The 144,179-nt window shown below is 44.8% G+C and overlaps 1 protein-coding gene across 2 annotated transcripts; it reads left to right on the top strand.

Annotated features, from left to right (window-relative positions):
• The first annotated feature begins 67,833 nt into the window (after positions 1–67,833).
• On the top strand, positions 67,834–133,384 carry ANKRD50 (ankyrin repeat domain containing 50). 2 transcript variants are annotated; one of them, XM_066632001.1, is made up of 5 exons: positions 67,834–68,028; positions 70,462–71,700; positions 102,168–102,397; positions 125,603–129,153; positions 131,155–133,384. In XM_066632001.1, exons 2-4 carry the CDS (start codon positions 71,222–71,224, stop codon positions 129,148–129,150), a joined length of 4,257 nt encoding a protein of 1,418 aa, XP_066488098.1. In that variant the 5' UTR covers positions 67,834–68,028; positions 70,462–71,221; the 3' UTR covers positions 129,151–129,153; positions 131,155–133,384. The 2 variants fall into 2 exon arrangements, with proteins under 2 accessions (XP_066488098.1, XP_066488099.1); XM_066632002.1 differs by lacking the exon at positions 67,834–68,028 and having other exon boundaries at positions 70,374–71,700.
• Positions 133,385–144,179: the final 10,795 nt, after the last annotated feature.

Raw genomic sequence — 144,179 nt, 5'->3', positions numbered from 1 at the left:
AGCGCAAGGATGGGTGAGTGGGAGCCAGCGCAGGTCTGTTCCAGAGTAAACCCCGATGTAGTCCCTGGGCTACTCCCAGGAAGGTGTAGAGGGCTGTATCCTCAGCCTCCTCCTGTGCAGGTCTACTCACAAGTAAGCCCCACTGTAGTCAGTGGGGCTTCCTCCCAGGAAGGTGTGGAGGACTGCAGCCTCAGCCCCCTCCTATACAGGTCTACTCACAAGTAGTCAGTGAGGCTTCCTCCCAGGAAAGTGTGGAGAGAACTGCAACCTGAGAGCTCCAACCAACTTGTCTGCTCAGAAGTCCCATTGTAGTCAATGGGGCTTACTCCCAGGATAGTGTGGAGAGGGTTGCAGCCTGAGTGAGGGAGGGCAGGCAGGCAGGGCAGAAGCTGGCCTGTGGCTGCCCCCCCACCTTCCCCGCCCCAGCTCTGGCTTCTTCTCTTCCCCACCTCTGGAGTCTGTGTCCTTTTTTCCTTCCAGTAGGGTGCCTCTGGAAGGTGGGGGGAGTTCTTTAGTATCCATGTAAGATAAGCAGATGTCATAACTGCCATATGTATTGGAATCCTGGAAGATCTGGTGAGGCAGTAGATGTGGTGTCAGCAGTGGCCCCTTTAAGGGTAAGGCCTGGGCATCCAGCAGAGTGTGCTGCACAGCTGCAGCCACTTGAAGGCAACAGGGCCCTCAGGGATATAGAAGGAGTGCAGGTTAGAGGTGAGACTGACTGGGCTTATTGACTTGGATACTCTGACTGATTTGACTGACTTACTTTGGAATCTGAGCTTGGACTGTGACTTGGCTTATTGACTTTGGACTCTGCCCTGGATACTCTGACTGACTTTGTGATTAATGGACTGCTGGAGACACTGGAGTTTGGTGTGTGGCTGCTGTGCCCAAGACCTGCTGAGGACCAAGGGGCTGCTGTAGTGGTGGGAGGCTGCTGGCCGGAGAGAGGACCTCTGCAGGTTGAATAGGCGAGCTACCCTGGAGGTGGGGTCCAGCAGGACTGCAGGGCAGAACCAGGGTCATTTGTTGGGGGAAAGAAGGGGAGCTAATTTGCTTAAAGTGGGTATAATTCTCCAGGCAGAAAATGGCCTTGGAATCAGGCAAAACACCTCAGAGGACCAGGTGTCTGAAAACACAGGACAAGAACAGGAAAAACTAACTAAAAGTTACAAGAGGGGGCTACATTATAAAAATGGGACCTATAAGAGCATAAAGGTGAAAAAACTATATATGCAGTATTATCTTCATTTTAGATGTCAAAAGGGTTTTGTGGCTCTTGAGGTTTTTTTTCCTCTGGAAAATGGGTCCAAATGGCTCTTTGAGTGTTTAAGGTTGCCGACCCCTGGCCTAGAAACATGAATGATTGAGATTCACAGCACAATTCTAACATCTCCATGAGCAGGGCAAAATAATGGTTGGCAGCCTTCAGTCTCGAATGACTATGGTGTAAGCCTACAGCACCCAGGATTCCCAGGTGGTCTCCCATCCAAGTACTAACCAGGCCTGACCCTGCTTAGCTTCCAAGATCAGATGAGATCTGGCATGCGCAGGGCACAACCGTCACTGCATTTGTGACAGCTCAGAGTGTCACAAACTAGCCATAAAGCACATTTGCAACTATTCATGAGTTGGCAATGCCAATGCAAAGGCCTGTGCTGGCCCACGACCTCTGCATCCGGGAGCAGCACTGGCCAGAGCAGGGTAGTAGGGAGGTCAGAAGAGGGTATTTCTGGGCAGGAGGAGGGCGGAATTGAGGTGATTCAGGCCCCTCCATCATATCCTCACCTCCTTCCTGGCCATCACAGTGTTACACCAGGTTTCCTGGATTTGCACCAGCTCAATAGCTGGCATGGATCTGAGAAACCCCATAGGGCTGACTGGGGCTCAACACTGGGTAAGGGGAAAAATATCACCTTACCCTTCCAGCTACATTCTAACCTGCACTGGATATAGCTCTGGCCACGTGGCCTGGCTGTGTTTGCACAGGTTAGGATTGGGTTTCCCATGTCTGCCACCAACCAGTACTTCTAGACATGAGATTATTGTTGACAACCTTCAGTCTCGAAAGACTATGGTATCACGCTCTGGATGGTTGTTCTGGAACAGCATCTAGTGTGGCTGAAAAGGCCGATTCGGAAGTGACAATCCCTTCCACACCGGGAGCAAGTGCAGTCTGTCCCTGGTCTGTCTCCCTGGCTATGGGCCTTCCTTCCTGAGATTATTAGGGTTCTGACATTTAGACGTGGCTCCAGTTAGAGTCACAGCTGAATATTTCTTGCCAATGCAATGTTCTGTAACTATGTTGCTGGAGATGGGCTGGAAAAACACAGCCATTCAGTCCCTGTATGTCTGAATAAACGTGCGGAAGTCAAGAGAATTTGTCTTTTTCGTAGCATTTTTGTAAGAAAAATACAGTTCTGGAAGTTTGCTGAATCACACTGTTGTGGGAGATTAAAGAAGGGAATAGAGTTGTTTTTTTCCCCCTAGAACAATACTGTTTTTTAAGAATAAGCCTTTGACTATAATGAACTATTCAGCATTGGTTCATTGTTCAAAGCATTTGCCCCATTCAAACAAAAGTGAGGAGAGAATGGGGTTTTAAATTGTTTTCAACTCCCAACTAGATCGCATGACTCCTAGAAGGCACAAACAAAATAGAATCAGGATCATATACATTTTAAAAAATTGTCTAGGTCTTTCTGTGTTTCATAAACATATATGAGGTTGAATGCAAAGGTTACATTTTTTCTAATGGAAGGAGTTCCCCTTCGATGGAAGAGTTCTTTACTCCAGAAGAAAACTCGTTCCATTGGGAGGTTGGCTCTGGAAATCCACAAATATCCAGGTCACCATTTAAATGCCTTTAAAATGAGAAAAAGTGTCAAAATCACACAAAATTACCCTCAGGCAGTCAAACCACACAGTTTCCAATCCTCTCAGGGCAAAAAAGAGTTTAAAAGGCACACTTCTGGGTCTCCCTGCCTTGTTATATACCACATTCAGTCACTAGAGGTGCTGAAAAACTATTGCATTGCATTGCATTCAGTATCTCTAGGAACTGAATGCAATACTTACCTGGTAATATTCCAGGTGTCCCAGCATCAGCATATACCTCATTCTGCCACTTGTAGAGATACGTTTTCACATCCTTGATCATTCTGTCTGTCTTTCCTGCAGCAGCCACTTGGAATTATCTCAAATTCAGGAGACATGTACCAAAATTGTAAATATGCATACATACAATAATGCTGATGACTGAGTAAAGCAAGCTTGTATGGATCACAACAACAGTTTTAGGTTTCCATCTTCTGGTTCAAGCAACTGAGGGCATTTTGATTGTGTGGGTGTCTCATGTATTTAAATAACTGTTTATGGGAGCATTCACATGTGGATTTTTGGGAGATCCCAGTCCTTACACATCTTCTTCCCCTACCCATCTGAAACATTTAGGATATGTCAGTGTTCTGAAAAAGGGTGATTTGGGGTCTGTCTTGATGACAATTAATGCAGGGACTAGCCTGTGTGCAGATACCAAGAGCAACTTTGGTGCCCGATAAGCTGCCTACATTTTAACTACATCTACATTTTAACATGCATTGCAGATTAACTCTTGATTCATGCTTAAATGAAATGATATCTGCAGACTTGGAAACATCCACATTTGGTATTTAATTTTTATCAGATGAGAACCCACACAGTGATTACCAATCAATACGCTACTCTTATGGTTCTTGGGGAGAATCCTTGATTAAAGCAGCCTGTCTGTTCTTACCATCTCTTCTATTTTTTCCACAGGAAGCAAGCTACAAAGGAGATTTGTTTTTATAATCTACATACATGGCTGTCTACATGCTTCATGCTGGTGGATCATATAATTTTAAATATAATGCATAACATTTCCCTATGGGACTTATCACAGCAAGAATTTCTCCTTTAATCCTTTCATATCCAAATGACTAGGATTCAGTATGGTTTTCTATATATTTTATGTGCGTATGCTTCATAATGCCACGTTGGGCTGTGATCTGAAGTACACTTTTTTGAGCATGAGTTTGGTTGATATCAGTGGAACTTTCTTCCAAAACATGTGGTGAAGATCATAGGACAATTGTGTAGAAGCTGATCCACCATTGTATCTATGGTGCTTTCTACAGTTGTATTAATGAGAAATTTTATGTATATCCTAATCCTCTTTTCAGCTTCGACACCTCACCACCTTGAGTCAACTTGGACTTGTGCCAGCCAAAGAGCTAGCACAGATCCAAATAGGCCCATTGGAGGCATGGCCTGGCAAAGTAGGTATTGTAATTTTTTTAAAAAGGAAAGGTTAAATGTTACTGACCTCTCTGTTGCACCATGGTCTTCTGCTGGCCCATAGCATGCAAGGGAGCCTGTGCATGCTAAGGGCTGGCTGAGGATAGGATTGGGCTGTTAATGAACTCTTGTGGAAGTAGTAGTGGAAGTCTTCCTGCAGGTAGTGCCACATGGTGACTGGGAAGAAAGATGGTAACAACACTATCCTAACTTGCCTCTCTGCTGGCGCAGTGGTCACTGAGCCAGCCAAGGGTATCTGTAGAGTGGCACCTGGCACCTGGAGAGTAAGCAGCACTGGTAGGAAGGCCAACGCCACCCTGCCGACACTGCATCCAGAAGGATGGCCACTGGCAGAGATAAGAGTTGTGTCAGGTGAACCCCATTAGGCCCATTACTTGGGGAAAGGGGAAAAATATCCCCTTACCCCAAGGAGATCTCCAACCTGCTCCTAGTGAGTGCTAGATATAGGAGGACTTGCCCCTCTGCACCAGCGCTGGTTAGGATTGCGTTGTATGGTAGTTACATAGTATGTGAGCCATAAAACGTCTTGAAAAGTGCTAGTGCAAATAGGGTCTGGATCTGGAGTCATGACTTTCACATAATACTTTTCCACTGGGCCAGAATCATTTGCTCTGTGAGTGGAGGAGCCTTTCGCCAACAAAAAGGCACTTTTGGATCCAAGTCTATTTCACTGAGTGGGTTTAAAAAAAAAAAAAAAAGCATGCATGCACACACAAAGGGTCATGGGAGAAGTTTCTCTATTGATTAAATATGTTTACAAAAAATATGGCTTCCTCATCTATTTTTGGCTGATAAAGATGCCCAGCATTTCACCGAAGTAATAAAATTTCCCTGAAGCTATGAATAACATTTGTCTCCTGAAATGATGTATTGGAAAGCATGGAGTTAATCAATGGCCCAGGCAATATGACCAGCCAGCATTCTCTCTATCCGTGCCTATCTACCTGCCTGTCTACTGCAGACAGGGTGATAAATAGTGGGCACACAGTTACAGTACTCTATATGATGAGTGTGTATAAAGACAAACACCAACAGTGTCGCCGTTTGAAAAATCACATCACATCTTCTTTGACCGTTTCCTGAATGTAATTATTTTCCCATCTTGTGGCAGGTGAAAAATACACAATCACACTGCAGTCATAATTGTGGTTTCAGTTTACTGTCAAGAATACAGTTTAGGCAAGGGGCTATTAGGTCATACAGCTCAGTTACTGGCTCCTCCAAGTTAACAATGGTGCTGATGTACTCAGACCAGAGTTATTACTAGGGGCAATGTACACGTGACTATTATTTGCTGACACAGAAAATATTCCGACACCTTGCTCATTCTCTTCCAAATTGTTCAGGAGTTTCATTCAGGAGGGAGCATAGGCCAGTGGCAGTAAAGATAATTCAATGATTTCTTTAACTGTTGTGTCTTTTGTGGTCTGCTATAGTTTGTTAATTAATCATGAATCTGCTTAACAGCAGGGAGGGAGCTGCAATTTGAAATAACAGATTGGTTCAGTGGATCGCTTGGGTCAGCTCCAAGAACCCAATCCTTAAGTGAAGCACAAATTAGTAGGATTTGCATCCATGAACATTTTGGGGGTAAAAGGGAATGTGTGTGTGTGTGGGGGGGGGAATTTCAGGTGTCATTTTTCATTCACTGCTTACTGCCCATTTGAGCTGCCTCTTTCACCAGCCTGTAGCACTTATGCTTTTTTGTTTGTTTGTTTTAAAGCACAGGCTTCTTCTTGAAATGATACCAACCAATCAAGGAACACAATGTGTTGTATGTCACAATGTGACATACACAGTGTGATGATGTCACACAACCATGCAGTCAGTATGATTTGGCTGCATGGTGATGATAAGATGTGGGCCAAAGATGTGGGCAAAATGTTAGGTGCTCAAATTTGTATGGCATTATACAAACCATGTATACAGACCATGGGCATTATACCAGTATACAGGTATAACCCGATTAACCTGATTATCCACGGATTTTTCACCAGTGGTTTTATCTCAACATGATGAGAAGGGGCCTTGAAATGAAAGGGGAAAAGTCATTTAACGATAGCCTCGTTAATGCGAGAGAGGGCAGCCTACTGACAATCCACCAATCATTCTCTCTCCAGGCACTTAGAACAGCTTCACCCCAAGGCAAGCAACCCCTCTTTCTCCCTGAGCACATGAAAGAAAGATAACCACTTTGCATTGGTGAAGGTCATCTTCCTAAGAGCTGAGAGAGAGAGACAGATTGATGGATTGTCTGCCTAATAACTCTGTCTTACATCACAAAGGTCAGCAAGACTGTTTTTAAATCACCTAGCAAAGGGACATTGGCTGCAATCCTAATCACACTTTCCTGAGAGTAAGCCCCATTGAACAAAATAGGACTTATTTCTGAGTAGACCTGGTTAGGCGTGTTCCCATTGTTTTTTAAATGGATTGTTTAATGCAATTTTTGCCATGCATGTGAGTTATGGGAACAGAACCCTAGTGGAAAATGAGACTCTTCTAATTTCACAGTTTTAATGCCCATGGACTAATGAAAATTTGAGCACCTAATGTTTCACCCACATCTTTAGTGGGTATTCTCAAAGGTTTTGAGAGCACAAAAACACTCAAACCGTCTCTCTCTCAGCCAGGAGGTCTAACTCTGGGCTTGTGCCTTCAATTACCACAAACCCAGTAACCAACCTGTTACCAAGATATATAAATTAGACCTTCTGCTGGCTGAGAAAGGGATAGTTTGAGTGGTTTTGTGTTCTCAAAATCTTTGAGAATGCCTACCAAAGATGTGGGTGAAACATTAGGTGCTAAAGTTTTTATTAGACCATGATCATTAAACCTGTATAATTTTAATTGTAGGAATAACAATGCCAGCCACAAAAGCCTCAGAGAGTATAACATTTTACAACATTTCACAGATGGTGAAGATTTTTACAGAACATTTTTTTTTCCATTTCAGCTCAATTCAATGGCTAGCTAATTGGTCATTTGTAAGTATTTTATATAATTTATTATATGTTTTGGTTTATGAGAAATGCATATGTTAACTCAATAGATGCTGTAGACTTTGAGTCACTACTGGCCCAATCCTAACCAGGTCTACTCAGAAGTAAGTCCTATTTTGTTCAATGGGGCTTACTCTCAGGAAAGTGTGGTTAGGATTGCAGCCTACATTTAGTCACTGCATTTACTTCCACAGCATATCTTTTAAAAATGTCCTAGTTTGAAAAAAAGGGTTTACCAGGGTTTAACTCAGAAACCAATTTTCAGTACAAGGTTGTGGTCATAACTAGGTTATGAGAAGCAATAATGTAAGGGCAAAAGCATCTCTGAGCATGTGCAGAATGCTTTCCTCTCTTTACTAAATGAGAAATACAATCAATCTATGTGCATTTAGAAAGCAGGAGACATTTTAAATCGGAGAGTATGACTTCTTGACAGGTTTCATTTCAAAAATGAATCACTGCATACATAAATATGTTCTCAGGACTGGTGATATATTACTGAATACTTTGTCAGTAGATCGCAGCAATTAAATATCAGAAATCTCTTGGCACTTTCTTGCTTGTTTTTCTTTGAACTTAAGTCAGGAGTGCATGCAACCACACATTTTTTTATTTGGGTGAAGTTAAATTTTCCAGACAGAGACTCATATTTCATGAGTACAATTCAAAGCATGAAATACCTTTGATCACTTTTATTCTGAAGGGCAGAACACAGGAGCTATGGAGCTCAAACTAATTTTAACAAACTTTATACTTTTATTTTTTAAGTCCAGGTTATAAGTGTCAGAAACTGATGAAGATAAAGGGAATAAGCCTTCACTTTGAAGCAATTAAATACTATTTAATATGCCTGAACAATTTGGTCGTGAAGATTCATGTGCTTTGGTGAGACTTTTTTTGCTTACAGTGGCAGACAAAAGGGGGGGGGGAATTCTGCCATTATTGCAATATTACAAGGGGATCTTTCAATGTTTAGTTATGTTTCGATGGGTAGAATGTTGGAACTGACTATAGAAAAGATAATTGAAGTCAGGGAAGAACTAAACCTTATTTGGGCAAACACATGTTCCTAAGCTCACATTTGACCCAGTGGTGTTGAAGTGGAAGTGAGAGGTAATGAAAGATTCTCAATTTTTTCTTCAGATGCTCCCTAAACAACCCATTGGGGTTGTGACCCATAGGTTGAAGAACACTGACATAGTTAATGTGATGGTACCACAACATCATGCAACCAATCGGATCTGGCTATGTGATGATGTCACAAACCCAAATCAGAGATAGAAGCATTGTATCAAAATGAATGGACTTTCTGAGATTGGCGCATGAGGAAGCACCATCCATCATACCCCACTGATGATCCCCTCTAAGGGTCCAGCCCTGCCTTTGCATTACAAGGAAAACGCAGAGCTGCCTTTATATAATAAATAAATTGAGAATTCTATTAATGGGCCTGTTAATGGGGGTGGTAAGTTGTACAATGTTGGACCAGCTCTTAGTTTATCAGGTAGCTTATGGAGTTGGCTGTCACGCCTGTAAAAAACTGAAATGTATCAACAAAACATTTGTTTAAGATACATAAACAACTTGTAGTTTTCTAGGTTTTTATTAGAAATGGAAACATTGTCAAGATGCCATGTTAAAAAGGCAATTGTGTTAAAAATAACAACCACCTATATACTCGTAACTGTCAGCTTCCCCCCCCCCCCACATACACATGTGCATTTGGTTTGGAGATGTTGCTTGTCCTTCCTTGTCACTCCTGCACGAAAAAGTGGAGTAACCAGCAGCAAAGGGTTGACACAGCAAAGGGTTTCCTGTGGTTGACACAGGAAATGTCCCAGGAGACTTCTTCTGGGCTGCAAATGATGCACACTCTGTCATTTCCTGCTAGGGATCATGGAATCATTGCCTTGATCCTTGATGGGAAAAACCATTCTATACATACTGCTGAGGAGAGGCCAGGGACTCTTCTTTGTTGATGGGAACTGCAACCCCCCCCTCCCAATTCTCTAAGGCATGGGAGGAAGCAGTGGTGTCACTTGGGTTTGCATCATCCAGTGCTGGAGGCCAGCATGTCACTCCCACATTGCACCTCCTCCCATATAGTAGGTCGGTCAATGCCCTGAGTAGTGAGCATGGTGATGCACCACTGCCCCACCCCTGCTGGTTTTTTGGTCATAACCTTTCATAGAAGAGAGATATTTCAATGTGAGATATTTCAATTGCAATATTTCAACAATATTTCATTCTGCATGAAATTACACATCGAATGATATATAACAGTGTTTCTCAAACTGTGGGTTGGGACCCACTAGGTGGGTCATGAGTCAATTTCAGGTGGGTCCCCATTCATTTCAATATTTTATTTTTAATATATTAGACTTCATGCTACCATAGTATGTGACTGCATTTAGGAAAATGTTACAGACCTGTACTTTTAACACGCTACTATGTATATTCTTTTAACAACGATAGTAAATGGGACTTACTCTTAGGCAAGTGTGGGTAGGATTGCAGCCTAGGATTGTGAAAAATGTTCCTGCTTGACGATGTCACTTCTGGTCATGACATCACTTCTGGTGGGTCCTGACCGGCTCTCATTCTAAAAAGTGGGTCCCGGTGCTAATTGTGTGAGAGCCACTGATATATAACATTATGGTGTCATTTAAAAATACCATGATTTTAAAAATTTTGACCAATAATGATGTCACACACAGACCCTGTGCACATCACTCGATGCTACCTGCGCTTTCCGCACTTTCCTGGCGACACCACTGGGAGGAAGTGATGAGCAGAGAAGAAGAGGCTAGTGGGCTAGGGCAAACGGACTAGCCCATAACTCTCCTGTTCGCTACATTTTTTTCCCCTTCCATTCTCGTCAAGGCAGAAAGCTAGAGAAAATGCTTTGGTGGCAATTAGCTAGCCACCAGGTTCCCTAACACCAGGGCTGAGGCATGGTGCTATGACTGGCACAGGCAGATGCCAGGTGCACACAGAGCACGCCCACCAACCCACTGCCTTCTCCAGTCCTCCATTTTAGGCCGTGGCCCCACCAAAACCTTTTAGCCAGCCAATCCTGCTTATCCATGACCACTGCTCCTGCTTTGCCTTTTTCCTGTTGCTGCCTGCCCTCGCCATATTTTGTGATGCTAATGTGCATATATATTCCAACGGCCACTGTCACTGGCCCTCACATGTCTGCTGATGTGCGGCAGCCATTTTTCCACATGCCCGCAGTATGTGTAGTAACGGTTAAAAATAAGGTGGTGGGTAGACAGCATAACACCAGCTGTTATGAGCTCTGATTTTCTACATATGCCTGGAGTGTTTGGGATGGCAGAAGGCTCCAATGTCTCTGGAGACCTGAATATAAATACAAATATTAGAAACCAGGGAATACTGGGCGGAATGTAAATCAAATGCAAATGAGTCCGATGCTTCCAAAACACACTGGGTTTGTACTGCTCAACAGGCTGGGTAACATTTTTAGCTTTCTTTCCCTGTCGGCTAACACTGCAGCCTGCAGCCTGCAGCCGCTTCATGGGGGATGCCTTCTTCTTTATTGGTGCTTCTTGAAAATGGTTTCACCTTTCAGTTCCTTAGAAGAGAGAGCAAAGTCGTTTTAAATACACACAGCTGATTTAGAATCTAGATTCGGATTGCCCCATTCAATCTTGTCGTAAAGTAGGCTGCAGACTTGATAAAAGATCTAGGGAGACAACTGGAGATAATACAGTGGGGTGGGGAGAAAACAAAGCTGAAACTGGAAAAGACAAATCATTTTTTCTTGCATTGTGAAACTGCATATTTCTGTTTCATGCTGTATTCTTAGGTGTGTTCATTTAATAATTTCTACCACATCTGCTGACCCATATGGGGGGTGCCTAAGGTGGCTGCTGTGGTGTGCTGTGGGACCACCAGCACTAATGATTGGAGTCCCAGCACGCATACCAGCAGCTCCCAGATGCCAGATGCCTGGGGCAGGTCAGGTGGCAGTGGGGGTGGTTCAGAGGGGGATCAGGACAGGGAGCAGGGCAAGGAGCAGTGGAAGGCAGGGGTCATTTTGAGAGGGGGTGGATCCCAGCAGTACTAGAGCACACCAGATCCTATCCCTGTTTTCCTGGCCCAACACACCCATTGCCTCTCATTAGACTTACACCAGAAAAATCGCTAGCATAGGTCCAAGGAGTCCCATTAATAACCAGGCAGCCTCCAGAGAGGTAAGTAAAAATATTTTTACCACCCACCCCAATAGCATGCAGCATTCATTCCAGCAATGTGCATAGTGGGGGGCAGGTACCAGAGGTTGGGTGACACAATGCCACCCCACATCATCACATCATCACCCTGCCTGTGCTGTCCCCTCATGCATGGCCTTGGCCCCAGAAACAGCTCCATTTAGAGAAGTACAGGGACAAGGGTGGGTGCCTCTGGTAAGTGCCGTCAGCCCCCAGTGGAGACAGTGAAAAACCACCACTCGGCCATGGGGGGCAATGTACCCCTCCCGCCCCTACTTAGGTACACCACTGATCATGGCTGCATAAGATCAGATAGTGGGGGATACAATTGGGGCAGAAACTATTGTTTCCTAATATTAGCACCACCACCATCACCTCCAATGATATGCCATCATATAGCCCAATCCTATGCTTCCCTAGCACCCAGGGCTGCAGCAGCGCCAAAATGGCGACCACTGTATGCTATGGGACAGGGAAGCATATAACAAATGTTCCCTTACCCCATGTGAAACCCAGGCAGCCCCAATATGTCTCCTTGGATCTACACCTCTGCTGCTCCCTCCCCTGTCCTCCTCCCACCCAGTTCCGCCCCCTTCCCACCCTCCCCCCACCCTGAAAAGCTCTGTCCCTGCATTCCTACCATCAGGAGCTCTTGGTGGAGATCTTTCAGCAATGAGGACAAGCACTACTGAGGTACTGGGCTCAGCACTGGTGGTGTGTTGGTTCTGCTAGCGCAAAGTACCTTACGGTACTTTTTGCAACATCCTGGGCCAGCAGTGCCAGCAGAGTTCCAGTGCTGCAGCTCATAGGATTGGGCCCATAGAGGGATGATTGGAGAAGGCTAAATGCTTCTCAGCTTTGCAAAAATGTACACATGAGGGCACCCAAATTAGGGCGCAATCCAAACGCGCCCTTGGGCTGACGCAAGCCCCTTGCACTGCCCCAGGAGGGTCATAAATGTGCCATAAGGCACATTTGCAACTCCTTGAGAAGAAGCCAGGCCAGTGCTCTTAGAAGCACTGGCCTGCAGAGGCTGACACAAGTCTCCACGTTGTCTTCCTTCTCAACACTTGCGTAGGCCCAGGTGGGCCGAAAAAGGTAGGTGGGGAGAAGTGGGAAGGAGGCGTTCCTGGGCAGGGGGAGAGCGGGGGGAGGGTGGGCAGTGGGCGGCCCCGGGGGCAGGCAGGGAGAGGGAAGCGGGGCTAGGATCCAGCAGTTATCCCAGATCCCAACTCCCATTCCTAGGGAGAACGGAGCGGCTTCAAGCCACTCTGCTCTCCTCGGACTTATGCCACCTCAGGAGGTGGCACAAGTCCAAGGAGACCCATAGGGGCTTAGCGGCCCTTAACCCAGGGGTAAGGGGAAAAGTTTCCCCTTGCCTCTGACTGAGCCGCTTGTGGCCACAATCCTGCGCTGGATACAGTGCATGCTTCTTGGCTTGCCTGTTCCAGCACAGGATAGGATTGTGCCCTTGGTCCTTCACTGTATTTAATGACCAACAAAAGTTTTTTTCCCCTTATTTTTTAAGTCTTCTTCTCTAAGAGAGCCAAAGGAATAAATTAAAATGACCAAAATAATTTGAAAGATTCTCCATGATATCAGTAGGCTTTGGCTAAAGATCTAGCAGTATTCTGAGAAAGTATACTCAGCCAACTGTGTTAACGTCAAGCTAGATGGCAAGGAGGGAAGGAAATAGACACTGGGATTCCCCTCTTTAGATTGTCATTCTACAGCTCCACACCAAGTTTATTAATTTAAACCAAGCTCATTTTCAGTTAATCAATTATCATCTTGCTTGGCACAAAATGTGCATTTAGTACTGAGCTGAACTCCCCCCAAAAGACAATTTATTGGCTGAGGTTTGTGTAGGAGCAGTGGACACATTTGCAAAAAGTTACTGCTTTCTCTAAACAGAGCAGATGCATTTACTCCAAGGACTCATTACTTGTCCATAATGGAAGCAGATGTGCTCAATTCAGACTGTGGGTTGTTTGAATGTTAGCATTTTGGAGCTTTCTAAAAGCCTAAAGAAATAACCAGAACAACAAAAATCCCCCCTTTTTTTCTAAAGAACACATTCAAAGAATTATTTCCTTTGTGGCTTCCATCATTTTTGCCACCTACATACTACTCAAAACTGAACGAACAAGAACTGTAAATATTTAGGTAAATATCTTTAAAATGAAGACATGTCTATGGATCCCTGGGAAAACCACAGATCTGAAATGCTTCTAATCTATGATCCATTGATAGATATAGATATAGAATCCATTATTGGCATTTGTATTGGCAACCTTCAGTCTCGAAAGACTATGGTATCGCGCTCTGAAAGGTGGTTCTGGCACAGCGTCTAGTGTGGCTGAAAAGGCCAATCTGGGAGTGACAATCCCTTCCACACCGGGAGCAAGTGCAGTCTGTCCCTGGTCTGTCTCCCTGGCTATGGGCCTTCCTTCTTTGCCTCTTAGCCTCAGACTGTTGGCAAAGTGTCTCTTCAAACTGGGAAAGGCCATGCTGCACAGCCTGCCTCCAAGCGGGCCGCTCAGAGGCCAGGGTTTCCCACTTGTTGAGGTCCATCCATAAGGCCTTCAGATCCCTCTTGCAGATGTCCTTGTATCGCAGCTGTGGTCTACCTGTAGGGCGCTTTCCTTGCACGAGTTCTCCATAGAGGAGATCCTTTGGGATCCGGCCATCATCCATTCTCACGACATGACCAAGCCAACGCAGGCGTCTCTGTTTCAGCAGTGAATACATGCTAGGGATTCCAGCATGTTCCAGGACTGTGTTGTTTGGAACTTTATCCTGCCAGGTGATGCCGAGGATGCGTCGGAGGCAGCGCATGTGGAAAGCGCTCAGTTTCCTCTCCTGTTGTGAGCGGAGAGTCCATGACTCGCTGCAGTACAGAAGTGTACTCAGGACGCAAGCTCTGTAGACCTGGATCTTGGTATGTTCCGTCAGCTTCTTGTTGGACCAGACTCTCTTTGTGAGTCTGGAAAACGTGGTAGCTGCTTTACCGATGCGCTTGTTTAGCTCGGTATTGAGAGAATGAGTGTCGGAGATCGTTGAGCCAAGGTACACAAAGTCATGGACAACCTCCAGTTCATGCTCAGAGATTGTAATGCAGGGAGGTGAGTCCACATCCTGAACCATGACCTGTGTTTTCTTCAGGCTGATTGTCAGTCCAAAATCTTGGCAGGCCTTGCTAAAACGATCCATGAGCTGCTGGAGATCTTTGGCAGAGTGGGTAGTGACAGCTGCATCGTCGGCAAAGAGGAAGTCACGCAGACATTTCATTATTGGCATATAAAACATACAAATCTACAACTATATACATTTGGTCAGCCAGATAACAAATCGACTTTTCAATTGCGCAGCTCAATGAGCTGATATAGGAAAGTTGCCACAGTATCTGTTATTTCCAATGCATACAGAATACAGTTACAGAACAACCAAGAGTTTCCCATCTCCAGTGCCTCAAGCTTCACATCACTAGGAGGACCTCTCTCCAGGCAGAGCTTTTGCCTGTGCTTTTCCCAGAGTTAGAAGTGAAGCTATGGAGCATGTGGGCGGTGTGGGTGTGGCTTGAGGACTCCTGGTTATTCGGTAACCATGGTCAACGTCCACAGTTATAGAACACCCAGGAAGGGTTCTGGTGTGCAAAGTTCAGCATGTAATTGAATGACAGCTTGATAATATGTCCAGCTCACTACTCAGCCTCACTCAATTACTTGGTAATAGTGGTACATATTGACAGTACCTGATGGAGCCTTGAGAGATCTGTGGCTCTGAGGCCCAATTTGGGGGTGATGACCCCTCAGCAATTCTGAATTGCCAACTGTCAGTCTAAATGACACTTATATTAATTGAACATGAATTATATTATGAATTATATTATGAATATTTATTGTATTATTACTACATTATATTAATTGACATATAAATTGTCAGTCTAAACTACATTCATATTAATACCTGCATTAAAAAAAGTGTGTTAGGAACTCACAGCATGACTCACATATCTGACTTCACAGCATGAAAAGAACATTATTCTGGTCAGTTGACAGTACGCATTGTTCATTACTCCCATCCTGTACTAGGAAGACAGAGATATTTAAACCATGTGCAATCCACAACAGATCACAGAAATACTTCCCAGGCAAGCTTCTCCTTCTTTATCAGGCCATTGATACTGATGTGGGGAATAGTCATGAGAACCAGTCTATCCATGGGATATGTTAGTAGTGGTCAAGACCAGCCCATCCACCCAGTTGGCCTAACTGATGCTGTTGCATCAAGTAACAGATTGGTGGGGGGGCACTCTTCCTTGTCCACCTTCTTGCCTCCACTGCTCCTCCTCCTTCTCCTTCCACTCCCTAGATTAGTAAAGGAAGAGTGGGATGTCGAGGAAGAAGAAATGTGGAGGGCAAGAGCATTCTGAGCTAAGACAACAGAGAATAGGAGGAGCAGAGGCTGACACATCAGTGGGCGAGGAGGGATAGCATTTGGCATGCCGTCTCAGGCGTCATGAGGTCTTGGGCTGGCCCTGGTAGTAGCAGGGATGGGAACTTGAGTCAGGTGACTCGAGTCTGAGTTGCAAAGATGAGAGTTTTCGCTGACTCGCATGCACTTGAGTCACGCGCATAAAAGACTCGGAAAAACACTCAAGTCAAGGGCCCCTTGGCACGCATCCCCATGCACACAGACTCGAGTCTACCTGTGACTGGGTGTGCTCGCATACTGTTTTTGCAGTGTGAAAAATCTTTTGGGGCCCTCATTCAGACCAGGTGAGCAGCAAGGAGGTTCCAGCCAGGAGGCAGGGAAGGGTTAATGTTTGCTTCTGCAATGAATAGGAGGCAGAAGGTGGGAGCAGGCTCTCTTGCCCATCTCTGAAAGAACCTATGATAATTGGACAAAGGATGGGCACTCTGACATTTTCTTTGTTGAGACAGGGCAGAAGGAGGAGCCCATGCGGGTTCTTGCCTTGGAATTGACTGGAAAATCCAAAGGTGGGGGAGGAGGTGGTTCATAGTGATCACTCTTTCCTCCTCATGGCTCCATTGTTACTTAGGAGGAGGTAGCCCAACTGAAGGACTGTTGCAAATGGGACTACTTCTGAGTAGAGCTGCAAGGATTGGGTCATCCTGGTACTGCTGCTGGTAATGCATTCTGGTCCCACAGCTGCTGCATGTGACCCCTCTCCCTCTTGCCACCTCTCTCCTGGCTCTCACACAGTCCCAACCCCTCCCACCTTGTTTACAGATGGGTGTGGACAGCAGGGGAATGTTTAAAGAGAATTCACACACACACACACACACACACACACACACACAAACCCTGGCAGCAGCCCCTTTTTTTCAAAGCAGCTTTTTTGAAGGGAATGACTCGGTACTCAAGTCATTTCAAGACGTGAAAAAGCAACTCCGTGACTCGGAAAGTGCCCCCATTATGATTCATTTTTAAGTTGAGTCGTGGGTGACAGAAACTCATGACTTGACTTGAGTCGAGTCGCACTGGATTTGCCCATCCCTGGGCAGTAGTGTGTGTGAAGGAGGCACAGAAGAGCTCTCTGCAACACCAGAAAGAGAGCATACCCTCAGTCTTCCAGAAATATCTTACACATGAAGTTATCAAGTTATCCACTTACAACCTAATTCATCTCAACTGAGCATTTGCAAATATCTCTTTTTGAACAATGTAATTTAGCTCAGTGATAGGAGAAAAAGAAGTCTATAGAACTAACATGGAACTTATGTCTTAAGCAAAGATCCCTAATGGATTTAAGTCCTGTCTTCAGAACAATGGCTTATCAGACCATCTCAGTGAGCTGAATGGAAAAACATATTTTTCACAAGGAAGTTGTATTTTTGTCTCCCTCCTCAGAGATGTGTAAATTGATGTTGCTGAAAGTCTCCTAGAAGGTTTCGCCTCAGGCATGCTTGCGGAGTGGAAAACATTGGTGATTAATCATTGGCACGGTTGTAAGCCAATGGGAAAAATAATATAAAATGGGCACTCTTTTTGTATGCATTCTAGGCTAGACATCTTTTTCATAGGCAGGCAGGCAGGACGGGCCCACCCATGTGGCCAACTGAAGTGCTTACCTCAGGAAACAGATTGGTAGGGGCACCCACTTCTGCCTGCCCACTTGCCTCCATTCCTCCTTCTCCTGTGCCAGGGGTTGCAAAAAGAAGAGGAAGATGGAGTGAAAGAGCACATATGAAAGAGAGAACACTGATGAGCTAGACCAGGGGTGCCCTGGGGCCACTTGCAGCCCTCAAGGACTCTCAATGCGGCCCTCAGGGACACCCCAGTCTCCAATGAGCCTCTGGCCCTCCGGAACCTGCACTGGCCCGATGCAACTGCTCTCAGCGTGAGGGCAACTGTTTGACCTCTCGCGTGAGCTGTGGGATGAGGGCTCCCTCCACTGCTTGCTGTTTCACATCTGTGATGCTGTAGTGGCAGTAAAGGAAAGGCCAACTTTGCTTTGTGCAAGGCCTTTTATAGGGCTTGAGCTATTGCAAGACCTTCATTCATTCATATAAGTTCCACCTCTAGTATGTTAACAGCGCAATCCTATCCACACTTTCCTGGGAGTAAGCCCCATTGACTACAATGGAACTTACTTCTGAGTAGACATGCATAGGATTGGGCTCTCATTTATGTAAACTTATTCAAATTTGAAATGTAAATTAATTCTTTTTTTCCCTGGCCCCTGACACAGTGTCAGAGAGATGATATGGCCCTCCTGCCAAAAACTTTGGACACCCCTAGGCTAGACAATTAAGAATTTTTAAGATTAATACCCACCACATGTTTCCTCAATTTTTTTTTAAATTATTTTAATCTTTTCTTATTTTAAAAATAGTCACAACTGCACAAAGAAAAGTTGATTAATTGCAGGCGCCTTTTTAGGAGGAGAATTTATTTCCGGTTTTTAATTTAGTTTTGGTGTCTTCTTGATTGGAAAGAGACAGATAAGGGAGCAGAATCTGCCCACAAATTCTTGCAAATCAGATTTGGTATGAGATACCTTGTATTGCATCTTGATGTTACTAAGGTATACAGGCATACATGCATATATCAGCTGTATTGTTAATACAAATTAGTAATTGCTCCCTGGTCTGTAATTCAGATTTCGAGAACATCTCAAAGATGTCACCTGCAAAATTACATCACCTGGTTTCCACAACATATTCACAGAAATGAAGGTGTAGAAGAGAGAAAGGGTACCCTTACTCCAGCCTCCAGACATTTACTGGAAGCTCTGTGTGTATTAGCTCTTTCCAAGCAATTGTGATCTGTGCATTTTGCAGAGTTGCAGACTGTATGACCACAGCCCACACATATACATTTTTTTACATCAACTTTTGAATCAACACATGGAAGTTGTGGGCAAAACAGGGAGATGCATCCCACTCCGTGTGTGTGTGTGTGTGTGTGTGTGTGTGTGTGTGTGTGTGTGTTTTAACCACAAGTATGGCTACATGAAGACAGAAAACAGATGCAGTGTAATGACCAAGAGATTCAACTGTGGATCAAGACTTCCCAGCTGAAATCTTGCCTCTGCTATGAATTCACTAGTTATTGTAAGGATTATATCAAAATAATACTTGTGAAGTACTTCACATGTTCAGAAAGCACGATCCAAGTGTTGTGAAGTGTTGTCATCCTGTTACATGAAAATCCCCCTTTTTGCCTTTTAGCTGTGATTTTCTCTCTATATATCTAGTTATGCTATTATGGGCTATAATATGCAAGCTAAACTGTTCTCCCAGCATACAGGCCACATTTCCAGGACTTTGGTCAAGTCACAAGCTCATTGCTAGTTACACAACCACCTCTCCACCCCATAGTCACACATTATGGGAGGAAGTCTTGTGTCTTAATCCAATCACCATTTAGAGCATCTCCTACATTACTGTATGCAAACTTGAACTGCCTTCCATGATTCTGGTGTTGAAATTCTGTTTCTGATTCATTGTATTGTACCTACATCCTGTATGTTTTCCACAGTCTTTGTTAAGTTCCCCCTTCTAGGAAGTCAGCCATCAACCCCTGATTGAATTTTGCTGATAACTGATACCTACATCCTGATCCCCATTCAAACTTAAACATATGAAAGCAGTACCCCAAGCACCCAGCACTGTGTTACCAATCAAACTACCTTCTAGTTCAGCACGTAGGCACTGTCTCCCAACCACCTTATAAGAGGTCTTCCTCTCTCTCTCTCTCTCTCTCTCTCCCCAAGGCACAACACATCTGTGTTGTGTCAGAGGGTCCTCACCACAGGACTCCTCCCCTCCAACTGCTCTGCAGGAAAGTTAACTATCTTGTGCCTGGAACTCTTTCCTTCCCCCCCCCCTTTTCCTCCCGTTCTCTCCCCATCTTTAGTTAGCAGCTGGGGTTGGCAGAGCAGGGACCCCTAAAATCCTTCCCTACAACCCCCTTCCTTTTCTGATTTCCTTAGATGCACCAAATACTCTTCATACACAACCACCATGAAAGCTAGATACATTGAATTCAAGCATTAGGACCAAGAAATATATTTCTCCATGTGCATTATTTTTACCTTTGTTCTTTTGTAATAAACCATAATCTTTTATTGAAAGTTATGTTTCTTTCAGTCTCCTCTTTAAGCAAAAGGGAATTTCTCTGCATTACGCCATCTTGTTATCCAGCCTATGAGCCTAATGTTCCAATAAGGACACTGAAATAATTCCCCCAAACAAAACAGCCCTTTTGGTAATAATCCAAGTTTGTGTGGTAGCACAGAATAGTATTGTATAGTAGTATTGTACTGGCAACCTTCAGTCTCGAAAGACTATGGTATCGTGCTCTGAAAGGTGGTTCTGGCACAGCGTCTAGTGTGGCTGAAAAGGCCAATCCGGGAGTGACAATCCCTTCCACACCGGGAGCAAGTGCAGTCTGTCCCTGGTCTGTCTCCCTGGCTATGGGCCTTCCTTCTTTGCCTCTTAGCCTCAGACTGTTGGCCAAGTGTCTCTTCAAACTGGGAAAGGCCATGCTGCACAGCCTGCCTCCAAGCGGGCCGCTCAGAGGCCAGGGTTTCCCACTTGTTGAGGTCCATCCCTAAGGCCTTCAGATCCCTCTTGCAGATGTCCTTGTATCGCAGCTGTGGTCTACCTGTAGGGCGCTTTCCTTCCACGAGTTCTCCATAGAGGAGATCCTTTGTGATCCGGCCATCATCCATTCTCACGACATGACCAAGCCAACGCAGGCGTCTCTGTTTCAGCAGTGAATACATGCTAGGGATTCCAGCACGTTCCAGGACTGTGTTGTTTGGAACTTTGTCCTGCCAGGTGATGCCGAGGATGCGTCGGAGGCAGCGCATGTGGAAAGCGCTCAGTTTCCTCTCCTGTTGTGAGCGAAGAGTCCATGACTCGCTGCAGTACAGAAGTGTACTCAGGACACAAGCTCTGTAGACCTGGATCTTGGTATGTTCCGTCAGCTTCTTGTTGGACCAGACTCTCTTTGTGAGTCTGGAAAACGTGGTAGCTGCTTTACCGATGCGCTTGTTTAGCTCGGTATCGAGAGAATGAGTGTCGGAGATCGTTGAGCCAAGGTACACAAAGTCATGGACAACCTCCAGTTCATGCTCAGAGATTGTAATGCAGGGAAGTGAGTCCACATCCTGAACCATGACCTGTGTTTTCTTCAGGCTGATTGTCAGTCCAAAATCTTGGCAGGCCTTGCTAAAACGATCCATGAGCTGCTGGAGATCTTTGGCAGAGTGGGTAGTGACAGCTGCATCGTCGGCAAAGAGGAAGTCACGCAGACATTTCAGCTGGACTTTGGATTTTGCTCTCAGTCTGGAGAGGTTGAAGAGCTTTCCGTCTGATCTGGCCCGGAGATAGATGCCTTCTGTTGCAGTTCCAAAGGTCTGCTTCAGCAGGACAGCGAAGAAAATCCCAAACAAGGTTGGTGCAAGAACACAGCCCTTCTTCACTCCGCTTCGGATGTCAAAAGGGTCTGATGTGGAGCCATCGAAGACAACAGTGCCCTTCATGTCCTTGTGGAAAGATCTGATGATGCTGAGGAGCCTGGGTGGACATCCAATCTTGGGGAGAATCTTGAAGAGGCCGTCTCTGCTGACCAGGTCGAAAGCCTTTGTGAGATCTATGAAGGCTATAAAGAGTGGCTGTCGTTGTTCCCTGCATTTCTCCTGCAGTTGTCTAAGGGAGAATACCATATCAGTGGTGGACCTGTTGGCTCGGAATCCACACTGCGATTCTGGATAGACGCTCTCTGCAAGTACCTGGAGCCTCTTTAGTACAACTCGGGCAAACAGCTTTCCTACAACGCTAAGGAGAGAGATGCCGCGGTAGTTGTTGCAGTCACCCCTGTCACCTTTGTTCTTGTACAGCGTGATGATGTTTGCATCCCTCATGTCTTGAGGTACTCCACCTTCTCTCCAGCAGAGACAGAGGATTTCATGCAGCTCAGTGACGATGATCTCTTTGCAGCATTTTAGGACTTCAGCAGGGATGCTGTCTTTTCCAGGTGCCCTGCCAAAGGCAAGGGAGTCCAGGGCCACGTGAAGTTCTTCTAGGGTTGGTTCACTGTCAAGCTCTTCCAGCACAGGCAGGCGCTCAATGTTGTTCAGTGCTTCTTCGGTGACTACATTTTCTCTGGAATATAGCTCAGAGTAGTGCTGCACCCAGCGTTCCATCTGCTGCGCCCGATCCTGGATGACCTCGCCTGTGGCAGACTTCAGAGGGGCAATTTTCTTCTGTGTTGGACCTAGGGCCTGCTTGATACCATCATACATCCCCTTGATGTTGCCCGTGTCAGCTGCTATCTGTATCTCGGAACAGAGCTGGAGCCAGTAGTCGTTAGCACATCTCCTGGCAGTCTGTTGGACTTTGCTGCGAGCAGTTCGGAGGACCTGCAGGTTGCGCTCACTGGGACAGGCCTTGTATGCTGCTTGAGCTCTCCTCTTTTCCTCAATGACTGGTGTCAACTCCTCAGAGTGGGCTTCAAACCAGTCTGCCGCCTTGTTGGTCTTCTTGCCGAATATGGACAAGGCGGTGTTGTAAACGGTATTCTTGAAATGTTCCCATCTGTTGGATGCGTTTGCGTCGGCCGGGCCTGGAAGAGATTCCTCAAGCACTTGTGCAAATTCCTCCACTTTTCTCTGATCCCGGGTCTTGCTGATATCAATGCGAGGTCTTCCTTCCTTTTTCGTGTGATACAGTCGCTTTGTTTGCAGTTTCACTCTGCTGCACACCAGGGAGTGGTCAGTGTCGCAGGCAGCACCATGATAACTGCGTGTGATCTTGATGCTGGGAAGGCTGGAGCGTCTGGTGAGGATCAGGTCGAGCTGGTGCCAGTGCTTTGATCTTGGATGCCTCCAGGAGACTCTATGTTGGGGCTTTGTGTTGAAGAACGTGTTGCTGACACAGAGACCGTGATGACAGCAAAACTCTAGCAGGCGTTGGCCATTTTCGTTCATCCTCCCAGTGCCAAACTGACCTAAGCAAGTGGGCCATGAACTGTTATCAGCACCAACTCTAGCATTGAAATCGCCGAGGATGAACAATGGCTCTTCTACAGGGATTTTCTTGACAGTGGTGGCCAGGTCATCATAGAATTTGTCTTTGGCTTCTGCTAGAGACGACAGAGTCGGTGCATAAGCACTGATGAGAGTGATAGGTCCTGCTGATGACTGGAGCTGCAGGGACAAAATTCTTTCACTTCCCACAGTAGGTGGGATGATGGATTTCAGCAGGGTATTTCTGACCGCAAAGCCAACGCCATGTTCCCTGGTTTCGTTTGGTGGTTTTCCCTGCCAGAAAAATGAGAAATTTCTCTCCTTGACAGATCCGGAATCTGGCAGCCTAGTCTCTTGAAGGGCGACGATGTCCATCTGCAGTCTGCTCATCTCCATGTCGATGACAGCTGTTTTGCGTGCGTCGTCTATTTCTTGCAGGTCATCAGAGAAGCCAGGTGTCATTGTCCTAACATTCCAGGTGCCCAGCTTTAGGGCAGTAGTTTTCTGTTTTCTGTTGCATGGTGCAGAGTTGTCGATCCGCTTGTCGGTTTTCACCCTAAACCCCACGCACCCCATGAGGTTAACGGACCGTGGCGAGGCAACACCTTACTGGCTGGGGACTGCCCAGCTTAAGGCGGGCGGTAGCTGCCCAATGAGATGCAATGATCTCTCCCACCGTCGGAAGCAGCCCCTGGCGTCATGCTCTACGTCAATCGAGCAAAGACTTATAACCGGTAAACTGCTGCTTCCCGTGTTGTGCCGACACCGTATGGCGAAGTTGGAGTGTCCTCTCCAGTGCGCGAAGCCTGGGTAAAGAAGGTATGGAGGATAGGCTGTTACCCATGCAGCAAATCCCCCCTCTCCACGTCGCTGGAATGGTCCAATGGAAAGGCAGAAGCCAATACGGTTGGTTCCAGCGGCGTCGCAGGAGTTGCCAGAACGTGACTGTGTTCAGCCATGAACTGCCTAAGGAACTCCGGCTCCTGATTTTGCCTCGAGGTTGACTCCTGAAGCCTTTTCCAGAACTGGATGTAGCCACAAGGCAGTGGAGGTTTGAGGTCAGAGTTTCCTTCTCTCAGATGAGCTGCCTTCCTAGGCTGACGAGTCCCATCTACCCGGTGGCTGTTTAGTCGCCTCTTACGACAAGTACAGCCAAACTGAGGGCCTATTCTTAGCCCCCAGCCCCCAGGGTAATAGCACAGAATATCAGCACAGAATATCAGCCAAATAATGGCATTGACCCAAATAAACACTGATGCAGACACACAATTAACCAAGGATGTTAAAGCCAACAAAGAAAGCACTAAGATTTATGGCAAATAAAGCATTTGTCTGATTCAGGAAGAAATTAAAATTAGGGATATGGGGAAACCTGGGGGGCTTTTCTTTTCAACGGGATTGTCAATTCTTTCTTATCCTAGTGCACAAAGGGGCACCATTTCATCTTTGCTTGCAAAAGCAGTTGTGGACAGTTAATGGATCATCTGATAAATGGTAACATCATTTCCATGTATTCTAAATCCTATCCCTTAGCAAGGTTTTTGTGTATAAGTTATATAAAACCCCTGTGTTAAGGATTTCAAACTGAGAAGTTGGCAGCTCTGTTAAGCACAATGCTATGAATAGGGATTTACCCCTTTTCATTCTTAAGCTTATGAATTCACCAACATAAAGAAAGCCTTTCTATAATTCATAAGGCATTTGCATTCCACAGTTCAGTAAAAGGAGACCAATGGAGGCTCTTCTCCCTAGTAGTACCAGGGACCCAATTACGCACTCACTGAAAAAATGCTGAAAATTGAAAAAAGTGATATTTATGTTTATTTCTTTGTTTTTATTGCTTGGCTAACATCAAAATTTCAGGGGGGGGGGAAGCTGGAATTCTAAAACACCAAAATTACTACTAAAGAATAATCTGTACAGGGTGGCCCTCAGTAGCTGTGGGAGTTCCATTCCCAGAAAGCCAATGGATACCGAAATCCGCTGATATTCAAATCTGTAGATTTCAGGGATCCCAAGCTGTCTGAACCCACCTGAGCTGTGCTCCAGTTGGGTCCAGAGAGCCTTTGGAGGGCCAAAAAGCATTACTTCTGGTTTTCAGTGGAAATGGGCTATGTCAGAATGCCAGATGCAAGGGAGGGCACCAGGATGAGGTCTCTTGTTATCTGGCGTGCTCCCTGGGGCATTTGGTGGGCCGCTGTGAGATACAGGAAGCTGGACTAGATGGGCCTATGGTCTGATCCAGTGGGGCTGTTCTTATGTTCTTAAGTGGAAATCTTGCTTTACGGTCCTCTGGATCTGACCAGAGCTCAACTCCTGTCACATTCAGAGGGCTACAGGTGGCCCACCCTGTGGATTCAGAATCCACAGATATTCAAATCCACGGGTACTGAACTCATGGATACTGGGGGCCGCCTGTATAAAGTTTCACAAATTTGTCACCCAATTTTTAAAAATGTTATTACATTCTTTTGCAAGGTCAAGCAGAACATTTCATTAACAAATCACAATATAAAAAATGTGGTAGTTTTAAGCACTTGAAATCACTTTTAAGCACTTTTTGAATGAAATCAAAAAGTACTGGACAGCTTCAATCTTTCCTGTGGAGAAAAATATGTAGAAAAAGGTTGTTCTGAAATTTTTCCTGGAATGTTTTTTCACTAGAACATTCTCCTGGACATGCCCCTTGGAAATGAATGGGGCTGCCGCTGTGATAGTGATGCTCTCTCTCTCACTTTCTCTTGCATAGCGCTCATTCATTCAATGGGTTTAGGCAGGAAAATCTTTTTCCCATCTCCCCCCTGCAATCAATTATCATCCATTGTTTTGGGCAAAGAAAGAGCCCAGTTCTCTGTCCACCCATTGAAGCAGAGGCACCAAAATGGCTACCGCTGCATCCTGTAAGGGGAGGTTGTGTAAGTCTCTTCTGGGTGGGGGTGTCTACTCAGACTGGAACTAGGTAAATAAGTGGTGCAGATTTGCGTGGACCCATGCTGCAGGATCAAGTCTGGAAAAGGGATTCGGATTTGGTGACTACTGCAGCCATTCAACCCACTCCCTGCCCCCATCTCTGCCCCATTCTGCCCTCCCCATCCTCGTTGTTGCCTCGTCTCACCTTTCCCCATCCCTGATCTGCAAATTTTGCCACCTTACCTTTGGCAGCAGGTGTGTCCGATCCACTGGTGTGGGCAGGAAGGTTCTATTGAGCACACTGCGGGAGCACCTTTTATGACTGGCACTGGCTGTCATAAAGCAGTCAGTGCCAGTGGAAGAGAAACTCAGACATCACCCAGCCCAGATAGGACTGGGCCAAAAATGTAGTATGTGCTATGCAGGAACAACCACATTTCAAAGACACAAATTTCATAAATCAGTGATATTTACAGTGGTGATGTGGTCCCACACTACTAAACTACAATGCAAAATTCTGATGTCTAAAATTTGTAATAATATTGGATAACGGTATTATGACCTACGTGGGAATAATGTTATCAACATTGTCTGAATGTTAGGCAGACTCAAGTCCTCTTCACGTACACCTGCAGGCTAACAGTTCTGTCCCAGGAAGCTGCACTATGTGTAGAAATTCAGCCAAACAGGTGGAGACCAATTACATGAGTCTTTCCCACCCAACAGGCACCCCAGCCAATTGAATATCATCTGCAGTGGCTCCTAGTCTCCTGCAATTGCAGTCATGAATGTTACATACACATAAGAGAATATGATCGAAAGAGAATTTCCTCACTGAATTTTTAAAAAGAGCTAGAGAAACATAATCAGAGATGTGAAAACGTGCACTAGCTTTGCAAGCTGGTAAAATAATTGGAAGAGCAACTATGGATAATGTGATATTTCTCAGAAAGAGATCGACTTAACTCATGAGTTATGGCCCTGACACATCCCTATATATTAAGTTTAGCATGCTATTAACAAATGCGTACAAGTGATTTAGCCTCTGAATGATCATATAAGAACCTTGAAAATCAGACAGAAATGTAATTTGTCAAGCAATTTCCCAGCAGGATGCTGGAATTCAAAGGCCTATTCATAAATATATTATAGCTAGGTTTATTGAACAACAAACATATTTACATCTTAACAGTTTTTGCTATTTATAATATTCCAGATAATTATGAAACTGGAAATGCATAAGATAGTTCATGCTTCTTTATGTGTATGCGGCAACAACGTCTCAATATAGAATTAAAAAACAACAGAAGAAATCAGGATATATTCATACGAACATATACAGATGGATAGACAGACATATGCACGCATATAAACTTGTAGCCAAAGGCCACCATGATCCATAAGTAAAGAGAACTTGACATCAAGTATATACATAAATATACAGTGTATGATAACAATGAGTTTGGTACCCCCCCCCCTACAGATGAAAAACAAACCAGCAAACAACAAGAAAAAAATTGAAATACTCAGAGAGACATCACAGGGAACCTGAAGCTTAGAATAAGCCCATTCTTAAAAGAAAACAGCTGGCGAGGAGAAGAAAAAAAAGTGACTTATGAAGCGCCCCGAAAGTCTATCTCCAAACTGAGTGAATGGGCAACCAAATGGCAAATGCAATTCAGTGTCAATTAGTGTAAAGTTATGCATGTTGGGGCAAAAATAATAATAATTTTTTTTTAATCGCAGTTTCACATATACACTGATAAGGTCTGAGCTGTCAGTGACAAACCAATGCAAACTTTGGCCCAGGGTGTGGCATCTGCGAAGAAGATAAGTTTCAAGCCAAGGATCATTCGGAATAGAGAATAACAGCCCAATCCTGAGCGGCCTGGGGCATACAGCTGTGGCGGCACAGAAAATGGCTGCCGCCTCATCCTGTGCGCCCAAGGCAACCGCCAGCGGCACCTCAGGAGAAGGGGACTTTTGTGCCCTTCCCCCAGTAAGCGCAGTAGCCCCACAATGGGGGTACTTGATTCACCGCCTACCCAAAGGTGGGCAGTGAATCAAGAGCCTCCATGTAAGACAGCGAGCCCTACAAGGAGGCTTTGGATCCTGTGAATGTGGAGCTAAGTTCCACCGGTCCTACCTCCCTTCCTCCCCGCTCCCTCCCCATCGCACACCTCCCCCCGCCCTCCACCCACTCTCCGCTCGCCTCCTCCCTCCCCAGAACACCTCCGCCTCGCCTCCCCGCACACCCCAGTTTACCTCTCTGCTGCTTGGCGGTCTGCGCATCCACCACACCGCGGAGGTTGGGTGCCCGTCTGGCAGTAGCCCGGTGCTGGCCAATACTGGGCTACCACTGGTGCTCGCCCAGCGGTATGACCCGCAAATGTGCCTTATGGCATGTTTGCAACAGTGTGTGCCAGCGGTGAGCTGGCACGCCAATCCCAGCACTGGGCTCTAAGATGGTCAACATTATATCACTCCTATGTAAATCTGTGTTGCAAGCACGTGTATCAATTATTTATTTAAGGGTTGTTTTTTTTTAACACACCACCTTTCTCAAGATTACTCAAGACAAAAAGAGGTTTACGCTGGCAGGCTACTCATAAACCCCATTTTTTTTCAAATGGGTTTTTAAAAAATTATTGCTCTATATACAATTCATAGAACCCTCAATTTCTCCAGATGTCTCCCTTTCAATGTGCGGTCATTACCCTGGCTGCACTCTTACACCTTCCATCACACCTTTGTCTGTTCTCAAGATTTTAATCTCTTGTCAGCTGACTCCACCACATTCCACACACTTCACATTCCTCTGCAAGCTCCATCAGAGACTACCAGTCTTGCATCCAAGGCAGCTGATCCTGCTTAGCATCTTCAGGCAGGGCTACACCTCAACCTCCAAACCACATTTCCTGCTCATTTGGAAGACTGTGTACAGTTGTGGTCACTACACCTCAAGAAGGATATTGTAGAGCTGGAAAATGCACAAAGGAGGGCAAAAAAAAAAAAAATCAGAGGAATGGACCATCTTCCTTAAAAGGTCATGCTACAGTGTTCGGGGCTTTAGAGCTTGGAAACTTGGGAAGGAAGGCAGACAAACATGATTGAAACTGCAGCCCAATCCTGATTGGGCTTTCTGACAGTGGCACAGTGGTTCTGCTGTTTTGAATGGCCATATAGCAGTGCAGGCAGCACGCTGTGGGTGTCCATTATGGAAATGCCACTACAAACGGCAGCAGTGTTGAAGGCCTGCTGCTGTAGCCATCTACATGTGGGACCCAAAGGTAAGCCAGTACAGGTGATGGGCAGTGGGAGGAATGGGTCATGGAAGGGGAGGAATCGGGAGTTTCTGGGCAGGGAGGAGACAGAACAGGGGAGGGAGGAGTGGATCCCAGTGGCATTGGCATGTGCCAGGATCCTATTCCCATTCCTCTCCCCTCCCTTGTCATTTACTCTTCTTGTTTCTGCACCAGCAAAATGCCTAGTGCAGTGGTTCTCACGCTTTCAGCACCGGGACCCACTTTTTAGAATGACAATCTGTTGGGACCCACCTGAAGTGATGTCATGACCGGAAGTGACATCGTCAAGCAGGAAAATTCTTAACAATCCTAGGCTGCACTACCCATACTTACCCAAGAGTCCCATTGACTAGCATTGTTAACAGCATATCTGTAAGTGCCTGTTACAAGTACAGATCTGAAACTTTTCCCCAAATGCAGTCACATACCATGGAAGCATCAAGTCTAACATATTAAAAATAAAATATTGAAATGAATGGGGACCCACCTGAAATTGACTTGTGACCCACCTAATGGGTCCCGACCCACAGTTTGAGAAACACTGGTCTACTGCATATCCTAGAAGGTAAAGGATATCCAGGGTAAAGGAACAAATGTTCCCTGACTTCAAGGAAGCCCCCAGAACTGCTCCCCTCCTGCAAGATGCAGATGCTCTTCATTGACATGTCTGCATTGACGGGGGAGGGGGGGAGGGGTGGGATGATGTAGTCAGGATTCAACTGTTATAAAATGATGCACAGTGTGGAGTTTTAGTTTCAGAATCCCCTTCATTCTCAAAGTCAAAGTCAAAGATTGTTTATTGTATTAGCTAATAGCCATCACAATAAGATAAAACATGTAAATCCAAAAATACATCAAGATACAAACAATGATAAAATGATAAAATTAGGTCAAAATCAAGCACAAAAGGCACCTACACCCATCGTATTAAGGAATCTCCTTTACAATCTACCGCTTTTTCCCCCAGGTAGTTGGCACGAATAGTTCTGGCAGCTTTGGCAAACAGCGCCACGCTATAGGTGACCGATGGGTCATATTCGGAAAGTAACCAATACAATTTTGTAGGTGTGTTCTCCCCTTGAGGGGTAGCCAAAATATGCTCCAAAAATCTTACCCTAGGATTTTGATAAAGCTGACAATGAAGCAGGTAATGTACAATATCTTCAATCTGTCCTGCTCCGCAAATACAAAGCCTCAAATGCCTGGGAATGGACATATATCTGCCATCTAGAACTGCAGTTGGCATGGTTTGAAAACGCAGTTCAGTGAACGCCTTTTTCAAGGAGGCAAAGGTAAGTGAATATAAATATTGCACTCTTGAGTGACTTGGTTTCAGGAAACAGTACAAATGGGAGAAATTTGAAGATCTTACTATATCTAAATCCTGATCATTATCCAGTTTAAACATCCATTCCCTTAGCATTTGTTTTAATTCAGAAAAGACAAAAATGTCAGTAGAAAGAGCTTTAGATTTTAGGAGCATTTGCATCTGAGTGGCCCAGCCTCCTCTTCTCCACTGCTCAGCCAAACAGACCCCTTCATTCTCATTCTGCCTGTCTCTTTAATATTTTAGCATTAAAACAGAGGGTGATGTTTGAAAGGAATCTGGAACTCATCCATCCACAGTGCTTCATAACATTGACCTCATGTAACTCCTAGAGGAGAAGACGTTACTATGTGGGCTTCAACAGAAAAAAAAAATCTGTACAGTCAGGAACTAGATTTCATTTACTAATTATCTTGAAGAGCTTTGGGATTTGATCATATTTTGCTTCCTTAGATATCAGTTCCTTTTACTGATTCTGCACTTTAGGACTTCAGCAGGGATGCTGTCTTTTCCAGGTGCCTTGCCAAAGGCAAGGGAGTCCAGGGCCATGTGAAGTTCTTCTAGGGTTGGTTCACTTTCAAGCTCCTCCAGCACAGGCAGGCACTCATTGTTGTTCAGCGCTTCTTCGGTGACTACATTTTCTCTGGAATATAGCTCAGAGTAGTGCTGCACCCAGCGTTCCATCTGCTGCGCCCAATCCTGGATGACCTCGCCTGCGGCAGACTTCAGAGGGGCAATTTTCTTCTGTGTTGGACCTAGGGCCTGCTTGATACCATCATACATCCCCTTGATGTTGCCTGTGTCAGCTGCTATCTGTATCTCGAAATAGAGCTGGCGCCAGTAGTCGTTAGCACATCTCTTGGCAGTCTGTTGGACTTTGCTGCGAGCAGCTCGGAGGACCTGCAGGTTGCGCTCACTGGGACAGGCCTTGTATGCTGCTTGAGCTCTCCTCTTTTCCTCAATGACTGGTGTCAACTCCTCAGAGTTCTGGTGACTGGTGACTCCAGCACCAGTGACTGGTGACTCCAGCAGTGACTGGTGTCACTGCTCCAGAGTGACTGGTGTCTCCAGCAGCTCATGGATCGTTTTAGCAAGGCCTGCCAAGATTTTGGACTGACAATTAGCCTGAAGAAAACACAGGTCATGGTTCAGGATGTGGACTCACCTCCCTGCATTACAATCTCTGCGCATGAACTGGAGGTTGTCCATGACTTTGTGTACCTTGGCCCAACGATCTCTGACACTCTTTCTCTCAATACCGAGCTAAACAAGCGCATCAGTAAAGCAGCTACCACGTTTTCCAGACTCACAAAGAGAGTCTGGTCCAACAAGAAGCTGACGGAACATACCAAGATCCAGGTCTACAGAGCTTGTGTCCTGAGTACGCTTCTGTACTGCAGCGAGTCATGGACTCTTCGCTCACAACAGGAGAGGAAACTGAATGCTTTCCACATGCGCTGCCTCCGATGCATCCTCGGCATCACCTGGCAGGACAAAGTTCCAAACAACACAGTCTTGGAATGAGCTGGAATCCCTAGCATGTATGCACTGCTGAAACAGAGACGCCTGCGTTGGCTCGGTCATGTCGTGAGAATGGATGATGGCTGGATCACAAAGGATCTCCTCTATGGACAACTTGTGCAAGGAAAGTGCCCTACAGGTAGACCACAGCTGCGATACAAGGACATCTGCAAGAGGGATCTGAAGGCCTTAGGAGTGGACCTCAACAAATGGGAAACCCTGGCCTCTGAGCGGCCCGCTTGGAGGCAGGCTGTGCAGCATGGCCTTTCCCAGTTTGAAGAGACACTTGGCCAATAGTCTGAGGCTAAGAGGCAAAGAAGGAAGGCCCATAGCCAGGGAGACAGACCAGGGACAGACTGCACTTGCTCCTGGTGTGGAAGGGATTGTCACTCCCGAATCGGCCTTTTCAGCCACACTAGACGCTGTTCCAGAACCACCATTCAGAGTGCAATACCATAGTCTTTCGAGACTGAAGGTTGCCAACATTACGGATTCTGATTGATACAACCCAATCTAATTCTTGTGCACTGAGATCATAACACACAGCTTCTGGTATAAGACCCAGACCACATGTTTTGTTGGTCTTACTTCTTCCTCCATATAGCAGCCAGAGGCCAAAGTTCAACTGAGAGCCCAGGTCTACCCACCTGGAAGCATCAGCTCCAGAGGGCAGAGCCAGAATGAGAGCCCAGGTCTACCCAGTAAGTCTGGATGAGAGCCCGAGTCTACCCATCTAGTAAACCATGGTGGCCAGAGTTCAACTGGGAGTCCAGGTCTACCCGTCTGGTTGATCTGGGCTTGGGAATTAAGGTAGTGCTGATGTGCTCATGGCCTACCACCCCCCACCCCCCCACCCCCGACACAAACACTGGATCCATCCCTGTGGCAAATTGGGCAGGAGCTTTACGTCCCAAGCCAAACTCTGCATGGGCCAGATGACTTTGGGTCACAGGCTGGATCTGCCAATCCCTGCCTTAGATGGTAGGAGTGTAGTTTGGGATACTGGACACAGGAATGCAAGCATCTTCAAGGTCTTCTGCATAAAGGCATACCACTTCCAAGTGCAAAAGCTTAACCAGTTTGCCTGATCACTGATCATGGGCATCTCTAAAATCTGAAACAACATTCATGAGGAAATGTTTAACAATGTAAGTTCATGCCTGTTGGGTTTTTTCTCAAATGGAATAAATGCAGGTTTGCTGTAACTGAATTAATTATCTCCTTCTAATTCCACATCAGTATATGTATTTCAATAATTTATCAGCTTCATTGCCTTGCCACTTTTTGTCACAGCATTGTTATATAGTGGACTAATTTAAATTAGATTTTGGACATTATATCAAAAAGAACAGGCATGTCTAATGATGATAAGCGTTGGAATACAGCATAATTGTAATGGCGGCTTAATTTGCATGCTGTGCAATAATAAATGGATCAAACGCTTTAGGGAAAAGTAATCAAAATGTTATGCATGCTTGTCAAATGCATCACATCGAGAAATGCTGAAAAATGGTGTGCGAGAATTGTGCTTATTGATCAATTATTATCTAACAAGTGACACAGCTCTATAAAGAACTGGCATCTGGAGCCCTGGCTTAACCAAGCAGTTCGTTTCCATGCAGTTCATGGGATGTAACACTGTTAAGAAAATGCCAAACAAGTGGTGATGTGAATCACAGAATTTGCCCTGCTATATTTGTTTCTCTCTCCCCCCCCCCCCAATAATAAGGCTAATGCATAGTTCTTTGGGGGGCCCAGTCCTATTCCTTGTCAGCCCATAGCACGCAGCAACTCTGACAGAGTGTGCGCTGCATGCTATGGGCCTGTTGGGCAACCAGAGAGCGCAGAAGGGGTAAGGAACAATCTTTTTACAAGCCACAAAGCACATTACGGCTGCATGGAGATCATTGCAGTGAAGTAAGACTTCACTCATTGTGAGAGTCAGTGAGAAAGGTGGTATATAAATATGGTATTATTATTATTATTATATACTGGCCCTCTTCACCTCAGCAATGTCATTTCTAGTGACTGCTGGTGTTCTTTTGCATCTTTTTAGACTGTGAGCCCTTTTGGGACAGAGAGCCATTAGTTATTTGATTTTCTCTGTAAACCGCTTTGTGAACTTTTTGTTGAAAAGCAATACTGTATTATTATTGTTGTTATTTATCATCAATATCAATAATAATTCCTGATGAGGTGAAATATTCTGGCACACAGCATTGAAAACAGTGCTGTTTAGAAGATGAACTAATGATGAATAGCACAGATTTGGCTGTCCTTTCTTTAGAGTTGTGTTTTAAATGAACTCCTGGGGCATGATTATGAGCTAGTATAGTATTAGCATTTAGTATACTTGTATTTAGTATAGAGATTTCCAACTGCAACAAGAATAACTGATGGTTTCAACAATGTTTTTCCCCCCCTATTAAATAATTATTTGTATGGAGATTTAGAAAGCCTCTGAGATCTGGGCATGTTTTAATGACTATAGAAGATTTGTTTAAGCATTTGTGAATAACAAATGTGACTCTTTAAATCAAGGATTCTGACATTTTTGTGTGAGCAAACAATTGCAAATTATAGGATTTGGATGTGTGTATATTTTCAAGGCAACCATTAATCTGCAGCAGAAAACAAGCTGTAATGCTGAGATGTGCAGATAAAACCTTAAGAGAGTTTTCCCATTAATTCATTGTGATTATTTCTGTAAGAATCCAGCAAGGGCATAGTTTACTGAACTTTAATTAAGCTCTTTGTCAGAGGCGCATGCAATTCATGTGGTTTTGAACAGCTGTAAGAAGATAAGATTGAGAAAAAGATTTCCTATGATAGCTTTTTACAAAGCCTGATCAAAATGCTGGAAAAAAAATACTAACACAGAAGTGAGATCTGTCTGGAGATCTATACTATTTGACTTTAGTTGAAAACAGACATGTACCAATTCAGCTACCCAAGTATGAGCCACTTCCATATGCATATTTCTAACAGAATGAGGAAGATACACACCATTGCCTGATGTGCCTGCAATTTTCCAAGAAGCTCTAAACTGAAGATGAATACACATAGCCCTTTTTGAAAAGACAAAATACAACCATTCATGACAATAAGCAGGGGTCAGTTTTCTCTTGATCCCCCTTTCCCACCAAATACCCTTTGGGGGCACATCAGGTTTTTTTTTTTCTAAATAAAGGGCATTTGGGACACTCCAAATGTTAGTTGTGAACAGGCAAACCCATCCACAAGGCCAACTGAAGAGGTCAGTTTGGCATCAGCTTGGCATCAGGTTGGTGGGAGTTGCCCATTTCAGTCCACCTACTTTCCTTCATTGCTCTTCCTCCTCTTTCCACTTCCTGGAATGGAAAACAAAAAGGGGAACATAAAAAGGAGATAATGGGGAGGGAGAGAATGCTGAGCTAGAGCATTAAAGATTTGGAGAAATAGACGGTGGTCCATTGTCAGATAGCGGCAACGTTTGGCACGCCACCTCAGGTGTCGGAGGTCTTGGACCAGCCCTGGCTGTTGTATCGGAGCCACAGGCTACAGTCCAAAGGATTTGGTTGTTTGCACAAAATTCTACTCAGGAAGAGGTTTCTGTGAATAAACAAGGGAAACCAAGCACACGACAAGTCCCAGCAATAAGGGTACAATGAAAGAAACTGTAAACATAAGATGAAGTCACAGCTGGAGTGTTATTTTATTGCCCTTTGCAGCTTGGGACTCAGATTTCTAAAGAACTGCCTACTCCCAAATGAAGTTATCCAGCATTATGGTATTCATCAGATCTCCTCCAGGTGTTATGGCCCCTGCTTCTGCGGTGAGACAGGTGTGGACTATGTAGAGGGCCTTCTCAGTTGTGGTGCCTGACTTTATGGAGTGCTTTTCCTATGGAGATCTGTCTGTTATTCACACTTTTAAGTTTAACAATCAAGTTCCAACCTTTCTATCCGCCTGAGCATTTAATGAACCGGGACCCAAATTTTATCTGAGACAATATTTTAGGTTGTTTTATTTGCTGTTTTTGTGTGCTGTCTTCAGCAGTGGTTTTTATTATTTTGTTATTTTATGATGTTTTAAATATTTTACTTGCTCTCTTATTTTATTGCAGCTTTGGTCTTAATTGCTTTTCTGTGCCACACTGAAAGCCAAGTTTAAAAGCTGGATATAAATCATTGATATATCTAAATACATTGTTTTCAATGAGTGAGTTGTTTTTTTTAAAATATTGATTGTTTGAGCTGTTTTCTATTGACCTTTTCCCAAGTCATTTTGCACATTTCTTGTATCAGAAAAGCAAGTCAAACATTTCACAAACACTTTTCATCAGTGTTTCTTACAATGCTAGCAAGCACAAAACAAATCAAGAAACCCCCCAAATAGAGTAAAAGTTTTTATACTCCACATTGTAAATCTGGCAAGCCCATCATTGCAAAGGTCAATAATGATTTCATCATTTTAAGACCTTAACAAATGCAGGCTGTTGTTTTTGTTGTTGTTCATTTGTTTTTGTTTCATTTTTGTATGAACTGTGATTTGCACTGAAAATGCTAGACATAGAACAGGGAGACCTGGTTCAAATCCCCATGTAGCCATGAAGCTCAGCAGGGAACCTTGGATGAGTCACTCATTCTTAGGTTCATGGGTTGTTGCAAGGATAAAATGAGGAAAGCCTCAAGCATGCTGCCTTGAGGACCTTGGATAGAACACAGACTATACATGTAATGCATACAATAACAATTTGAATGAATGCTACCACTGCCTGGTATGACCTGGATCTATACAGACAATGGCATGTTAAATGAAAACATTCATATTTAAGGTGCTAGATTATAGCTGAAAACCAAAGTGATGTGTTCCCTTTTAGGAAATCAGTACAAGTTGGCTCATGGATTGTCAGTGCTGCAGGAATCAGCGGTACAAATAACTGCAGTCCCTCTGTAAAACTGGGAATAATGTTAGCCAAAAAAAAGGCGATTGAAACCAGCCCAACTGCTCAGCTTCATAAATGCACTAGTTCGTCGACTGGCCGTGGAATGCTCAGACACTATCTCACTTCTAGCCAAGCACCAGTAAACTTAGATTTAAGATCAACGGCCATGGATGTTCCGCATGTACTGCATTGGGAATACTGTACAGTTCTTTTGCCAACAGCCATTCAGACCAAGTTAATACAGGGTGGCTTACAATTAGACCCTATTGGCTGTGCCACTAGTGGCAAAGCAACTGTAAAGTGCGCTCCAACCTTGCACAGAATAGCCAACTTCTGGAATGCTGATGGGAAGACCAGAGTCTTCCCGTGTGTATTGCCAGACTGCTGGCCACCTGCTGAAGCAGGGAAGTCAGCAGGGGAGGCTGGAGGAGGTGGGGGGAGAGTGGAACAGGTCAGAAAGGGGCAGGGGAGGGGGAGGAATGGGGGCAGACAGGCTGCAGGAAGGCAGTGGATCTGGCAGTCATAATGCATGCTGGATCCTATCCCCTTTGACAGCAGCCTTCCCACACCCTTTCTCTCTGACTTGAACAGGCTAAGCTGGTGCAGGTTTGAGGACACGCATTGCAGGGTGGGAGGGTTACGGGGGAGATTTAAACCCTCCTTTCTTTCCAAAGCCTTCCACTTCACACACACACCCTCCACCAGACACAGTGTCAACCTTTTCAACACAACTGCACGGGGGGGGGGGGGAGGATAGGATTTTATCTGGAAACAGACACTTTGACGCGATGCACAAATGCTATCTGCAGTTGCATCCATGCCAACCGAGTTGCTTCTCTGCTTTCAATTGCCACTAATGCTCTTGCAGGAACTGGGAATATCGATTGCCATAATGAGTCACCATTGGAGTCGATCCCAACGGCAAAAGCATTTTCTTGCATGCTATTTGGCTTACTTGAGAAGAACCTCAGCAAGCAGAAGGATAATTCAGAACATCATTTATGACTAAAGATTTGACAGGGGGGAAAATGGAAGTAGTTTGCCATGACTAGCAAAACCTCATCTATGGTTTACTGCAGTGGTACCCAAACTGTGAGCCATGGCTTGGACAATAGGGCATATCACTTTTAAATGTATCAGTTCACCTGTTCAAGGAATGAAGCTCCTAGATTCACATTGTCATGGCAGTTTTGGACGTGTTTCCCAAAGAACAATCCCTCCATGCTACATGACACATTGCTTTTGAAACTGAGAGCTTCAAATGCAGCTTATGATACAACCTAAGAGTCTGCTATTAAAAGGAGGAGAGTTAAAAGACTCACCAAGTCCATCCAACAAAATCTTTGTTGATCTTAACAAAAAAAATAGTTCTCTGAATTCTGGCTGATCCACAGTATTCATTGATCTCCAGGTTAGGATCACATAACACCACTTTTGTAGCATGTGAGCTATCCTCGCACCCTGATCCTAAAAAACATCAGCTTGGGGAAAACTTCTTTAATATCCATGGAGCCAACTTTCAAGGAAGTGTTTTACAGCACAATCCTATGCATGGCTACTCAGAACTAAGCCCCACTGAATTTGACGGGACTGATTCCCAGGTAAATGCGTATGGCAGTGGTTCCCGAATTGTGAGCCATGTCTCCCCGGGGAGCCACAAAAACTAGCCAAGGCAGCCACAGAATCCTCATGAAAATCCTGCCTCCCTATACAATGTATACGACTGTAACCCTAATGGGGAGCCGCTAAGCCCACTAGGTCAAGTTCAGTTGAAAAGGTTTGGGAACCACTGGTGTATGGGATTATGGGTGCAATCCTAACCAACTTTCCAGCACTGGCATAGCTGTGCCAGTGGGTCACGTGCTGCATCCTGCAGTTAGGGGGGCAGTCACGGAGGACTCCTCAAGGTCAGGGAATGTTTGTTCCCTTACCTCAGAGTTGCATTGCCCTTACTCCAGTGCTGGAAAGTTGGTTAGGATTGCACCCTATAGTCATACAGCACAATCTTTGGCAAGTTTACTCAGAAGTAGAGCCCACTGTGTTCAGTGGGGTTTTATTTCCAGGAAAGCATATAGGATTGCAGGCTTAGCTGCCTCAGGAATGTGGTACTGGAGAAAACTGCATTGAACCAAAAAAAAAAAAAAGGTTTTACAAAAGCAATGAGGCAACTAAAAGAAAACACAAAAGAGCCACTGGAGGATGGATAAGGCAACATTGACTTTGCTCAGTGCAGCATTTTCAGAGACTAAAAGCACGACTGTAATGTCATCTGGGTAAAAGGGTATGCATTAATTTTGGTGTTTCAAAAAGCACACAGGCTATCTAATTTGGAGAAATAGTGGTTTCAGACTCAGCTAACCATCCGATACATTTCGGACTTCTAGGGATTTCTAGCCCAGGACAGATCATTTTGCTTTTGGGGAGAACTAAAACTTTATCCACTTATACTTGTATTCAGGGCTAAAATCACCACCTATTGTTTCTCATTGGTGTGTGTGTGGGTTCACAAATGAGCATTTGAGTGGAGAAAAGATTAAAATGCAGCTAAATGTGCCTATGCTTAAAAACCTAAATTTTTGTCTCCATATCCACAATCAATGCAGGGCTGGATGGCTGCCCTTTGATTTGTTAGAAGCTCATTTGGCACAGAATACATTATTAGAAATGATAGATGAGGAAGATCAGGCCTTGTGTGGAGTTGGTATAGGTACATCTATTACACCTCCCTAGTGGCACAATCCCTTGCATTTCTATGCAGGACATATGTTTAATGAGGCTTACTTCAGGAAAGAGTTTTAAGATTGCAGCCTAGGATGCATGTGACTTAGGGCCCAATCCTGTCCAACTTTCCAGCAGTGATGCAACAGCAGTACATACTCCCTTACCTTATGGAGGCTTCCACAATTGCTTCTCCACCATAGGATGCAGTATGCACCCCACCGGCATCAGCGCTGGGAAGGATTGGGCCCTTAAATGGCATTCATTCAATACTGAGCCTTCCAAGAGGCAACATGGAAACATTAACTTGCATATAGCATGAGAACAATTAAAAAAATGGTACTCAGTCTGAAATGAAATACAACTGTGTTTCTCAAACATCTCAGCACCAGGACCCACTTTAAAGAAAGACAATCTTTTGGAAACGACCGGAAGTGATGCCATTAACCTGGAAGTGATGTCATGGCTGAAAGTAACATCATCAAGCAGGAAAATTTTCAAAATAAATTAAAAGTTTACAATAAGTTTAAAAATTTATTTAAAATTAAGAATCACCGTCCTAACTTTCCCAAGCAGTTGCTGAGCTGTTAAAAAAAAATTCCCCAAACATCCCAAAGGCTGCAATCCTATCCACACTTATTCAGGAGTAAGCCCCATTGACTATCATGGTTGAAAGTATATACAGTAGATAGTAGCCTGTTCAGAGTACAGATGCAATCACATATCATAGTAGCATCAAGTCTATTAAAAATAAACTACACATTGAAATGAATGGGGACCCACCTGAAATTGGCTCATGATCCACCTAGAGTATCCTGACCCACAGTTTGAGAAACACTGAAATACAACACTCCTCAAGAATTTTAAGATGTCACTGAAAAGTCGGTCCTGGGTACATTATGTGTAGGCAACAGTATCTGCGTCAATGTAAGAAATTTAATAGAGGAGCTTATTAAAAGGAACATTAAGTACCCATACATAATGTATTTCTTGGTAGCTCAGTACGTGGAATGTTCCTTTGGTCTTTAGAGAGATACCAACCACACCTTGTGAGATGAAATGCAAATGTTTATAGGTAGTAGTATTGGGGTAGACCTTGTCACCTATTGGCTGAATTACAATTTGTTATGTCATGTGACTGATGATGGGATCTGTTACATCTGGGAAGTAAGACCTGGATGTCATCTCTAACAGATTGTGTTGTGGGACCAGGGATTCAGTTCAGAAGCCATCTTGGGGGAAATTACTGATAACTTCAATAGCTTTCAGGTATACAATGACTTGGAGTTCCGTGCCTTCAGTGTGATTCAGAATGTGTAACTTTTGGGCTCTACAAACTGACCTGAAGGTTCAGGCACAACAGTTGAGTCAATCCTTGAGATCTAGTGTTAACCCCTCATTTTTGAAAACAAAGTCATCCTTTGGGATTGGTGCCTACAAGAGCAAGAGCAGAAGGTGGTTTATTTAAACCAACATATGCTGCTCTAGTAGAAAATATGGTTTTCCCTCTGTTTCCAGAATCAATTGTACTTGGTATCAAGGAAATGTAGGAAACATTGGGATCTTGGTGGCAACAGCATGTGCTATGGTCCTATCCCCATTTCTCAAGCCCAACCCACCCTCTTCCTCTCATCAGACCTCTCCCCAGCCAAAATAGCACAGGTGGGTCTGAGGAGTTCCACTGGCAACCAGGCAGCCTACCAGAAGGTAAGTAAAATATATTTTCACTTAACTTTCGCTGGTTTTCTGATTGCCCCAGCCATCACTGCACGCAGTTTGCTCTCTGCACACTGGGCTGTAAATTACATTTACACATTTTCTTCAGAAGAAAAAGGAAGGCCTGAGATGTCAGACAAGACCAGGCGCCAGAATGTTCCTGGGCACAGGACTTGTGTGATGGCTGCAGAACCTGCCACTATCATGCTGCTCCTTGCCTTAGATGAATTTGCTCAGTGTGTGGCACCTAGAGCCAAAACTTCCAAACAGGCCTCATATCTATATAAGAGTCTTTTCCTGGGGGCCTTTTTCTTAAAAATGTAAAGCAGTTACAGATGATTTCAGAGACAGGACTGTTTAATCCAGGGATGTCAAATTTGTTTCATACAGAGGACTGAAAGTAGCATTCCTGATACCTACTGAGGGCCAGAAGTGACATCATGAAGCAGAAAGTGACATCATGAAGCAAATGTTGGTCAGAAATAAGCACTTTGTTCTCACAGATAAATTCATTAGCTGCAAATGACAGATGAGAAAATGTGCAAATCTTGTTCATATTTTCAAGGTCTGAGAGAGCCCAATTAACAAGCTGGGAGAGCCCAATTATAATGGGGGCCAAATAAATTGCTTCTGGGGGCCACATTCAGTCCGTGTGTCTTATGTTTGTGACCAGAGTGTCACTTCCTAGGTGTTTTTCAGCAAAACTCCTCCCCCCCCCCCAAATCTGTTCTATTTTTCTTCACAGAAAGGAAAAAAAGATATGGGAATCTAAATCTTTTCCCTGTTCGGGAGAGAACCAGCTGGGGAGGGAGATGACAAACAGTTGGAAAAGAAAAGGTTAAACAACCTCTTTCACCTGCTCCTTGCCAGTCCTCCAATCATCCAGATACTAACTAGCTGCTTTACATGATTAAAAAAAAAAAAGCCTGGAGGGGACAATCACAAAACTACAATGTGTGGTTCTTCCAAGAAAATGAGTCAATGTAATCTTTTGCATTTCTACTTAGAAGCAAGCCCCACTGAATTCAGTGGGACTTACTCCCAGGATTATATACTCCAGTATATAGGATTGCAGCCTAAGCAAACTGCCCACAGTAACAGGGTGTTAACTTGCCATGGATAAAATGCTTTGGTGTTTGGGTTTGTTCTTTAGCTGTGTTAACTCTGGGGTAGGGTGACATGCTTGTTTGATGGGCTGTGGGTTTGGTTTGTATTCTCCTGGCTGCTGGATATTGTGCGGGCTGTTTCTCTGGCTTTTACTGCTATTGATCTTTGCATTTTTGTTTTAGTGTCTTTAAGCCTCCAGAAGCACCTTGATGAGCTCTTCTAAGGAAAGGAAAGGCAGAATATAAATGTATGAAACAAATGTCAATGGTGTTCATGCAGACTGAGGTCTGTTGGACGAATAAATAAATATATGGGCATTTAATGGCACAACAGCTTGGGAGGACTGGCGTTCAGCCTAGGATGCTTATTGGAAAGTCAGTCCTAGTGGTAAACTTGTGGTTTTTCCCTTCCAGTTCTGTATTGTTTTTGTGGAGTTAGAGACATTTATTCAATGACAAACAATAAATGAATCTGTACTTTCTAAGGGACTGCAGAAATCACTTTAAGGTAGACAGATCTCTCTCCATTTGAAATGAGACAGACTTGAAGTCTTTTTTCATTATCCTCTTTACTGAATATAAAAGTGACATCGCTTATGAAACAGATGCCTTTAGGCAGCTTAAATGTTCCGTTAACACAGTTTAGCTTCAGCAATAGTTTGATGGCGGGGGGGGGGGGGAGAGAAGAAACAAATGTTTTCCATAAATGTTAGAAAATGTCTTAGCATGGTGTTTCTCAAACTGTGAGTCGGGACCCACTTGGCGGGTTATAACCCAATTTTTGGTAGGTCCTGCAGAACCTCTAATGAAAACATTGGTGATAGGTCAGATAACTAATTGACTGAAGCCCTGAGGCTATTCAAAAATCAAATAGCTGCTGATTGCCCTAAGCTCCTGCAGTTTGCAAGCTTGTGCAAATATAGGGAGATAAATGTTTGAGCAACTTTTTCATGTATGTTTTTTTCCCCAAATCGGTCAATGACTGTGCGGACAGATGAAGATTGGGTCAGACAACTAACAGCCCAATCCTAACCAACTTTCCAGTGTTGATGCAGCTGCAATGCAGCCCCGAGGTAAGGGAACAAATGTTCCCTTACCTAGAGGAGGCCTCCATGCCTGCCCCACCATCACAGAATGCAGCATACACCCTCTTGGCATGGCTGCATTGGCCCTGGAAAATTGGATAGAATTGGGCTGTAAGCCCGTCAAGCCCTGAGGCTATTCATAAGGGCTGCCTCATTGCAAGAAATGATCGAGTTTTTTGCAAACAAATAAAAAATTTCTTGTAAATAAATAAAATATTGTTTCTTTCTAGATCAGTTTTTAAAGTCTTGTAAAGATGGATGAGTCCCAATACAGTGTCATTTTAAAATATGGGTTCCAGTGCTAAAAAGCCTGAGAACCACTTGTTTTGTTCCAAGCTTTACCTAGAGAACTCATGTCCTCTCTGAGCTAATTAGTTCCCTTTCCCCCAACAAGTTCTGCACTGAATCACTGCTGGACCTCACCACCAAGATAGCTCACCTTTTCAACCTGCAGAGGTCCTCCTTCCTCTCGCCAGCAGCTTCTCCAGCCACAACAGTAACACCTTGGTTCTCAGCAGCTCTTGGGCATGGCAGCCACACACCAGTCTCCAGAATCTCCAGCAGTCAACCAGTTTCCGTCTGGTTGGTTGGTTGGTCCATCCACCCACTAGCCAGTCCATTAGCCTGCCCATCCTCTTTCCTCCAAGTGCCTTCCTTCCACACCTTTTCCTTCCTCCAGGTGCTGCTTTGATCCCTGAGAACCTTGTTGCCTCCAGGTGGTTGCAGTTGTGCAGCACACTCACTCCAATTTAAAGCCCAGTGCAAACTTCATGCTTCCCAGACCTGTCACAGCAAGGGACCACTGTTGACACCACAGCCGATCTCCTCAAGGGATCTTGCACATTTCCATTTCACCATTGTCTTAGCATAAATCCAGATGAACTAAGAGAAGTGCCAACATTCAGGTAAGTTACTATCCTGTAAACACCTGGGAGCAAGTTCAATTTAATTAAGATAAACATGCATGGGATCATGGTGCAAAATTCTAGCAGGATAACGTAAAATTATTTATTTGAAAATCTGTTCTGGGGACAAAGGGTATAACTGGCTGGAAAACTAACATGAATTGACACATCATATTCTTGCGCCTGTTCCATCTGCATCCAAAAGCCTTCATTGATGTGATAGGTTGTGATCAGTAACAATCACCATTATCCAAGGTAAGTCGAGGTTTCTGAACAAACTGGGTCCCTCTCATACTGTTCAGAGTGCCAGACTATTCAGCTCTTGGGACTGGGGCTCATCAAAATTCTTTCCAGTGAAGAGTGAAGCTACGCTCCTATAGTTTAAGCCTCTGATGAAGAATGAGAACATAATTTGACGATTATTTATTTCTTTGCCTCAAATCATTTTAATCCATTTTTTTTTGTTTTTTTTGTTTCTGAAGGAATATTCAAAGCACAAACAAGAGAAATAATGCTGCAGGATTCATTTATTATTGGATACAGTTCATGTACAATGATGTAAAGTAGTTGTGACTCCTATTCTTCAACGGCCCAGTGGTTCTCAAACTTTTAGTGCCGGGACCCACTTTTTAGAATGACAATCTGTCTTGGATCCAGTGGAAGTGATGTCATCCGATCAGGACCAATCTGGTGTTGTTGGATTCTTCTCAGCATCCTTTGCAATGGACTAAGGCAAGTTTACTTACTCATGAGTAAATGCGCAATATGGCTCAGTTTCATTTTCCATAGGGCTCCATGCATTTTCCTTCTCAGCTATCAGCTCATCAGCTAAAGCTTTGCGACCTACCAATAATCAAGTCACAACCCACCAAGTGGGTCATGACCCACAGTTTGAAAAATCCTGCTTTAACGTCCTAGTTACTTTCATTGGTGGTTCAATGTCTGGGAGGCATCTACAATGAATTTTCTGGTATAAAGGCGTTGGAACTGCATGAGAGGAAGGGGTGAGCCCAATGGGTACTCCCTTCAGGAGTATCCCACAATGGATACCAGAGGGTGCTTGCACAAGGAATAAAGCTGGATGAGGCAAGGAGAGGTACTTCTAATATAAGTTTGGTCAGTTTAGTGCTGCAACCCAAATAGACAGGAGCAGTCTAAAATGGTAAAAATGAAATCACACCATCATAATGTGAAATTGGGCTTATAAAAGAACAAAGCATGATATCTTGCTCAATTAATGAATAACACTGACATGTACCTAGTAAAGTGACTGCAGAGCATCTGTGGCTCGTTCCGAGTGTTTCTGAGCCCCAAACTCCCTCAGAGCTCTGTTGCTTTAACTGGCTGTAGAGTCTTCTGAGCATGGTCAGAAGCTGCCAAAGAAAATGCACGGAGCCCTATGGAAAGTGAAACCGAGCCACGGTCAGGTGTGGATCCAAGGGGAGCCATGGGTGCGTACCCCCCCCCCAACCATTACGCCAATGGGGAAGGGCACCTGCTGGGGTGGGGAGTAAATTCAGATGCCAGGGGAATGCCCACTGGGTGGGGCAAGAGGGTAGAGTTGAATGGGAGCCCAGGTCTACTCAGCCTGAAGTTCAGATGGGAACCCAGTTCTACCTCCCGAACAAATCTTGGTTAAGGAGCCAAAGTTCAACTGGGAGCTCGGGTCTACCCACCTGGTTGACCTGGGCTCTAGAGTTACGGTAGTGCTCATGGCCTCCCCCCAAACACAAACACTGGATTTTCCCCAGGCCACAGTATGCATTTATTGTGAGTGGTCATTCATGCCTTGGTCCATTGGAAAGTGCAAGCCAAGAGGAATGCAATGCCACCAAAATGGTCCCAATCTGTGGACCACAAAAACACTCCAGAAGAAAGTCCCTCCCTCCAAACTGATAAATATATTGAACCTTATGGAAAGTGAAACTGAGCTACACATTCATGTTTACTCATGAGTAAGCAAATGTTTAATGGCCCCTTGCTATGTTGGTGTGTTTTTTTCCTGTATTTTAAAACCAGTTTGTTTCCATAGCAATTCAATGCTATGTTCAGTTCTGTTGGTTCAAGTTGCTGTCATCTCAGTGTTTTAATTTGGCGATGTCTTAATTTGTCTGTGTTTGGCAGCATTCAGTTCATTGTAGTTGTTATTACAAGTAGCATGCAAATGTTAAATGACTCCTGTAAGTTTAATTCAAGTAGTTGACTATGTAGTTGTGCTCTTTGGGTATTTGTGTTTGTGTGTGATGTGTTTTTATGTCTGTTTTATTCTTGTAGCTATGCCTGCAGACAGCCACAGGCGTAAAAACATATAGACCACATATATGACGGTGATTACACTTGATAAAAATGCTTTAAAATTGATTAAAATATTAATTTGGAATGAAAACTGCTATAACACCACTTTCAACCCTTTTTTCTTTAGGATAACACTGCCATCCATGACAAAATAAAACCGTTTTAGTCTGCCTCTACAAATCCGGCATTTGTGCCATACAGATTAGTTAAACATACAGGACTATGGGGCTTGGGGGTTATTATGTAGTTAGATTTCTCTCTTAGAGAGTGAATGCACATACCTATATCTTTCATGCAAGAATCCATGGACCTTGGGGTATTTAACATTGACTGGACCATGCCTTTAAACTTTGAGGTCTCTATGCAGTTGGAGCAGGGTGTTCTCCACTTGCATATGCAGGGTGTACCCAAATATTTCAGAGCATTTTTTCTATGACACCATTTCTAAACACATTTGCTTGTGGCAGGATCATCCACAGCTGTGAACCAGCTGCCAAAAAGTCATCATCTGCACTCTTGAGTCTCAAACTTGTTGACATTTCCATTGTTCCTAAAGATGGAAATTGTCATGGAATTTCATGTTCGGAGAGGAAGCTGTCCTTGAGACACCATTAGGCCCACCTTCATTGGGGCTTTCAAGACCACGGGCAAGGATTTTTCCCCCCCTTTTATCAGTGCAATGCTGGGACTAATCACCTCTTAGCATATTGTGCTTGGGACACGTCATCACATTCTCCTCCATCTGGAACTGCTTGACAACAAATATGTTTTTATTGCCAACAAGCAACATTGAGATTTGCAAATGTATCTTGGCTGGGACTATTTCTACCAATGCAGAGCAGCCTTCTGACTACATGTAGGTGGAAGAAGGCACTGTAAAATATTTTTAGGGCTAATTATCAGTTCCTGAAATCATAAAATGTCTTGAATAGAAATCTGCAAATACTGAAAATGTAGAGCAGTATCAATTCTGGACCAATAATCTTAAGCTTTGTAATTATACAGAATTCTTCATCAGATAGAATGAAACAGTTTTTTTTTTTTTTTTTAAATTTGCCTACTAGAGAATATAGCAGCAATTTGTCCCATACCTAATCTAAAATATGCATAAATTTTGTTTAATAATAGGGTGGCCTGTGGAACAATTTATAACCCAATTCTATTAAAAAAAAACCTTCTGAAATAGCATTCCTACGGCTAGCATAAAGAACGGGGGAATGAAGGCATGACTTCCCATGCTTGTGCAATGCACCAAGCTTTCCCACAAGACCCTAGGCATTTTGTAGTCTGCGTTATCACATCTTATGCTAATCCATAGGATTGCATCATGGAAATATTTGTATTTTAGCCAATGGTACTTCCTGTACAGATGCAAATTATATGCCCCCCTTCCATAAGCTTGCATAACTCTATATTGACAGATATTCCTCTGGTAATTTATATCTCTTGGAAACAATGCAAAGGCAGAAGAAGACCTAATTCAGAACTTTGTTGCTTAGAGTATTCGATGCATCATAGCCTAATTTTACAGTACTGAGCTGTAATGCACTGAATTGAACTGCATGCATTATTTAAAATATTGACTTCATACAGAGCAGCGGTTCTCACACATTTAGCGTCGGGACCCACTTTTTAGAAAAAGAATCTTGTCGGGACTCACCGGAAGTGATGCCATGACCGGAAATGACATCATCGAGCAGGGAAATTTTTAATAATCCTAGGCTGCAATCCTACCTACACTTACCCAGGAGTAAGTCCTATTTACTATCATTGTTAAAGCATATACATAGTAGCTTGTTAAAAGTACAGGTCTGTAACATTTCCCCATATGCAGTCACATGCTATGGTAGCATCAAGTCTAATATATTAAAAATAAAATATTGATATGAACCGGGACCCACCTGAAATTGGCTCGTGACCCACCTAGTGGGTCCCAACCCACAGTTTGAGAAACACTGATATAGAGGCATAGCTTAAGGGCAAATAATTTTTTTTTTGGTAAAACAATGTTTTCCACCAGCAATATAAGCTGAATACCTTCTCTCCTTCGTTTCATCAAGATCATGACAAATATGGTAAGTTTACAATTAATAACAGTGAGTATTACTACTGAGAACTGATGTATCATATTTGTGTGCTTATAAAATGTTTTGGGAAGTTAAGCCACAGATATGAACCCAGTGCAGCTATGAGGACTAAGGTTGCAATCCGTTCCACACTTTCCCAGGAGTAAGCTCCATTGACTATAATGGGGCTTACTTCTGAGTAGACAGGAATAGGCTTGGGCTCTAAGGGCCACTGGCATGGCTACACCAGGGCAGGAAAGTTGGATAGGATTTGGTCCAAAGGCTGATAGCAACTTGCTTAAAACTAACAGCAACTTTTCAAAGGCAAACCACTGAATCCATGACTGATGTGCAATTTAAACTATCTTGGACTTTGTCTGGCAGGGAGTCTGTGCTTTTAACAGTGACAGAACTATTGTGTCCTGGACAACTGTGTCCCGGTCAAATGCATTCTCGTATTGGACATTACCATCCATTCTTTTAGCATCCATTCTTCAATTCGTGTCCTAATATATGTAAATTTAGAGGGGTGGACCACTGATAGCTTGCTCTGCATCAAATGCAGCTCAGGATGCAGCTGGCAGTCTTGTTGGGGTAAGAGGATCGATTTCCCCTTAGCCTGGGTAAATCCCCAGTTACCTCTATGAGACTTCTCAGAGCCATGTCAGCTATATTGCTGGTGCAAATCCGGGAACCCCTGTGTAGGGTTGCCCGGCATGGGGAAGGGGTTTGGATGCGCTGCTACTGATCCCATCCCTACCCAGGCCCGATCCTCTCCTTCTTTCACCCTCTCTCCACCCAAAACACCTCCTCCTTGCCTTCAACATGCCTTCCTGCTATCCTCTCTGAGCCCCCACACTGCCTGGGGCAACCTTACCTTTGCTGGCCAGCACTGGGACTGGATGTGGTGCCGGCAGGCTGGTGCAGGTTGTTCGGCCGTCTCTGTGAGTAGCTGCAAATGTGCCTTACATTTGCAACATTCTGAGCCATCACAGGGACGGCTGCATGAGCTCATCAATGAGTTAGGATTGCACTGATAGGTACCGATTAGAAATAATCTGGTAGTACTAGACTGAATTCAGGTTATCTGCTTCATTCCTAATACAGCCTACTGCACCATACTGAGGAAGGAATGTAGAAGGTAGCAACTAAAGGAAGTGTATTTAATCATCCCAACAGAATGGTATAATTAGGAAATGCAAACCAAATCCCTTTAAAAAGATATAATTTCAACACTGTGCTTAAGCACTTGTTTATCAAAAGCATACACAGCATCCCAGGGTATGAATTTCTACATCTCATAGCACTCAGATATTAATTAAAATATGTAAATGACAGCAAAAGCAAGTATACTTTGCATGGATCTGTCACTTTAGAACAGGGGTCTCCAAACTTTGTGGCCAGAGGGCCACATCAAATGTCTGACACGGTTTTGAGGGCCGAAAAAAATTTAAATATAAAATGTATATAAATAAATTAGAGATGGAACTTAGATGTGTGAATAAATGAATGAATGAATGGGCTCATTCATTCAACCTCTCTGGCCCTTAGAACACCCTCCAGATGCAACCAGAGCACAGTTCCATCATGTTCGGCAAAGTGGGCCAGGGGCTTTCAGGGGACAAGAGGCTGGCCGCAGGCCGGATAGAGGCTCCCCGTGAGCTGCATCTGGCCCCTGGGCCGGGGTTTGGAGACCCCTGCTTTAGAATTTACCCACTTGCCAATAAATGCAGTGCTAACTCAGCAAATTCAGAACTCAAGAGTTAATGGCAAAAATCCCATTTGTAGACTTCATTATCCACTCTGTGAATTTATCACTGCTGTTCATTTGACATTCCAAAGATCAGATGCTCATTTTAAAACATGTCTCAACCAGTTAACAAAAAAAGCCTCCTATGACACTATTCATTTGATTTTAAATATTAGAGAAGATAAACACTTATATAATATTTAATATCTGTAATATAGCTTATAATATCAAAATTTCATAATGCTTATTTGGGCTGACACGATCAATTACATAATAATTTGGTTACTTAAAAGTACAGTTAAGATCTTTCAGGTAAGTTTGAATTATGATGACTAATTGGGTGGTATTGAGATAAGGTCTTCCTCTCTGAGCATTTATGAAATTATAAATTTATTTTTGTCATCATGGTCCTATGTCAGTGCAATTGTATACCTAGGAGTGGGCACAGGGCTGTTGCTATCATTAGGCTAAATAGGCAGCCACCTAGGGTGCAGACCTCAAAGGGGTTCAGTACTGACCTTTGAGGGACAGTTTTATACTTATTCTTGCAATTTAAAATAAATTTAGCCGTTTCAAGTTTTGCGCTTTTCATTTTTCTACCATTTTCTACAATTTTCAAAGGTGCTTTAATTTTTGAAAATTAAAGTTGAAAATTTTTTTGGGGGGTGCAAGTAATTAGCCTTGCCTAAAGCGCGAAATAGCCTGGCACTGGTCCCAAGTGGGCAGAATGGCATTTATGCCGAGCAGGGGGCACACAGAAGTTAAACAGTGAGCAAGATCCTTTTGCCACTCTTTGTCAACATGTGTTAAGTCCCGTTAGCCAGTCTTGAATCAAAAAGTTTGTTTGTTTCCTCACAGGCTCCAGAAAAACAGGCTAGCTTCTTGAAGGCATTGGGGTTGGCTGCATTTTCTCATCTCAAACTGGCTATCAGCTTTCCATTGGCTTCTTCCTTATCACCTTGGTCAGCTACAAGAGCTTACAGTTCAGGGTTCAGGTCTTAGCCTTTTCTAGAGTAAGAGATAACTTTGTACTTTTTTTGTTTGTTTTTGTTTTGTTTTTCGTTCTTATCTCCCTGATCCTGTCTTCTCTTGTTACATTTGCCTTCCTTGGTGTCAGAGCTGGGCCATGGGGCATTCATTGTGGGACAGTCAAAAGTCAGGAGCAGGAAATAAGCCAGGAGTTTAAAAAAAAAAAAAAAAAAGTTGGAAATCAAGGCTAAAGAGTCAAAACTAGAAGTCAGAACTGAGAAACAGGGCACGAGTCAGGAACTATACCTACCTCACAGGGTTGTTGTGAGGACAAAAGAAGGAGAGGAACCATGTGCACCACCCTTTGAGCTCCTTTGAGGAAGGGTAGTATAAAAATGTGAAAAATAAAAATAAACAAATAAATATTTTTTTCATGGTGGGGGTGACAAAAATTTATGGGCCCGGGGCGTCAAATGACCTAGCTATGCCACTGTTAAGAGCAATTATTCCTTGCAAGGATGCTGTGGGCATAACTGTCAGATCAAGTGCTACCAGTTTAGTACCCTAGTACCTTCCCCGGCAGATGAAATCTGTGAACTTCCAAGATTCCAGAAGTTTCTCTGCAATTCATGCATTTTGGTGCAGAACTGATTATATGCACAAGACAAATCCACAGAAATACAGTACTCTCGCAATCATAACACTAGAACTGCTGCAGTCAATTGTGTTAATCATCAATGCATTTTACCACAAATTTAAGCTCTTAACTATCTTCTGCAGTCAGCGAGTTATAATGGGTAAATTTATTGTTCAATTTATATGAAAGGTCATTTTTGAAACTCAATGTCTATGATGGTTAGTCAGTGCCTTTTTTCCAGTCTACGTTATTTTTCAGAATGTTATTCAGTGACATGTGAATTCAGGTGGGTTTTTTTGTTGTTTTTTTTAAACTGAGCTAGTTATCATCTGTGACACCTGTTTTATGGGGTATTAGCCTTTATTATTAACTCTGACTTACCTCTACATTGCCAACTGTGATTACATGAGACAGTAATTGTATCGTCACTCAAACTGAATAAATAAACACTGACTCTAATACGCTTCTCATTTGCTGAAGGGCTCTGATCCAGAGTTAGGCAAGCCAAAGCAATAGGAACAAAGACACAAGACTGCATGCTATCATTGCAGGAAAAGCAACCTATGAAGAGACATTCTTGATCAAATATACATCCAGATGGAGAATTGCAGTCTCTACACTTTGTGACTCTAGAAAAAGAAGAATCTTTTATTACGGTCACTGACCAGTACACTTTGTGACTCTATTAGGGTGTATTAAACAAGTCAACATATATGATCTGATGTCCCAATATAAGGGATAGGGGTAGGAAGGACCCCAGGCATGAACTGCAGAATCAGACGTCACAGAGGCTTAGAAAAAGAGATTCAGTATTTTGGACAGGATATTTATAATTTTGAGTGCAATCTAAATGTACCCTTTGGCCAGCACAAGTCCCATGCACTGACCTGGGAGTGTTGCAAAAGTGCAGTAAGGCATTCCTGCGATGACTCAGGAGCAGGTTGAGTGGAAGGATGCTGGTGAAAGGACGCACTGGTGGAAGAACGCATGCCAGTCTGCTCCTGCCAGATCCAGACCAGCACAAGATACATTTGCGTTGGCCTGGGGAGGCCAGTGCAGGGGTTTAGGGAGGGCCAAATGGGGGCATTTCAGGGTGGGGAGGACAGACAGCTGGCAGGCTGGTGGGCGGACTGGGCCCAGGAGGAGTGTGGGACCAGCCTCTGGCACTTAGGCCAAATCCTAACGCTGTCCTGAAAGGCCTGGCATTACACCGGGCTGCTTGGATTTGTGCAAGTGATTTTGAGGTGGCTAGGTCATTACTCAAGATAAGGGAACATAAATCCTCTTACTCCGTTGCACTCCCTCCACCTTCAAACCTGTGCTGACCTGGGTTGTTGGCAACCTTCAGTCTCGAAAGAGTATGGTATCGTGCTCTGAGAGGTGGTTCTGGAACAGCGTCTAGTGTGGCTGAAAAGGCCAATTCGGGAGTGACAATCCCTTCCACACCGGGAGCAAGAGCAGTCTGTCCCTGGTCTGTCTCCCTGGCTATGGGCCTTCCTTCTTTGCCTCTTAGCCTCAGACTGTTGGCCAAGTGTCTCTTCAAACTGGGAAAGGCCATGCTGCACAGCCTGCCTCCAAGCGGGCCGCTCAGAGGCCAGGGTTTCCCACTTGTTGAGGTCCACTCCTAAGGCCTTCAGATCCCTCTTGCAGATGTCCTTGTATCACAGTTGTGGTCTACCTGTAGGGCGCTTTCCTTGCACGAGTTCTCCATAGAGGAGATCCTTTGGGATCCGGCCATCGCCCATTCTCACAACATGACCAAGCCAACGCAGGCGTCTCTGTTTCAGCAGTGCATACATGCTAGGGATTCCAGCACGTTCCAGGACTGTGTTGTTTGGAACTTTGTCCTGCCAGGTGATGCTGAGAATGCGTCAGAGGCAGCGCATGTGGAAAGCATTCAGTTTCCTCTCCTGTTGTGAGCAAAGTGTCCAGTCTGGACACACACAGAAACCACAAAGACAAAACAAAAGCTACAGGATAGGAAAGAACAGCCTCCTATCACTCTGCATAAGTGGATCAGGGAATGGATAAAAAGAGATGATGTAGAAAAGTCTGGGTAACACATTCCCCTCCTTGCAAAGGCTCCTCTGCGCACCCTGTAGGCATTCCTTGGAGTTCAGCGAATACCAGTGTAATTATTTCAGAAGGGTGTGTGTGCTTAAAATGGTAGGGATGGATTTGAAGATGTGAAGTCCTAAAGAATTGAAATAAATGAGGCATTTGAGACATGGTGACCCTTGACCCTAGACTGTAAAGTCACTGGATAGCCCAGTATAAGTATAAGCAAAGAAAGAATCATTTCCTTAGTCAACATGTAAAGATTTTTCTGATCTGAATCAGGATTATCCCATTTCTGCCTAGCCCACAGGTGTACACATTTAATCTCTGTTGCATATATGCAATGTTGGGCAGAAATGGCTTATACATTTGGAGATATAACTCCACAAAAAACTTGATGTGGTGTATGGGCATTTATGAACACACTTATACAAACTATAATTTGATTTTCAGCAATTTTCAAAATGAAATTTGAAACATGTCAAACGTAAACAGGTATGCTATGGAATTTGGTGTGTTCTTCAGGGTATATCTCTTTTGCAGTCCTCAGTGCTGAACAAGTTGCTTACCAAAGCTATGTAATGAAAAAGGTGACTCACAAAGAGTCTACTTATTAATTATCAGGAAATGCAGTTGGAATGAACTGCTTGTACCAAAGACATGGATTCAGATATAATTACCACTTGCATTAGAATCATAAGAATTGGGATGGAGGAATACAATGAAAGCACTTAGTTCAGGATGGGCATAAAACCTCCACAGAACCATTCCTAGAATGCCAACCAGCACTGGAAAGGCTACTCCAAGAGTTATGCCTCTCACAATTGGCACATGTTTGATGCTTGACCACCCTCCCTTGTGCCAAACAATGGTGCCTTAAGTGTGTAGAGGCTGATTTAGACCATCGGCCCATATAGCCCAGTGTTATCCTGTATGTTTGTGGCTCTCTGACAAGGATCTTTTCTAGATTTACTACTCAAGATCCTTTTTGGCTGGAGATTCTGCATGCTGTCACTGCTAGAAAAGCAGGAACTATACCAGGGACCTGCTGCTGGCAAGGCAGTGTGTTTTGCCGCAGAGCTATGTACAAGTTCCCCTTATTCCAGTGGTACTCAAACTTTTCCGGCCAGTGGCTCCCTTGACCCCTGTGGCTGTTGGCCATGACTCCCCATCATGTTCCTGAGGGCTGGAAGTGACATCATTAAACAGGAAGTGGCCAGAAATATTAACTACCGTATTTTTCGCTCTATAATACGCACTTCCCCCCCCCCAAAAGTGGGGGGAAAAGTGTGTGCGTCTTATGGAGCGAATACTGCAAAAAACAAAAAACAAAAAAACTCCGCCCCTGGCCCCGCCCCCTGCCCGCTCTGCTCGGCTCCGCTTCCCAGGAAAGCGTGGGTGGGGTGGCAGTCTTGCTGAGCAAGCCCGCGTGTCTACTCAGAAGTAAGTCTCAGAGTCACTGGGGTTCACTCCCAGGAAAGGAGGGGGAATGGCAGGCTCGCTGAGAAAGCCCACCTGTTTACTCAGAAGTAAGTCTCAGAGTCACTGGGGCTCACTCCCAGGAAAGCGTGGGTGGCGTGGCAGTCTTGCTGAGCAAGCCCCTAGAGCAGGGGTGCTCATTATGTCGATTGAGAGCTACCAGTCGATCTCCAGGCGAAATGAGTCAATCGCAGGCTTCTCTCCCGTCCAAGCATCCCTAGGAGTGAGCCCCTGGCAGGCTTGTGAGCCCAGGGAGCGAGCCTAGGGAGTGAGTCCAGGGAGCCCAGGGACTGAGACGGGCTCCTCCCTGGGAGAGGAGGCGCTGGCAGGCTTTTCTCCCGTCCACTCATCCCTGCTTTTGCACTGGTATGTATGGAGATCTGCACCCCCCCCCCACTTCCATCTGTTGGTTCTGTGTGCAAAGGGTTTTGCACTGGTCTTGCTGTGATGCCTATACAAAGATCTTACCTCCCCCACACCTTTCCCCTGTTTTTGCAATGGTCTGTATAGAGATCTGCTCCCCCCCCTTGTATTGGAATCCAGGAAGATCTGGTGAGGAAGTAGATGTGGTGTCAGCAGTGGCCCCTTTAAGGGTAAGGCCAGGGCATCCAGCAGAGTGTGCTGCACAGCTGCAGCCACTGGAAGGCAATAGGGCCCTCAGGGATATAAGGAGTACCAGAGGCAGAAAGGGTTGGTGGGTTTTGAAGGAGTGCAGGTTGGAGGTAGGGCTGGCTGGCTGGCTGGCTGGCTGGCTGGCTGGCTGGCTGGCTGGCTGGCTGGCTGGCTGGCTGGCTGGCTTTATTGAATTTGGAATCTGACTGTGGATTGTGACTGGACTTGGATACCCTGATGGATTTAACTGACCTACCTGGAACCTGACCTTGGACTGTAATTTGGCTTATTGGCTCTGGACTCCGATTTGGTAACTCTGAATGATGGGACTGATTTACTTGGCATCTGTGGACTGGAACTGGACTCATTTTTGCTTGCTGCACTGGTGAGTTGCACAAGGGGGACTGATCAGCCTTAAGCGGGCACGAGGCCCAGTGGATTGGAATTTGGCAGAACATCATTGTAGCAGAAAGATAATGTGATCCCCTATTTGTATGCACCTGCTTTTGTGAGCTTCATAAATTCTGACTCTAGCGATGATGAGTTCTTGGTGTTTCCAGAAAACTAGAGTGCTCAAACCTTTAAGTCTCTCCATTTGTTAATGACAGTGATAATGGCTCTTAATGCCACTGTTGACTGTTCACTTTACATGGTTCAAATGTTATTCTGTTATAGTTTATTAAATATTTTATTACACTATTTGGTTCAGAATATTTTTTTCCTTGTTTTTCTCCTCTAAAAACTAGGTGTGTCTTATGGTCAGGTGCATCTTATGGAGCGAAAAATACGGTATATTTATTATAATATAATATTAAATATTATATATATTAACTATATTAATAGTAATTATATTAATCATATTAATTAAATGCAGATCTTAAAAATATATTATTAATACACAGCAATATACATGCTTTATAAATGATCAGCTGCTGATCACTGTTGGAGACAGGATGCTGGAGTAGGTAGATTTTTGTCTGGTGCAGGAAGACTCATTTTTTTTAACTTTGTAAGCATACCAATAGAATTGTTTTATCAAATGAACTTTGTGAACAACCAGTCTGACCAACATTACACACACACCCCCCTGTGGACCCCAATCCAACTAGTCATTTCTTCCATTCTCCTTGGATAGGATTGAACCCTTTATTAATTTAATGAAATGAAATTTTTCCAGCAGCTGGTGCGGAAAACAAAAATAGACCATGAAAATATATCAGAGCTGATAAGGGTCTGGTTAGGAAGCTGATTTGTCTCCTATGATAGGAGATGCACAGCTCAAGCCTATGCATGTCTACTCAGAAGTAAGTCCCATTATAGTCAATGGGGCTTACTCCCAGGAAAGTGTAGATAGGATTGGGCTGGCAATCACTTCATCAATGGCTGGTAAGTATTCCCTTCAAATAGCAAGATTCATCACTTTAAAAATACAACCTTTCCTCTTCAGTCAAACAAGAGTAATGAATCACTTTAAAGACAGTACCCTTTTTCTGCTCCTGGCCAAGTAAAGTGTGTGCTTCTCTCTCTCTCTCTCCCCCCCCCCCCTTTGCCAACTGCATGGAAGCAACTTTAAGAGTCCTGATGACTAGTAAAATAGGAAGCGTTTTATTTGGGGAGGGGGAGGAAAGTGGGAAGGTTTGGAGATTGATAGGGGGGAGTGGAAGAGGGAAGGGGTTGAAAAGAGAGATTTCACTTTGATGAGAAGCGATCCCAGGCTGGGAACTAGGAACCAACCAGACAAGGATCAGTGAGGGTTAAGGACTGCAAGCCGAGCATGCTTGGAACTTGCCAGATGGGGGTTGGAGTCCAAGAGCTTTAGAAACAACATGCAGTGAACACAGAAGGCAGCAGCAGCCACTCTCGCAGCTGAGCAACTTCTGCTTTAAAAAAAAGCGCAGATGACAGGCAGAAGACGGGCTCGTATTCTGTCCAGGGGTGTGACTGTATCGCTGCAAGAGGATATCCCACGTCTCCCTTTTGAGTTCCTGGCACCGCCCTAAATAGCCGCGCCTCACAGTTTGAATAACATTGACATAGATGTTACCGTTTGTTGAGAGTATGGTGGATTATTGGAATTACTGTCAGGGTCAGAATGTTCATTGCAAGATTCAGAAATGGTAAACACACAATACTCAACCTGAATTCTGGTTGTTGTGGTATTATTATGCATTTTGGCAACAAAACTAGGACAATTCACCATCTTTTCATATACATGACACCCCATTCCTGGTCCACCCTGAAGACCCCTGGGCAATTCAGGACAGATTCCAGAATGTTTTTAATATATCAGAATTTTCAGATTTGGTCTGCACAGGCATCTCCCACACAGAGCACATCGGTGCACATCCAAGGTCCATGTTTCTTTCATAGGAAGATCTCTGTGATCATCTTGAGACTACAGTCTGAGGCACCACTACTATGAGAGGCAGCCTATGAGAGGCATCCTCACTTTAGCCACATTCACAAATTTGTGGCACAAACTTATTGAGGGCTTGCGCCAGCAGAACATAAGTTCTGCTGGTGCTCTCTGTCACAAATGGGCCCTAGGGCACAATCCTAACCTTGAGTTTGGCCAGCCCAAGTTCCTTGGACCAGCCTGGGAGGGTCACAAACGTGCCGTAAAACATGTTTGTGCCTCCTCGAAGGGAAGCTAGGCCGGTGCTCCGAGAAGCGCCGGCCTGCAGAGGCTGACAGAAGTCTCCCAAGTCTCCCTTTCATGCTGTGGTGATATAGTTTGGGAAAAGCTTAAACATTTGATTCTGCTGATTGCACAAATTGAGCCTGAGAATCTGACACTAGACAATTCACTTCCTCCAAAATTTTAATCTGTCAGACAGTCTATACTACATAGGGGTTTAGAGTACAATTATAATAAATTAAGCATGCTAATTAATAAATTAAGATTGAGAAAGCAATCTAAATGTCTATTTGAAAATTTAATTATGTGCCCAGACATCTGTGCAACTTGTGTTGAATCAGGTGAGTGCTCATTTAAAGCATGTATTCATACTGATACGTCCCTGCAAGCTGTCAGCTATGCAGACATTTACAGCCTGCATGAGGAAATGTGTGGGCGACTTCCTAAGAGCCTTTATTCTTTTTTTATACAAATCTAGGGCATCGTTGCTGAAAATTGGCAAGTACAACCCAAGTTACTGCTGTACTGACTTTAAATAGTTCTACAATACTGTATGAGCAATTCAGTCCTAAAACAAAACAAAACAGAACTAAAACACATGTTTATGCAAGGGAGACACCAAAATGAAAACCTCAGCAATATCAGAGCAGGATCACATCTTGAAGTGCATGCAAATAAGATGAAGTGCTCATTCATCTGATGTGATAGAAAGAACATCTGCCTGATAAAAGTACAAGGACAAAAACATAAAGGAACAAAGGAAAAAAGTCTGTGATGCGCGTTTCAAAATATATGTATTCCTTTTAGATTTTCCTGGAGGTAGAAGCTAGAAAGTGTTTGAGGTTTATACAGGCACAGCAAACATGGAGCTGACGATTAGTGACAAATCCAACTGCCCAATCCTATTATCTCCCCCCCTTGCAGATGCAGTGATGCCAAAATGGCTACCACCTCATCCTCGGGAGGGGCACGGGGGCAGTAGCGGAGGTCTCCTATGGGTGAGGGAATAAGTGTTCCCTTACTCAGGGGTAAGCCTCCACAGCATGGATGAGTCTATTCAGACTTGCACCAGCGAATTCACTGGTGCAGGCCCACATGGAGTTGCACAGCAGGATTGGGTCTAGAAAGAAAAGTAGGTTTTGGTAGTTGCCATTGCTGCCAAATCCGTCCCCTTCCTGAACGAAATCTACCCTTCCCCCATCCTGTTGCCTCCCCATTCAAGCACGTGGTCTAATTAGTTAATTAAACTGACTAAGGGCACAATCCAAAGTGTGCAGTGGGCTGGCTCAAGTCCCTTGCACTGGCCTCTGGGTGTTACAAAAGTGCAGTAAGGCACTTCTACACCACTGCAGGAGGACATAGGCTGGCACACAGATGTGCACTGGCCTTTGGTGGCCAAACTGGGCCCCGCTACAATGGTGGATGGGTAAGTATGCGCCGGCCTGCCTCAGTTGGCGTGGGTTCTGGGAGGGTGGAATGTGAGTGTTCCGGGCTAGGAGAGGGCAGGCAGCAGGCTGGCCCATGGGTGGACCAGGCCCAGGACGGGGTGGAGCCAGGATCTGATACTCGAATCGATTCCCCTGGCCTCAGGTTGTGCTGCAGCCAGAACCAAACCTGCACTAGTTACAGCGAAGGCTGGTTTACCTGTTCCAGCATGGGATAGGATTGGGCTGTACGTCAAGGAACTGTTTTGTTGTACATTATATGCAGTAAATGTGTGAATTATAGTATTATAGTATATATATGAATTAGAACATAATAAATTGACAATATAAAGAGTGTGTTCATTTTCTTGAGATGCACTCTGTGTGTGTGTGTGTGTCAGGGATAGAGAAGGGATAAAGTGCATTTCTGGTTGAGGGTGAATGGTGTCCAACATACAAGATTTTCTGAAAGAAATCAATGCTCTGATCAGTGGCATTCTGATCAATGGTGTCACTAGGGGGTGCAGGGGGTGCGAACCACACTGAGTGGCAATATCAGGGGGTGACACCAATGTACATCTGCTTCCACAGAGCTCGGTTTCCTGATTGCCATTGCTGCAAGAGGCTGCTTCCCCCCTTTTGCCACACCTATACGTTTTGAAACGTTGAGTGGAGTATATAGTGTAGGAGTGTACAGCACTGCCTGGCCACAGTTTGTGGGGTCTGAGGAAAAGCTCTGAGTGCCCCCTCCTGTTAAACGCACTTCAGCTGAACTGAAGTGGCATGCATAGCCTGCCCAGGGTATGTGTCGAGTTGGCACATACCCAACTTGGCAGCCATGGAACTTGGCGGCCATGGACTGACAAAAGAGCAGAAAGAGATAGCAATCTGAGCAGATGCCGTGTACGGGAAGAGGACCATGGGGGTGACACAATGAGTCACCAACACTGGGGGACACCAACCCTAATGATGCCTCTAGTTCCAATTTTAAACAAAATGAAAGGTAGCCCATGGGGAACTGCCAATAGACAGATAAAGAAAAGCACCCTGAGTATGTGAAAAGTATCTTCCCTTCAAGTTACAACAAGTGTCCAAGAATGGGAAGGTAGCAAGTGGTTGAGCTACTTACTGGTGTGTGTGTGTGTGTGTGTGTGTCATACACATTTAGGCCTGACTTGTGCAATCATTCACCCTTTCTGATGGGAAGAACCACATGAATCATTGGAGCACCTGCTGCACACATAACTTTACAGGGGGAGGAGAGAATATACCTATCCTTTCATCATGCAAAATGGGCAGTTTGGGTGAACCCGCCCAGAGCCTGTCGACATTGGGACTTTAACTGCTAAACTGTCTAAGCAACTGTCTTAGACAACTGAGTTAGAGACAACTGAATACATCTTTTAATCTACAGAAACAAACCTTTTGTATTGGCAACCTTCAGTCTCGAAAGACTATGGTATCGCGCTCTGAAAGGTGGTTCTGGCACAGCGTCTAGTGTGGCTGAAAAGGCCAATCCGGGAGTGAACGTGAAGCCTGGGTAAAGAAGGTATGGAGGATAGGCTGTTACCCATGCAGCAAATCCCCCCTCTCCACGTCGCTGGAATGGTCCAATGGAAAGGCAGAAGCCAATACGGTTGGTTCCAGCGGCGTCGCAGGAGTTGCCAGAACGTGACTGTGTTCAGCCATGAACTGCCTCAGGGACTCCGGCTCCTGATTTTGCCTCGAGGTTGACTCCTGAAGCCTTTTCTACAACTGGATGTAGCCACAAGGCAGTGGAGGTTTGAGGTCAGAGTTTCCTTCTCTTAGATGAGCTGCCTTCCTAGGCTGACGAGTCCCATCTACCCGGTAAACACCTTACCTTAACTGTAATGTAACGGTATCATCCACACCAGTGGTTCTCAAACTGATGGGTCGCGACCCACCAGTTCGTGTAAAGGTTCCCCCATCCCTTTAAGGGGCGGGGGAAGGAAAGTGGCAGGGAAGCAATCCCCAGGATCTTGTCCGTATGGGGGGGTGAGGGGGTGCTTGTGACATGTTTGTGCTTGCGCTTGTGAAGGCAGGGCTGCAGCAGGCTGCAGGAGGTGCAGGAGCCCTGCGCAGCCCTGCGCGGCGCTCCCCGAGGCTTGGAACTTTCCCTGAAAGTGAACACAAAGCACTTCCATTCTGAAGGAGGCGCTTTGCCTGCAGCCTGCTGCAGCCCTGCCTTCACAAGCATAAGCACAAGTAAGTCACAAGCACCCCCCTTGCCCCCCTGAGCAACACAATCCTGGGGATCATGTTGCTGCCCTGGCCCTTCCCCCGCAAGAACTTACTGAGGGAGTAAAGCTCCCTCAGAGTTTGAGAACCACTGATCCACATGACTTTACACATAGGGAAAAATCGGGATTGGCCAAGATGGCCATGTGTCTTGGCAAAACAGCTTTTAAAAAGTGCAAGAAGGGTGATGCAAAATTGTTTTAACAAGGAATGCATTTGGAACGTATACAGTCTTGTGCTTTCAATAGTCCTGCTGCTATCACACTGCAATGGACTAGTTCAAAGTATTCAGGGTATGGTTTCTGATGCAATGTCTCTATTTGACACTCAGATTTGATATACAAGTGGGACCTCAGTATCCATTGATTTGGTATCCACTGATTTGACCCACCCCTGATACTGAGGACCACCTTTAAATGCCTTGTAACAAAGAAAAAAGCATCAAAAACCTACTTTCTAACTTTGCGCTGTTACATAATTATAATTTCATTCCATTAGATTCCATTATTCACCCCATCTAGTGGCTGAATGCAGTATAGTGTCTATACCAATGCATTCTGGGGCGACAATAGAGGAGCAAGAAACCTGGAAGTGGGTCTTTAAAGCTATTTTTCCACTGATTTGTTTTCCACTATTTTTTTTTTTTTAGTCACTGGGGGTTCCAGAACAGAAACCTCATGGATAAAAAGGCACGACCTGTACTGTTAAACAAGTTAGAACAGTGATTGTCAAACTTTTTCACCTCGTGGCACACTGACAAGATGCTAAATTGGCAAGGCCCACAATCAGTTTTTTTAAATAATTGACAAGGCATACCAGGCTGCCAGTGGAGAGGGGATCAAGTCCCCATTTGCCCAACAAATAAATTACCCAGTTCTAAACTCCCAAGGCACACCTGCAGACCATTTGTGGCACACCAATGTGCCATGGCACACTGGTTGAAAATCGCTGTGTTAGAAAGTGACAGCACTTTGCTTTTTGAAGGGGGTTTGGTTACAAATGAAAATCTACAAAGATCTTGTGGGTTGGAATGCATCACTTGTAAACATTAACGTGGGTTAACATGGGAAGAGAAACATTGTCAAATTGACTGTGCACTGCCACCAAGATAGGCTTACAGTCAGACTGTAACACAGCGGGACTGAAATAATTTGTAATACACTTGCTACCTAAGCAAGCTTCCTTTCTTGCTTTTCAAGTTTCAGTACCACTGCAGAACTCTACAGCAGCATTCTTTAAGACTCCACCCTAGCTTGATGTCTAGTCTTTGTGATTGGCTACAAATAATCACTGTAAACATCATGTCACTTCATCACATTAAACAAGAATACACACACTGGCACACTCACTTTTAAATACATTCACCTGAAAGTCATTCTTCACTCATATACATGTACTCCTGTCTGTGCATAAGTACTGTTGAAGGCACTGGACTTACTTCCAAGAAGCAGGCTCAAGATTTAGAGTTTCTCTTTGTCAGACATCCTGAGAACTCCCACAATTTCAAAAGAGATGTAATGGAAAGCTCTGCTATCCAGGTATGTCTGCAACCTGTAAGTCTGCCAAAACCACTTTTGTGATTTTGCTGCTCTGTTTATGGTTTTAATTGCTGCTTTTATGGTTTTTTTTTGTATTTTTGTACTCGATGTTTCTACACCTCAGATGCTTTATTCACAAGGGCAGGATATACATTAAATAAATAACAAGAAGATAACAAATCTCTCCTTTCTACCCACAGAGAAGTTTGGATTGGAAACAGGATGCTGATTGGGGAATCACTATTAAAAAATTGGTTTTTAGCGGAGACATAGTAATCCAGATTCAAGGACTGGATTATTATGATGGATATATTACACGAGCCCAGTGCTTCCCAAGCTTTTAAGCATCAGGACCCACCTAAAAAAAGTTTCACTTTACCAGCTGCTCAAGCCTCTGTGGCTATAATGGTGATTGGGCAGCAGTGCTTGGCTCTGTGAGCCCAATCCTATCCAATTTACCAGTGCTGGTGCAGCTCTGCCAATGGGGTGTACACTGCATCCTGAGAGGTATGCAGAGGCCTCTTCAAGGTATGGGAATATTTGTTCACTTACCTTGTGGCTGCACCAGTGCTGGAAAGTCGGATAGGATTGGGCCCTGTGTCCTTCGACATAGCATAATTATCTCCAAAGTTGCTTTTTATGATGATAATGATGAAGATTTATATACGGCTTTTCAGCAAGAGTAGATAACAAAGCAGTTTACATAACAAAATAAATTGTTAAATGTCACATGTATTAATTACTCTATTATCTGCCTCACTTGAAGTTCTGTTAATATTTCTTTTTCAGCCTTATCTCCCAATGTTCTGCAACTTTATTAGAAGAAGCACTGCAAGGAAGCCTGTTCTCAAGCACACAGGCTCACTCCTGATTTCAGGTTTTTGCCAGACCTGGGAAAGTAAGGGCAATGGCTTCAGCTGCAGCCACTGAGCATGCTCAAATATTTTGAGCATGCTCAGAAGCAGCACTGTAGCACAAGGCTTCTGATAGGAATTTCCTACTATACCAGCAGTGCAGCCTGACTCAGAGGGTTCATCATTGTGTCTCGCTTTTGGCTGTCATTCCTTCCTAGTGTCAGGGCAGGAGCAAAGTAGATCCCAAATCATCCCCCCATTGCAGGATTAGGGGTACCCAGAGCAGAGATTCAGAACAGTGGTCAAGCTTGAGAACAAAGGGCAATCAGATTGAATAGGACATCAATCCTGTCTCTCTGGTGGATCCACTTTCTACGGTGGGAACTTGGTTCCACACCCACAAAAACAAGGTGAGCACAACAACAAATACTGCATATCTCCTTCCCATCAAACTTTTACAACCCAATTCCTCCTCCTCTTCCAAGTGCAACATAAAAGGAAGGCAGATAGAATTTAGATCACGATCCATGCAGTTACTGAATATGCCTTATGCAAAGGAAACACCATCTCTCTCCTCGAATCAATTTCCTCCTTTATTTAAGTACATCTCATTCAAAAAAAATTTTCTTGCTCTGAGAAAGCAAGAACTTTCTTTTCTGAAAGAAAAGCATCTTTCCTTAGGATGGCATTATAGACAAGGATAGTGTTTCCTTAAGGTCTCATGGTGTCCTTTGTTTTGTTTTATTTAAGGTTGGGTGTTCTAGATTTGAAGTCGTGAAGAATTCAGATATTGCTACTGCTATCTGGGCAAGAGGCACTTTTTCAAGTGGTGCTCCTCTTATATCAAGCAGGGGTGAGTACATCCCAGCACAGTGTCCCTTCCAGTGGCTGTTTACTGGTGTTTGTTCTGCATCTTTTAAGACTGTGCCATTTTGGAAAAGGGAGCCATTTAATTATTTGGCTTTGCCTGTAAATCACTTTGTGAATTTTTTTTGTCGAAAAGCATTATATAAATACTGATGAGGATGACAAGGAAAGGAAAGAGACAATACCTAGGGGTCAGGGTTGCAACCCTATAAACTTTTGCTTGGGAGTATGTCTCACTGCTCTCAGTAGGGTTTACTTCCAGGTAGACCTGCTTAGGATTGGGCTGGAGGTCAAAGTCCTACGCATGTGGATGGGTTGGAATGAAGGGGCCCATGAGGGTGGTACCTGCTGATGTAGGACCCATGAGAGGTGGGTAAGGGGGGTAATTTGTACCGTTAGATTCAGGGTGGTACCTGCTGATGCAGGGCCCATGAGAGGTAGGTAAAGAGGGCAATATGTATCTGGCCCAGAATCAAAAAGGGGGCCCAGGACTGAAAGAAGGGGACCCAGAAATTTCCTGGGTTATTACATTTTCTTATCTCGCCCAGACTTGCTGCCCACATGGGATACTGTGGGCATAGTAGCAGCTACTGCCACAAGCCATATGCACCGAGCTGAGGAATGCATATGTGACACCCCTCAACACAATGTCAAATCTGGAAACTGGCCTGCTATAAAAGCTCTTTGGCTTGTGGATCCACTTACTATGAAGGAGTGCGTAGAAGCTCAAGGGCACACTTGCAGAAGTAAGTTTTGGTACACACAGGACACTTTCCATTCTAGTGTGAACCTAAATATGATTATGCTAATTTTCTGCAATGATTTTCTATATTTAAAAGATTTTAGAGAGACTTACAGTTTACAGCCCAATCCTGACTTACAGCTTACAGCCTGAGACTTACAGCCCAATCCTGAGCCAAGGGCTGGGAAGTAGTGCCAGGACTGCTTAGGGTAAGGGAGGTTACGCTCGATTACCCTGTGTAGCAACCAGGCAGGGATGAGACCCAGGGTGGGTCTCCTTGGATCTGCACCTGCTATTGAGTGGGTTGATTTGAGCAGACCTGTGTTGGGTCTCCCAGGCCAGGAGGGGAATAGGCCACTGTCTCCACTCCTTCCCACCCCACTCCCTCCCCTGCCACGCCTTCTCCAGTCCTGGAACACCTTCCTCCCCACTCCAACTTATCATTTCACCACTTGGCGCTCGCACAGAGCCCCGGGTGGCATCCAGCCGGCCTTTGAGCAGTGCTGGCACAGTGTGGGCTTGCACTGAGCTAGCTCTGGCGCTGACTGTCTCAGGCATGCCCTATGGCACGTTTGTAACAGTGCGTTCCTGCGGTGGGCCGGCAGGAGCCTGTCAGGATTGGGCTCTTGGGGTGTGTTTAGTTTTCCCTATTACTGTACCTAGCTGCCTATGCCACGTGGGCAGGTAGACCTGCGGACAGGACCCCCCACCCTGTTTAGCCCCCCCCCTTTGGGAAGGGCCCCCTGATTACATTGCTCTCAGAGGCTCTGTACTGCTGAAACCCTGAGAGCCAGAGGGCATCCTGGAGCTAGCCGGCAGGACCCACGGAGGGCATCACCTTCCTCACTCTGCTGGCAGGGAGCCCCTTCCTCCCCAGGTGGTGTGAAGCAGCGCCCGCTCCTCCCAGCAGGGCACGCCCCCTGAATGTATACAATCCCCCCACCAGCGCCTGGAAGGAGTGGCCAGCGAGGGGGAGGCACGGCTGGGAAGCCTCCGGGAGGAGCGAAGTCTGGCTGGCTGATCAGACAGGTTGCGAGAGAGGCACGGACGGGGGGCTTCCGCGGGTGCGCTGCGAGGACGTCCCTGCGGGAAAGCGGCAGCAGGCAGGCGAAGGGAAGCGCTGCGGGCACGCCTGCCTCTCCGTCCGCCCGCCTTCGGGGGAGCGGCTCCGGCGGCAGCGGGAGGGGAAGAGCCAGCGGCAGCAGCTGCCTGCACCGAGGAGAGAAAGCAGGGGAGGTAACTGAGCAGGAGCCGGGGAGGGAAGGGGAAGGGAAGGGAGGCGTCTTCGCCCTCCCAGCTGGGGAAGGGGCTGTTGCTTCTCGCCTGCCACTGGGCTGGCTTCCCTGCGCCCTCGGTGCGCGCTCCGTCTGCAGCTGTCCGGGCAGCGTTGGGAGGGGAGTGGGTGGAAACGGGGCCGGAGGAGGGGAAGAGGGGTCAGCTCTGCAGTGGGTGCCCCTTGGATCTCACCCTAGCCCGCGTGAGCCCCGTCGGGCCTCCGCTTCGCTCCCCTTGGGCAAGACTGCTCCGTGCGCAGAGAGAGGGCTGCGTCCTGTCTGTGCAAGGCTTTGTCTCGGCTGGCTGGCCGGCCGGCGCAAGGTTGCCTCTCTGCCTTCCCTTGGCTGCTCTTGTTGTGCATGCTTTGGGGGTGAGCCCCCCCAGGTGCTGTGTTGATGTCGGCCCATGTACGGGCATATGCCCACTTCCTTTGATGCAATGCAAGGAGAGTGACAAAGGGGAGAGTGCAATGCAAGGAGAGTGACAAAGTAGGGGGGGCAGGATAACCAGAGGACGAGGCACCCCAAAATGTAGGACATACAAGAAAAATGTAGGGTAGGACAAAAGAAAAGCTAAAGACCCCCGTGTATGGATTTCATGGGGTTAATTTAAACATTAGGTTACTTGTTAACCTAGTAAATTTAAATTTACTACCATATTTTAATTTAAAACCATATGACGTATAGAGCCCAAGCCTATGCACTGTCTACTCGGAAGTAAGTCCCATTATAGTCAATGGGGCTTACTCCCTGGTAAGTGTGGATAGGATTACATCCTTGGAGCCCAAACCTATGCATGTCTACTCAGAAGTAAGTCTCATTATAGTCAATGGGGCTTTCTCCCAGGTAAGTATGGATGTCTATTCTTAGCAAGAAGGCTCTGCGCTGCCTGCTCACAGGGAAAAGGACATTGAAGTTTTTCCAGGGCAAAAGAGGACATGTCCTGAAAAAGGAGGACATTGAAGTTTTTCCCTATGGCCAAAAGAGTATATGTCCTGGAAAAGGAGGACACCTTTGTCACCCGGGGGGGGGGCGCAGCATTGGGTTTGTGTTTGAAATCTGAAGCCCACCAACTGGGGGAGAGAAGGGGGTTTGCGACATGGAGTTGGCCAAGCGGATGGGGGGGGGGAGAGAAGAGATTAAGAAGGGGAGAGGATTTCCCTTTTCCTTCCCAGAGACAGCCTGTGAAGTGCATGGATGTGGGGAAGGGGAGAGAATGCGAAGTGAAGTGGAGTTGTGAGGCTGCTCTCCCTGCTGCTGCTGCCTGGGATCTTTGTGCTGCTGTCGGAGCTGTGTGTTCATGTCCCCTTCTGTACGATCTCTGTTGTGCTGGCGCTGGGGGAGGAGGCAGGCAGGCAGGCAGGCAGGGGGGATGGGGACAGGGCGTGTGTCTGTGCTGAGTGGTGGATCTGGGAAGCAGACGGGCCAGGCTCTGGGTGGCTGGAGGGGGTCCCCTTCTCCTCCCATCCAGCCCCCCTTTTTTGCATAACCCAAGAGGTTTTGAGTCTCCAGAGCAGCACCAAACCCCCTTTGGAAAGGGGGGCTTTTTGTTGTGCGCTGCCAGTTTTATATCAGCTGCAATGTGAAGCCTAATTGTGCAGGACTGGGAGACAAAGCCGAGGATCAAGAAGGGATGGTGCTGCCTGGCTCCAGCCAAGGGAAGTCGGATGGATGACAGACAGCTCCGCTGCAAGGCAACAAAACGGGGGGGGGGGGAGATCGGGATGAGAGGGAGAGGAAAAGGGAGGACGGTAAGTTGAAACGTGGCTCTCAAGTCTCCCCTGTATCCTACTGCTTACAAACCCCTGAACAAAAGACTGCAAAGTGCTGTCCTAGCAGACATCAGAAAGCAGGTACAGCCAACCCTTGGCACTCATGGGATCCCCTGGACACTTGCCACCTGGCAGCGAGACCAGGAAGGCAACACAACAACCAGTGGTAGGAAGCTCCAAAGCATGCTTTCCCACACTCAGAAAGCCCTCCCGTTCACCCTGAGCCTCTTACTGGTGTGTGTTGCCTTGCATATGGCCTCCCGACCCAGAAGTAACCAGCAATGATATCATCGCCAGTCACTCCGGTGGTACTTTGAATAGGTGGACCATGTGAAGTGGTACGGTGGAGGACAAACCTTGAGGAACAACTGGGGTAGTGGGGTTCTTCTGTGATTTAGAAAGGTTGTTGACTATTTTTTTTGGCTCTATTATACACTTCATAGGCAATGTTTCTTCTGTTGCAAAGAGAGAGAGGAATTTAGGATGTACGGCACGCTTGAGGTGAACCAGTAGTTGTGGATTCTCTTGTTTGAGTCCTATGAGCAATTGGTGTTGGATTGTTTTATTTGGAATGGAATTCGCTTGTGCATGTCAGCTAACAAGTGTCTGATGCTTCATTTCAGGGCCGGGGCAAGGCGGTATGCCTTGACACCTGCAGTCGAGACACCTGAAGAGGTTTCGTACAACTCAAGATAGTGAAGAAAGCACTTGAATGGAAGTCTCCTGTGTCGAAGGCTTCCTGCGTTTCTACCTTGTTGTGGTTGTTCAGCTCCATAATTTGAAGGACTCCTTCGGACCACAGAAGCTTGCATGAACTTCAGCAAACACTTTTCTCAATAAGCAAAGTAGATTTGCAATATAGACTGTTCCTGGAAATTAAAAAAAGCTCTCCTGTTACATGTTCAGAAGTCTCATTTTTGATGTGGCCAGCTTTTGTGGTGGGTGTGAGAACCACATACTTGGAATGACTGGAATCTAAAGTGGCACAAAACATGTGGGAACTCTGCCTGCTAGCATGTCATACTTTTTAATCATCTGTGTTATGGAACATGCAGCCCTATAAACTGCAGATGTAGTCATGGCACTGCATGACCTTGTAAGCCATATAAGAAGTATTACTGAGCCTTGCTATCAAACATAGCTTTACCTCTAAATCGGATGAACTGTGATACATTATGTGCTAATCAAGGGGACGGGCGGACGGATGGAAAGGTGGCTCTGATCGTACAAAGATGCCGCTGACCCTTCTCTGAAGGTGATGAAGGGAGTCGCGACACAGCTCCAGCCAGCTTCACCTCTGCTTGGATTTAAGGATTGTTCCTAAAATGACATTTTAAGATGCACTGCTGATTCTGATCTGTCCTGGAGAAGAAAGGCTGTAAAATGGCTCAGACCAGTCTGCTGCAGGGCAAACAGTTTTATTGTCGAGAGTGGGTCTTTCACAAGCTTCAGCACTGCCTCCAGGAAAAGATAAGCTGCAGCAACAGTACTGCCAACAAACCATTGGTTGTGCTGAATGCTGGGACGAATACTTGTGTTGTGCCTGGCAAGGGAGCTGCCTGGGGGGTGTTGCTGGTAGGAGGACCTGGGAGTGGTAAGACAGCCCTCTGTACTGAATTGCTGTGGCCAAGCTCACCTGCAAGCCTACAGAGGGGTTTGCATCATCATACTCTGGCCTTCCACTTCTGCAGAGCTCAGGACTCAGACACCCTTTGTGTCGGAGGGTTTATTCGAGGGTTAGTGGCTCAGATCTGTCGCAGTGGACTAATTCAGGGATACGAGGATAAACTGAGAGATCCTGCTGTTCAGACTCTGTTGCAACCTGGGGAGTGTGAGAGGAACCCTGCTGAAGCATTTAAAAGGTAAACACAAAAGCCTGTCTTTGCCTCCTTCATATCTCTTGATCAAAATATGAGACACACAGCCCTTCACAAACAGGTAAAACCTATTTTTCATGCGGTGTCTAACTACATAAATTGCACCCAGCTGTATGGGAAGAACCTATCCTTGCAGCAGATGTTACCAGCCAAAATACCCTAGAATAGGTTGCAAATTGGCATCTTCCAAACAATACATTGATGTGATGTTTTAGTAGGTGGCCAGGGCTTGTAGGCTATCACTTGAGGGAGAAATGCAAGACTGTGATAGAGAAGAATTAGTCTTGCGTAGGATTGACAAGTAGGCCCTGATTCAAAGACAAAATATTCATTCAAAGGCAAGTAAGTAAGGCTTGAGTAAGACAAACTCCTTGCTGAAGAGTTCAGTAGTACTACCACCGTAGCAGCTTCCAGAGAATTCTCAAAGTCTAAGTTGAAGATTTAAGTATCTTCAAGTATAGGATCAAAAAGAGAATGTCATCTCCTAGAGTTGGTTTAAGGTTGTGCTCATCAAGACACATGCTCCAGTTTGGTCTTCTTAATTCTGGTAAATGTTACATTGGGCTATAAATTGATGACACAAGTAGGTTTTGCACAGGAAGGGCTACCCATCCCTGGTTGCATACAATTTTAAGAAGAGTGAGCTGTCAGCTTTTGACTGTATTTGCTAGGCCCCCTATACATTTTGTTCAGAGATAACAATTATTAAGTGGAGGTTGAAACAGTGGTAGTCAGATTTCCCACATACACAGCATCTTAGCCCTACATGGAGAGGTTATCCTGAATAAAAGCATGACAGTCTCTCTTGGAAATACTGAAACCATAAGCCATGCAATGTAAAACAAGATATTTAGCATGTCTTGGGAGTGAATGAAAGAAGTAATGTTCATGGTGATAAACATCTGATTTGGAGTATAATGTAATCCTATATACCTTTTGTATCCCTTTGGACTCACTTGCTTACATAGGATTGTGCTGCTAATATGATGGCTGTGAAGTAAACATGACTGGTTAAATAGCTCCTGAGGAGACAATTCTTAAGTTCATTTGCTGACACCCCCCCCCCAACAATGAGATAATAGAAGTTACCTTGAAAATAAACACAACAGCACTTGTCTTTTGTCCAATTAAACTTAATTTATATGTGGCTTTTGTTAAAATGGTTTAACAAAACACTCATACATCTCCTTCTGTACACTAGTGTAGAGATGTATGCTTGATTGTAGCACCACACTTGTACCATAAGGGCCTTAAATAGTTAGTGGGGTGGATACAGGTCACTGGCTTAAAAGTGGCAGCTGGCATCATGACTGTAACTACTGGCTAAGATTGTTGCTGAAGAATGGCCTTCTGCTGTAAACTTCATTATGCAAACTTCAAATCTATACCTGATCAGCAGTGTGGGGAGGAGTGCTGTTTGGCAGGATGTTGATTTGGAGCTTAGCTTACAAAGAGTTTATAAGTGCTCCATGGTTTGTTCTGCTTGGGTAAGTGGCTGGCTGTATTTGCAAAATGGGACCATTATAGCCAGTGCAAGGGGCTAGTTACTTGGCTAGTCTGAAGGTGGGGTTATACAACAATTCAAACTGCTATGATCATTTGTACTTTTAATGCAACTGTAGTGTTGATACCTCCCCTTCATTACAATTAGTTATAGGTCTTACTTCCCCAGTGTTCCGTTTGGTGGATTGGGAAGCAAACAGTGGAAACAGTTCAAAAAGGATGTGTCTGAAGTTCTGGGTCCTATGTAAAGACTTAAGCTGAGATGATAGCAATGGAAGGGGGGGGGAAAGGAATCATCACTGTGTGAATGTTGGCACTGACTGTATCTTGTATCCCGCATCAACATCATGTATCCTGCTCCTGTGTGTTGGGGTTGTTCTCAAACCTGTTGTCTTCTGTGAGCATAACTTGCTTGGACTAGACTATTTGTGTTTTTCCCCCCTCTCTACACATGGGTAGAATACTGGCACAGCTGTGTGTTTGTCATCTTTGGGTGAAAAAAAAAAGTCCCTGCGCACTGCTGTGCACGAATGTCTTGCCGGGTAGAGGTAGCTGCCACAAGCATCCATGCAAAGTGGCAACTGGCTCTGAAGTTCCAAATCTGTGTTATCCTCTTGGCTCTTCTGGATAATTTTGCACAAGCTGATCTGCTTTGTCCCTTTGGTTTCATCCAGACCAAGTTCATTGTGACTAAGCACCTTTGAAGACAATGAAACAAATTAGTCGTAGCTAACTTAAGTCATTTGATTCAGTGGGGCTTAATTTTGACTAACTTGCTTAGGATGCAAACTTTGTGTCTTCCTTTTTACTGCTACTGGCTGCCATGCTACTTCATATCCCCAGAACAGCCTTTCCCTCTTCATTTGCTGAGCTTTCCTCCCTAAACATCAGCTTTGTCTGCAAAACCTTTTCCGAACCATTGTAGCATCATCTCACTGCGCCTCTTAGCAGGAATCATGCTACTTTGATATATCTCTTACTGGACCAAGCACAGTGGTTCTAAGTAAATATTGAACAGTAGTACATTCTTCTGGTTCTCTTCAATTGATCTGTTCAATTAGGCCAGCATCAACACTGTTAAGAAAATGCAAAGTATTTTGTATTTGGTTTAGGACCAAGATACTATTATCAAAAGAAGGGAACACAGTTCTTCATCATACTCTATCTAGTTCCATTTCATGATTAAAGAGCTGCTATTTTCAGCTCTTGCCATATCCTTAGAACTTGGTTATAAGTCATGATGAGGGTAGGTTGGGTGATGGTTATATAGTAGCTAACAACATAGTGATGAGAAAGCTTGTTTGAGGGCATTTGCACTGGTCATAAGAACATAAGAACAGCCCCACTGGATCAGGCCATAGGCCCATCTAGTCCAGCTTCCTGTATCTCACAGCGGCCCACCAAATGCCCCAGGGAGCACACCAGATAACAAGAGACCTCATCCTGGTGCCCTCCCTTGCATCTGGCATTCTGACATAACCCATTTCTAAAATCAGGAGGTTGCGCATACACATCATGGCTTGTACCCCATAATGGATTTTTCCTCCAGAAACTTGTCCAATCCCCTTTTAAGGGTGTCTAGGCTAGACACCAGCACCACATCCTGTGGCAAGGAGTTCCACAGACCAACCACACGCTGAGTAAAGAAATATTTTCTGTTGTCTGTCCTACCCGCCCAACACTCAATTTTAGTGGATGTCCCCTGGTTCTGGTATTATGTGAGAGTGTAAAGAGCATCTCCCTATCCACTCTGTCCATCCCCTGCATAATTTTGTATGTCTCAATCATATCCCCCCTCAGGCGTCTCTTTTCTAGGCTGAAGAGGCCCAAATGCCCTAGTCTTTCCTCATAAGGAAGGTGCCTCAGCCCCGTAATCATCTTAGTCACTCTCTTTTGCACCTTTTCCATTTCCACGATGTCTTTTTTGAGATGCGGTGAACAGAACTGGACACAATACTCCAGGTGTGGCCTTTACCATAGATTTGTACAACGGCATTATAATATTAGCTGTTTTGTTCTCAATACCCTTCCTAATGATCCCAAGCATAGAATTGGCCTTCTTCACTGCCGCCGCACACTGGGTCGACACTTTCATCGACCTGTCCGCCACCACCCCAAGATCTCTCTCCTGATCTGTCACAGACAGCTCAGAACCCATCAGCCTATATCTAAAGTTTTGATTTTTTGCCCCAATGTGCATGACTTTACACTTACTGACATTGAAGCGCATCTGCCATTTTGCTGCCCATTCTGCCAGTCTGGAGAGATCCTTCTGGAGCTCCTCACAATCACTTCTGGTCTTCACCACTTGGAAATGTTTGGTGTCCCCAATAGAGGGGATGTGGTTTCATTAAACTGTTCAACTTGGACTGGTAAGACTTGAATTAAAATTGCTACACAGCCATGGAAGTCACTGGGTGACTTAAGATTTGTAATCATCTCTCAGTCTAACCCTAGTTGTTGTAAGAGTAAAAAGGGGATGGGAGTCCTGCACATTGTCCTGAGCTCATAAGAACAGCCCCGTTGGATCGGGCCAAAGGCCCACCTAGTCCAGCTTCCTGTATCTCACAGTGGCAAAAATTTAACCATAAAATAAGGAGATGAGGAGGAATGGTGGAATTTCACTTCAAAGAAATATCTTTTTAAAATAACTGATTCTGCAGAAAGTACCCAAGTGTGTGTGTGATTGCAGGTAACTGCATTTTAAAATACCTGTAAACAAAGCTGCAGCTTGAAGCTATGATTGTCTTTGGAATGTCTGCATAGTTCTTTCAGGATGGAAGGGAAAAAGCACAAATTAGAAATGAAGATTTGGGTCGTCAGTCTTGGTATATGAAAACAGGAGTAGTGTGTATTCTGCACAGACTTGTTAGAAATTTGAAACCCATGTGCTATTAAGCCTAAATGTGATTAACTTCACTAAAAATCTTTTATTAGGTGGTTTTATGGTAACATAGATCTACCTAGCAGATGCAGTGGCTGCTTGCCCTTTAATGAAACTGTTTTAAATGTTTGCAATTGCTGGCTTTGATAACCTGCTATTAGGGTTGGGGCTTTCAGCCATGTGAGTGTGCAGGGTTTATTGAAACTTGCAACTCTTGATAAGAGCTGCAGATGTACTGCATAGGCTTTCTTGAGCACATCTACTGGGATTCCCTTTCAATTTTGGTGAATCTCCTAAGAAATGCATTTGTGCATGGTGACCCTTGCCACGAGGACTGCGACGTACACTAGCCTGATCATATGGAAAGTCTCCACACTCTGAATGTGTGAGGAATCTACTTGATTGGGCCAGCTGAAACTTCCAAAAGCTTTCCTCATGTGGGGGATCATCATAAAAGTTCATTTCAAAAACAAGACTTGTGAACGAAAGACCTGGTGGATCAGATTGAAGGTCCATTTTACACTAACATCCTGCTTGTCACAGTAGCTCTGCGCTAGATGCCTTTGGGAAGTCCATGAGCATGATTGGAAGGTAATAACTTGCTGCTTGAGGTAGTTCCCACAACTGATCATTCAGTAGTATACTGTCTACATGGAAGTTACAGGTAGCCATGTTTAAATCTGCGAAATCTTTTACACCCACTAAACTACAGCTCTGTCCCACATCCAGTGGCAGCAAATTCTGTCAAATAAGCAGAGTCCATAAAAGCATTTCATTTTATGTATTTTGTATTGTGAATCTCCTTGGGACTGGAATCTGTCTTCTGGCTCTTTTCGAACTGCCACACATATAGATGGCACTATGTAAATTAACACTATGGCAAATTAAAATGCACATACTTGAATGCAGTGTCTTATCCTCTTGTATAAAAGTGGGGAAAGATCTTAGCAGCTTCTCCATTTAACTATTTATCAAAATGTTTCCTCAACGCTCTAATTTACAGCTCCTTTTAAAACTACTAGTAACTAGGACGTAAAGAAAGTTGATTTGAAATGGACACCAGTGCTAGCCTCAACAGGCAGAGTTACTAAGGCTACATGCAGATTCAGGATTGGGCCTGTGCAGAGTTAATTGAAGATTTCTGAAGCTGAAAGGGTAAAGATTACGAATACGTGTCTAGGACATTTGTAGCTGCTGTATAAGCAAAAGTTTTAGCAGTTTAGGTTCTGACTTTGCATTGGGATACCTGCAAAATCAGTACCTGCACTATGCTTGGAATAATTGTGACAGAGCTCTCCCAGTGGAGATAGGTGATGGCTATTTAGACTACTTGCAGCTTGAAAAGAGAGGCTAGCCAAAGTCTCTCCTAAAAGTCTTTCACATAGGTATTTTTTTAAAAGATTTGTGCACAAACCCTTAAGAAATGCATATGTTCACATCTTATATCCATGTACTCGCCTTTCAGAAATGTTCGTCTTTATTATTCAGCCCTTGGGGAAAACTTCGGTTCTAGTTTTTTTCCTCCCTAAGATACCCAGGACTGTTTTAGCAGCTGAAAAGGCAATAGAACTGGGGTGCAATAAGTGTTGGGTTCTTTCTCGGTATGGCTTGGATCAGGAGATAGCAAAGAACACAGTCTTTAGCTCAAATTGTTGTTGCCTTCAACATTTTCCTCATGGCAGTGCTGGTTGTAAAACTAAAATTGGAAGGAATGAGAAAACTGTCTGTGCCCCCATGTGAGCCAGATTCACTTCTCTAGCAGCTCTAATTCCCTTTTTCCCTTGTAACTCTGCAAACTAGTTTGTAACATTGCATGGGGATCATGTGTGTTTTGAGGGGAAGTATTTACAGGGCAAAGAGCTTGAATTGATTTGTTCAGGTGAGCCAAGCCACACATTTCAGAAGAAGGCAGAGAATCCACAGGGTCACTGGTCAATCAGACCTGGGAAAACTCCTCCTCTGTAGCATGCATGTTGATCAGTCACACCCTCCACCCATTCAGGGAAGCATACCAAGGGAAAATGTGATCTGCATCTCTGGCTGTAGTCCAGTCCTTGGTGGTTACTGAGGGTTGCTTCATGTGTTAATTAGCAGGAAATGCATGTTTTCTGCTCCCTATATAAGTGGTGGGAAGTGAGCTCATCCCAGTCCCTTGCCATAGGCACCCCCCACCATGCACAGGGATGAAAATTATGTGTACATAACACATAATTAGTTGCTATTTTAAATATTCATATAACATGTTCCACCAGTACATCTTCAGTACAACATGCAGAGTTACCCTGATTCAGTAGGGAAAGCAGGAACTCTTTTTAATCTTTTCACTATCCAACACATTCATAGCTGCAACACTTTAAATTGGGTCTTAGCTGTGTGTTGAAGGAAACTTCTATTAATCATTCTGCCTGATGTGTGCTAGGTAGAGAGGAGGCTCCTGGTGCCTGAAAGAGGGACCTGCTTAATAAAGTTAGGAACCACTCTCTTGGATTTGCCTCCATGAGATTTTAATAAAATGCAACAAATGCACATAGTAGACTTTTGCTCTTTTGTTTTTGTCTTCAGCCAGAATGTCTTCTCCCAATGAAAGTATCCTGGAGTCCAGGCAGGCAATTGCCTGTTTGCAATGGGCAGGGGTTTTACTTCTATGAAACATCTCCTGCTTATCTGTTCCCAAGTCCTTGCTTTGCATGCTTCTGTGTGGGGCCTTTCAGCTTCAAAGGCCATGGAAATTAAAATTTAATAGGCTTCCTTTTGAATACAGCTGCAAGACTACATCTGATTGGATCATTTCTAACTTTAAAACACAGCTGTTGAAATTGGCTTTCAGAAAATGCATGTGGCTTTAAATGGGTGTAATTCAGGAAAAATTAGGTTTGCCCTGTTGCCTGCATGCATACATATTTCTTCGGACACAAGTTCCATTAAGTTTAATGGAGCTTACTTTTTGAGTAAGTGTTAGAGGATCGCAGTCCAAAATCAGTGGGTGTGCAGTTGATAAACATGTTGGGGAACAGCAGGATTTCATACACTGGCAAGTGATGTCACTTCAAAGACATTCATTCAGGATTCCCTGTTGTTTGAAACAATCCTATTTGATTTCAAAGGTGTTCATGTGATGCCCCTTTCACGCAAATGGTGAATCATGGCCACCAGGGACTGGTGATTGGAATATAGCCAGTAGGAAGGGCCCTACTTTCACTGAATACATCTGGGGAGGATAGCCATTTGGAGGGTGAGTCCCATTCAGATTGATGGAACTACACACCCTGTTGAAAAGAATAAAGGTTATGCAACAGTAATACCTGGTGGATTACTCTTCATGTACCCAGTACATCACCTGGCAGGACAAAGTTCCAAACAACACAGTCCTGGAATGTGCTGGAATCCCTAGCATGTATTCACTGCTGAAACAGAGACGCCTGCGTTGGCTCGGTCATGTTGTGAGAATGGATGATGGCCGGATCCCAAAGGATCTCCTCTATGGAGAACTCGTGCAAGGAAAGCGCCCTACAGGTAGACCACAGCTGCGATACAAGGACATCTGCAAGAGGGATCTGAAGGCCTTAGGAGTGGACCTCAACAGGTGGGAAACCCTGGCCTCTGAGCGGCCCGCTTGGAGGCAGGCTGTGCAGCATGGCCTTTCCCAGTTTGAAGAGACACTTGGTCAACAGTCTGAGGCTAAGAGGCAAAGAAGGAAGGCCCATAGCCAGGGAGACAGACCAGGGACAGACTGCACTTGCTCCCAGTGTGGAAGGGATTGTCACTCCCAAATTGGCCTTTTCAGCCACACTAGACGCTGTTCCAGAACCACCATTCAGAGCGCGATACCATAGTCTTTCGAGACTGAAGGTTGCCAACATAGTACCCAGTACATAAGGGCCTCACTCTTTTCTGCAGAGTTTCACAGGAACTTCAGTCTTCACATGTGACTGCGTGTGTCTCTTTGGTAGCCCAGCAGTTTGTGTAACATTTAAACAATTTTTTTTTCCTTGTGCTGCTGTAAGTTTAGTTCTTTGCAATGTGGATTTATGCTGTTCAGTACAGTATGGATCAGAAGCTTTAAAATGAACACAAACCTTGCAAGTGTCCATAATTATTGCCCATAATTAATCCTACCACCCAGCTGCATTAAAACTCAGTGGAAGAAGAGGAAAGTCAACATAGGTTTGTATTACAGAAATGTGTCAGCAGCATAGAGTGTGCTGCTGAACTGAAAAAAAAAGTGTAGGTAGGAGATTTACTGATGTGTGAAAGAAAGCTCATGTGCATCAACTCACTCCGAGTGTGTATATTATACAGTATATATCTCCCCTTAAATAGTGAACTCTGCTGAATTTGTGTGAGTTTGGAAGCAAAGTAATAGGGTAATGTTTACTTTAGTGACTCCCTAAGAACAGCCCTGCTGGATTAGGCCCAGGGTCCATTTAGCCCAGCTTCCTGTATCTTGCAGCAGCCCACCAGATACCTCAGGGAGTACATAAGACCACAAGAGACCATCTCGCTGCCGCTCCTCTGTATTTGGCATTTTATTTACCCTTGCACTCATCAACAAAGACTTCAAACTGGACTTGGGTTGAACTTGGGCCACTTTATTAAACACAAGTGACCAATTTTTGATGTAGGAAACCTACTGAACACACCTTCCCTTCCTTGCTAGTCTGCAGTAGGCGAAAAACTGTCATCCACAGCCAATTTGGATGGCCCAAAAATTCCTACCCTGCCTTCATGACGAGTGACCCGCTAATCTCAGACTGTGCATACCCATCATGTACATACCCACCTGTGAACAAGTTTTCTTCCAGAAATCTGTCCAAACCCCTTTTTAAAGGCATGTAGGCCAGATGCCATCACCACATCCTGTGGCAAGGAGTTCCATAGACTACACTACATATAGAGCATATGTTTGTAAATTCAAGAGGTTTTAGAAAAAACACCCCAGTGCAGCCTTGTGAACTTATGGAACATTGTGGAATGTTGAGGGCATAGCAATTAAAAAAATACTAGAGAATCTTCTCATTAGCTGGAGTGGGAACTCCTGCTTTTGTTTCTTTTTTTTTTTCCTGTGGGAGTGGAGGGAAGATATTTGGATGTCCATTCACAGTTTCACTGAAATCCTGGTTATTCTAACTTCTTCCCCCAAAAAGGAAAAGGGTGGGAGGAGTTAAGGAAGCAGGTAGACTGTGCAAGTCTAGCAATTCTGTGGCTGGGGGCAGTTGAGCTATGAAGTGGTGAAGGTGCCTGTTGTAAATGGAGACCAAGGTTATTGGCCTGCTTGAATCCCTGGACAAGATACTTAGGGTGAGGGCAATGTGTGAGGTTTTTAAAAACCTTCTGCCCATGTTACATTCTCTATTAGCAGCTATGTTGAAAGACTGGATAGCTGGTTAGCCATAGTAAAGCCTGGTGGGAAAGGTTTCAGGAGCAGGAGAAAGACAATTAAAAGGTACCTTTCGTGAGCCCCAAACAGTTTTACAAAGTTCCTGTTCTAGGCTGGCCGGATCCCTGAAGCACTCTTGGTAGGGAGTGAGGATACACTGAAATCTACTCCCCCTCCCACTAATCTGCTCAGAGGAATGCAACTAGTTCTTACCGTATTGCCTGTCACTTCCTTTCTGGCATGGATTTTTGAAGGGAAGCTATGAGTTATTTATGCACAATGTGTAACTGTCCTACATTTTTTTACACATACCTTAAAACTGAGTGATTCCTGAATTAAAGTAAAGCTGGAGAGTGGATGTATTTAAACTAGGACAGCAAGCTCCAGTCTGTTGATCAGTAACCTCAAACTTTAATTGATGTGGGCTGAAAATAGGATACCTTCTGTTTTGAGGCTTTTCTTTTCTTGTGGTAAAACACAACAAAACAAAACTATACCTCACTTCTTTTAATATATAACAGGAAATTTTAGGCAGTATTAAGTAGTATCCCAAAATCATTTAAGTTTTACAGTATTTTTATGTTGTATAAAGGCAGGGGATGAATAAAAGATCCTTAATTGGTTCACACCCCTAATTTAAATTAACTCATCTAACTAAAAGTACTAGAGAGTAAGAAACTGATAAACATATGAGAGGGAATTCAGTAAGGCTGATTGCTTTATAGGAAATGTAAAACAGGTACAGGCTGGGGCTCATATAACCCCTTGGCTATGTCTAGGCCCATCTACCTGAGAGCTGTATTACTTTGGCCTTTTCGCCCTTGTGTTCCTTGTATTTTGTTGGAGTCAGCTCTTACAGTTTCCTTGAGTTTCAGGAGTGGCTCATTGGGTGATATGTTGGGCTACTTTGGAAAAAGGGTAATCTGCAGCCCTTTGAATCCGAGCCTCAACTTGGAAGACATCTAAGCTGGGACCGTTGTGATATGTTATAGACAAATGCCACAATTTTTATTGAGATCAAAAGGCTGACAGTGCTGGACTTCTTCTTATAGTACATTTTAAAGACTGGCAGTAGCATAGCTAGAGAGGGGGCGAAACTGTAAGTACTGCAGCTGCCACAATGTAAGTGACCCCTCCCACTCTCCATCAGAGCCATTCTGGACAGTGACAGCAATGCACAAGAGACACAGTTTGGTTCAGCAAGTGCCAGCAAGTTCCAGGCCAGCAAGCGCCTGGAACGGCTCCGACAGCAAGTGGGAGGTGTTGCTTATGTGGTGCATTGCGGCACCTGCAGTACTTACCATTGTAGACTCCCTCCAGCCACGCTACTGAAAACTGGTTATATTGTGGGGAAATATGGGCAACCCTATGAATGCTGCTTTGGGGCATAAAGCTGGAGAAGTGGAGTAGTCATTAATCCATAATGTTTCAGGGTCATAGAGTTGTTGAATCACCTATGTATGGTGCCATCAATTTGCAAGATGCTTTACAAAGTACTGAGGAGGAGTCTCTCTCTGGAGGACATTACAGTACAATAAAAAATGTGACTTAGAGGAAGGGAGAGAGAAGTGGAAGAAGGAAAAGGCTTAACTGCTGGCTATGTGGGCTTGAGCCAAGATAGGGCAAGGGTCAACCTGGGCTTCCACTGCCGGTGATACATCTGTGGATCATTAGCTCAGTGTTGTCAGTATGGTATTTTCTCTAAGCAGGTTTGTTTTTCCACCATGTCCGATGCCTTCCATCTCCAACTCTAATTCTCCTCCCCCATTCCAGAATCCTTTTAAGGAGAGTCCTTTTGGTGGAGGGCTTAAATAACTCATTTGAAGGGTTTGATTTGGACTGGAGGATGCACTCTTTTCTATGATCCCAATTATCCACTCCCAAAGGACCTTCCAAAGAACCCTGCCAACGAGGCTGAACTCAGAGGAGCTCAAAGGATTCTGGAATAGCAGAATTGGATTTTGGAAAATGAGTGGCATGACACATGTCCCAAACCTAATTTCCTGCCCTCCACTGATCCTTAGGCTGAAGGAAAGCAAGCAGAGTTTCCCTCCCCATTATCTTCATTGTACAGGGTGGAGGAATCAGCTCCTCTCTGGTTTTTATTACTTTGGGGACTTTTAACTTTTTTCTGTACCTATGAGAAGGCTTTGCACATATGTAGTCCTTAACAGTCCTAACATATGTAGTCCAACAGGAGGGTTGGAGAAGGGATGTCCCTAAAATGTTAATAGAGTATTTTTCTGTGTACCTTGGGAGTTCCCTAACTTGACTGTGGGTGGCCTTTTTTTCATTTCCCTACTTCTTGGCATGAGGCCACCAACTTTGCTATATAGACAGAATCATTATGCAAATGAGTTTTAGACATTTTTTGCCAGGAACTTAAATAGGAAGCCAGTAAATTGCCTGCAGACTTTATTACTGCACGTGCCTAGTTGCTGGGACAAATCTAATTTTTTTTTTTTTTTTTTTTTAAGCATATGGCATCTCTTTGCATATGTGATAATAGCTTTCCTCCTCCCTAGATTTCTTTGCTCTTGTGCATTGCAATATATCTGAGGCAACAGCCTAGTTTCTTTTCAATGACTTCTGCTATTTCAAAATAATAATTCCTAAGCTGTTGATGCAAGGGCAACTCTTTGGAAAAAATGCCAGTAGATTAGCTAGAGACATTAGTAGCTTGAGATAAGGGAGAATGCAGGATTTCCTACCGTGGTACTCTCTCTGCCTTGTTGAGTAATCACACTTACTTCTAAATGCATGAAATATTACTATTATTCCATCATCTTTGAACTACTTTCACCATATTTTCACACATGTTTGGTTTAACTTGCTTTCAACATTTTCACTTTTGTAATGTTCTTGTAGGGAGGGAACAGGGCTATGGATCCTCTTCAGAGAGGAGGGAACATCTTGCTTGTGTGCCATTTAGAGGTGTGAAATGAACAAAGCATGGCCCACTAGATCATGACCCACCATTCTCCCTTTTGTTATATGATCTCGCTGAAGAATGAATTCTGCTTCGTATCACTAACAGTTTTGTGTGGTTTTTTTGAAAATCGTAAGTTTTTTCCCCAAAATTCTGTTTTTCTGCTCAAACTCTTTTGACCCACCTTATTGCCTCCAAACCTTGGCTTTCAAATGGAATCTTGGCATTCAGACCAGCCAACTGGAGGAGAGCTTAAAAGCATCCCACACATTGCAAATACATTGCCCCCTCTCCATTGTCCTCAGTGGAATCAGAAGACTGAATAAACACATAGATTCTGCAGGAGCTTGAGGAGTCCTCTGTATACGTAGATGCTACTTCACCCCAAACTCCAGAGTATTGCACATGGAAAATATTTGTGCGATCTCCACTTCTGCCTCTCAGTGTGCTGCTACTGTCAGAATGACAGTGTTTATATTGGAGGTTATAAGAAAAGAGATCAAAATTAGTGCCTTTTAAAATTTGTGATGCATTTGTACTTTGCGTGCTGTGTGCCTTTCTGCTACCGTACTCTGAAATGATATAATGCGGCTGGGAAACATAGGTTAAAAATATTTTTTCTTCCTTGGATACGAATTCTGATATGTCTTGCAGATTAAAAAGCACACAGACTATACCATTAGCAGAGTTTTCTAACTACTTATTCTGGGCAAAGAGATCATATTTGATTTCTGAATTGCTAGTGTTGTACCTAATTCAAAAAAAGGAAATAAGTAACTCAGGTAATTATAGACTTGTAAGCCTGAATTTACTGGTAGGTGACGCCCCAGGACAAATATTAACGAATAATTAAAGATATGAAAGAATATAACAAAAGAAGTAACTTGAGTTCATCGGTATATGTGTTCTACTTAACTAGGACTGATTTTTTTTAACAAAGAAAATGCAGTAGATTTAAGAGTAAAGACTAGCTAAAGGGAAGATGAACAAAGATTTTAAAGATACTGTTCAAGAGGATGAACTAGGGGAATTCCTTTATTAGTGACCTTGGGTAGGGAAATAGAAATGTTGCCCTAGAACCCACAAAGGCAGCGTGAGTACTACATCCCAGTTTAACATTCTGAGGGAAGCTATAGCAGAAAACAGCTTGTTCATTGCTGGTTCCAAAGCAAGGTAGCAAGGAGGCCAGTTTCCTCAGATCATGGACAAGGGTAGCTAGATGCAGCTAGCTTTTTATACCCATTTCAACTCATAGGTGTGGCTAGCAAAGCTAAGGGGACAAGGGTCCAGGAACCTTCCACTTACACTCCCCAGTCCCCCACCCACTGGCCTATCCCTCCACCCTTTGCTATAGTGAGCTGGACCATACTGGAGAGTTAAAAGAAACCACAGGCACTTCGACGTAGATTTCCCTTGTTCCGAGGAATTGTTACAGACTGACTTTTGAGGCCCACCTGTCTAGGATAAGACACTGTGTGAGGGGTGACTTGCAGCTTCTTGCTAACAAGCATCTTTAAGAACAGAGTCATAACTGATGTTAAAGTGGCATTACTTTGGCCAGAGTTTAATGAGAGATCTTGGCTCATAGCATCTATTTCCTCCTTTGAGAATGCTCAATGTATCTCCACTGAGTTTCCTCATACTATTTTGCTAACTCATGGTTCAGATCTGCAAGTTGGTAAATTTTTTGTGAGGGTCATCATCCTCTGGGAGAGGTGAGGTGCAACATGCAGTTTTGGCCTAAAGGTACACACACATGAAAGCAGCAACAAGCAATTAGCATACTTTTAGCATACCCAGCATACTTTTAACTCAGATCATCTATTCACTAATTGGTGTGGTCCTCAGTGACCTTATGGAAGACCACCTCTGCATCTTTTCTTTAGATCTTCCTTACTTGACCACTGTTCTTATACAGAAAACCATTTTTGATTATATAAACTAAATAGAGAGATTCGAGAGTAATTACTAGTATTAGTAATTAGTAATAATGAAAAATTTATGCAGAATGAATGGGATTGTCTCATGAAGCTGAATTATAGAAATGGAATGGAATGCAGTAGCACAGAGGATAAAAGGTCCTGTATTTCAGTGGGGAAGGGACATACAACAGCGGAAGAATCCTTTGCTGCCATAAAATGACTTTTGGTGTTCCATTCTGTAAGTGCTGCCACAAGAGATGGCTTCGCGATTGGGACATGCCCACCAGACTCAGTAAGTCAGTAGTAGAGGAAGGCTGTGGGTGGGAAGAGGGAGGGAGTGGAAGAACTGGGCAGGGTGGGGGAGAATGTGGGAAGGATGGATCTAGTGACAGTGGCACACGCTGGATCCTGTCCCCTCCGTTTTAAACCTCCCCACCCTTTTCTCTCCTCAAACATATGCCGCCAGAAGAGTTGGCTTATGTCCAAGGTGACCCTAGGCAGTTCCAAGGCTTATGCAGAGATAAGTATAAATGTTCTAAACTTACCTCCTGTTTGCCCTTAGGTTCCCCTCCCCCCACCATTGGATGCAGTGAGCACCTTTTTAGCATGGTTGCATCATCACTGCTGGCTGGTGATAGGATTGGGCTGTTAGGTATCTGATTTCCCAAGAATGGGGGGGAAAGGGGTACCAGTTAAACCTGGGATGGTGGTCAATTGCAAATGACCAGTTTGATGTGTGGCTGCAAAGGCAGCTCTTGGATGATGATAGGCAGTGCATTGTTAGTAGTAGTGGTAAAGAAGTTCTGGTGACATTTTAGAACAGGAGTGTGAAACATAAGGCCCGGGGGCCAGATGCAGCCCACGAAAGCTTTTTATCCAACTCTCAGCTTCTGAGCAGTGCTGAGGTGTTATTGCTGAAAGGGAAGTTTGCATGAAACTATAATGGACTGCCCCTTATCTTGAAATATGATCAAGATTTGCTTGTTTTCTCTTCTGTCATTTGCAGCTAATGAGTTCCTAAGTGAGCAAATGTGTTTATTTTTGGTTATGACCTGTTTAATGACATCACTTCCTGTCTAATGACATCACTTCTGACCCTCTGCAGGCATGATGAATGCTATTCGGCCCTCTGTATGAAACGCGTTTGACACCCCTAGTTTAGAAGGACTAATGAGGCCTCATTTGTTAAATTGTACCTAATTCGGGTGATCTGTTAGAAATGATGAATTGACAATGATGATGGATAACCACTAAGCCTATGGTGAAGTACCTAGACTTCATGCAGTTCCTCTGTTTCACATTTCCTCTGTCCAATTACAAGCATTGAAGGGAGAAGTAGCACTGATTTTTCCAGAACCAAAGCAGACATTGTTCTAGGTAGTAGTGTTGCTCTAAACTTATTAGAAGGAATTGTTTGGTCTGTCTGGGTGCCTTTGCATATACTGCAGAAGCCTGTATTCTTCCATTGTCTGCTGCCTTCCTTTATATCAAAGGACATCCTGTCACTGCTGCAGAAGCGCCTCCTCTTTATCATATGAAAAACTTTTCAGATTTGGCTGGCCCTTTCTTGTTTATGGCGTAATATAAATTCACAAAGGGGTTAACTGGGAATTCAGGGGCAATTGCAAATCTTGTAAACCCAGACTTTCAGTGGCTGTCTCTGCAGGCTCATTGTGATCTCCTAGCAAGAGATTTTCTGAGCAATAACATAAATTGCAAGCTCACCATCTGCCTTGGTAAATTTGGAAGCTAGGCAAAGAAGGGCAGTTGAGCAGTTCAAGGTCACATTTTCCAGATTTCTGAATTTGTAAGTGGAATTCTGTTAGTACTTGGGCAGGCCAATAATCCCTGCCGACAGCCTGCTCCCACCACTGAGTTACCAAGTTTGGCAGCAATACTCCCATAGTCCAATCCTTTGGCCCAGCTTGTGGCCATTATGCTAGAGCTTGTACCAGTGTAAGTAGTTAGTATCCTGTGGTCTGAAGCATATCAACAGTAGTAGGAAGAAGGAAAGTAGCAGCAATGACAGCAACTCTCATAAATTCTCCAGCTAAACCATCACCACTCATAAAATCCAATATTTTTCCTGGCCGCACACCATATTAGCCATGATACATAGAAGTTGCCAATATCAATGTGGCAGCGTTGTGCTCATCAGTGTAGTAATTTAACTCCGTTTCATATCCAGCAGTATATATAGGCATTCAGCTGGATGAAAGTCCATGGCGTCTTCTCCAGGGAGACGGAATTTTGCCACTTGGTTAAGGAAGACTGAAATAGCAAGTCACCAGTGGAAGATCCAAAACACAGCAATAGGAAATAGGAGGGGGATTTTGAGCCCATCCCTTGAGAGATGGAAAAACAGCTCAGCGTACAGTACTGCTTTGTATTGAGAGACCACTAGTCCATCTTGGTCAATACAGGGTGCAATCCTAACCCCTTATGTAAGTGCTTTCCAGCACTGGCACAGTGGTGCCAAAGGGACATGTGCTGCATCCTGCAGTTGGGTGTCACGGAGGCCTCCTCAAAGTAAGGGAATGTTTGTTCCCTTACCTCGGAGTTGCATTGCCCTTATGTCAGTGCTGGAAAGCACTAACATAAGGGATTAGGATTGCGCCCACAGTCTCCACCAATATGGTATTGACTTGTGGGGCCTGCATCCGGAATCCCCTAGATTCTGAAAGCCCTAGAATCCAGAGGATGTGCGACGTGGTCCCAGAATTAAGTGGGGTTTTTTTACTAGATGACTAAAAAGTCTTGGATTCGGTCAGATACAAGACATGATCATGCTCCTGGCTTTAGCAAAAACTGCTCCAAGAAATAACCTTCTGATTAAGGGGAAACAGCAGTAGTCTGCTCAATAATTTTTCTTATGAATTTGACATCTGCATTCAGTGAAGCGAACGCATTTCTTTCTATGATTGAAATTTAATTTTTTTTAATTCCACTTTTTGTCATACACAGTAAAGCTCCAGTAGTGTGACAACTTTGGGACCTATTTGACACAAGATTATCAGATGTATCAGACTATTGGAGGTGCTAATCCACCCTCAATCCTGCCCAGATCTAGCATCTCCATCAGTACTACTGCCTGAATCTAGTGATGGGTTGCTCCTTACATTACATGCAAGCTACATTCCCTGTGAGAGCTTTGCACCAGTGTACATCGTTGCCAAACTTCTGGGTTGCTGAGCTCTGTACTGTGTGGCTGCACAGCTTGGCAGGAACCCTGCTTGCAAGCCACTTGAGTTTTCTCTGTGTAGTTTCTGTAGCCTGTCTCAGCAATACCATCACCAAGCCAACTGCAGCTACACCTGCACAGAGACCAGCAAGATCGAGCATCTGCTTCCAAAAAATTTTGATGCCAGGCTCCTGGAAATGCAATTAGGTTCCAGATTATTTGAGTTTTACTCAAATACAGATTATTTGAGTTTTATGTTGAGTGCAATTTCAACAAAGTAGCAAATAAGTAAAATAAAGTGAGTGTATATATTTGGGAGGAGGTATGTATGAGCAATTCGGAATTCTCCTGGAGGTGCATGAAGCACAAAAGGTTAAGAACCACTGGTCTACCCAAGGAATGACAGCAGGTCTCCAGGATCTCAGTCAGGGCATTTCCTAGCCCTACCAGGCAGAGATCTCTGCATGCACTATCTGCATGTATTCACTCTGTGCTCTTGTGAAGTCACAAGAGATGTAAATCATGTGAGCCACTGAAGCAAGGAGATTTAGTACTGATCCTTGGAGTGGACATTATCCGGGAATGGAATTGCACGGTTGGCTACTGACTTATGAAGTATGCTATTAATTGTAGTTTAAAGCATTGAACTGAAGGTTGTGCTTCCCAAGCTGCTTTTGGACATTTCCTTTTCTTGTGATAGAATATCAGTTTACTGCCCTACCTTATTGCACAAGTCTGTGGCGGATAGCAGTAGGTTCTACATTAAATAGATTTCATCCTGTAATCCAGGGCTTTCCAAACCTCAGCCCAGGGACTGGAATTAGGGTTTAGGAAAAGCCCTCTGTTCCGTGAGCGGAACTTACCGTTCCCCCTCTGCACTGTGTGTATTCTCAATAGATCTGGACACTGGGACGCTCTGGGCAGTTGCATTTGCCCGGACGTCCTTTTGCAGTGTTCTGGGACTCTGGGCAATAGACACGACTGCCCAGAGAGTCACCGTGCCCAGATCTATTGAGAATACACATGGCGCGGAGGTGGAAAGGTAAGCTCCGGTCCAAATGGGAACAGCTTTTTTTAAGGATAGTGGTCGTAAGTTTGGCGACTGCTGCTGTAATCGTTGGAAGTTTCACAATGGAAATGGACTTGGACGAGAGAAGTGGAAAGGCAGACTTTTAGAATACGGTATTGATTGCCATGCACTCCCCAAATAAATACAGCCAGCAACAGGTATGGAATTAAAATGGGCCACTTTTATTAAAATACCAAACATTGCAACAAAAGGGGTTAAACAAACCCATCCCAAGTGCGGGGTTCTAGGCGGGGGAAACGGCCCTAGCCGTCTACGTCCCCCAGTCTCGTAGGGCGTCCACCCGACTCCGGATGTAACTCAATTGTTATTAAGCCCGCCTCTCAATGTCGCCCGATGAGGGTAAGTCAGCAGAACCGCTATGCCTTCAGGTCACGCCTGCAGGGCCCCCAAGTTCGGACAAGGGGTTAGCCAGCCTGCCTCCTCGAGTCTCTCAGGCATCATGGAAGCGGTTCTGGTTCACCCCACGTCCATTGCTGACTTAGATTGGACACCAAGAATGTCTTCTGCCTACCCATCCCACACTTCTAACGCCACAAGGAGAGGTCAGCCTAGCGCTTGGCCTTTCCTGCACCCAAAAAGGTTCTCAAGCCCTGTTGCAAGTCTGTTAAAAAGAGGCCATAACCCATAGGGGAAAGATGCACTCCATCGCCACGGTAAAGAGCAGGTTGCCCTAAACAAATTCCAGGATGATGGATAGCCGCTTCCCCGAGCTCTGTGATGACCCTGTCCAGGTAAGCATTAATTCTTTTGTGGGCAACCTCTATTCTTCTAATGCTGTGCACCCACCCCTGAACCCTCCTAGGCAGCATATCAGACCATAGGATAGTAATCCCAGGGAACTGACTAACAAGCATTGTAAAATCCCTGCGGTCCTGGAGCCTCAAGGACATAGAGGTCCTCTGGCCCAAGTCATTCTCGCCTAAGTGGACTACGATTACCTGGGGCAGGGGGTTGAGTGCAATAAAATCCAGAAAGGCTGAGAAAAACTGACTCCAACACATACCCCTCTTGGCCAGCCAAGCAATGTGAGCAACATCACCCAGCTCCAGCTGAGAGCTGAAACTGGATGACATGGCGTGCTTCCGCCCCCCCCCCCAAAAAACAACAACAACAACAACTATGGAATGTCTGCAGATCAGGACCCTGACTGGGCACCTCCCTCACGGACCTGTTGAAAGAAAAGCACATCGTGAGGCGAACTCACTTAACACCCACTTAGAATAGCTCACGGCTAAAAAGGTATAACAAATTCCCTCAACCTTGTAAGGAATACACATTGCCCCACCCAAAGGGGTCTGGGCAAACACTTGTGTGGCCAGTAACCTGGTCATCACAAACACATCGCTCCATCCGAAACAGGACTGGGGCAAACACGATCCAGGCCTGAGCCTGATCAACAGGGGTCCTTACAGACCAAAAATGGCACCTACACATCGTGCCAACGTGGCGCGGCACCTTAGGGTAAATGCAACTGCAGAATAATTACCCCCCAGGCTCACCCAGGGAGTCACGGCCTATACCCGGGGTGCCCAAACCCTGGCCTGGGAGCCACTTGTGGCCCTCGGGGGCTCCTAATCAGACCCTTGGGGAGCCCCCAGTCACCAATGAGCCTCTGGCCCTCCAGAGACTTGCTGAAGCCCGTGCTGGCCGGATGCAACTGCTGTCAGCAAGAGGATGACTGTTCGACCTCTCACCTGAGCTGTGGGATGAGGGTTCCCTCCACTACTTGCTGTTCCACATCTGTGATGCAGCGGTGGCAGTAAAGGAAAGGCTGGCCTTGCTTTGTGCAAGGCCTTGAGCTACTGCAAGACCTTCATTCATTCATATAAGTTCCATCTCTAATATATTCATTTATGAAAATTTATTCAAATTTGAAATGGTAAATTAATTCTTTTTTTCCGGCCTCCCGACACAGTGTCAGAGAGATGATGTGACCCTCCTGCCAAAATGTTTGGGCACCCCTAGCCTATACTAACAGGCCTAGCGTTAACGAACGTAATATTTAAACGCACCAGAGCGCCATCTGCCGATGCGCTTGATGTCTTGGCGCGAAAAACCAATGCGAGCCGCTGCTGATGCTGCCCCAATTCTAAACGAATGAAGCCCGTATAGCTCTGGCCTCAAACCCAAGTGAGCCAATACCCTTTTAAAAATGGCCCGAAACTGATAAATCGTAAGGGGGGAATGATCCAAATGTCAAAATAGTGGGCCCGCTCCTGGAGGAACCAACAAGGAATACTGTTCCATGGCAGATACAGGGCACAGGTACCACACAGGAGCCTGTTTAAGCTGAATCCACTGCCCACGCCCCGCCTGGTCAGTCTTGGACACCCTCAAATGAAGGGACAAAATCCCCCTCGCTCTCAAGGAATAGAGGCAGGGCACCCATTAGGTGGGTTAATAATTGCAAAGACACTAGCCTGGCAAAGGCCATTGCATCTGTGCCTATCTGCACAGGGCTACTGCACCTGGTAAATGTGCAGCTGCACCGCCATGCCTGTTAAGCAGGTTACTAAAGGCATCACCCCACGTTCGAGGAGTAGGGACAGCACACCCGTTAGGCGGGATTGGTAACAGAAACCCCCCCCCCCACTCTCAAGGAGGCAGTGCACCCAGATTAGGTGGGTTAATAATTACAAAGACCCTAGCCTTGGCAAAGGTCATTGCATCTGTGCCTATCTGCACAAGGCAGCAGAACTGTCATGCCTGTTAAGCAGGTTACCAAAAGACCTCACCCCAGCCTCAAAGAGTAAGGGGAGCAAGCCCCTTAAGCAGATTATTGACAGGACCTCCCCCCACTCTCAAAGAGTAGAGGCAGCTCACGCACTAAGTGGGTTAATAACGTCCCAGACTCTAGCCTTAACAAAAGGCCCATGCGTCGGTGCCTATCTGCACAGGGCTACCACACCTGGTATTAAACGTGTAGCAACACCTCGCTGGGGGAGATGCCTCCCACTAAAGGGTGCTAAGACACTGTGTAAGCTGTGGAGCCATGAAAGCCAAGGGACAAACTAACCAAACTTCATGGTAATCCCTTGTACATGATGTTGGGCAATAAGCCTGTGGCGATCAGCCACCACAGGGGCAGCTTTAATAAATTCCCCTTGGCACATTAATTTGAAAAACCCCTGGGGAAGTCCCGCCATCCTGATGCTTCTTACTGGCAGGAACTGATGGCCTGTGTCAGAGACCGATGACAGTGGGTAAAAGTCCAAGTGCCAATGTGCAGCGATTAGACAAAAAGCTGACCTGGCCTGGACTAGGCAACTATACTGATAGGGAATACTGCTCTCAACTGTCACCTGGGCCCCCTTTGGTCAGTCTGACATCTGGAGGTGTCAGGGTAGAATATTAGAGCCCATGTGGAATCGATATGGCACCCCCAACTTTAGCATCAAGACTCACTAAAATTAAGGCTATGCCAACCACTCAAGCCTCCATGGTTATAACAGTTATTTGCTCCTCCCTAAATAATGGTTTGTTTCAATTTTAATGCATATAGCCTAGCCACTTGACAGTTTTATGACCCATCAAAATTTGGTTGGGACCTATTGTGGGTCATGAAGTCACAGTTTGTGAACCATGGTTAAAGAATATTAGTGACTAACCTGAAATAGACCTTATAGAGCATTAATGCCCAGCCTGCAACCTTTGTTGCAATGCAAGTCAGGCAAGCGCTGGTCCGTAGGAGCATCTTTCCTCAATCCTTCAAGCATCTTTCAAATCCAAACATCCTTGGTGTAGCCTCACCTAGCCAGGTGGGTGCTATTTGACCTAACTGCCAGCCCCCTTTTCCCTCGCTCAAGTAGGAATGACAATGGTCTGAGGGGGTTAAAACCCCCTTTTCCGGGAGGGAAACAAACTTTTTAAATATGCTGAAGGCACCAATTCCCTCAGGTAGCTGACTCAGGTGAATGAAACTTGAAATGCCCAGGTAGCATTGAAATGCCCAGGTAGAGCCATAAAGGCATGCACTCAAGACCTCTTGTGGGCTTCTGTAGCTAGCAACTAAAAACGCTCCTCCTGAATGTGAGTGTTGGCAGTGCTGTTGTGTATTCCCAGAACAAGTCAGGTTGAAACATTTATGACAATAGTCAGGTACTGAGTAACAAAGCTCTGACCAGATTCCTAACCTGGGGTGACCTGAAAATCTGGTGATTAATAACATACACCATTGCCTAGTCGTTGCACTAGCAGTGGGCTGAATTTTGGCAAGGTCATCAGCATTAAGGCAATCACCAAAGGAGAAAATTCCCAAAAGGTCATGATTGTGATACCCTCTTCTTCACAATCTTGGGTGACCAAGGAGCTGCACCACCAGCCCTAAATCTATACTGAGAAGCAGATGCCACCCGCATCACCAGAACGGCCTTATAGCTCCGCTATCCCCAAGTCAGACGCTCTCTTAAAATGTTATGCCTTTGATTTGAGCAAGTCAAACCACCTGTGCCTGTTCTCCCACATAACACTGTCACCCCATGAGAGGGGCAATGCAGGAACATTGTCAACCTGAAGATTGGGAAAAATTATCTGTGGGGTGAGGGGGAGGGATACAGGTGATGCCTATACAACTGCCTCCATCAGCCTGACCCGCTCCCTGTAATTTCTCCCCACTGTTAGCTTCAAAAGTGAGTAAGAAATGCTCTCAAAGCCCTGGGACTGCAAATATCTCCACCTTTTATTGGGAGCAAGCCCCACCGACCAAATCGGAACTTCTGCCAGGCTGTAGGTGATGTCACTATAAGCAGCAGGTTACAAAGGGAGGGGGGAACTTGCTCCTGGGTACTCCGAATGTTTTGACATCCACCTCCATTCCCCGAACCTGCTGTCTGGGGCGCTTTTCCTGTTGATGGACTTTGAAATGCGTGATGAGTGCCTTCAGCCCACCGAAATGCAATCCTGAGCCTGTCCCCTCAGAAGCGAGTCCCACCATAGTCAAAGGTGGGGGGCCTTCCAGAAAAGTGTGCACAGGACCTCACCGCAAAACAGGCCATTACGGCTTGGAACTAGCCACCTGATCTTCCTCACCTGAAGAGGATGGAGGGGGCAAAAACAGGAGGGGGCCTTGGCAGTCTTACTGCCCGTCTTCTGCGCCCTCATACCTGGAGGTCCCCTTGGATGAGAAAGTGTAATGAGGGCCCACAACCCCCAAGTGTTCTTGATTTGACAAGTAGGATACAGCAGCCCTTTGCAGGGCACTATAGACTCTGGCCGTCGGGAACTCTTCTTGTACCACCAGCAGCCAGCAGCTCCTTACTTCCTTGCCTCCCATGCCAGCTCCAGTGCCTAGGCATGAGCAGGGCAGACTGGGAAATGCGGGGGGCAGGGGGGAGGTTGTCGGAGGAATCACCACCCAAGCCCCCAAAAGGGACCACCAGGTCCTGAAGGATCAACCCGGGGTAGCTGTCCCACGCACCCCAGGCACTGTGACCGTAAGGCTGAGGGATGGGTGACAAGCCTGGGAGGGGCAGAGTGGAAAATGGTGCTGGGCTCTTACTGCCATGCGGCGCCCCGCAGCCTCAAAATGGCCCCAAAAGATCGCCCCCAGATGCCCGGCTGCCTAGCACAGCTGAAGGAGGCTCCCGCAAGGGCGCAAGGCAGGGGAAAAAAGGCGCCTGGCCCCCACCGCCATGCTGCGCCACGTGGCCACAAAAATGGCCGCTGCAATGCTGCACGCTCGCCCCCGCTTGCCCCGCAGTCTGCTGAGGCTGTGGAGGCTTGCGCCGCTGCCCTCACCAGACGCGCACCCAGCCGCCTGCTGCGGCTGCGGGAGGCTCCCGCCGCCTGGGCCTGCCTCACGGGTCACCCCGACAACGCCCGCAAGGCTTCAGGCAATGACGGGGCTGGATTGCGTGCCTCGCGCTAATCAAGCCCCGTCAAGGGCAGCCACCTCCCTCCAGCTCCCAGGCGAGCAACCGATGTGATCACTTGTCAGGAGCAGACTGAGCAGCTCCTTGCGCGCCTGGGCTGCTCTCCCATCCCACCCCCTTCAGCCAGCCAGTCAATCAGCTGGCAGCAAACCCCTGCTGCCGGCTGATAGGGGGGAAACCCTGGCAATCACTGCCAGCGCGCCAGGGAGGCGCACTAACAGCCCTTTTAACAAAAGAGAATTATGTAACTCGCAGTAATTTTGTCTTGATGTTTCAGCGATGTTCCCTTCATGCTCAGGCACTCCGATCTCCTCTTTGGCAGCAGGTTCCCACAGTATTGGCACCAAAGACTCTTACGGTCCCAGAATGGGAAGCGCAATGAACAAATTATGAGAAAGAGTGGGTGGCAAATGGAAGTGAACGCACTTCTGGGTCTGAAAGAAACTTTTTCCTTCACTGTGACTACTGTAGCATTGATGAGCTGAGGCTATGGAGCCTCAATTGTCAGGTTTGTTGTTGAATAGGTTGTGAAGTGGCTGCAAGAGACAGTTCCAGCAGAGGCTTCTGAAGCATTGACTACGGCCGTTGCAAAACTTAGGGGACGTTTCCTAGGACACTTGCAGTGCCGATATGTGATGTCTATATCTTGTATTAGACATTGGACACAGTAAAATTAAACATGTGTATCTGGCCGAATATGAAGCGAAAGCAGTGCCTAGAACGACAACATTAGAAGTTGTCACTGTAAAAATTCATGCAGATTTCTTATGGCCTGCTGATCGGCACCTATGCTTGTCTCTGCAGATATGTCTTGTGCAAAAGAGGACGTTTAAATTGAAATTGTACTGGAATGAGGACTGATTGTACTATCGTAAGTTATGATACAAGTACGACAGACACACTTTATACCAGAATATTCTATATGAGTAAACTATGTAATAGTTCAAACCTGTGCCACTTGCAGGGTGTCAGAAAGGTTAGTGACGGGATAGGTGTGATGGGATAAGATTGCGGTGTAGCCCTTCCCAGCACCCTTTGTTGTTTCATGCCAGGTCAAGAGCAGTGGGGTAGCTAGGGCATCTGGCACCTGGGGCTTATAAATTTTTAACATCCCCCATTTACCCCCAGGGATCTAAGGAGCCTCCTAGAGGCTCTTCAGCCTAGAAAACAGATGCTTGGGGGGGGGGGACCTGATTGAGAAATACAAAATTATGCATGGGAAGGATAAAGTGGATAGAGAGATGCTCTTTACACCCTCACATAACACCAGAACCAGGGGGCATCCACTAAAATTGAGTGTTGGGAGGGTTAGGACAGACAAAAGAAAATATTTCTTTACTCAGCATGTGATTGGTCTGTGGAACTCCTTGCCACAGGATGTGGTGATGACATCTGGCCTAGATGCCTTTAAAAGGGGATTGGACAAATTTCTGGAGGAAAAACCCATTACGGGCTACAAGACATGATGTGTATGTGCAACCTCCTGATTTTACAAATGGGCTATGTCAGAATGCCAGATGCAAGGGAGGGCACCAGGATGCAGGTCTCTTGTTATCTGGTGTGCTCCCTGGGGCATTTGGTGGACCACTGTGAGCTACAGGAAGCTGGACTAGATGGGCCTATGGCCTGATCCAGTGGGGCTGTTCCTATGTTCTTATGGCAGTTTATGTTCTTAAAGGCAGTTTTTGCTAAAAACTAGAAATGTCTTTCTAAGGCCTTCAAAAGGCACTCCCTTATCACCCCCACAAAGCATGGTACCTGGGGTAATTGACTCACCTTCCCCCCCTTAGCTATGCCACTGGCCAAGATCCCTTAACTGCTGCCACCACCGGAGTTCTTTCATAGACATATGAATGTGTGAAAAGAAGGGCAGAGAAATAATAGCATACAAAAGTTTCTGCTAGATCAGGCCAAAAGTCAGCATCCTGTTTCCCACAGTGGCCCACCAAAGGTCTCTTGGAAGCCCACAAGCAGACAAGAAAGGCATACTTCTGTCCTGCTATTGCTCCCTTAAAACAAAGACAGTGTAAACAAAAGCAAGGCTCACTTGCTTCTCCAAGGTTTCCTTTGTCACTGTGCCACAAAGTGGGATGGTGGTCCCCAGTGTCTCCAGCAGTCCTCTTCTGAATGGTAGATCCTCACGGATGAGTCTTCACAAATGTGAAGTGCCAGGAATTTAAAAGGGAGGCTTTTTATGATGTACTTCAAGGACCTCTGATTTAGTGTAAAAGGCCTCCTCGTAAAGATGCTGGCAGGAGGAGTAAATGAATACCTGAAGCCAACTTTTTATGACAAGAGCAGTTAGAGCAGAATGAAGGATGCTAGGAGTACAGCTTACAAAGCTCTCAGTGCACATCTGATTTGAGACGTGAGCCAGGGTTTTGTGGAGATGTAGTTACTTCAGATGTTCTCAACTGTTGCTTCACTCATTGTCACTGTGCAAATCTGTCTCCCACTTGAAAATGTCATCTGGATTGATGGGATGCTGCGTTTTTCTTACTATATAGGGGTGATGAATAATAAGTGCCCAAAGCATTTTATCCTATTTTCAGAATGGATTCAAGGAGATTGCAAGACTCTCTAGAGATCCAAAACATGTGGATGGTGGAAGCAGGCTGGAAAGCCACCGTTTAATTCCGCTTGAAACCAAGATAGCGTTTTGAAAATAAATGCATTATTTTCTGGGCAAGACTGTTTCATTGCAGGAACAGTTGCCTTATTGAAAGAACAGCTGAATAGGCCTGAAGTCATGCTGCAGTTGGGAGTCAGTAATTGGCTTGATAGGAGGCACTAAAAAGAGATTTACAGGGACTCTGTTACTGTCGGGCAGTCCAATCCTAAGCTTTCCAGGCTGCCACAGCACCAAAAATGGCTGTCGCAGTATCCTGCGTGCACCAGGCAGCCACCAGGAGCTCCTCGGGAGAAGGGGACATTTGTCTCCTTCCTCCAAGTAAGGGAAGTAGTCCTGCAATGGGGCTACTTGACTATGTGGCTGCTCTTTAGCTGGTGCAGAATCAAGAAGCCTCGTGTTGGGCTGCACAGCTCCACCGGTCTCACCCCCCTCCCGCCCCACTTCCTCCCCCACCATGCCTTCCCTACTCTCCGCCTGCCTCAGAACGCCTCCCTGCTTGCTCCCATGCCCTGACTGACCTCTCTGCTGCCCAGCGCTCTGCTGATCCTGGTGGTGGATCGCTGGCTTCCAATCAGCACTGTCCCAGCATAAGCTTGTGCTGGGCCAGCAGTAATGCCCACAGTGCATTACCAGCGTGCATTACCAGCGTGCACGCCCACAGTGCATTACCACAGTGCGCACCAGCGGCGAGCCAGCCACATTCAGCAGAATTCGGCCCTGAGTTCTCTTCTTGTCTTGCATAATGCTCTAGCCTTGAAGATGTGATAGTACCTGTGATACATTCCTTTTTTTACCTAATAAAATTTAATTTGTTAGAGAGATTTGTTTTAACTTTAGAAATCTAAAGTCAAAACAAAGGGATAAGAGAGATGGTAGCTGTAGTCCAGGGGTCTCCAAACCCCGGCCCGGGGGCCAGATGCAGACCGCGACCAGCCTCTATCTGGGCTGCGGCCAGTCTCTGTTCCCCTGAGAGACTCTGGCCCAGTTGAGCAAACACAACCAGAGTTGTGCTTGTGGGGTGGGAGAATGGGGGTCCATTTAAGTGTGTGCTTTATTTCTTAGGCTGTGTTGGTGCTTGGAGAAATCTTGGGCATTTGAACCCATTCATTTATTCATTCATCTAAGTTCCATCTCTAATGTATTTATTTAAATTTTATTATTAAATTTTTTTTCCGGCCCTCAACACTGTACCAGATATTTGATGCGGCCCTTTGGCCGAAAAGTTTAGAGACCCCTGCTCTAGTCCAAACTCTGGTCATTTCATGTACGTTTTTGACAGCTAGCAACTACTGCCTTCAGAATTACAAAAAGCCTGAAATTGTACAAGTACTACAAAGCAAATATTTGATATTTGTCATTCTTTTTAATTTAAATATTATTCAGAGTATTTCTATATACTTAATAATCAAATAAAAAGATGCTTTTGTCATATGCACTTTTGAAATGGTTTTAATCACTTACATAATTAGATATTATAGCCATGATCAAGTGATCTAAAATATAAACCCTAGTGAAATCTGAAAAATAATTTAAAACATAAAATGTGTAAGGGAATAAAATGAATTCTTATGGGATTTTTTTTGGGAGGGGGGGGAGCGATGCCAATGCAGAACTCAGTAAACTGTCACTGTACCTAGTATGAAACAACATTTTTGGAATTGGTTCAGGTCTTTCACTCAGCTGGTCAGTCTATTGAGCTGTGTTACTGAAAGTGGTTAGTGAATTACTTCCTTGGTATGTGAACAATGCAAGCTATGATGAAGACTTTTTTTTTTCTTGGTTGCTAAAATATAGTACTACAACCTTATCCAGCCCAATAACCATATCGAGTGATTGATTATTTTAACCATATTGAGTGATTATTTTATAGCAATGTTCTTTATCTTGCATTGTGTGTTGCTTTGAGGGCATTTGGTGGAAAGGTAGTCTTAGAACAACCAATAAAGAAAGAAATCAGAAATGTGGGTGGTGATGGTTATTTAGTGCTATTCAACAACAAAAGTTCACAAAGTAGTTTAAGTAGCTAAACAAGTAAATTGTTTCATGTTCTGAGAAGGATGCAAACGGCCTTTGGAAAATATGGTTTGCTGGGTTGGGAATTGGGACATCTGCTCTCCCTCTGCTAAATATAAGAGGACTATCACTTTGGTAATGCTATTTTTTGACTAGGTTACTATGACTTGTTGATGAAGAAATAAATTTAAAAATGGAGGAATTCCAAAAAGAAAAAAAAAGTTTGACAAGATAAGCCCCACGCATGCATTGGCTGTGAAGGGTGTGTGGTGTGTTGATGCTCCATCTAACATGTCACACCTTTTTATTACTTCGTATTTGACATGCATAATCAGTGTTCAAGGGGATTTATTCCATGGCTGTTTTTTTTTTTTTCCTTTTCTGGGATAGCAACCTCTGTGTATGTAAAGAACTCTAAAGTCACACATTCTTAATTGGCACTCTCCAGTTATACAAGTGACTGGGCAGAGGGTTTTCCCCCTGTGGAATTGTGAGCTCTGCCATCCTAGGGATCCCTGGTGTCGAAGATTACTGATGGTGAAGGATTTTCCACAAGTGCTCATGACTCGAATGCTACACTTGCAAGAGGAACACTGAGTAATGCTACTGCCCATGCAGCAGACTGCCTGGGAATGTGGGCAAGTTCCATCTAAGTTTCTGGGGTGTACGTAGAAAAACACACCCCGCATTCCTGTTCCAGAAACCTTTTACTTCAGTGCTGGCTCAGAGCCCAATCTGATCCAATCTTCCAGTGCCGGTGCAGACGTACCAATGGGTTGTGCACTGCTTCCTGTTGTGGGAGTCAGTCATGGAGGGCTCCTCAGGGTAAGGAAATGTTTGTTCCATTATCTTGGGCTACACTATGTTTGCACCGGTGCTGGAAAGTTGGATAGGATTGGTCCCTCAATGTTAGATTGCTATCTAGTATGCTATATGTTAACAATTTGACTGTTCTTTGTATTTTATTTTAATTTTATTTTACCAGCAACTCTTGAAAAGTGGGCAACTAGTCCAATAAATGTTTCTTTTCCTTGTGTTTTGTTTTTGACAGGTGCATTCTGCTCCCCCTTCTGGGAACCAAGCCCCCCCAGCAAAGTCTCATCCTTCTTGTAGATTCAGTGGATGAAGGATGTAACATTGCAGAAGGCGACCAAACGTCTACAGGCTTGTCTGGAACGATAGCAGAGCTCCTAGCTAGTCATTATGAGTTTTTCCCTCCGTGGTTGCTGCTCCTATGTTCTGCCCGGAAGCAGAGCAAAGCTGTTACAAAAATGTTTACAGGTGAGTATGAACCATGGGGGAATTCTAGTCTCTCCTGCACTATTAAGATTTATCACATAAACACCCATCTTGAGTTTTCATGAAAGGTTACCAGAAAGTAACCTTTTGGTAAAGGCTGCAATACTATACACACTAAATTGGGTCTAAGCCCTACTGAACAGTGGGACTTACTTCTGAGTAAACATCCATAGAATTGTGCTGCAAGTCTCCTTCAGGACCTTTAGAAGACATTTTCCTGTTGAGTTTACCCAGTACAATACACAGCAAATATTGTACATTGATATTGTTACCTTGGGGGTGTGTGTGTGTGTGTGTGTGTGCTGTAGCCAAATGTTAAGGATGTTAGTGTATCATATGGGATTTATTAGGCTCTTATCCTTCCTTAGTGACTTTGAAACTGTGGATATGACATGCATACAGGACTCTGTTCTCTACTGCATATCAGCGGGCATTAAAAGAAAATTCTCAATGACTTTTCCTTCTAAACATCTGGGTTTGTTATCTTTTGTTTTGTGGGAGCGGAGGCTACATTTTGCAAGCTCACTGCATGGGTGTAGCTGAGTTTGGTCCTGGGAGTATACTACTGGCAAAGACTGCCAGGAATCTTCTACAACTTGTTGATCCAGTCTTTGCTGAATTGTGAGATTATTTCATCACTCTGCTGCTATTGTTCCTGGGATTTTTCTTAAATATATCGAGTCATAATGGTGGGATTTTTGGCCTCTGTGTAAAGCCTGCCTGTGTTGCAGCAATGGAATAAAACTGCTGTAATACTAAAGGCCTGTTGGAACACTTGGCTTGGTGTCTTTTTCCCCCTCCCATAAAAGCTATCGCTCCTCTAATTCCTTCACTTTTCTACTTCTTGGCATCTATCTGCTTCTGTCTGCTGTGCCTCCTTCTCTCCTGTTGCCATTAGACAATCAGTTCAGGTATAATGCATAATGGTTCTGTGTTGGGTTCATAATCCTAACACAGGATTAAGTCAGTTCATTTTGTGTGTCCTTATGTGGCCTTTTGAAGGGGCCAAGCACTGAAAATGAAAGTACACTGAATGTGTACTTCAGAACTGCCACGTGTATATTTTGTCCTGTACAGAGAGAGATCATAGCTCTGCAACAAAGGACAAGTTTTGCATGCCTGAGACTAGAAAGTGCTGCCAGTCAAAGTATACATTTCAAAATGTATGGAGCGGTGGCAGTCCTGAGCTGCATACTGCCCTGGGGCAAGCCTCCAATGCCACCCCCCACACCGTAATTGCAGTGATATGATGAAGTCACTGCAATTAGTTCCAGGAGTGCTCTCCTCCTCCTCCTCCTCCTCCTCCTCCTTCGAATTAAAGTGGTGGGGGAGAAGCTCTAGCCAACCTGGCATTGATAGCAAGCAGGGGAGTAGAGCTTGTCATGTTCTCCATGCACAAGATCCCACGTTCAGTCCCCAGCTCTGTGTGTGTGTGTGGGGGGGGAGGGAGTGATTTAAACACGTGCACTGTCCAAACTTGGTGGCACTCTTGGCTCTGGCCTCCTGGCTGACAGTGGTGAGAGGAAAAGTCCCCTCCCCGTTCTGAAGATAATGGGGAGGAAGCAACACAGTGCATCATCAGTTCCAAACTGGCTCACCCTCACCTGTCTCCTGGCTGCTCCATTGCTCTGTGGAGAGATCCACATGGAGGGAGCAGGGAGCAGGGGTTCTTAGTGAAAGAGGAGACAGGATGGGCTAAAATACAAAAGAAGAAGGCATATGGGAGAAGCACACGAGGCTCATGGAGGCGCCTGGTGAGAGATAACAGCCAGACACCCAAGTCCCAGAGCTGACCACATCCCACTCTTGCCCTGAGATGGGGGGAGTGAGAGCACTGACAAACCTGACTTTCCTCCCTCACTGAGATAAAAGAGTGCAGGATTGTCAAGGTTAAAGGAGTTTTGTATAAATTATGAGAGGATTGGTGTAGGTTCCCAGTCTTGTCCCAATGTGAGCAGGTTGCAAGAAAACACATCAAATACAGCAGAGTACTTTCAGCAGTTGTATTGAGCAAGGGATATCACATTCAGAGTAGTCAGTTAACAGTCCAAGAGTCAGCACGGAGAGCAGTCAGTTCCAGTATAACAAGTCCAAATCAGTTTCCAATAATACACAGTCAAAGGTTCAGTCCATAAGTCAGTAATATCATATACATACAGTATCCCGCCTCCTCAGTCACTGGCAGCAGTCTAACAGTTACTCCATCAACTCCCCTACTGCTGCACTGGAGGCTCCCGCAGACTAAGCTTATGTAGTCGGCTCAGCCAATCAGTATTGGCTTGGTCACACCCAGGGTGTGTCTGTCCCAGGTGCTTGATGATTCTGCTGAATCATCCCTCCACACCTGCTCCCTGAACCAACATGTAAGCTGTGGTTCTGCTTCCACTCAGAACTCAAGCTGACAAGGATCACCTCTCCTCATCTAACTCTCTATCTGGTCCTGGATTCCCCCAGGAGTCAAAGGGACAGCCCGAGGACCCTGAGAGCAGCCTAGCTGGCAGGCCTGCAGGAGCCTCTGAGCATGCCAGGGTTCCGGTTGGAAGGAGAGGCATAGAGGCATGAGGTCTAGCCGGCCTCAAAGCAATGCCCTCAGAGTGCTTCAGAACCTCCTTGCCTGTCACCTTTCCTCTGTTCTCACCGAGCCTGTGAGTCCTGATCTGGACTAAGCAAAGGCATCAGTCCAAGACTGGGGGAGCAGTGTTTTAGAGGGTGCATATTTGCAGCGGAGTTTAGGAGTTGAGTTCACTGCCCCAAAACGGAGCCCCTCACCTCCCCAAGTGTTTATTTAGTGGGCTAAAGGGGGTGAGGGAAAATAAATTTGCCCCCCAACATGCTTCAACTTGGGCAAAAAGTCGCAAAGATTACTGCGCCGACCTGACCAAAGAAAAAACCGGTCTTGTGGTAGAGTGCAGCGGCACCCCCTCCAGCCAGCCTGGCCTCGTGCCTGGGGCTTTTGCCTCCCTTGCTCCCCACCAGGTTCACCACAGAGCAATGGTATAACTTGGTGTCTGCTTCCAGGGTGTCAGGTGTATTTGTGGATTCACATTCTCAAGTACGAAAAGAAAAGTGAGAACCAGGCCCAAATCCTAACCAACTTTCTAGCACTGACACAGCTGTGCCAGTGGGACATGTGCTACATCCTGCAGTTGGGTGGCAGTCGATCCTCAAGGTAAGGGAATGTTTGTTCCTTGCCTTGAAGCTGCATTGCACTTCGGTGCTGGAAAGTTGGTTAGAATTGCACCTTCAGGCCGCAGTCCGAACCCACTTTCCAGCGCTGACAGAAGGACAATGCAATTCCATGGTAAGGGAACAAACATTGCCTTACTTTGAGGAGGCCTCTGTGACTGCTCCCCAACTGCAGGATGCAGCACATGCCCCCCTGGCACAGCTATGCCAGTGCTGGAAAGTTGGATAGGATTGCGCCCTCAGTCTCCTAATATTGTCAGCTTCTTGCCTTTGTTTCAACCTAGAAACAAAGGTTCCTTTCTGTGGTTTGTACATCTTGCTCCTTGTTCTTCTCTGTATAAAATCAAATCATAGCATGTCCCCAATGTTGCCAGTTCTCTTTAATAGTGATGAGAGCTTTGAAAGACCTGGGGCAAATTGAATGGGCTCATTGCCCAACTGTGTGTATGATGTTCATTTTTGAATGGTAAACTTTTGAACCAACCAATCAGATTATGGCAGTTGAAAAAATTGACACCCCATCTTGGTAGTGTAGCAGTTCCCAAACTGTGGGTCCGTGACCCACCAGTGGGTCACAACCCAATTTTTGATGGGTTGTGAAACTGACAGGATAGATTAGGCTATGTGCATCAAGGGTTAAACAACCCTCCTGCTATTTAGGGGAGTACTGCTGTCCAATCACCATTATAGCCATAGAGGATTGAGAGGCTGGTAAAGTGAAACTTTATTTCAGGTGGGTCCCAATGCTGAAAAGTTTGGGAACCACTGCAAGTAGCACAAACAGAAAGTTTGTGTCAACTGCCTGTTAGGTTCGGTGGATTGTACTGCTTCCAGGATTCTTCAACACTAATCTTCAACAACCCCGAAGTTCTAACTTCAATGGTTGGCAACCTTCAGTCTCGAAAGACTATGGTGTAAGCCTACAGTACCCGGTATTCCCGGGCGGTCTCCCATCCAAGGACTAACCAGGCCTGACCCTGCTTAGCTTCTGAGATCAGGAATGTGCAGGGTAACAGTTGACAGAATTTGACACATCTGGGGTGTTAGGAAAGTGCCTGATATTCCCAGTGATGACACACTGTACATTAATATTGCTGTAGAAACATTAATACTGCTGTAAAAGCATTTTAATCAATTTGGCCATGGCCTAGCCCAGGGGTATTAAACTTTTTTTCATACCGAGGGCCAAATGGCATTCATGATGCCTACTGAGGGCCGGAAGTGATGTTAGGCAGGAAGTGAGGTCATTAAACAACTCATTAACAAACACTTTTTCTCACTTAGGAATTCATTAACTACAAATGACAGAAGAGAAAACATGCTAATATTTATCATATTTCAAGATATGGGAGAGCCCAATTTTTGTGGGGGCTGCCCTTTTAGCAGTAACACCTCACCACCAGCCTGAGGGCCGAATAAAAAGCTTCCATGGGCCACGTCCTGCCCCCAGGCCTTATGTTTGACACCCCTCGCCTAGCCAGTCTTAAAAATGGTGAAGATTGCAATCCTATGCGCTGGAAGTAATCTTCTTTGAGCACAGTGTGACTTACTTCTGAGTAAACATGCCTAGGGTCATGCTGCAAGTCCCATTAATTAACTGGTTTGTGCTTAATTCTCCCATCGACCTCGATGGGGCTTAAAAATGTTTTATCATTTCCCCAGTTGTTTCTGTTAGTTGAAAAATTGTTTTACTGTACTACTAGTTTGGTAATGTAATAAAAAGAATACATATTGCAGCACTATAACCATGTGTACTAATTTTAGTTGAAAATTTGTAGTCCTTAAATGGGAACAAATGATTTGGTGCCTACCAAATAAATTCCATGAAATAAGCACTAGTTAATGCATTTTGTACTTGATTGTGTATGTTTATAGTAATTACACATTTTCAAGGCAGTCTTAAAATGCCACCAGTGCCTCAAAGCAATAAGTGTCGGATTCTCAAATACCAGAAGTTATTACTTTTTATCATGGTATAGTTGCTTGCCAAGTATCAGGTTTCTTAAAGGAAGTTATTTTTAGATGTTCATCCAACACATTTCTAATAGTCAAATTCATTTTTCCCCCTCAAGTTCTTCTGTATTTAATTATTATCAAATTACATCTAATCACTGTTGGGCTAACTGTATGCAAGCTAATTTCCTCCATACTGACAGGCAAATTTTGAAATCCACTATGTGATAGAAATCTTAGCAATTCAGAGTAATTCTTGCTTAGTAACTTAAATTATGTTTGACACCAATGTTAATTTAGGCTCACAAGTCTTGCAGTAAAGGGAAGCAAGACAAATGTGGTGTTGGTATTGACTTCGTGCAAGCTGCTCTAGAACCATTGATTGAAGAGCATGGTTAAAATAGAGATGGCTGAGCCTGGCTTGAGCTTGTCCGACAATCAGCTTGAAAATTATCCAAGATCCTCCCTGTTAGAAAGCAGGCATATAATTAACCCAGCCAATCTGGATTTTTCTCCAAGCTCTTAGAACTCAAAAGAGTTTTTGTGTTTGGGAAGTTCTCCTCTCAAACCTGGCTAAATTCTCCAACAATGAAAATCCTTTAATTGAAATTATTCATAATGGAGACTTGGTACGTTGGCAGACCACATCGGAAACAGCTACTTAAAGGGAATGGGGGGGGGGGAAGAATTCAGCATCAATGTTGCTATTCCAAGGACACCCAAACACTGAACACTCAGTGAATGTGTTCTCTGGAAGTCATACATTCAGTCTTTGTCAGAAGAGGGTCACATTGTAAGGGTGGAGTGCAGGGTTGTCCTGTGTCTCTCAAATTCTTCCCAGTTTTGCCAGCCCTGCCTGCACACCAGTGTATTATGGAAGGGTGAACTGCCCACCCTTCCCTTAGCTAACCTGGGGTTGTTCTCAGTGCCCAGCCTCCCTCCACTGTGCCCTTCTTTTTCCAGTGGAGTACAGCATGGTGGGAAACATGGTCTGCTGCCAGTGTTCTATTTGTTCAAAACAGGAGTGGCATGGAGGAGGGAGGGTGTGCACCAGCTCCAGATAAACAGTGGGTTGTCTCCATAGTGCCTCTCCTTACTCACTTAGTGCTTTCATAAGCAACCAGGCAGGTAGGGAGCTACAACTGGCGATACAACAGCTTCCCCCCTTGCTCCAGCAGCACTGGTGGGAGAAGGGGGCTGCCACAATCCTCTTCCAAGCTGAAAAGGAATTGGAGTGACAGACTGTAGAAGTCAGCAGACAGATGGGCTGATCAATTCACCGCTGCTCCAGCTTCGCTGCTCAGTGTGACTGTTTCACATTGCTTCCTGGGAAGGCCAGTGTTGACAGCGGGAGCTTCCATCTGATTCAGATCCTTGCTGATCAGAGTTTGTGTGTGTGTTGTGGGGGTATGTCTGAAAGGAGCTAGGGCGGTGGTTTCCAAACTTTTTAGAGGCTGTAGAGGCTACTGCCTGATTTATAAATGCCGAGGGATATGGCCATAATGGTAATATATATATATAAAAAAGCAGCAGTGCTTCCCCACCCCCTGCCCCCCGCAGCAGCTTGTTAAAATACTTGATGCACATAAACTAATCTGCCCTGTTAGTTTTGCAAATCACCAAAAATTGGATTGTGACCCACTAGTGGGTCTTGGACCCACAGTTTGGGAACCGCTGAAGTAGGGTGCTATAGTCATGTGACTTAGGCATTGGATCTCATGTGACCCAGTCTGCTGATGAACAGAAACATTATCTGAACTTTGATATGCTCAGATGTCAGGATATCAAACAGGAGTTATGGGTGAAAGTAAGTATTGCCCATTGAGTGAGAATTATTTGTGTGTGCAAGAATCAAAGGTCTCCGTACGAGGAACATGTCATTTTACATTCATCTGCAAAAATGTGAAGATGCAGATTTTTGCAAATTTGAAAATCTGTCCGCCTGTTACCAGTTGTTTTGGGGAGGGCTAAATGGTAACAGGTAATGGTCAAGTCTCAAATGAAACCATGAAGAAGAAGTGGGTACCACCTTTTTCCTGTTCTAGTGAGATAGTCACCAACTGGGAGTACTGTGCTATACATGGGGGGGGGGGAGAGAGAGAGAGGAATGTTCTTTGCCTATGCAGCTTTTATAGCAGGGCCACAGAGGAGGTAGATTTGAATCTGTGGAGAGATCTTAGAGCAGTGATTTTCAATCTTTTTTGTCTCATGGCACACTGACAAGGTGCTAAAACTCAATGGGGCTTACTCCCAGGTAAGTGTGGCTAGGATTGCAGCCTCACAGCCTAATCCTAGGCATGTCTACTCAGGAGTAAGTCCTGTTATACTCAGTGGGGCTCAAGGTACACCAACATACATTGTACACATAAATGTTATATGTTATGATGGCGCGAACATTGTAAAAAAAACTCTGGTAGGTCTCTGGGCCTTGCTGGGTTTCAAAGTAGCTCTCGAGCCAAAAAAGTGTGAGCACCCCTGTCTTAGAGTGACATGATTTGCAGTAGAATGTGCAAGCATTTCTGACTTCCTGTAGTTTAACATTGGGAATTTAAAAAAAAAAATCTTAAAAATCCTCTGCCACGTTTGCTCTTGTGCTAATTGCTTCTTACCAAGCTTCAGTCTATTCCCCACCTGTAAATTATGAGTATTAATTGCTTGCCTCTGACCAGCATATGTGCAGCTCTGCTAGTTTATCTTCTGAGTTTGGATCAAAATCCCTGATCTGCTTTATCTCATATGTGGGTTGTGCATGTACATGCAGTTTATCTGTATGGCTAATGAGGTGCTTGGCTGTGCCCCTTGAGTAACTATTTTGGATCTGGCTTGCCTCTATTCTGTCATTTTGCACCTTGTTCCTGCTGGTGGTGGATATTGGAGTTCTAGTTAAAGGGCAGAGTTGTTCCCACAAGCTGGAAGTCTGCAATAACCTGGTATATGGTAATACAGCAGACTATGGCCATGAAGGGCTTCCTTTCGTCTCAGTTTAACTGGGCTGTAGGCTTCTTTCGTTTGATGAACCCACTGGGGAAATGGAGTAGAGAAGGGTGAGAGATTTTCTTTTTTCTCTCCCAAGAATAGAAAAGGGGAAACCTTATATGCCTAAGTATGCATCCTTGTTGGTTCCTTCTGCAGTATCTGGATGAAATGGGAGTTGAGCGGACTTTGAAGTTACTTTGGTCCTTCCTGGAATGTAAATTCCAGAAGGTAGTTTTGGACAGCTCTGGCTCAGTGCTGTGGCCATTAGGGATCAGTTCTGTTCTCATGTTGTTCAGCCTATCTATGCAACTGCTGGGAAAGGCCATGAAGAGATATGGGGTTGGCTGTCACCAATTTGCAGGTGACACCCAGCTCAATACCTTGATTCCATATGGTACTAGAGAAGCTCTGTAGGTCCTGAATCACAGTCTACACTTGGTGAGGTACTGTATGAAGATGAACAAATTGAAATTAAATCTGGCCGGGACAGAGATACTGTTCAGTGGCATCGCTAGGGGTGTGTGGGCCGCACCAGGTGACGTGCACAGGGGGGTGACACACACTGGGGGGGTGACACGCACGGGGGGGGTGACATGCTAAAATCGCAGTGGTTAGGAGTAACCACATCATGTTATATACCGTTGGATGCAGAATTACGAGCTGAACACAATGCAAAAAACCAGAGTGAAATAACTCCTTTCCTTCAAAAGTTTTGGCAAAAAAACTGGAGAATAAAAAATGCATGGATCCCTATGGGAAGTGAAAGTGAGCCGTACCGCACGTTTACTTGCGAGTAGGCGAACTTGTCTTAGTCCGTTGGAAAGGGCAGGCTGAGAGGAATCTAACAACACCAGAATGGTCCTGATCCAATGAAAGCAGCTCCCAAAAACACCTGAGAAGGAAGTCCCTCCCTCCAAGCAGATAAATGTATTGAGCCCTATGGAAAGTGAAACTAAGCCTCATGGTCATGTTTACTCGCAAGTAAGCAAACGTGCCTTGGATGGTGTGGAAGATCAGGTGAAGGAGAGTGCAAGGCTACCAGAATGGTCCTGATCTTATGTACCTGGAGCTCAACAAGTGCTCCAGAAGGTAGCCTCCCCCCCCCCCAAAAGGATCAAAACAGAGGCTTCAGCTGATAAGGTGAACCTTTTTGAGACTTACAAAGCCAGCTGGATCCTGCCGGTGATCTGGTTTAAACAGAAGTTCTTAAATTGAACTGGGCACTGGGTAGGGCTGAAAACCTTACTGGTTTTGGAGGGGGGGGGGATGCTGTTATTGCAGGCAGGCTACAGAGGAAATTCTGCCAGGTGTATCATGCTTGTACTGTGCCATCTGCATTAGTTGCTGGTATGTTTTTGAGCACAATGCAAGGCACCAATTTTAACTTCTAAAGCCCTAATTGACTTGGAACCAGATTATCTGAAGGACTGCCTCCTCCCTATGAAACTCTCCATGTTTGGGAAGACTCTTTTGTGCATTCCACCATTGGCAGAAATGTACCTGGCAGTTACAGGGGAAAAAAAGGACCTGCTTTGTGGTGGCACACAATTTGTGAACTCCCCTGCCCCAGGATGTTTGGTTGGTGCCGTCTCTTGTCTTCTATGACCACTGAAAGACATTATGGTTCTGTTTGACCTTTGCTTTGTGGTGCTGTGGCTTAAACTCCTGGACTGCTGGTTTGTTTATGGAGCACTACTGGTTGCTGCTGTTTTTGATATTATTTGATTATTCAGTTGGAAACTGCCTTGAGTGCCTTCCTTGTGGGAGGGGAAAGTGCAGGATATGTATCTTTTAATAAATAAATAATCATTTTAATATTTAATTTCATAATTAATTTATTTTAATAAAATAAATAATTTTTTGGAGTTGATTTCTTTACTTTGGACTCTTAAAGCTTCAGGATGGCATCTGCATCCAGAAATCAAGATAGTCTGACCTCAAGTGAGTTCAGAGACTGTTACCCTGAGATAAGATCTCATGTAAACAAGTCAAAGGCAGAAAGGGACTAACTGGAGAGTAAGGATTTAGGCTAAAAAGACAAACTTCAAGTCTGAAAGAAATAAGTAACATAGGTTTCCACAAGGTCTTGAACCCATTTTCCTCAGTTTTCATTATTTTTGGAGGAGGAAGTAAGAAAGTATTGGCTGGTTGTAGACAGGACCGAAATTTCAATCTATATATTGCATATAAAAACGAATGTCCAAACTGACTCATCAACACCCAGCCCAAACCCCTGGATCTAGAAACATGAAATTTGGGGACTATGTTCCTTCCATGACATAAGGATGCACTTAGAAGGGATTTTTAGAAATTTGACCCAAAGGAGGCAAAAAGGTATAAAATGTGTTTTCACAGATTCCTCAATATCTCTTAGACCCAATGAGATATCGACTTGGTGCTTGCTTACAAACGTTACCCATACAAATGTTTAAAAACATAATTCAGGATTTCACCCTAATCAACTCCTTAAGGGGTGAATCTGTATTTGGAAGTGAATTATAGAACCCTTCCTATCGCTTTGGCCTAGCTGACTTTTTTCCCTGTGCCTATGACTGCCTATTCTATCCAACTTTCTAGTGCCAGTGCAGCCATGCCAACAGGGTGTGTGCTGCATCCTGCTGTGGGGGGAGGGCAGTCACGGAGGCCTCCTCAAGATAAGAGATTGTTTGTTCCCTTACCTGCGGGCTGCATGGTGGCTGTACTGGTGCTGGAAAGTAGGATAGGATTGGGCCCTGGAGCCCTGAACTACATCCCCACCACAAATTCATGCGCACAAAGACATGTGCTGCATCTTACAGTGGGGTGGGGGGCAGTCTCAGAGATCTCTAGGGTTAAGGTTGAGAAAAATATGCAATCCCTCTGTCCTTGGTTCTGCGCTAGCTATTTTGCTTGTGCCGAACTGAGGAGTGTAATGGCAGCAGAAAGGGAAAGAGTGTCATATTTGGACTATTGTGTTGAGTTATAAACTCGTGTTCAAACTGAATGGATGCCATCTGGAACATGTACAAAAAAAAAAAAAGGTTACTGGATTAGAGAGTACTCTTTCCTAAATTGAAGCCCAGTATTTTTTTTTCCCCTTGAAACTTTGCTGCCCAAGTATGTGGCTATGTCAGAATGCTAATGCAAGGGAGGGCACCAAGATGCAGGTCTCTTGTCATCTGGTGTGGTCCCTGGGGCATTTGGTGGGCCGCTGTGAAATACAGGAAGCTGGACTAGATGGGCCTATGGCCTGATCCAGTGGGGTTGTTCTTATGTTCTTACGTGGCCTTGGGAGTAATCTGTCTTCATTTTTTTTTACAGGAAAATATGTAGTGTGGTGGACACATTTTAGATTGTAAGCCTATAGACCTGGCTTTTACCTCTTTCAAGCAGCATGCAACCCCTGGCTTTTACTGCATGCCTTGAGTAATGTTGATTAATGTTGTTTATCATTATAAATACGGAAATCTACGAGGAACATAGTCTGCACTTGTACTGCAAATACCATAATTCAGTTGAACAGAAGTGTGTTTTGCATTGAAGGGGCAATGAATTTAGCAAATGTGGTAATTAAAGGAAAATGTGCAATAAAATATTTATGTTCAGGAACAGTGTACATATTTTCTCTTTATATTCTAATTAAAAAGAGTAGCGCTGGATGTCACTAGTCGAGCTCAAATTAACTGAATTTTCCAACACAGAAGTCATAGTATAACATTTGCTCCAGACAGCTTCATTGTTCTTGTCAAACAATGGCATGAGATAAGCAGATAAACTTAGCCGATCAAATTAAGAAAACAATGACTAAAAAGAATAGGTAGCAACATTCTTTGAAGAGCAATATATCTAATCTCCTCAGAAAGAAAGTGAATTAAAATTGCAGATTCAAGCAAATTATTCTTGGTGTCTTTGTACTACAATAAACAGGGTGGTTACAAAAGCTTAGGAGATTTGTTTCAAAGTTAAAATCCCTCCATAAAAGAAGGCAGAAACTTTGCAATTCAATTATGACAAGGACTAAAGCTTTGAAAACAGCATTATTGCTCTAAGTGCTAAATATTATTCTGACTGTAACATTAAAACAGCACCATTTTCCCATTAATGTGTATCTAATCTAACTGGCACATCTCCAGGGCTGAAGGGTGAAGTTAGATTCTCACCAGTGGAATGTTTTAAGGGCACAAAGTGCTTCCTCCCCTCACCCCACCCCTTTCTCTGGTTAGGAAAGTGTAAGTCAAGAGTTGATCATAAGGATGCTAGAAACAACATCCTTTATCCAATCATAGTGGATATGAATACGGGATATGGCCCATATTGGTTTCAAAAGACACCTACCGAACCCCCTTTCCAGAACAGATCACTGCTGAGAGTTGGATGGCACTGTGCTAAATTTGGGGTCATGGGTAAGAAAATCTTGGGTTCCTGATTTTGCAGCAAATGTGTGTTTTCAAGTAGTCTTCATAACACTTACCTTTTCTGTGGTGAGAGTGCCACCAAATGTATATCGGATTCCTGGCTAGCTGGGACCCCTTGAATTGGGCAGAGGGGTGCTACAAAACCCCCTCCATAAGCTAAAATATCTGCCTCTGAGTTGCAAACATTAATGTGTGAGAGGTCTATGGTCTTAAGGTCTATTAAGTAATTTTACTTAAGCATAGCTGTCCTCAGCTAGTCACTTGTGTTCATTGCTGCTGGTGCCTCTCATAAGTCATTCACATCTTAATTGTCCTTAAGCTAGTTTACTACTTTGAACTTCCTGAAAACTTCTCTTGAACAGCTCTGTGAAGAATCCAAACTACCACTTTGGAAATCCATGGTGCATGTTTGCATTTCTTCCCTGCTCTTTCAATTCTAGCACAGTGTTTCTCAAACTGTGGGTCAGGGCCCACTAGGTGGATTGCGAACCACTTTCAGATGGGTCATGTAGCACCTAGCTCAGCCGCCATTAAAAATACAGATCTGAAAATACAGGGGCAGAGCTGCTGGGAAGAGGCCTGGTGCTTCGCTCTGAATAAGTGGGAAGATGGGGTACTGGAAAGGGGGGGGGCTGTATAGTTGGTGAAGGCTCTAACTGCATTCTGCTGGGATGCTGGAAATGGGGGGAGGGCTGTATAGCTGGAGAAGGATCCAAGCCTGCTTTAACTTCTAAGCTGGAATGTTTGGATTCTGACCTAGGCAAAACAACAGCAGGAGTGCGCTGTGTAATGGAACCTTTGTCTGATCACAGCTTAGGTTTGAAGCTTGAATTCATGATGTCACTTCTGGTCATGACGTCACTTCCAGGTCAATTACATCATTTCTGGTGGTTCCTGCCAAATTGTCATTCTAAAAAGTGGGTCCCAGTGCTAAAAAGGTTGAGAACCACAGCTGTAGCATGTTTGGATTCAATTAAGTTTAATTAGTACACCTTGTTATAAGCATTTCGATGAATAATTCATTTGCAGGCATTGTTCAACTAAACTGAAAGCCCAGAATGTTCTGGATGAAAACCCAATATCTAATTCACATACTAACGTTGTAGTCGACTGGCTTTTGTGGAAAAACTCAAAAGTTCTTTTGGTACTACTTTGGATCACAGCAGCTTGTAAATCTAAGGCTCCGATCCTATTGTGGCCTAGCGCTGCAAAAGCCAGTCTGTTGTTGCGCACTGCCACCTCTTTGCCAAAAAATGGCAAGTGGTATGATGTGCACAGCAGCAGCTCCAAGAGGTTCCACAGGTGGTGGAAATTGGCCATGAGAAAGAGGGCATTCTGGGGCAGGGAGAGGGGTAAAGGGTGAAGATCTTAGAAAATGCCAGATCTTATCCCCCATTTTACAGCCCACCCTGCCCCCTTTCTCTCCTCAGACTTACACCAGCTATATAGAAATGGGTCCAAGGAGAGTCCTAGGACACCATAAAGCCTACACAAAGGTGAATAAAAATCTATCTGGCAGGCCTCCCTCCTTGTAGTTCCCCCATGGATGCAGACGTGCTCCATCTGCATGGCTGCATCAGTGCCCATGCTTGTAGATAGGACCCATGATCAGAGGTATATACATATGACATCCCCCCAAATACTGCTAAATTCTATGCATTAACTGAGCTGTTCTTTGTAGACCTTGGATTTCCTCTGTTGGACACCTGTTGCAAATTATCATTGATCTGTATCCAGAGTTTATCATGATTAACTGAATTTAGGATACAGCCTCCTGTGAGAATCCTATGTGGTTCCTGGAATTATTTATGTTTGGAAATTTCTGGTTCTTTAGAGCTTTTTAAAACTATGTTAAAATTTTTCAAATTTGACAAACCATAAAGACTGATGGCCATACCTGCAAGGGGTAGAAACTTCACAATAAGCTTGAACTACAACATCCTGCTTATGGGATTCAGTGGCATTGTTGAAGGGGGTGCAGGCTGCACTGGGTGACACGCACGGGCGGGGGGGTGGCACCACTACTGGCCAAAATTTTTGTCTTTTCAGATAATACCGTCATTTTATAGATCAGTCATTATGTATTTTCAAGCAGAATGCAATGAAACAAACCATCAAGTATATCTATCCTATCAAAAAGTATAGCCAAAACACCAGTAGGAGGTGGGGTGAAGGTGCATCAACATGTCCACCACCTGGGGCATTGCCTCACCCACTGCATGGGAGGAGGTCCATCATGGGGGTGACACGATGGCCCCCCTACTGCAAACCCTAGTGACGCCACTGATGGGACCATCAGTGAAGAAATTGTTTGACTATCCATTCCAGTGAAACGTTTACATGAATCTGCACTTAGAAGGATATCTCCAGAAACCAAGTTGTGCATTCAGAGTATTGCACTTGAATGGGCTTTTGGAAGTTATATCGGGCTGGGAAGCACAAAACATTCTAAGGCTGCAATCCTAACCACACTTTCCTGAGAGTAAGCTCCATTGAACGAAATAGGACTTACTTCTGAGTAGACCTGGGTAGGCTTGTGCCCTTAAGGAATTACTGTATATCCCAATTAGGTTGTTACTGCTAAGTACAAGTTAACCCATCCAGTCCCATTAGCACTTGAATCTGGCCAGCAAATTCTTTTATACCTCATTCCTACCAGTGTACACTGAATGAAGGCTGTTGTTGCTTCCTTCCTGGCTCAAATGTCCTTAAGGGAGGGTCTTAAGTTTTCTGATTAATGTTTCACTGCTGAAGATTAGTTCCTTGTGAGTAGGTATGCATAAATATAATATAAATGCTTAATTATGCTTAGATCAGCTTAGATTGGCAATGTAAATTAGTCATACTTAAAGCACTGGGCATATTGCTTTGTGATTTAGATTACATATTTAAGAGAACTGAATGAAGGACAAATCTAAAGAAGCTTGGTTTGAAGTTTTCCATGTTTTTCAGATTAACATTTCAACAGATCAAAATAAGAATATTAGTGTTAGTACTCCCTGGGAAATAGCTGTGTTAGTTCATTACAGCAAAAGCAACAGAGGTTTGTAATACCTTAAAAACAACCAGACTTCCTCTGTTTCTAAAATGCTCCAATAAAATCTTAGTTTTTAAGGTGCTACAGGATTCCTTTTTGTCTTTACTGTTCACATTTTTTGGCTACATTAATGACCAAGAGGCACTTTGAAGAGTAAATAAATTTATATAGCCCAGATACATCATGAAATTACCCAAGACATATTTAAAAAGCTAGGAGCTAAATTTGGAACTAGTTTGTTTACAGAGCTTCAAGTGAATTCAGTAAATCAAGGAAATCCATTCTGGAGCTCCCGTTGGGGAGCAAATTATGTCTTGTAGGAAAAATTTGAACAATGCACAGGCTGGGTCGTGGGATCATAAGTAGTGCTCACTGCTTCCAACTTGCTGAGTACAAGAATTCATGAGAAAGCTCCACAATAGAACAATTTGGCCCATAATATCTTTATTGTCTGTGCATGCCATGTGTATGTATTGAATGCCGCTTGCAAAATTGTGTTCAGTGAATGGATATATTTGCTGAATGATTTTGAACTGATTTGACTCACTTAGTCAATAGGTGCATGGTCTTGAGTTCAGATCCATGCTTGCCTCTCAGCTGAACTCGGTGGCATAGTCCTCTTAGCAAAATGAGAAAAGTTAGGCCATGGAATAGATGTGCCTGTGTGTGAGAGAAGCTGAGAGCACAGATGTGTGTACAAAACTATTCCTTTCAGTGTAATGAGCTACATTTTAGGGATGCATCTAGCTGGAGATGTGTTTAAGCCCTGTGTGGGTCACAAAGCAATTTCAAGTCGGTCCCCATTCATTTCAATGCTTATTTGTGTTTTTATTATTTTATATCTACCATGGTATGTGACTGCATTTGCGGAAATGTTACAGTTCTCTGGGAAGGAAGGATGGCATTCCTACTGCTGGGATGCCCCTCCTCCTGGGAGGCAGGACCGGGACCTTGATTGATGGATACTCCTCCCATGTCAGGGGGGCATCCCTCTGATCTCCAGTTTTTGGTCCTGCCTTCCAGGAGCTAGGATGAATCTTAGTCATGCTCCTGCACGACTTTCACCCTTTTTCCTTGGATCACTTCTGGTGGGGTAATCTTGCGCCCCCCCCCCCACCCCTTCCACTCTCAGACTCTGGTCGACAGCCAGAGCCCATCTAGCCTGTGACAGTGGGGGAAAGGAGCAGGAGCAGCAGCCGGCTTCAGCTTGGGTGGCTCGCCCCCCGCTGTAAGAAGCCCACACACACACACACAGGCAGGTCTCCCCCAGCTCGCTGGCAGGTGTACCCGCGCCGGGACGACCACGCGTTGGTGCCAGAGCCTAGCCCCGACCAAGTGGGGGACACCACCTTGGCTCTCCCTCTCCCAGGTGCAGGAAAACTTGCTGCGCCATCCAGGGAGAGCGGGAGGAGGAGCGAACTGTGGGCTCCAGCAATGCTGCGCCTCACTGGAGGCTCCATCTAGCAACCCCCCCATTCCCCCCATAGCGGCAGTGGAGCGGAGGCGGCTGTGAAGAGACAGCAGGCGGCAGGGCCCCCCGCACTTAGCACGCCCCCCCGCAACCAACCAGCACCCGCAGCAGATCGGGTAAGCCCCGGACAAGCTCTGCCACCCCTTCTCTCAGCGGTGGGGGGGGGGAGGGAGCCATTGGCCCGGTGCACACCTGCAGGCAGGCACGACTTCCCCCCCACAAAATGGGTCAGCGCTCCTTCCCCCCTCCACAGGCGGGCGTGTGCCTCCACTGCGCGCCACCGCCTCCAATGCGGGGGGGGGGCAAGATCAAAGGAGGGCATTGGGATAGGTCCCTCCTAGCCCCTTTCCCCAGGCACTTCTCTTTTCTGCTTGTCAAGTCCGGAACTGGAGATCAGAGGGAGGCCCCCCAACGTGGGAGAGGTATCCATCCATCAAGGTCCCGGTCTTGCCTCCCAGGAGGAGGGGCATCCCAGCAGTAGGAATTCCATCCTTCCTTTCCCAGAACTGGAATTCTCATGTAAGAAATTCCTACTATCTGTACTTTTAGCAGTCTATGTTATGCTTTTCACAATGATAGTCAATGGGGCTTACTGCCAGGTAAGTGCAGATAGGATTGCAGCCTTTGGGATGTTTGAGGAATTTTTTTTAAACAGATCAGCAACTGCTTGGGAGGGTTCTTCTTTATTTTAATTTTTTTAAACTTACAGTTATTGTAAACTGTTAATTCACTTAATTTGATTTGGTTTTGTGGGGTTGTTAAAATGTTTCTGCTTGATGATGTCACTTCTGGCCATGACATCACTTCCAGGTTAATGATATCACTTCTGGTGGATCCTGAGAGATTGTCATGCTAAAAAGTGGGTCTCAATACTAAGAAGTTTGAGAACCACTGGCATAGGAATTCTGCCAATCCCATGCTGATTGTTGATTAACCAAAGTAAGAGAATGGAAGCCAACAAGGTTCATCATGTTAGCGTGTCCAAAACAGCGCATCGCCAACTGCAGCATATTCCCTTCTCCTAATTAGCACCCATTCTTTGAGTTATCTTTTATTTTCTGATTTAGAGCTACCACACTATATTGCCTGTGGTTAAAGCAGCCTTCTCCAAGCAGGTTTAAATGATAAGGTAATGCATTGTATTACCGTTGCGGTCCTCTGAAGTATCTTCTATGTCAATAGCAAAATGTCCTTTGCTCAGATACATCCTTAAAAAATGCTAGTGAATGTTGCTGGGCTAATAAGCTCTTTTCATCTTTTCCAGGAATAACTGTGTTGTAGTGATTGAGAGATTGTTCACTGTTCCAAACAGTGGAAAATGCACATCAGACATTCTGTATCCACTCTCATGAAAGCCATGTCCTGTGGATCACATGTACCTTTACTCACTTCCATTTTGCTTGCATTTGGTTCACGCATTCTTAAGGCTTTCTCTATAACCACAACACAAAGTTGCCTAAATTCTCTTGTCATAGATAAATCATGCAAACTTTGTGATCTTGCATTTCTTTTCTGGTTTGCAAAGAATGGTTTGGACACTAAGCAGTTTAGGACTGGTCTTAAACTGTGGTTTAAGCGGTCCTAAACCAAACTAGTGGGTCACGACCCACCAGGGGAACCAGAAATGGAGGGGGCAGTGGCCCAGGAATGATTCCCCGACGGCACCGCAGCGGTTGCGGCACCACAGGGACCCAGGGACAGTCTCACATACCTGGGAGGTTCCTGAAGCCTCCATTAGGGTCCTGGAGGCCCGTAGCCCCCTCTGCGAGCCTCCACGTGGCTGCCCTGAGCTCTGATAGGAGCTCGCTTCCAGTTTGCGATAGTGTGAACTGGAAGTGAGCTCGAGTTGAAGATCGGAGCCCAGGCAGCTGCACAGAGGTTTGCAGAGGGGGCTGTGAGCTTCCAGGACCCTTATGGAGGATTCAGGGGCTCCCCCCCCCCGGTACATGAGACTGTCCCTGGTTTCCCAAAGGCACCACAATCACTATGGTGGTGTTGAGGCCAACCCGCCCTTGCCACTACTTATGAGGTTTCCAACTCCCTCAGAGGAGTCTGGGAACCTCTGGTTTAAGAGAAATTATATAACTCTTCAGTTTAGCCTCTTCGGGTCCTGGATTCAATTATCTGTAGGTGAACGTTGTTCTGAGCACAACTCTGCGCTTTAAGGCTTCAGTTCTGTTCCCATTGCATGTTGAATACTGCCTTGAAGCACATTTTGAATTGTTAACTGCATTTAACTTGTTAACTGCATTTTAGCAGCTCTTCTGCAACTTGATCACGGGTAATGGGGGAGGGGGGATTATACACTTTGAAAGTCTGCCTCAGTTCTGCCAACATGGAACTTATCTGGCGCCAATGCTGTGATATGCAGATGTTCATTCATCATGATTGGTTAATCCACACCGCACATGACTGGCCCAAGAGCTCTCCTGTTCTGGACCACCATTCCAGCAGTATTGCTGCCCTTAGGAATTCCACATTCCATCTTGACTCTAATCACCCCATGGTGTCCCACAGGAAGCTTTATTGGAAAGCATCATGTTTGTCCCAGTGTGCTATAAACTCAGTAAAAATGACTTAAAACAATTGCACTTCCAACTGAATGTATACGTTAAACTTTCCTGGTTTGTTTGTGGTATGGCTGCCTTTACTGCAAGATATGTTGGACCCTAATGACCATTTATGGCTTGAAATTCAAAGATGGGTAGAAATTGGCCTACTTTCAGGGACTCTATGCAAATTGCTCAGCAGAAAAGCTGAGGTTAGTTGACTGCAGAAAGAGAGCTGAGATGTAGTTTTATAAAAGCACTCTTAAATTCATGTACTTGAAATCGAGCAGTTCCTTTCACTCAAGAAACTGCTTCCAGAAAAGTACGTGCAGACTGTATAATGTTTTCTGGGTTTGAAAGAAGTGGTTCTGGGAGGATTGCCAAAATCTGACACTATTTCCAAGGACAAACAGCAACACTTAGCTCATATCATCAAATCACATACTGTAGTCTGTTCTTTTGCTACATCCTTGTCATTAGGTAGACCAGATGACACTTTCATCGGGATCCTTCTCCTTAGGGAAGCAGTTTTTTTGTTGGCCTCTATCCCAAGAGAAAGAAGCATACTAAGAGTACTAAACAATTTTGATTATTAGAAAATCAGTTGGCATTTATGTTAAAGTTTTTGGTTTGAAATCAGTTGCTTTGCAGCAGAGTATATAGGCAGAAGTACATAGGCAGATAGATGCTACCTAGTAACAGAGCAAATCACATACTGCCTGCTGGTTGCTGGGATTTTTGCAAAGAATATTGGACAAGAAGACTTGTGTTGCATCCTGTACTTGGGGAGGGGACTTGCAGAAGACTCTTTAGAGCAGGGGTGCCCAAACCCCGGCCCTGGGGCCACTTGTGGCCCTTGAGGACTTCCATTCTGGCCCTCGGGGAGCGCCCAGTCTCCAATGAGCCTCTGGCCCTCTGGTGGCTTGCTGGAGCCCACGCTGGCCTGATGCAACTGCTCTCAGCGTGAGGGCGACTGTTTGACCTCTCACGTGAGCTGTGGGATGAGGGCTCCCTCCACTTCTTGCTGTTCCACATCTGTGATGCAGCAGTGGCAGCAAAGGAAACACTGACCTTCCTTTGTGCAAGGCCTTTTATAAGCCCTGAACTATTGCAAGACCTTCATTCATTCATATAATTTCCATCTCTAATGTATTCATTTATGTAAATTTATTCAAATTTGAAATGTAAATTAATTATTTTTTTCCTGGTCCCTGATACAGTGTCAGAGAGATGATGTGGCCCTTCTGCCAAAACGTTTGGACACCCCTGCCTTAGAGTAAGGGAATTTTTGTTCCGTTACCCTATGGAAAGCCTCCACTTTTCCCATGAGTCTCCTCATTTTGCTGGCACAGAACTGAGGAAGGTGAAGAAGGAAAAAGGGGATAGGGTATAGCTGCATGTGAGTGCCACCAATCCGGCCCAGAAACTCCCCTGTCCCTATCTCATCCCTTTCACTACCCAAACCCACCACTGCCTTACCTGGTGCTGGTGTCTTGGCCACCTGTGAGTGCGTGCAGCTGCCAGCAACTGTGCTGGCAGTCTTGTTTGTGCTAACCAACAGTGTCAACAAATGTCACAATGCCATGCGATGTACATGCCAATTCCAGGCACTTCTGCCTGGATCCTCACGCTTTCACCATGCATTCTGCTTTCATGGTGTTTTGGATAGGATTAGGCAGTAGGTGTCCTAGATCAGGGGTTCTCAATAGGTGGATCGCGATCTGCCGGTAGATCGCGAGGCAAAATGAGTAGATCGCAGAGTGCCGACCCTCCCCTTCAGGTGCCTCTGGGAGGAAACGCCGGGAGTAAGGTCCATTGTACTCAATGGGGCTTACTCCCAGGTAAGTGTGGCTAGGATTGCAGCCTCACAGCCTAATCCTAGGCATGTCTACTCAGGAGTAAGTCCTGTTATACTCAGTGGGGCTCAAGGTACACCAACATACATTGTACACATAAATGTTATATGTTATGATGGCGCGAACATTGTAAAAAAAAACTCTGGTAGATCTCCGGGCCTTGCTGGGTTTCAAAGTAGCTCTCGAGCCAAAAAAGTGTGAGCACCCCTGTCCTAGATCCTTCAGGGAAGACCTATAACTCAGTGGGTTAGAGCACCTGCTTTGTATGTAGATGGCCCCAGGTTCAAATTACTAGCATTTCCCGATAGGGTTGGGAAAGACCCTGTTGAAAACCATACTGAGCTAAATGAACCAATGATCTGGCTTGGGATAAGGCAACTTTCTGATCTGATTTGCAACACACTTACCTTCTTAAAATATTAGACAGCAGATTAGTTATCCCATATGTGTTAGGAAATCTTGTGTATGCATTCATGGTTTGTTAAATTAAAATTACTTTGGTGGTCCATTACAGTTCTCTCTCTCTCTCTCTCTCTCTCTCTCTCTCTCTCTCTCTCTCTCTCTCTCTCTTTAAGACCATGCAAGATGAAAGTCAGTCAGTCCTGCTTTTTGTTACATCATCCACTTATACAGCCATAAATAAACTGTACTTCATATTTCAGTAGCATTTCAGAAAGTTGCAATCTTCCAGTCACCTTTTAAAATGTAAACTTCTGAGCCTAAGATGGGAACCCAAAATGGCTGAAAAGTTTGCATTATGGACAATGAGTGCAACCCAGCCAAAAATTGAGCCTTTTTTAGACCCATTAATTTCAACAAATTTAAAAAGTGAGTTGTAGCCCAGTGGTGGTCGAAGACATCATTTGAATGCAGAAGGTCCCGTATTCAATTGCTAGTGTATCCAGGCATAGCTTGAAAGGACCAGTGTCTTAAACGTTCAAAAGATGCTGCAATTTGGTGTAGGCAATGGTGACCTAGATAGACCAGTGTTCTTACTAGATGAGGCAACTGTATATGTTCAACAGATTTGGGGCCCAATTCTATCCAGCTTTCCAGTGTTGATGCAGCTGCAATGCAGTCCCCTAACTGAACAAATGTTCCCTTACTTTGAGGAGGCCTCCAAGACTGCCCCACCAGGTTGCATCGCCACCCTGTTGGCATAGCTGCATCAATGCTGGAAAATTGGATAGGATTAAGCCCTTAACATATTCCGAATTGCACCTTATAGAACTTCTGATTTTAAATTACTTTAATTCATGGTGTTGGCTTATTTTTCGTTTTTAGCCAAATAACTGTTGACTGTAAAATCTGGCATTGTGTTTTCATTTTTATTAAGCCACAAACTGAAAATTAAATTAAGCCAAGTAACTGAAAGAGGATGTGGAGCAAACCTTAGTGTTCTCTTATATGTAGAGGTGTTTGAAAATTGTGTTTACCTTACTTGGAAGTAAGCCCATTTTGTTCAGTGGGGCCTCAGAATGGCCTCCAGAGGTCCTAGGAGGGCACTTTCAGTTTTTGACCTCTGAAGCCCATGAAGACTGCATGCAGCCTCCACGCGTTTCAGAAGAGCCTCCAGAGACAACTGGAGCACAGCTTTTAACAGAACTGGAAGTGGCCTTAGGACGCTTTCCGGGACCTTTCGTGTGTGTGTGGAAAGAGAGTATATTTATGGACAGATAATCTTTGGTAACAAGTGACTATTAAAGCTTGTATGAAACTAAACTTCAAAAATGTTAATTATTTTCCTCTCTTACCTTTTTCATAGGCTTCCGAAAAATAAGTCTGGATGACCTCCGAAAGGCTTACATTGTGAAAGATGTTCAGCAGTATATTCTTCATCGTTTGGATCAAGAAGAAGCACTAAGACAGCATCTCACAAAAGAAACTGCAGAAATGTTGAATCAACTTCACATCAAAAGCAGTGGATGCTTTCTGTATTTGGAACGTGTCCTTGATGGAGTGGTGGAAAACTTTATAATGTTGCGAGAGATTCGTGATATCCCTGGAACACTCAATGGCCTCTACCTCTGGCTTTGTCAGAGGCTTTTTGTGCGAAAACAGTTTGCAAAGGTCCAGCCGATTCTGAATGTAATTCTTGCTGCTTGCAGGCCATTGACTACGGTTGAATTGTTCCATGCGGTGTGGACCAAAAACATGGCATTGTCTCTGGAGGACTTCCAACGCAAGCTAGACGTTCTGTCCAAAGTTCTTGTTGATGGACTCGGGAACACAAAGATCCTTTTTCACTACAGCTTTGCAGAATGGCTGCTGGATGTAAAGCACTGTACCCAAAAGTATTTGTGCAACGCAGCAGAGGGCCACAGAATGTTAGCTATGAGTTACACCTGTCGAGCCAAGGATTTGTCACCACTGGAGGCTCAGGAATTTGCATTGCATCTGATTAATTCAAACTTACAGTTGGACACCTCTGAGTTGGCTTTGTGGATGATCTGGAATGGAACCCCTGTCAAAGATTCTTTGTCAACCTTAATCCCCAAAGAACAAGAAGTTTTACAGTTGCTCGTGAAAGCTGGTGCTCATGTCAACAGTGAAGATGATCGGACATCTTGCATTGTACGGCAGGCTTTAGAAAGGGAAGATTCAATTCGAACTTTGTTGGATAACGGTGCTTCCGTAAACCAGTGTGATTCAAATGGGAGAACACTGTTGGCCAACGCTGCGTATAGTGGGAACCTTGATGTAGTCAATTTGCTTGTTTCCAGAGGAGCAGATTTGGAGATTGAAGACACTCATGGGCAGACAGCACTGACTTTAGCTGCTCGGCAGGGACACACCAAGGCTGTCAATTGTTTGATTGGATGTGCTGCTAATATAAATCATACAGACCACGATGGTTGGACAGCGCTGCGATCTGCAGCGTGGGGTGGGCATACGGAGGTGGTTTCTGCTCTTCTTTATGCTGGAGTCAAAGTGGACTGTGCAGATGCCGATAGTCGAACAGCCTTAAGAGCAGCAGCCTGGGGAGGACATGAAGATATTGTGCTGAATCTGTTGCAACATGGGGCTGAGGTCAACAAAGCGGATAATGAAGGCAGAACTGCTTTAATTGCAGCAGCATATATGGGGCATAAAGAGATTGTGGAGCATCTGCTGGACCATGGTGCAGAGGTAAACCATGAGGATGTGGATGGAAGGACTGCTCTGTCTGTGGCTGCTCTTTGTGTACCTGCTAGTAAGGGACATGCTTCAGTTGTGAGCCTTTTAATTGACCGGGGCGCTGAGGTAGATCATTGCGATAAAGACGGCATGACTCCACTTCTGGTAGCAGCCTACGAAGGACATGTAGATGTTGTTGACTTGCTTCTGGAAGGTGGAGCAGATGTAGACCATACTGACAACAATGGGCGCACCCCCCTTCTTGCTGCGGCATCAATGGGCCATGCTTCAGTTGTAAATACTCTTTTATTTTGGGGAGCAGCTGTTGATAGCATTGATAGTGAAGGACGGACAGTTCTCAGCATAGCTTCTGCACAAGGCAATGTTGAGGTAGTACGGACTCTGCTAGATAGAGGGTTAGATGAAAATCATAGAGATGATGCAGGATGGACTCCTTTGCACATGGCAGCTTTTGAAGGACACCGGTTAATATGTGAAGCACTTATAGAACAAGGTGCTCGAACAAATGAAATTGACAATGATGGGCGCATAGCCTTCATATTGGCTGCTCAGGAAGGTCACTATGATTGCGTACAGACCTTACTGGAAAATAAATCGAATATTGATCACAGAGGCTACGATGGGAGAAACGCTCTCCGTGTTGCTGCTCTAGAAGGTCACAGAGATATAGTTGAGCTGCTCTTCAGCCATGGAGCTGATGTGAATTACAAAGATGCGGATGGCCGGCCAACACTTTACATCTTATCTCTAGAAAACCAACTAACAATGGCTGAGTATTTTTTAGAAAACGGTGCCAATGTTGAAGCAAGTGACGCAGAAGGAAGGACAGCACTCCATGTGTCCTGCTGGCAGGGCCATGTGGAGATGGTGCAGATGCTGATAACGTACCATGCTGACGTGAATGCCTCGGACAACGAGAAGCGATCTGCATTGCAGTCGGCTGCGTGGCAGGGCCATGTCAAAGTGGTTCAGCTTTTGATTGAGCACGGGGCCCTTGTTGACCATACGTGCAATCAAGGTGCTACTGCTCTCTGTATTGCGGCCCAGGAAGGTCACATCGATGTTGTGCAAATCTTACTGGAACACGGGGCTGATCCAAACCACGCAGATCAATTTGGGCGCACAGCTATGCGTGTGGCTGCCAAAAATGGGCACGCCCAGATCATTAAATTACTGGAAAAATATGGTGCTTCTAGTCTAAACGGCTGCACTCCGTCTCCTGTCCATACGATGGAGCAAAAACCCTTACAGTCTGCATCCTCAAAGATGCAGTCTTTAACCATAAAATCCAACAGTTCAGGGAGCACTGGTGGGGGAGAGGTGCAGCCTGCTTTGCATGGCTTGTCTAACGGGCCTGCTCATGCTTTCAGTTCTCCCTCTGAATCTCCCGATTCTACAGTCGATCGGCAGAAGTCCTCTTTATCCAATAATTCCCTGAAAAGCTCAAAGAACTCTTCTCTTCGTACCACTTCCTCTACAGCGACTGCCCAGACTGTACCAATCGATAGCTTTCACAGTATGTCCTTTACGGAACAAATACAGCAGCATTCGCTGCCCCGCAGTCGAAGCAGGCAGTCCATTGTTTCTCCTTCTTCCACAACTCATTCCTTAAGTCAGAATCACAGTTCACCAAACAGTGAATTTGAATGGAGCCAAGTGAAGCCTAGCTTGAAATCCACAAAAGGAAGCAAAGCAGGGAAACCGGAGAACTCCAGCAAATCGGGATCAACTGGAAAGAAAGCGAAGCAGAGCACCTCCTCCCAGCCCAAAGTTCTAGAATACGAAATGACTCAGTTTGATCAGCGAATACCCGTTGCCAAATGTGGGGCCAGCGTGCCATTTAAATCAATGCCTACAGACACTCAGTGCAAAATTTTGGTCCCTCCAGCACAGCAGGAAGTCTGCCGATCTCAGCAGCAGTTCTTGATCCATCAACAGAGCGGAGAGCAGAAGAAGAGAAATGGAATAATGACGAATCCAAACTACCACCTTCAGAGCAATCAGGTTTTTCTCGGTAGGGTTTCCGTCCCACGAACTGTACAGGATCGAGGGCACCAGGAGGTTTTGGAAGGCTATCCTTCTGCAGAGACAGAGTTGAGCCTTAAGCAAGCCTTAAAACTTCAAATTGAGGGCAATGATCCCAGCTTCAACTATAAGAAGGAAACACCGTTGTAAGAGGTGAGCCACTTTCAGTGGTGACTGGCAAAGTGGTGCAACGGGTCGACATCAGCTACTGCTGCTAAGCAATGGCCAAAGGACAGGAGGCCCCACATCTCAATGCATCAACAAGGCAGCTAGACCAGCATTGTACAGGTGCATGGCTGCTGAGTTGCCAGCAGCACTCCGTTTAGGCCAAATCATCCTGTGCCCACATGAGCCAGGCAGGAACCTTTTCCTCTAGTGCCATCACATGATACTGACCAAGAAGGTCATTGGCAGCCCTGCCTCAGTTGCTCTTCAGTGCCAGTGGTTGATTCCTGCCAATCTTACCACACCACCAGCCACCTCTAACCAGTTTGTGAATGATATGTGTACACTGTAACAAAATACCTCTTAACCACATGGTCTTGAAAGCATAAGAGTTTTAAATGATAACATGGCTCAGTGCTTGCTGGTTACTCCTGTGTTTTTCAGTGTGTTTCAGATGATTGATATGACTTAATTGATCGACATGCATACAATGTATTTTAAAACAAAGAGTAAATTTGCCCTCGTATTTAAATGCATAATCAAGTTTCCATTGTTTTGAGTAGAGCCGCATTCCACTCCCAATACAGATCCTGCCCCCAAAAAGGAAGAAAGAAAAGGTCCACTGTATTTAATTATGTGGTTAAAGGAGACACCATAAGTGATGTGAAATTTTTTAGTACTCTAGAAGCAAAATTCTCACCAAAGTGTTGCACCCATGAACTGTAATCAGAATAAACTGCCAGTTTATTTAACTTCACACAGTTGTCTGATCAGAATGAATTCTTAGAGTGTGATGAAAGCATGACATTTTGACCTGAACACAAGGCAGCTGTGGATTAAATTTATACATGTATTTGTCTGATCTGAAGGATCAAGGTCTCTAGGAGAGATGTATAGTACTTCAGTAACGGGATACAAGCTAGGTCTGCTGTGTGTTAGGTCTGCTTTTATGTACATAGGCTGTAAAGAGACATTTTAAAAAAAGACCAGCCTGTGTCTTACTGAAGGTAATGTTATTGTCATCTCCTATTATTGAATAAAATTAGTTAAGATTGTTGCCTTGCAAGTGAGCCTATAACAGTCAGGAATGCACAAAAAGTTGTACACATACACACACTCCTACAATTAATGAATGTTTCCCTACTTGATAACTTATGGTATACTGACTTTGGATCTCAAAGAGCCCAGTGCAGTTGTGCCAAAAATGGGGGGAGGGTGGAACAGATCAGGGGCTTCAGAGGTGAAAGGAGATTAAAACCCTGTACTCCTCCATAAGCTTTCAGCTCCTCAGTGGGTCTCCTTGAACCTGCCCCAGCTCTAAAGAGGGTAGGGAAGCTGAAAAAAAGGCACACACCATCACTGCTGGCTCTGCCCCCTCCTGCAACCTGCCCACCTCCTTCCACCGCTTATCGCTGCCTTACCTGCTCCAGTGGGCGTAGGCAGCTCTAACAATGGACCGGGAGTGCTGTCACGTCATGCAGCAGTGCTCTCAAAAGCTCTGCATGTGACAGCCCAATCCTCAGTAGACTAGGCTGTAAGTCAACACTGTTTACAGGGTTTCTGAGGGTCAGATTGTATGTTATGCTGTCCTGCAGGGCTAATGCCAAAGCAGGAGCTCCATGTTGAGCTTTGGTCCCCTGCAATGTTTAGGAACCCACTTACCTGCTTTGCAACATTGTGCACGTCCCTGCTTGTGTCAGTCAATAATGTGGAATAATGCACAACATGGTGGTAAAAGTGATGCTACATGTTACATGTGCAAGGGGGAACATGACTGGGGGCTGCAGTTCAGCCCTGCATGCACCCTGCATTTCCTTTCAAACGCAGTCCGGGGAGGGGGGATACTTGCAAGTGAAATTTCAGCTACCAGTCATTTAATAGGCATCCTTGGACTTTAGAGGGATTGTGATAAACCCCAGCATATTCATAGTTGTGTGGTGATCTTATTGGAATATGGCATTTCAATTTGTGTGTGTGTGTGTGTTTTAGGGCAACCCCGCAACACTGCGAATAGAAAGAAGAGCTTCTGCTTGGAATCATTTGTCGTCTGGGCTGGGATAAAAGCACATCCTGCTTGTTGAACCACCTTGAAAACTACGAATGTGATCGCTGCAGTACAGTTACCTTGATTACTGTAATGTGCCTAAAAGTTTTAAGGCTGCCTTCTTTAATGTAACCTTCTGTGCTTCATAAATTTTATTTTGTGTACTTTGTACTTAATACACAGAATAAGCACTTTTATTTCTTCCTTAGTAGCCAAATATCTGTGCTGTTTTTCCTCACACAGCTGAGGGTGAGAGCTAGGAATTTGAGTTTCCTGTTTAAGAAGGCTTGATCAGTGTCCATGTGCCACAATGGACTGTATTGAAAGGCAATCCTTTCTGTATTTATTTTATATTCATGTGGTAAAGAAACTTGGCGTACAGCTTTAAAGGCAAACTTGGCGTGTCCTGTGCCACCTTAAAGATCAAGGAGGGCCCCCTTTAACTCAGTCACTTATAAATTCCCTTTAATAACAAATGTTATTAAAGGCTGTTTGAGCCAAAATTAAATGATGTAGTTCTTTTTATACTGGTTACACCAACAATATTGTGACACAATTGTAACTAGTTAGACTTTAAGGTGCCACAGGACTTAAACAGACTATGGCACATTTGCTTGATCAAAATCCACACAGGGGCTGCCGTATGCATGGAAAATATCTTGTATGAATTGAGTTACCCCCAGATACAGGACAGAAATTCAGAGTTGTAACTCAAGGATCACTTTTTCCCAGATACCAATACCAGATTGTGGCAGTTGTAACCATGGATGAATTGGGTCACATCCTGCATTCCCTCATGCAGTCATGGGCATATATGCAGCACACGTGACTACAGGCACAGAACATGGAGCAGATTTTGAAAGTGTGAACAGGCCCTAACACAGCTGCTCTTCGGTGCACCTTGCATCACAGCTACATTGTGTGTAGGCAGTTGCTTGTGTAGTTCAATTATTTCTCTCAGGAAAAGCGACTCTTGTGACCGTGTTGACAGAAGTGCAGTACTTGTGTTCATTTCCAGTCAGCTGTGAGAGAGGGGTATAGCACAATCCATCAAGCACTATTTCTCATGCTAAAGGTTATTTGTGAGGTAGTAAGATTTTTTTTCTCATGCTACCCACTTAATGAAGGCTTTTTTGTACTCAAGCCTCCCCTGCATACACTTGCCTCAGGAAGAGGCAACCAGCAGTGGCTGTGCCAACAGCTTCCAGCAGTCCCCATGCCTTCCTCCAAGCTTCCCTTGGGAGGAGCTCAGCTCAGCAGCAGAGCACATGCTTTGCATGTAGAAGGGCCCGTTTCCACTGTCTGGCATCATCCAAAAGAATCTCAGGCTTAGAAGTTGCTTAAGACCTGGAAACCCTCTGCCAGTCAGGAACAGAAGGTTCTACAGCTTGGCTCAGCGTATGACTCTTTCACAGGCACACAAATGATATCTGCAGGAGCCATCAACAAGTCGGTGTTCCTGGAACCAGCAGTGAGAACTTGCTGCGTGCTTGATGTTGCAGCAACAGCTCATTCATTCTGGTAGCAGCTACCCCAAACCTCGCTCTGCTCGCCAAAGCTATTAATATTTGTTTTCAGGTTCTCAGTTGTCTGTTGAATTATACCTGAATTGGATACCAGTTGTAAATTCTGAGCTACCTAACGTCTTGATAATTTTATCAGTGAAAGGTGTGCTTCCATTTAAAATAGGTTTATAAAACTGGATTTTATAGAACTTTGAACCTCAGTCATTCCTGTTTTAAATAAAGGGTGGGGCCTGTATCCATGGTTTCAGGTATTCGCAAATCAGGTCCGCAGACCCCCCCCCTCGTGCCTCCATCTGGAAGTAAGGGGAGCTGGAATCCTCTCACCTCCAGAGGGTCTTCTGGGGTCTGCAGAGGCCATGCGCAAACACTGCAGGCCTCAGAATGATCAAAAATAGCAAAAAAAAAAAATTCAATTTTGATCGAAAACCAGAAATAACATTTTTTTCACTATTTTTTTCACTATTTTCCATCATTCTGAGGTCCATAGCAGCCACAGGCGGTTGTGCTAAGTCTCTGTGGGCCTCAGAAGACCCTCCAGAGGTGAGGGGAGCTCAGGTTCCCTCACCTCTGGAGCATGGGGGACACATCTCCTGTTATCTGTGGTTTCACTTAACCCCCTCAGATACCGGGGTATGTCCGTATGAATTTTTTTAAAAAAAATCTTTTGACCCTTGGTAATTGTAAACAGAAAAACTGTTCCAAGAAGACATACAACAATATTTACCTATATAAAATCCTGTTCCCCGTATCCTGTCACATTTGTGTGACCAAAAAACAGAAGCTCAGATTTACTGATAGGAGTAAATTCTCAAATGGCTGAGATAATCAGGATCAGGTTGTTCTTCATCCCAGTGATATTACAAAATGCAGCTCTATTTTTCCCGTGGTTTTCATTCATTCCTATAAAGTTCTGATTCGGAGTTGCTGTAACAAATTCATAGTTTCCGCGCCCCCCCCCCCCTTCCCGGATGGCCTGTCCTCTCTGACAAGGATGTAGTTGTGTCAGGGAGAATGCTGTTCCATAAGCAATGGCTCACCCCATCTGGGATAACTGCAATACGCAGGTCCCCGAATGTTGATCCCTGTCAATCACAGTGAGGAATATCTTGGTAGTGATACAGAATTCACTACAGAATTATTAGTATCTCTTGGGATACCTGCAAAAAAAAAATTCTTAAGTGTTCTTTGCAGAAACTTTTAAGAACATTGCTGAATGGCTTATAAACTTCTGCTGACTTGTTCTGAAATTCAAGTACTGGACATTTGCAATACCACACAAGTTTAAAGCTCTTCTTGCTTATTCGTTGTATGTTTTGGTCTGCAGAACGATATCTCTAAGGATTGCCTTCCTTTTTGGATCTCAGCTGTTGCTGAGATTGTATTTATTTAATAGTATTGCTTTTTATTACAGTATGTACCTTGTGACTAGTTGATAAAACTTCTGGCCATCTTTACAAGGAGGATACACAGGCAGCTTCATGTTTTCAGCAGCATAATTTTGACATTTGAAAGAGCAGGAGAGGTAACGCCCCTGTTAACAGAAATGGGCTAAAAGGAGGTCAGCAGAAAACTGCTACCTTCCAGACTCAAAAGGAAACTTCCTGTGCAATTTCAGTAGAAGATCAGCAAACGGTTGTTGGTTGCTCTGGGTTGAGACAAACGGTCTGTGGTTCTCACCTCTAGTCTTTTGAAAATGCCCACCAAAGTCATGGGCGAAACATTAGGAAATGAAATCGTTCATAGATCATGGTTGTTAAGCCCAAACAGCCAAATCCCAACCCCCTTCCCAGACCTGATCCCGCAGCACAGGTCCACGCGGATCTGCACCAGCTATTTAACTAGTACAGGTCTAAGTAGACTACCCCTGCGCACACTGTAGAGGCTTACCCAGAGATCATCTCCAGAACTGCACCCCTGTAGGGTTCAGTGGTAGCCATTTTGGAGCTGCTGTGTTGGAGGGGAAGGAATAGGATTGGGAACAATTTCAGAGCCATATTGCTTTAGTGTGTGTTTTTGTGGACCCTCTCAGAGAAAGATCAAAGTCATCTCCCTTATATATCAGCAATTCTTTTTTTGAAACTGGGAGTAATTGGGTGTAGTACGTTTCTGTCTGTTAAACTATGACCTGGCCAGACCTGTAACAAAGAAACAGCTGTAACAAACCAGGTTTTGAGACCATTCATTTTCTCCATTCCATAGCTCCCTGTATCTGTTGTCCTGCTTTATCTCACTTTTATCTGTCTTGTCCAAAGCTGTCACCCAGAATGGACTAGGGAAGGTGTCCCAATTCGTGATGGAGAGACTAGGAAGGACTGTGAACATTATCTCTACCACTTGCCTGCCAAGAGAACCTAATGGCAAATTCATCTATCAAAATCTAACATAGTAAGGAAGAGTTATTACCTGTAGCCCTTGTCACGATCAGTATTAGAAAATGTCTTTTTTTTCCCCTTTATTTAAAGCATAATTTTCTCCTGCCAGCTATGCTGCTATGCAAGCATCTGTTTTTGCTCAATATTCTCCATGGGAGCCCTTCAAATAACTTGGTGCGCAGATAAGACTGTTTTTTGTCTTTTTTGTTTTTTTGTTTTTATTTTCCTGGACTGGGTTGTAAATAGCCTATAATGTACATTGAATTTCACATTGTAAAATTTTGTTTTATTTCTTGTATTATATTAAGCAAAAAATCCTTATGTATATGAAAGTGCATAATAAATATATTTGCTTTTCAGCAGACACCTGTTTTCATTTGGCTTGCTCCTTTTTAATTCTTGGGGGAAGGCAGTTATGAATATTATCAGGTAGACTGGATTTTATTGTATTTGATAGTTACTATTGTTCTGCCAAATTCTCAACTCCTGCCAACCACAGCAATTTGTCCCGTCCAAATATCCCAACTCCCTTTTAATGCCCGCTTTTTGGCTAATTAACACCCTCCTTTTCCAAGAAGCACAGCTATGGTGTACAAAGGAATAAACACAGAACTTCTTATCTATAGCAATTAACAAGAATTTATTGCTACAAACACAGACACTCCCTGCAAGTCCTCTTGCCCAGAGGCTTTCCCTCCCCAAAACTCCAGTTAACTCCGGGGGTAACGTCTGAAGCCTCCAGTCCAAGTCCAATCCGGTCTCCAAAACACAGTCCAGTCTTCTGCAGTAGAGTTCCTCCTCTCCAGCAGTGTGTCTCCTCCAGCAGGGTCCTGGCAGTCCTCACTTCCTGTAGGTCTGGGTCAGGTAGCCCTCTTGGTTGGCTTCCGGCTGGGTCAGCATCCTGCTTGGCCAGCCCTTTGCTCCTTCTGAAGCTGCCTTTTATCCTGCAGCCCCTTATTAAATCCAAATTCAGCTCAGCTGTGAGAAGTCCAAGTTAGGCTCAGCTGAGCCATCTCTTCAGTCCATTCAAAGTCCCATCAAGGTCAAATGAAGCTCAGGTGTCCATCAGAGACTCCATTGTCCTTGATTGATTACAGCTGTGGAGCCAGCCCTGCCCTTCCCAGAGCTGTCAACCAGCTGTCAAAACATGGTATCACTGTCAACACCACATCATCCACCTGATGCTCTTCTGATCTTCCATTACAACTATATGTCTATACCAGTGCCACCTGGGTGCCTTGCAGTTTGTCTCTCCTTTTCCCCAAGTACTAATTATTGTCAATGTATATGGACTTTCTTCTTCCACGGTAATAGCACTGGAAGAGCTGAAAGGAAAGGTTTGAGATCTCTCTGTGGGATTGTGAAGTAGGTGGGGCTATACAAGATCAGAATGTACACATGCACACACCCCATAAAAAAGCACAAGGAATTACTGGTTTTCTGTAATGAAAACCAGTGTAGGCAGAGGTGTGCCAACCTTTAAAGATAAAACTGATCTGAGTGCCCACTTTACTCACCGGACACAGTGAGAGGCAAGACCCCTTTGTCCAAGCCAGTGGCATAGGTAAGGGGGTGCAGGGGGTAGCAATTGCACCAGGCAACAATCTTTAGGGGGACAACAACCTGAGCTTGACAATCATGGCCAAAATTGTGGAAATCTTGGTATTTTTGAATAATACCATCATGATATATACAATTCAAAGCAGAATTTTAATGCAGAATGCAGTGAAACAAACCCCATCAAAATATCCCTATTCTATGAAAAGTTATAGCCAAATAACCAGAAAATAAAAACACATTTTCTCCCATTTTCACAATTTTAAAAGCCCAGGCTTGACATCACTTCCGGGGCATCATTCTGAACTTGGCACTGGGCTACATGATCATTAGCTATGCCACTAGTCCAAGCTATGCTTGGCAAGCAAGAGATGGTGGCCACAATTCAGCACAGAGGTTGTCTGGTTTAAACCTACTCAACTTGGTGGGTTTGGCTAAGTGTAATTCAGTGCTGAATTGTGACCATATTTCTGTAGAGAAACCAGGAACACTGATCAGAGATACTGACAGAGTAATGGGACAAGGTTTTTCAAATCTTGTCAAAATATTTTAGGACAACCTGACCTGTGGATTGCACTGGGCCTTGTTGGCAGAGTAAATTCATGTCACGCTTTCCAAGGAAAAGGCCCTTCGAACAACAGCAGTGCAAACTTAGCACGGATGCAGATTCTAAGCCAGGAGTCTCCAAACTTTTCAGCCCCATGGCTACATCGTATATCTTAACATGGTGTTGAGGGCTGGATGTGGCCCTTAGGCTGGGGTTTGGAAACCCCTGTTCTAAGCCATCAGCACTGGAGAGCGTTCCAAAGCCAGAAATCGGATATTCACTAGAATATCTTTCTCTTGTGCCAATGTTTGTATTATCTTCTGATATTGTTCATAAAGATTCTGTGGTGATCTTATCAGCTAGCCAAACGCATAGTGATACACTTTGCATTGGTTGCAATCAGTCTTCATGTAATATTAATCTGTTACTTATTTTTGTATAAAATCTGGGGCATTTTTTCCATCAGAGGTAATATAATCTTGTGGGCATGAGTGACACCTCTCATTGGTGGTGTTGTTGTAGTGTGTGTGTATGTGTTTCAGCTGAAGCACACAGCTTGGCACAATGGAGTACAGGATAAACTAAGATTCTATCATCTATTTTGAAAATGGAACAAAACAAGAATAGAGAGCTGTCTCTGTTACCAAAAGGGCAGTTCTGTTTAGGGGAATTATTACACTGCCCTTATTGGAACATTAGGCTCATAGGCTGGATAACAAGACGGCGTAATGCAGAGAAATTCCCTTTTGCTTAAAGAGGAGACTGAGAGAAACATAACTTTCAATAAAAGATTATGGTTCATTACAAAAGAACAAAGGTAAACATAATGCACATGGAGAAATGATATTTCTTGGTCCTAATGCTTGAATCCAATGTACCTAGCTTTCATGGTGGTTGCGTGTGAAGAGTACTTGGTGCATACAAGGAAATCAGAAAAAGGAAGGGTTGCAGGGAAGGATTTTAGGGGTCCCTGCTCTGCCAATCCCAGCTGCTAACTAAAGATGGGGAGAAAAGGGAAGAAGAACGGAAAGACTTCCAGGTGCAATATAGTTACCTGTCTTGTAGAGCAGTTGGGGGGGGAGTCCTGTGGAGAGCACCCTCTGACACAACACAAATGAGTTGGGCCGTGGAGAGAGAGAGTGCGTGTAAGAGGAAGCAGTGGCGTCACTAGGATTCACGTCACCCGGTGCAGGAAGCCTGTGTGTCACCCCCATGTAGTGGGTGGGGCAATGCCCCAGGTGGGCGTGGTGATGTACCATTGCCCCACCCCCACCGGTTTTTTGGCTGTACCTTTTATTAGAACACAGATATTTCAATGTGGTTTGTTTCACTGCATTCTGCATGAAAGTACGCATTGATTGATATATAACATAATGGTCTTATTCCTCCAATTTCTGATTTTAGTGATTTTGAAAACTTGTAGAGTCTCACACACACACACACCCTGTCACTGGGACCCACTTTTTAGAATGACAATCTGTCCAGGACCCATTGGAAGCTGATGTCATGGCCAGAAGTGACATCATCAAGCAAATTAAAATAAATAATTATAAATAATTAAATTAAAATAATTAAATAAGGGGGAGCCAGTCCTGTTCCACCAAGTGAATCTACTCTGAAGTAAGTCGTATTGTGGTCAATGGGGCTTACTCTCAGGAAAGTGTGGGAAGGATTGAAGCCTGTGAGCCCAATCCTATGCATGTCTACTCAGAAGTAAGTTCCATAGTGGTCAACGGAGCTTACTCTGTAGTCTGCCTGCAATAACAACCACCCAAAAAGAATCAGTGAACTCTTCAGCCCTCCCAGTGCCCAGTTTAAAATTCTTCTATTTCAGACACATCAGAATAAAGACCCATCTGGCTTCACAAGTGCAAAATAGAAAACTTTCCCCTTACCATTCAGGCCTCTTTTTTGTTCTTTTTAGGGGGGAGGCTGCCTTCTGGAGCAGCTCCATCAGATCAGGACCCTTCTGGTGTCCTCACATTCCCCTTTGCCTGGCCTGACCTGACCAGCAGCCAAGGCATGTCTGCCTACTCTCGAGTAAACACGACTGTGAGGCTGCTTTGCTTTCCATAGGGCTCCATAGACTGGGAGGGAGAACCTCTTTTTCCGGTGTTTTTGGGGGTTGCACTCATTGGATGAGGACCATTATGACATCCTTGGAGCCTCTCAGCCTGCCTCGACTAAGGCAAGTCCACCTACTCGTGAGTAAACGTGGCCACGTGGCTTCGTTTCCAACTCAGTCTCGCAGCTGGGAGGGTGACAGCTTCTCGGGTGTTATGGGGGGGCTGCATTCATTGGATCGGGACCATTCTGGTGTTGTTGGATTCCTCTTGGCCTGCCCTTTCCAACAGACTATGGCAGGTATCCCTATTCGCGAGTAAACACGCAATACAGCTCACTTTCACTTTCCATATGGCTCCAAGCATTTTTTCCTTCGGCATTTTGGCCATAACTTTTGAATGAAAGGAGCAATTTCAATTCTGTTTTTTGCACTGCACTCCGCTGGCCATTCCGCATCCAATGATGTATGGCATGATACTGTAGCTCCTAACCCTGCGATGTTAGTGCGTCCTCCCCAGGGCGCGTCACCCCCCCGGCGCGTCACCTGGTGTGGCCCGCACCTCCCTAGCAATGCCAGTGAGAGGAAGTCCTCTCTTAAGGGGTTGTGAAACAGTGCTGAGCTGGATGGTAGTTTGATTGCTAACACAAAACTGGGTGCTTGGAGTATGTATACATTTGAATGGGGATCAGTTATCAGCAAAATTCAATCAGAGATTGATGGCTGACTTCCTAGAACTTGGAGAGAGAGACTGTGGAAAACATAGGTACAATGCAATGAATCAGAAACAGAATGTCAACACCAAAATCATGGAAGGCAGTTCAAGTTTGCATACAGTAATGTATGAGACGCTTAAACAGTGATTGGATTAAAACACAAGACTTCCTTGAATAATGTGTGACTATGGAGGGTTGTGGTTGTGTAACCATGAGCTTGTGGCTTGACCAGAGTCCTGGAAATGTGGCCTGTAAGCTGGGAGAGCAGTTCAGTTTGCATGACATTAGAAAATCACAGCTAAAAGGCAAAAGGGGATTTTCACGTAACATCTCTTCCCCCAGATGCCTCCAAATTCCCTTCACTGAAATGTTTGATGAAATGCAGGGTGCTGTATTAAATTCTTAGCCTGATTATATGAAGAAAGAGGTTCAGATAATGGATTTTCTAACTATTTTTCACTGCAAATCCATCCCAGACGAAAAAAAGTGAACCAGAGTTTTGTACCCCTGCACGCAAAAGACCGAGGCTAACACAGAGTTCTTGCTTAGAATGTTCTTGCTTAGAATGATGTAAATGGAGGTGCCTGATCTACATTACCTTCCTTTTTGCTTCCGGCTCAAGAAGTCAGCTATGTGTCCCCTTTTAATCAGACACAGCACCTGTGCCTGATAGTGCAGAAGTGTTATCATCATGTGAGTGTCAAGAGCTTAGGAAACGGCCAAGAGAAACTTGCTAAAAGCCTGCGTTGTTTTAAAGTAGCCAGGAGAATAATAGTCTCCTTTTGATTAAACCCTTTATAAACATGGTACTTCAAGGGAAAGAATTTAGACACAGGTTTCCAAGTACTATTAAAATAAAAAATAAGCGTGAGCACAAAACAGTTTTCCATAATGAGTGTTAGCCTTGTAGAGATCAGTCACCTCTCATTTCTTGCCCAATCGAAATAGATCAAAGGTCTTCTAAACCTGTTCTGATGCCTGATTGCCCATCAGTTCTTTCAGAGACAAACTTGTACAACTCAGATGACAATCAAAAGTTGTGAGATGTAGTTCTTTACTGTAGGATAACCTTTTGTCAACTAGAACCCATATACACACAGAAATGCAGGTATTGAAATAAACTTGATAAACTTGGTAGAGCAGCGTTTCTTAACCAGTGGTACTCTTACCCCTGTGAAATTTGACGTATCTGGTGGTATGTGCAGACCCCTGCTGCCTGGCATCAAGACCAGCAATGCAACACGACAAATAGCAGGAGGAGACTCAGCTCTGCAGGCAGAGCTGCAGTGTGTACTTTTTGCATGCTCAGAAAAGCCCTCCCATCTGCCCTGAGCCTCTTCCTTGTGTTTGTCACGTAACTTTTGAATTGGGAGGCCAGATGTTACTTCCACCGGTATTTCCAATAGGTGGACCAAGCAAAATGGTATAGCAGAGGCACACGGTTGAGAAATGCTGCAGTTAGTCACATAAAGAAGAACAGCAAGTTAGAGAGTACATGCTTGGCAAAAGGTCTCAGGTTCTATCCCTAGCATCTCTAAGTAAGGCTGGTGGGGGAAAAAAGCCATCCAATACTGATCTAAAGAGCCCATTGGTCTGATTTGGTATAAGGCCATTTATATGTGACGTATATTCCCAAGTTCTACAAATACGCAAAACAAGGACGATAGATTTGTAGGATCCCATCTAGACAAAGTCTAGTAGCATCCACAGCCGAGAAGTGTTGACTGGTTTGTAAACCGAGCTGACGTATTTTCACAAGTTTACAGCACTCCTGCATGTGTTGGCAGTTGTTAACATAGAACCTAGCAGGCAAAGTGCCACAGTGCTGCTGGCACTAAATTCTCATTCCTTCTGATGCTAACTAGGGAAACCGGACATATCAGACCTTTGCCGAGAGCACTGGTCTACGAGCACATGGAATGCAAGTGGAATTTTCAAGTAAATATGGTAATGATTTCAGTGGGAAGGTCTTGCAGTTCTTGGCCTGGAAATATTTGTACATAGTTGTGCATCAGCATCCATTTTCTGATACGGGGTACATTCAGAGTTATTAGACAGCATAGCCAGACATCTGCTATGTTCTAGATCAGGGTGCCCAACCCCTGGCCCTGGGACCACTTGCAGCTCTTGAGGCCTCTCAATGCGGCCCTCAGGGAGCCCCAGGCTCCAATGAGCCTCTGGCCCTCTGGAAATTTGTTGGAGCCTGCACTGGCCCAACGCAACTGCTCTCAGCGTGAGGGTGACTGTTGACCTCTCGCGTGAGCTGTGGGATGAGGTCTCCCTCCACTGCTTGCTGTTTCACGTCTGTGATGCAGTAGCGGCAGCAAAGGAAAAGCCAGCCTTGCTTTGTGCAAGGCCTTTTATAGGCCTTGAGCTATTGCAAGACCTTCATTCATTCATATAAGTTCATCTTTAATATATTCATTTATGTAAACTTAAGTAAATTTATTCAAATTTTAAATGTAAATTAATTCTTTTTTTCCTGATATAGCCCTCCTGTCAAAAACTTTGGACACCCCTGTTCTAGATTGTATGAGAATACAGCCTTTCACTGCCCAAGGACATGCCAGTTCTTGCAGATAAGTAGTTTGTCCCCAGATCATAAGCAGAGCCTTGCTGAATCATTTAAAAGGTCAGTCAAGTTCAGCATTTCACAGGGTCCAACCAGATGCCTTTGGGAAGCCCACATCCAGGAATTGAAAGCAATACAGTGGTCCTGTGCCATTCGCACTCAAGGCATCCGCAGATTTGACCATCCATTGATGGCAGGGGATAGTTTCTAGAGCTCCTGGAAGCCACTTCTGGGCCATGCCAAGGCCCACAACCCTGGCTTGTCCCAGGATGCATTGCAGAAGCATTTGGGAAACACTTCTGTGATTCATTTTGAGGCAAGCCCGGGGAGGGGGTCACTGACCTTGGCGCAACCCAGAAGTGGCTGTTGGGAGCACCAAAGACTGCCCTGAAGCCAGTGCAGTTCACAGTGCAAAGGTAAAGGAATGCTTTCTAAAACTTATTTTTTACCTTATTTATTTATCTATACCTGCCAACCTAGCAGTTTGAAAGCATGTAAATGCAAGTAGAGAAATAGGTACCACTTCGGTGGGAAGGTAACAGCGTTCTGTGTGCTTCAGCATTTAGTCATGCTGGCCACATGACCACGGAATATGTCTTTGGACAATGATGGCTCCCTTGGCTTGGAGACAGAGATGAGCACCGCTCCCTAGGGTCAGACACGATTGTGCAGGGGCAACCTTTGCCTTGATTTATTTATTTATTTATTTGAAAAATTTATATCCCACCTTTCCCATGTCAAAGCAAATGCCCAAGGTAGCTTAGAAAGCTCCATAATGAAAGTACTAGTACGTCAACAAGGGAAAAGAAAAATACTAAAGAAAGCATTAAGGACATTAGTTTGAACAAGAAAACAGTGAAACGTGAAAACAAGACAAAGCAAACCTAACACATGTCATTGAGCCATTGGGGGAGCAAATTATTCTAGGGAGTCAATCAAGCCATTGTAGTACTTCAGAGGAGCAGAGGGCAAATATTCACTCAGCAACCAAAAGCCAGATGAAACAGGTATGTTTTGATCCCTTGACAAACAGTCATGAGGGAGGAAGTGGTTCTCAATTCCCCTGGAAGGGAATGTGGGGCACCACTACAGAGAAGGCTTGCCCTCAGCTGACATGCTTCTCACTTGGGACAGAGGCGGAACTTAACACAGACCCTCCCAGTATCAACGGATTTTGGTATCCGCAGCAGGTTCAAGAATGGATACCCTAAGGATACTGAGGGACTACTATAGCTTTTTTCTGCTCTGCTGTGCCCATTCATTGGTATTTAGTAGCATGTTCCCTCTTAGCCCAAAGGCTTCACATATCCATCACCTCCACCACTGGTTTTGCCCTCTAACACCTAGAAGTGTACAGCCTGGCAAGCAAATTAGAAATAGAGTACTAGTTTTATGCTTATGTGCAAGGTTATGTTAAGAAATGGAATGGATGCGGGTCAGTATATGAAGACCTCTGGGATAGGAAGCCACATGAAATGTCATTGGTTTCCTTCAGCTTTAATTAATTTTTAAACTTCACTTGCCTGCTGTGCCTTATTTATGTAAGGAAATAAAATCCATTGCAAACTATCGAAGTGTACTAATAATACTTTGCCTTGATGAGGTAATTTTGTTTGTG

The sequence above is a fragment of the Tiliqua scincoides genome, chromosome 6 (assembly GCF_035046505.1).
Source record: "Tiliqua scincoides isolate rTilSci1 chromosome 6, rTilSci1.hap2, whole genome shotgun sequence".
Classification (NCBI taxonomy): domain Eukaryota; kingdom Metazoa; phylum Chordata; class Lepidosauria; order Squamata; family Scincidae; genus Tiliqua; species Tiliqua scincoides.
This window is presented reverse-complemented; position numbering and strand designations above follow the sequence as displayed.

Coding starts and splice junctions, on each gene's coding strand:
- ANKRD50 (XM_066632001.1), top strand. CDS start 71,222: ATGGCTCAGACCAGTCTGCTGCAGGGCAAACAGTTTTATTGTCGAGAG. Junction 71,701..102,167: donor CCTGCTGAAGCATTTAAAAG/GTAAACACAAAA, acceptor TGTTTTTGACAG/GTGCATTCTGCTCCCCCTTC. Junction 102,398..125,602: donor TGTTACAAAAATGTTTACAG/GTGAGTATGAAC, acceptor CCTTTTTCATAG/GCTTCCGAAAAATAAGTCTG.